This window comes from Pelmatolapia mariae, linkage group LG5 (genome assembly GCF_036321145.2).
Source record: "Pelmatolapia mariae isolate MD_Pm_ZW linkage group LG5, Pm_UMD_F_2, whole genome shotgun sequence".
NCBI lineage: Eukaryota > Metazoa > Chordata > Actinopteri > Cichliformes > Cichlidae > Pelmatolapia > Pelmatolapia mariae.
Window position 1 is genome coordinate 34,566,062 of NC_086231.1, and position 144,179 is coordinate 34,710,240.

A 144,179-nucleotide genomic window follows, 5' to 3' on the forward strand; every position below is an offset into this window, starting at 1 on the left:
GGCAAAATCACAGAGATGGCAGCTCGCAATATGATTTTTGTTGCTGAGACCAAATTCACAAAAAGCATATATATATATATATATACATATATAGATAGATAGATGATAGATAGATAGATAGATAGATAGATAGATAGATAGATAGATAGATAGATAGATAGATAGATAGATAGATAGATAGATAGATAGATAGATAGATAGATAGATAGATAGATAGATAGATAGATAGATAGATAGAAATTTGATTTTAAACATTTCTACTTGGGGCGATACATACAGTATAAGCAAACTTACACTTAGGGTCCACTCCACTCTCATCCTGAGTGGAAGTTTGCTACTGATGTAACACCACTAGAAAAGATTCAGGTCAAATATAACCATGGAATTAGAATAAAGGCATTTTCTACAGCGTCTACAACCTGTTATGTTATGTACGTGTGTGTGTGTGTGTGTGTGTGTGCGTTGGTTTTGGTCACAGCCACAGACTGTATATAAAAGATGGATGTAGATGTTCTTTGTTGGTTGGTGATGTTGTGAAGCCTCAAGCTGAGTGCTTTTAGCTGTTGCTGAAAGACATCACGAGTGAGCAGTCGCTGCACTAACAGTGCACTTGACCAGTTTGAAGTAGTTTAGATAAACAGTTGTTGAGATAGACAGAGATGCTTGTCCCAAGGTAAAAAGGGATCGAAATGCCAATGTCAAAATAAGAGCTGTGTGAGGCTTTAAAACGAGCTTACTGTAATTTGTTTGTTTTATTGAAATTTCTGACTCCTGCTTATTTCACAGTCATGTCAAAAGGTAAACTTCTGTGTGCAGCACCTTTAACAGATTTAAAAAATGTGCTCTGTTGTAGTTTTGCATACACATGCATCTTCATTAAATGACAGTGATGGAGGTATAAAACTGGTGTGCTCCCTTCCCAGCAGCCACACTGTCCCTGCCATGAAGCCCTTTCAAGCAGCACATGCACCCTGTAGTGTCTACCATCAAAAATCCTTTATGTTGGCTGAGACAAAGAGACTGTCGGGGACTTCTACAGGGGTTATCTAAGTCTGTGCAGAGGCCTGAATACTTTAAGGGGAAGATCAAATGGAAAAGTATACGCTTTTGTTCTGAAAATGAAGTCCTTCAAGTGCTTTGAGTGCTTTTGTCATTCTGCAACACATCCTCTGTGCTGTCTGAATTTCTCTTTGTGGCACAGTTCGCCCCATAAGGTACAGCAGAGAGGATAAATAGCTATAAAGTTTTAGTTCAATAAAGACTTCAGATGATCTGTATATTGTCATGTTATAAGCTAAAACAGATGTCATCTGTAGAAACAAAGCACCTAAAGGAGAGAAAAGCCTCTGCAGATTTCCTGCATGTCTCTGCTTCCCACTAGCTGCAGACAGAAAAGGAGAGTGCAGGAAGTTGTGAGACACTGATTAGCTGCTGAGACAGATGGCGTTAACTGTGTTCCAGTGAAATCCAGCAGACTGCCCACAGCCCCGGCTCCCACAGGCCTCAGCAGAGCTCTGGATCACATAAGATGCACCCTGAGAACATGCCACAGGGAAGTTCCCTTACTTTGGCAGCCAAAATCAGGTTTCCAGCACCAGTACAAGATTTACTTTAATATCTCTTCTTCCTTACTTGTGAAGTTATATTTCATATTTTGATCCACATAAAAATAACCCATGTTTTCTGGAAATAACAAATACTCCTCCCTATACAGGAATAGCTATTTTTGATCAAGAAATGTCCCAGGGCCAGGTGGCATCAATCTCCTGCTCACACCCCAAAAATGACAGAATCTTTTTCCTAAAAACCATCCTTCCCCTTCATGAATAGAAAAAAAATGCACTGTATAATTCCTTAAGGGTTCAGGATGATTCGAACAAATGAGCACCATACAGTTAGAAAGTCCACTTTCTATACAGCCGGGACATTTAGCAAGCTTGAAGTCACGGAGACAAACAATAATGAAGCGCATAAATGAGCAAACGTTTTCATTGTGTTCGATGCTAATGTAGACAGAGAAAGATACAGCAGATGTTAAAGAATAACAAAAGGAAAATCCCAGGGAAACTTCACTGATACCCTCTGTCTGTTGTTTTCACACCTTTACAACTGGTGTCCATGGTTATTGGATTTGGAGGTTTACTTTGAGGACAAGACAAAATCCAATCTGTGCTCACGTTTGCTCATGATCTGGTACTAGGTATAAATAACAGATACCTAGTACCAGAAGCTCAACTGTAGTATTTTTGCTGCTTCTGTCTGTGTTGTGTTTTGTTTGTTTTTAAGTCTGCAGTGGTAAATGGTAATTGGACTCAATCAATCAATCAATCAATCAATCAATCAATCAATCAATCAATCAATCAATCAATCAATCAATCAATCAATTTTATTTATATAGCACTTTTAAAAACAACAACTGTTGACCAAAGTACTGTACAATAAAATAATCAGATAGAATTTAAAAGGAAAGTAAAATAAAAGATAAGAAAATAATAAGAATAAAATAATGACAGACTCATACAGAATTAATTCTCATTCTTATAAACTGCTTTTCTAATAACCCAGAGCACTCAAAATACTTCATACAACATGCCTCATTAAAAGCACTACTTTCTATCTAACATCCACACACTTTCATACTCTGGTGGATGCATCAGAGACCATCTGGGGGTTACGTATCTTGCTTAATGATATTTGGCATGCAGACTGGAATAGCCAGGGGTCAAACCACCAACCTTCCTCCTGCTCTACCTCCTGAGCTACAGCAAACCCAGTGACCATATGTGTGGAATGCCAAGTTATCAGCCAATGATGTTTTAGTTGTGTGACCATCCAAGAGCACATATGGGCTTGGATGGTTTGTTCCATACAGCAGGTGATACTACTTGACTCGTAATTGCAGCTCCAAAAAGGCCCCGACAGAACAAACATGCTAGTGAGGTCCAGTTCAGTGATACAGTTAAGAGGAGGTGAAGCATAGCAAAACGCTACCATCAATGTTGGGTTCTGGTGGGGTGCATGCTAATCAAAGAAGTCATGTCCTTAAAGTTAACCTTTGTTGTATCCTCAGATGAAATGACTCAGGGCACTTAAAGTTTGGTGATTCTGTATCAAAATAAGGTTCAAAAGCTTTTTTTCCTTTTTTCCCCAGGATGTTATACTTTTCCCGCCATATTTTACCGCCCCTCCCTGAGCCTGGTTCTGAAGAGGTTTCTTTCTGTTTAAAGGGAGTTTTTCCTTCCCACTGTCACCAAAGTGCTTGCTCATAGGGGGCCATATAATTGTTGGGTTTTCTCTGTATGTAATATTGTAGAGTCTACCTTACAATATAAAACACCTTGAGGCAACTGTTGTTGTGATTTGGTGCTATAGAAATAAAATTGAATTAAACTGAATATTTGCTGCTACCAAATTCTTCCACAGACTTAAATCCAGAGTCTGAGAGTGCTACATCTCTGTCTTAAAATACCTGTGGTCAAGTAGTCATTACACGAAACAGTTTTTTGGCATTTCTGAGTTGAAAAATAAAACCAAAGTGAGATGTACTGGTACATTTTCAGTGCTGGATCTCTTCCACTATGTCAAGCCTATTGCCCTTGTAATGGAATTTTATTCTGGGAAGCAAAGTCGCAGCGAGCCAAATAGACATTTAATGTGAAATGTGTATTATTGTAGCCAAAGAACTCTGTAAGCCTGACCCACTTAGTATTGACAGTCTGAACCCTGGAATGGAAACCTGTTAGCATCCACCAGCTCACTGACCATTCATTGAGGGTGTGAGCAAAGGTTTCACAGCTTGGTTAGCTTCCACCTCTTTTTGTATTTGGAACACTGAAATGCAAAGACAGATTACTCTTATGCATTTTGGCATTACACTTCTTCTGTAATGCCAAAATGTACGAGAGTTCATTTGAACTATAAAGTCTTGTATCCATCCATCCTCTCCAACTTATCCAATTCATGGTAACAGGATTTGGAACCTATCCCAGCTCCAATACGGCAAAAGGCAGGATACACCCTGGACAGGCTGCCAGTCTGTTGCAGTGCTAACACAGAGTGTTAGACAACCATCTGCATCTCTGGGGAATTTAGAATCACCAATTAACCTAATACCGCATATTGCATGTCTTTGTGGGAGGATGCTGAAGTAAGCACCTCGAGGCAACTGTTGTTGTGATTTGGCATGATATAAATAAAATTTAATATAATTGAGTAGCCAGAGAGAACCCATGTAGACATTGAGAGAACACGCAAACTCCGCACAGATGGTGGGGATGAACCCAGGACCTTCTTGGTGTGAAACAACCGTGCTAACCACCGCCCCACTGTGTTGCCCCCAAAAAGGTAAACTATTCTACACTGAAAAAAAGGCCATGTTGGATGTACTTAATTCAATAGTGGACATTGGTTGCACACAACTGTTTTGCTTTGGCAGAAACTTAAACAACTGAGTTTAATCAACACAACTTATTCATATTCAATAAACCTGTGCATTTTGTGTTGATAAAACGCGATTGAAACATGTTTTGATGAAGTAAGTTGAGCTCTAGGAATATTTTAATCCTTCACAATTTTGTCATTTTATTTCAACACTATTCAATAACTTTTACCCCAGTACTACTTGGTCACTTAAATACTATATGTTGTCTTCATATTACATAATGTTCAACAAAGTCTAGAGTCTGGTCAACCTAAAAATTGCATGGCTTTACAACAACTACTATCCTCTTATCTTCATCCGGGTCGCAGGTTGCATTACAGCTCACCAGTCTATCACATAGAGACAAACAACCATTTGTCACATTCACAGGTAACTTCGCCAATTAACCTAAATCTAATAACTGCATGACTTTTAACTGTGGGAGCAAACCAGAATACCCAGAGAGAAACCACTGCAAACTAGCCAGATTGTGGATTTGAACCCAGGCCATTCTTGCTGTGAGGCCACAGCACTAATCACCACGCCACCAATCCAGGCTTAACAAAAGTAGGAAAGCTATGATTTCAAGGCTTGATGCTGAATTTTCTGTACATTTTTGTCCTTGACAGGTTAAACCACAATAAATAGCGATAGCATACACGTGGTGTGTGTGTAGTTGTCTGCCTCTTATAACCCTGGTGATTTCCCTGCAGTTTGGAATCTCGTGCGATCTTGTGAATTTCATGAGTCCAGCAACTAACCACTCTCACTAGATTGTATTATGTCATCTAAACAAGAACAAATTAAGTTGTTGAATTTCATACAGATCCTACATGATTTTATTACGTTCAAGATAAAAACATGAAATTTCAGACTGGGAGGGTGCGACTGGGTGTCGCAAGATTTAACATTGCTATATTATTGACTTACTTCACTTGAACATGATATGAATAATTTAATCTACCCTCTCTGCATATCATGTAGTTTCTACACTATATAGTTACACTTAACGTTAAAGCATGAGGCAATTATGTTAAGTACACGCAAGATGCTCACATAAATCCAAGAGATGGCCAGTCCCTCCTGGTGTCAGCGGTGAAATCACAGATGGTCAGTCTGAAATATTAACAGGAGATGTGAAATAGTCTCAGCCCATCTCAAGGAGTCGGCTTTGAAGAGGACAAATATATTTTACATATATATATCTATATATATATATAGATATATATATCCAACTACCGACCAATAACCTGCCTCAGTACTACATGGAAGCTCCTGTCAGGCATCATATCAGCTAAGATGAACAGGCACATGGGTCAATACATGAGCGGGGCACAGAAAGGGATTGGCAAGAATACCAGAGGCGCAAAACACCAGCTACTGGTAGACAGAACAGTCAGCCGAGACTGCAAGACCAGACTGACCAACCTGTGCACAGCCTGGATTGATTACAAGAAGGCCTATGACTCAATGCCCCACAGCTGGATACTGGAATGCCTAGAATTGTACAAGATCAACAGGACCCTAAGAGCCTTCATCAAGAACTCAATGGGGATGTGGCGTACAACACTAGAGGCCAACTCCAAGCCCATAGCACAAGTCACCATCAAGTGCGGGATCTACCAAGGAGATGCTCTGTCCCCACTGCTGTTCTGCATAGGCCTGAACCCCCTCAGTGAGATCATTAACAACACTGGCTACGGATACCGACTACGAAACGGAGCGGTTGTCAGCCACCTCCTGTACATGGATGACATCAAGCTGTATGCCAAGAGTGGACAAGACATCGATTCACTGATCCACACTACCAGGCTATACAGTAATGACATTGGGATGTCATTCGGGCTGGAGAAGTGTAGTCGGATGGTAACAAAGAGAGGGAAGGTAGTCAGAACTGAGGGGATTGAACTACCAGAAGGCAACATTGCAGACATAGAGGACAGTTACAAGTACCTGGGGATCCCGCAGGCGAATGGGAACCATGAAGAGGCCACTAGGAAAGCTGCAACCACCAAGTACCTGCAGAGGGTCAGGCAAGTCCTGAGGAGTCAGCTGAACGGTAAGAACAAGATCCGGGCTATCAACACCTACGCCCTGCCCGTGATCAGGTACCCTGCTGGGGTAATAGGCTGGCCAAAGGAGGAGATAGAAGCCACTGACATAAAGACAAGAAAGCTCCTGACCATGCATGGAGGGTTTCACCCCAAGTCCAGCACCCTGAGGCTGTACGCTAAGCGGAAGGAAGGGGGCCGGGGACTGGTGAGTGTCAGCACCACAAGACAAGAAACATCCACGAATACATCACGAAGATGGCCCCAACTGACAGCGTGCTCAGTGAATACCTCAGGCAGCAGAAACCCAAGAAAGAGGAGGAAGGCGAGGAACCATCATGGAAGGACAGGCCCCTGCACGGTATGTACCACCGGCAGATAGAGGAGGTGGCTGATATCCAGAAATCCTACCAGTGGCTGGACAAAGCTGGACTGAAAGACAGCACGGAGGCACTAATCATGGCAGCACAGGAACAAGCTCTGAGTACAAGATCCATAGAGGCTGGGGTCTATCACACCAGGCAAGACCCCAGGTGCAGGCTGTGTAAAGATGCCCCAGAGACGATCCAGCACATAACAGCAGGGTGCAAGATGTTAGCAGGCAGGGCATACATGGAACGCCATAACCAAGTGGCCGGCATAGTGTACAGGAACATCTGTGCCGAGTATAACCTGGAAGTTCCGAGGTCAAAATGGGAGACGCCCCCAGGGGTGGTGGAGAATGACCGAGCTAAGATCCTGTGGGACTTCCAGATACAGACGCACAAAATGGTGGTGGCTAACCAACCGGACATAGTGGTGGTAGACAAACAGAAGAAGACAGCCGTAGTGATTGATGTAGCGGTTCCCAATGACAGCAACATCAGGAAGAAGGAACACGAGAAGCTGGAGAAATACCAAGGGCTCAGAGAAGAGCTCGAGAGGATGTGGAGGGTGAAGGTAACGGTGGTCCCCGTGGTAATCGGAGCACTAGGTGCGGTGACTCCCAAGCTAGGCGAGTGGCTCCAGCAGATCCCAGGAACAACATCGGAGATCTCTGTCCAGAAGAGCGCAGTCCTGGGAACAGCTAAGATACTGCGCAGGACCCTCAAGCTCCCAGGCCTCTGGTAGAGGACCCGAGCTTGAAGGATAAACCGCCCGTAGGGGCGTGCTGGGTGTTTTTTTTTTATATATATATATGTATATATATATATATATATATATATATATATATATATATATATATATATATATATATATATATATATATATATATATATATATATATATACATCGTGTGAGTGTCTGTGTATGTATCTTTATCTCATTAATGACACAAGTGGACTAAATATAGATGTGACCTGAGAACCTGACTGCTGGACAGCTGTGCGCCACTTCAGCAGCCCTGCCCACCAGCCCCGTCCACCAGCCTGTGGGTGACACACCTGCCTCCCAAGGTATGAATGATGTGATATTTGAGGGAGTGGGAGGTGGTGAGGGTTACGTGACCAATAGAGAAATGTATGATGTCACTCAAAGCTTGGCTTGCTTGCTTAAGTAACCACGGTTACCCCATTGCTGTCATCAGCCTATCAGCAGAGCCAGCAGTTTCATTAAGACATGAGGCCAAAGGCACATTAAAGTGTAGACGTTGGTTCTTTTAGGTTGGTGTTCAGGAATTTTTGCTTTCAACAAAATCACACCTTGATACTCTTACATTTTATTAAGACATTCTTTACACAAATTTGAAATGTGTAAAGTTTTACAGCCAGTCTGTAAGGTTATTAGTGTCTCGCTTACTCTGCCTTGGACCGGTTAGCACTGTCAGAGTGGAATGACCCATTATGACTAATGCATAAAACTCTCCTCCTAATGTGACACTGGGCTGGCACTTTGCCTAAGGCTCTTGCCTCCACCTTTGGGGATGGTGAAACAATTTAGATGCAGCCCCGATGTCTAGACTTGTAACCTTCCATGTACCTCTTTATATACATTTATCACAAATCTTATTGCTTTAACTTGCAAATTTGAATAAAAAGTAGTCCAAATGAAATCTGGAACGTTTTTCTTTGTACAGCTGTTTTCAGTTTCAAGTCATATGTTATAGACTCTGAGGACCTCAGTTAGCCTTTTGTGGCCAATAATGGTGATGGTGATTATGTGGCTATTAAACTTTTTTCTGCTGTTCAAAACATTTTGGTTACTTCAAACGAGAGATTTTCTCACCTTGTGTTTCCGTGTTCTGTTTTAAACCAGACCAGAGAGCTGGGCCAAAGCCATGTCCCATATTTTTTTGCAACAGCTTCTTGCGGCCATCGGGTGAGGCAAGCAATGTGTAAAACATCTTTTAAAATGGCAACATGAATACAGTGAGACAAGCTTTGTAGGAAACAGAAAAATGTATAAATCCAGTTTGCATTGAGCTTGAAGAAGCATGTGTATTAGTTATATAAAATCCAGAGCAAAACAAATGTGCTTTTCTGCTGAGACATTGGAGATGTTCACTTAGAGACTCGAGCACATGTTGTGTGTTTTATTGCCACAGAGCCTAAGACTTCCAACACCCCAGCCCAAGGGGTGGATTATGTCACCTGAAAGCCCTTTTAATCATCATGTTGGAATGTCCTGGAGCAAATGTGTCACATCAACCTCTTTAGAATTCACATTTACTCCTAACACTCTTTTAATGTCACGGGATTAGCACCACCTGACAGATGTTTTATTCCGGTCAGTTTGTCTGTTTGAGCAGCTAAGCAACACACACACATCACTAAGCAGAACACAAATGGAGGTTTTGGCCTGTGGGACCAGTGGTGTACAACTGATCTGGCCCATTGAGTTTTACTGTGAGACTAAAAAGTGTGCTCGGTGCATTCCTAAACAGAGACGCTAGGTGAATACCTCTTCAGGGGCTTGATGTGGTGATGCAACATGACGGTCACATTCCTCAACAACCTTTAGAGGACATTGTATTATTTTGTCCCGGCAATCCCTGAGCCCCCCAGACTCGGCCAAATCTGCTGTCCATATGGAGTAGGAGCATTTTTTTGTAGTTTCTCCAAAACCACTGCTCTTTCAAGGCTGCATGAAACAATGGTGTACTGTTGACATTCAGCATGACTGTTGATCGGGGCGACATTTGCAGAATTCAAGGGCTACTCATGTTGTAATAAACTGATTGGAGAAAGAACACACTGAGCACTTTTATTCTTTTATTTCCAAGTAGTGCAACTTTATGACTGCCCATTTGGCAGGTAGCTAAAACAAATGTTTGTTCTTATATTAATGGGTTGCCTGTAACCTGGTGGATGCTAAGAGGTCGACATAATATTTGTAACATAAAAGGATTAACAATTGGTAATGTGAAGGTTCCACAGCTGACTCCCGGGGAGCCCAAGAATAAGACATAAGACTTAGTTTCCTACGATGCCATCTTTTACTGTCACTGTCCTTTTTCAGTTTATCATTTTTATTCATTCTTGCTATTCATCTTTCATTTGTCTTTGTTTTTCTCATTTTCTGTTTTGCACCTTGCATTTTTAATGCCATCTAGAATGTTTGAGTATTCTGCTTTTGCTTGTTTGTTGAAAGCATCAGCTATGCTTAATAAATCATAACATTTGTAATTCGACAGAATTAGCCATTCTGCTTCTCAGTTTTGTTTTGTTTTTTATATACATTTACCATAAAGTGCACTGCTGACCTGATAAAGATATGAACATGACCAAAATAGCTGGATGAGGATCCGGAAATCTGCAGGCAGGGATTTTCCAGAGTAAACAAGGACAATGTGTAATATTTATAAACCTTGTCTAACAGAAGCGATGTTCATTCAAGACAAAGTTCAGAGTGTTATGACATGATGAAGTTCTCAGTGCCACAGCTTCACTGACTCTCCTCCAGGTGTGGCTTTGTGTTTAAAGGTAGGCTTTGAGCATTAGCTCAGTCCCAGCTTCCATCACAACAAAGGCCGATAACAGGCTGAGGCTGTGGATGTTTGCTTTACTTGAGGGCTCATTCATCAGCTCAGAACAGAAACACATCTTTCTGTCAGTGCAGGATTGAATCAGTTCTGCTGCAGCCGGTCTTTCTAACCGCACGGGTTAAGAGGATGAAGGAACATTTCAGGCAATTTGCAGTTGGTGATGTCAGAATTACACAGTTGAAACTTTTGGGCTGTAATGCCATGATTTTTTTCTTCCTGTGTGAAGACATGGGGAGCCAATTTGGAGCAATGCATAATTTGGATGCCTCCTCCGTATCGAGCAACATCCCCTGGAATCCAAAGCTCCCCGCTGAGTGCCTGCTACTTGCCCATGCATATTTCATGAAATCAGAGGCTGATTAACTGAATGGGTGCGAATAGTCACATTCATCAAAATAATCACTCAATATAAAGATCTTTTTAGTTTAGTATAGGCGAAATTACCTTTTAGATAAGACATGACATTTTATAACATTGTGCATATATTTTAATTTATAATTGCAGTGCACAAAAGCAGTCCATTAACTGGCAGGAACTAAAGGAAAGTACAACTAAATTCTCTATAAAATAAAATAAAATAAAATAAAATAAAATAAAATAAAATAAAATAAAATAAAATAAAATACTGGATAGCTATGAGGTAACTGATTCCACTTTTTGTGTGTAATAAGAGATTAATAAGAACAGAGGTTAGCTGTCTTTTAAGTACATTACTTTATTATCTTAGTTAGCTAACTCTCAAGAAAACTTTTTTCTTCTCCCGTTTACTTGTTAGACTCTGCAGCAGTTCTACATGAGCAAGACCTTTCATCCCCAAATTGAGTTTCACATAAGTACCCAGTATTATTGTTATCTTATTTTCTATAGGCAGGGTACCAGATGAATGTAACTTCCAGCTCTGAAGAGTGTCTTAAACCTGCGTTCTACTTAATGGCCCCATGAGGGAGCAGACCTTGCGGTTGACAAAAGAAATTGGATAAAAGTCCAATGAGTTTAAAGGCTCAGTTGCTAGTTTTGGGTTATACTTAATGTCACATTAAGTCCATTTTGTTTGAGAATGCTCTCATGACTAAGAACGCTAATGACCTGTCACATGTCTGCCTGGTAGAGAGCCGTATTTATCACAACCAACATGGTAGTAGCTGATGTCTGTTTCTCTATGAAGGCCTTCATTTCTAATGTGTTAAATTAGATACGCTGTATTTCCTCTGCATCACCAAGGTCCTCATTAAGAGGAAACTTATCTGCTGAGATGATGAATCTTACAGTAATTTGCTCATTAACTTGTAGTTCTACCTCTGTTCCAACACACATCAAACACATTTGTCTTCTGTCTGTTTCCCATCAAAGACCACAAGTTTATCCACACTATGCATGCACAAACAACCAAAGTCCAGCTCTAGCATTTGTTGAAAATGAGAAAGTTGGAAGTCAGGTTGATTCTATTCAATGGGAATCTATATATGCACTCATAGATTGTCAACCACAAGAAGTCAGTAATTTATAGGCTAGATGCAACTCACAATGCAGCACATAATCACAATTACTTTATTTCTTTGAATACTGTTTCATTCACTTCCATATTCACACACACATGCATCAGCCCACATTTGCTAATTTTAGTCTTGACCTAAATGCTAAATTCCCTACTTGCTTATTTGTTCCTCAGTAGTCAACATGAAGCTATTAAACTCAATCAGTGCACAGAGGAGAAAAGTGTAACATCCTGTTGACTGGCACAGGCAGCAGTCAGAGCACATGTCTGTCAGTGCTTCCTCTTTGCTTGCTCTGCTCTGTCCAAACACACAAACAAGCTGTACTGCCAAACGAGGCAGGTCAGCCACTAACTCAGACAATTTGACACAAACACAGACCTGGCATTGTGATGCTCATTTGTCCAGTTTTATTCATCAAAACTGACTGTGTTTGGTGACACTGTTTTAACAATCTAAGTGGAAAGCTTCATTCTGTTTTGTGCAAATCGGCACCCTTTTGGGTAGAAAGGTGGTCAGACAGTGGGCTTTTGTTTCTTCCACCCAGGTGACAGTTTTTGATTTAGCTCGAGCCATAGCTCTTGTGCGTGCTCGGTACATTCATGTGCAAATCCAAACACAGATGGAGCTCAGCATGGATCCACTCTATGCAGGGATTAGAGTCTAGATTTCAGCACATATTATTCTTATGAAACAGTCCACTGACAGCATGCTTTGCACTTACTTATAAATGGCCTTTAGCTACTTTACCCACTGTTAGAGATATGGGGCAGGGCTGCTTTGTCCCCTACAGTGCCTGGCTAAAGGAGATTCCAGAGCATGACAACACCCACTTCCCTCCTCTCTTCACAGTTCACTTTTGTCCTGCAAATCAGCCTGCAGACTAAGGCCCATGTGAAGGTCAGTCATCTCCATCTTCTGAGCCTATGGTACGCAGTGCTGACTCTTTGTGCGCAGGCTACATATTTCTATAGTGCTGCCATGATGCTGTCAGTCACTGACTTCAGAGGATACGTGTTCCAATCCTTCGTGTTCTACAAGAATTTGCAGACTAAAAGGTTTTGGCAGAAATTCCCAAAACCTTTTAGTCTCCCCGTCAGTCAGTGATTTGGAAAATGTTCCCATAATATTTTATTTATACTTTGAGTACACATTACACTCTGAACATAGTTAGCCTGGAAGCAATTTAATGCATTTATTCACCGCAACTTTTAGCCAGAAACACGCAGACGGACTGAATCAAGAACATTCCAAAAATTAAATATCTCCATTATGTGTTACTGTATTTCCACCCATAATTAAATAATGCCATTCCAGGAAAACTAGAGTCATTTGAGACATCAACAGAAATGCGTATAAACTATTAAGAAAGCAATGACACATGATAAAGACAGGATGTGTAGATCATTTGCATGATGATCACGTCACATGCAGCATTTTGGTGACCCATGTGTGAACTCCTGAGCAGATGCTGGTGTTTGAGGTGCACTGTGTGCCCTGTGTAATGAGGGGACTGCATGATTAGGTGGCTAATGTGAATCAGCTTGTCTTTTGGTGTGGTCTGAGATAGCTTGTGCATTTCGCAATTAAAATTTTGAAAAGGCAATAATAGGGAGTCATGTGTAGCCGAAGAAGCAAACTAAAAGACATGACAATATTATTATTATTGTTATTACTCATCATCATCGTCATCATAACATCTGGTCCTGACCAGGTTCTAAAATGATTATTTATTCACAACCTCAGCAACACTTATGTATGCTGATATGTGTGCGGTGTGCTTAAGTGCTTTGATTAAATTGAACTGAATTTAATTATTTATTCAATAAAAATGAGGCCAAAATGCTGAAACTGTGTAAATGTGCCCCATGCTTCAACACCTTGTACAATCACCTTTAGAAGAAATAACAATAACAATAACTTGCAGATTTGCTGGTGAGCGTTAGATTATTGTCCTCTTGCATGAGTCTGGCTGAGTCAAGCTTCACATTTGACTCTAGAAAGATTTAGTATACAAAGGTGTTTACAGGATATGCAGGTCCTGTGACAACAAAACAAGCCCCAATCATCATCCCTCCACCACCCACCATGCTTGATAGTTGTTATGAGGTGTTTGTGCAGATATGCTTTGTTTGCTTTTCACTAAATGTGGCTTCATGGCCATTAAACAACACAATTAGCGGGTGTAGGAACAAAATGGTACTAAATTTAATTCAATTCAGTTTTTTATATAGCACCGAATAACAACAACACTCACCTCTAGGTGCTTTATATTGTCAGGTAAAGACCCGACAATAATACAAAGAAAACCCCAACAATCAGACGCGAGAACTTGGTGACAGTGGGAAGGAAAAACATCTTTTTAACAGGAAGAAACCTCTGGCAGAACCAGGCTCAGGGAGGGGCAGCCAACTGTTGGAACCAGTTGGAGGTGATGGGAGGGAGACATGACAAAAGACACACTAACAGGAGCAACATCTTTGGTGTCTCCCACCAGACAGCGGAACAAATCTAAATTCATGTTGTAGCAGTTAGGGTAGATATGTCTGCTGCTACACATTCCACGTCAGCCCACTAGAGAGTTCACTCATGTGTTTCCTGTTTGAGCTGTTTATTGGCTCTTTGGTGACAGGCTGCCACTTTTAGAATGATAGAATTCTTCATTAATTTCATTTTGAGAATTCTTTGAATGTCATGTTTCTTCTTCTTTGAAGACAGTTTCTCATTCTCCTCTCCTGTCCTGTTTTTCTCGTGTCTTTCTAGACCTCTGAGAGCGAAGCGATCCCACGTTAACAGCAACATTAACGTCACAACTTTATTGACTTTTTATGAGGAGAAAGACAAAAAAGGGTATTTCTGGAGTAGCACCATTAGCTAAAAGCAGTGACAGGCTGCAGTATATGAAAAATGAGCTATTGATAATTGAACACATTATGCACTAAACCTGCTATTCCACATCATTCTGGATCATTTTAACCTTTGGTTCTAACAGTTTGACCCCCATGTGATCAATAAACCATACAACAAAGACACCAGCAAACCCTGAGCCAGATGCTCACGAGTCACCCCACATGTGAAATATATCTGTCTGAGCCTCAGCTCCAGCTTTTCTAAAGGCTTGTCTGTGTCTGGCTGTGTTGCCTGGACATCACACTGGGCTTCTACAAATCTCACTCATGTGTTTTGAAGTCCCACTCAGTGTTTTATAGCAGGCTTAGCCTGATCTTGTTATGTCCATGCAAAACCCAAGTTTGTTCTCTACACCATGGCAAGCTCTGTTTTTCATCTTGTTATCCTACACTGTGTCATCTGTACGACATCACACAAAGCTGCATTTAACTCAAAGGAGTGTCACAGACAAATCTATTTTTATATGTGGAAAAACAAGACAGCTGGGCCAGGGTACAGTAGATTTTATTTTTTTAAAAGTAGACCTACTAGCAAGTTTTGACATGTCCTTCCACTGACCCAGCTCTGAACACTCTGAATCTATTGTTTTACCTCATCTTTCATCTCCACTTGAAAGCAGGCCCACTCCCCTGGCAGCGGCCTTATCTGCGATCAGGGCCGATGTGTTTATCACACCACTTCACCTCAGGCCCTGACAGTTCCTCATTAGGACTTTTATATGAGCTGCTGGGTGTCGTCCAGACTTACGATTGGGTTACTTTGCTGCAGCATGATGAGTGAGTCCATTCAAATGTCATGCATGCCACATTTTCATCCAAACACTTGGTCTCCCTGTGCTCTTTGAACCCACACTCCTAATTTATGATAAATTTAAAATGACGCCCAAGAGGGATACTTCAAATAAGAGACACAAGATAGGCCTAGCTGTAAACTTGCTTAGCTTTATCCCAGTTGCTGTTTAAGGGTCATGCTCCCTGAGAACATATTAAAATTGGCTAAAGCTAAGTTAGTTCTTTAAAATGTGTGAATGCAGAGACACGCTCAGATGAATTACATGTATATTTATGCCTCCAGGGAGTCGTGTGCTCAGACAGGTAATCCAAAACAGACTTGTGTTTGAAGGAGATTGGGTCCATTGTGTGCAGTTAAGATAGCTCATGGCCTTGTGTCATGAATGGTGTGCAACTGGCGGGAGACAGACAGCATCATGAGTTATGAAGTGAGCACAAGGTTCTTGTTTAACCAAGGTTACAGCCTTCAATTTAAGAGGTACATGCAAGACCCTTCAAGATGCAGCAGTGGACAGAGGCTTAAGTTTACTCTGGGGACCAACAACATGGCTCTGAAGGAAAAATGAGGGAGTCCAAAAACACAGTTACACTGCTCATATAATGTTTTACTGCACAAAGCAAGCTATGAGAGGAGAAAGATAGTAGAATGCATTCAGTTCAGCACCTTCCTGTCAAAGTAGATGTTGACTCTGGTATATGTGGAATATTAGGAAATAATCATTTTGTACATTTGCCTTTAGCTTTTACACAAAATTCTTGATCTCCACAAAAGGGACATTTTGAGAAATTTCCAATGGGTTTCTGGAAACCTAATTAGGGCTGGGATTCGATTTACATCCACCCATATTTGGTATACCCAGAAGGCAATATTACAACACAGAGTAAGAAAGTTGAACGGGGGCATGTCGAACAAGTTTGATCTTTAAGTTTCTAAAACTATATTTGTTTAGCATGTTGTTAAACAACAACCCAACCCTCCCCATCCCAGTGATCTGGTAGATGTCAAGAGGTTAACATAAACACTACAATTAGCAGAAATTACAAGCCACCACTCTATATTTCTTGACAAACAACAGAAAACAGATGTGTAACAACAAGTTCTCAACACGAACCGACTATACTAAATCATCTTTGGTCACTAAACACATCAGTAGCTTTTAGCAGCGGTGCGTCTTCATTAGAAGACCACAAAACAAGATAGAAACTGCTGACAGATGTTTTTGAATAAAAAGAATATGAATATAATATCAATAAAAACGATCATCTCATTAGAGACAATGTTATCCTGTAATACACATGCACTCCATGACACTCTCTGGCAGCAGCAGCATTCCCAAACACTGCTCAGGAACATCTTGAGGAACTCACCAAAGAGTCCAAGGCATTAATCCAACTTTTTCCCAGGAAATGTCTTGAAAATGTGTGGAACAAGTTTTATCCACAGAATCCACACCCTAAAACCCACCCAGATGGTTTTAATGTTGTACTGTGAGCCGCTTACAGACTGTTTATTGGTGAATTGAACATATATCAGCTTAAATTTGCAGCAAACCAACCGTACAACTGACCTGAAGACAGTTTGCAGCAACAGTGATGTATGAACTGTGATCTATGTACTCAAGTGCTTTTTTTTGCCTTAGAAGAAGAAAAAGTGTGAAAATAAATCGTTAAAGAGAACAACCTAAAAGATGCCATGCAGGCAGGTAGACAGGTGGACAGGACTGTACTCACTGCTGGGCTCTTTACAGCCCTTTACAGGACAACGTGAACACATCAATCTTTTTCTCAGTGTCTTGATTATGAAGCTTTAGTTGATCAGTTAAACCTCTGGAACGACCCATAACAAATCTGTGTTGGTACATATCGCCTGTCTGAATGTTAAAACACTCTTTTGTTAGGTTTACTCAGACACAAACCTGTTTCCAAAACAGTGCTTTCCTCTGCCCGGGTGCCACCGCACCTCAGTTGGTTCAGCTCACCTGATGAAATGCTGCAGGGGCCTGGGTTTGATTCATCTCTGGACCATTTCCTGTGTTTCATTCTCCTAACGCTGATGGCTTCCAGGTTGTATTTATGCCAATGCAGTCAACTGTTTTTGCTCTTTATGTTGACTGTTTACCTGCACATAACCAAATACCAAATATGATTGGTCAGCACTCAAAGCAAAAAAAGCAAGCCATTATAGACATAACATCTCTATGATATATAAAACTGTACACTGACATTATTTCAGGTCTCGTCAAACATTCGGTGATGCTACATGCTCTATGCACGTCATCCTCGAAGAAATCAGATGTTTCATACAAGAATAAAAGCGATCATTCAGAACTGCCTTTGACTGGTTTGCTTCCCTGTAAGAGGACAAGGATCCAAACCATGGCAACATAACCAGAACCAGAGCAGCCCTCACTGTAGGGCTCAGTGGTTTAGGTTTTTACTTTACTTTGTCACCTGTCAATGCGAGACTTTTATCAGTCTCCTCAATATAGAAATGAAAAAGGGCTTCATTCATAAAGCATGAATTCTACACAAGTATGATTATTTACAGCAAACTGAGCGTGAAAATCGATGCCAGTACTAAATTTTTTGATTTCCCGTTGGACTCACTGTGCTGCTAACAAGTCCTGGAAACAAGTCCTGGTGCATTGTCCTCCTTAAAAGAGCCTTGTGTCTGCTTTATAGGCACGGTTTTAATTCACTCTTTAATTACTGTAATAACACAGAACATGAACTCGTTATTTTTAACACCTGTCCTGCCAAATCAAATCTTTAGCAGTTGTATTGTGTGGGCCCATGCCCGCAGAGCCTGCTCTTCATTATGGATCAGGATGGGATCTCCTCCGGAGTCTCCAGCAGGGAAACTTTTTGTACCTCCCCCTCAGCCTGCCTGCTTGGTCCCAACAGCACGTCGATGGTCAAAAGGTTCACATTTGGAGGCGCACAGAGGACCGGCGGCTCTCTACAAGGTAACACAAAGCAGCGTCTCTGCCCGGCTTTATTCCTTAAACAGTATTTGCAGCTTTTCGCCGACAGCCTGTGCGCCGTCGTTAAAATCAGGCTGAGCTTAATTCCATGGATGTTGCGCTGAGAACTTTTACGCGTCGCTCAGCACAGATGAGCTTTTCCAAACTTTCTCCGGTGTTCACTTTTGTTCCGTGTCTGACTGCGGTGTTGCAACAACTTTTCCCCCACATTTATCAGGTGGAGACAGGTTGCTGCTGTTTGTGCGAAAAGATGCAAAGTCTTTCGAAACCCTTCTGTTTGAATCCGCTGTAGCCGCACTCATTTATCAAGAGAAAGTTACAGATGCGATGAAGACAGATTAAAACTGCGGCGAAATTATAGAGTTGCTTACAGTTTGTTTGCACCATATGGTCGTGAGTTTACTGAGGGGGACTTTTCTTAACGTCTAACGGTGTAAATGAATATTTCTGCCTGCTCTCCAAAGCGAGTTTGCACTGCACAGATGAAGACTGGTACTGAAAACATTTTTTTTTAAGTAAACACTATTTTGTCAGGCCTTGTCAGAGCGATGCATTACTTTTGGGAGGCTTTATCGTCAGCTGTGTGTGTATAGGTGTATGTGTGTGTGTAGATGGGTGTGTGTGTGTGTTTGGCAGGCAGAAATGAAGGAATCCCCCCCCCCCTCCCTCACAGCTCTGGGAAACACCAGGCTACTGTATTTGCATTCCTCTGCAGCCATTCCTTGCCAGCTTTTATTGTGTCTGCTGCAGTAAAGGTGCATGACACTTTCACTGACACAACTGTCATGAGCCAACTTGTAGGTTTGGTAACAGAAAGCCTCCAGAATAGCATGAAGTAAGCTGCTATTGCATTACATCGGATACATCTATACAGATACATCTATATGAAAAGGGGCAGTTAAAAGGGGCTAGCATTGTGCACCTCTTTTCCATTAGGATGCCGTCAGATGGAAAGAGTTCAGCCTTGATGCCTTTGGAGAACTTGTCTGCATTTGAGAGGCAAATGTTGCTAGCATCACATTTCAATAGTCGGTACAATTTCCAGCAAATGGGGGAAAGTTTCTTGCGGTAGCTCCAACTACACTTGTTCACATTGGTGGTTTAAGTTTAAAACCAGAAATTTCAAGGACCTGTGCTGTTGCCTGCTTTTCGACACTAGCACCACTCATGTTTGCAGCTAAAACGAATGGAAATATGCTCTGGATTAGGCACCAGTACTGTGTTGGTGAAAAGGGTTCTAAGAGAGTAGAGTGTAATACACAGTTGCCACAGAGTGAATAACAGCGTTGCAATAATTGGCTCATTACAGGTCTCTACTTTATATAAATTTGGCTTCGATCTTGTGTAGTTCCCCTGCTTTCTGGACCCATATAATTATGATGGAGTCAGATTTTAACCACCTAATTGTGATTCACTTTATGGCAGGCTCTGACAGGAATTTCCTCAAAACCTCCGGGAACTTTTTTGAAAAATCATAGTGATAAATGCTTCTGATAGTTTCTTGACACTGGCTATAATGCCAAGATTTTGATTTGTGTTTTTAAGTTTTATATTGAGAATTTATGGCATGAGGTAAAAAAAACAAACAAAAACAAAACAAACAAAAAAACAAATAAACAACTAAACAAAACAAAACAAATTAAAGAAATTAGTTTTTAATTTAAAACATATAATGAGCTAAGCAGTTCAAATCAGTTAAGGCCATGAGCTGTTTTCCTCATCAGATGTATTACTCATGACTCAGGTGGGATTAACAGACGACGCGGGTCCTTGTTTGGAGCAGAATTTCTTTTTTTCCTGACAACAATGTTCATAGGAATTCTCTGTGGAATTCAGCGCTTAGAAACTCAATGTCAGTCCAAGAAGGGAGGGTGTATTTATTTGCAGAGATGACCTAAAGGTCAGGGAAAAATATACCTAGTATCGCTGATGATGAATTAGATCAGTCCAAAAGTATTTTTACAAAAGCATAATATGTAGTTCTTGGAACGCTCTCAAAATTAGAACATGTAGTGTAAGGCAGCATGGGTTTTTGGCACATTCTATATGATAAAATAAGTGAAAGATTTTTTCCTTCCTGATGAAGTGAAATAATGAAGTAAATAAAATCACTTTGAGTCTGAAACTTCCAATGAGAATCATTATTTAAAGGAGGCCAAGCACTTTGGTCCCTACCCTGCTAATTACCTTAGAGAATGTGCTTTTCTTAAAGTGTAATCACTTTCCAACAAACTCAACAGCCAAACTGTTATGAGGCATCTCATGTATGTTCAGCTGTTAGACTGCTAGAGGTTGATTGCAACACAAGATTATGAGAGGAATGTTTTTATGGAGATAATCACAGATGCACTAGAAATTTAGAAGCTGGGCAGATTCCAGGTTTCATCATGACAGCCTGCATAATGATTCAAAACAGTGCACTCCAGCTGATGATAATGACAAGTATGTAGTCTTAATGTTAAAAAGATGGCAACGCTGTAAAAATTGGACTCTTATGTTCTAAACTGGGAAGCCAGAGGTTGATTTGCTTGCATTTTGAGAAATAAACCTGTCTTTCTGTCTTTTTTCCCTGTTTCTTGCAGAGCAGAGGTGATTCGCATGAGTCATTAAAGATAATCTAAAGACTTGATCTTCATCATTACTGAACATATACCAGGTGCCATGGCTCAAGCTGAAGTAGTACTACTGCAGTGTGCGTTGTTTTTTTTCTACTCGAGTGTCTGTTTGTGCCAGCTTGATTGCACTGGCACAAACTGTCCCCTGCTGGACAACTGTATCGAAGAAGTCCTGGAGAGTGGTGCCTGTTGTGCTTCGTGCTTACAAAAAGGATGTGCATGCGAGGGATACCAGTACTACGACTGCATCAGTGCTGGGTTCAAGAATGGCAAGGTGCCCGAGGGAGACTCCTATTTTGTTGACTATGGTAGCACAGAGTGTTCCTGTCCTGTAGGAGGGGGCCGGATCAGCTGCCACTTCATCAGCTGTCCTGATATGCCACCAAACTGCATCGAGGTTTCCGAGCCTGCAGATGGCTGCATGCAGTGCGAACGAGTTGGATGTGTTCATGCTGGACAAAAGTTTGACGCTGGACACTCCTTCCACATTGACCCTTGCCGTGTTTGCCACTGCCCTAATGAAGGGGGGAAGCTTATGTGCTACCCGGTACCAGACTGTGATCCGCAGCAAGTTCATAAACCCATGTTAGCTGCACCCACAGAGGATAATACAGTCATCAGGCATGATAATTTCCCATACAGGTTTGATCAACAAGGCCACACAGATCAATTTGCCACTCCTTATCACCTTCCTAATGGAAATCTTCCTCTCTTTAAATTGTCACCACTTGATAAAGAGGAACCAGAAGACTATGATTATGGTCCTACAGACTTTCCAGAGACCTACCCACAGTCTTTGCTGTTTCCCACCCCATCTTCCTCTTCCTTTAAAAAAGTTCTATCTGTGTCCCAAGGCTCTGTCAAACCTGACCGCATCTATTCTCTTCAGAGCTTTGACAGGCAAGGCAAGCAGGCGCTGAGAGAACGATATGGAGTTCGTGACCATCCTTCAGGCAGAGAAGAAGTGACAGAAAGTCCCCTGAGACTAGAGCAGACTACTGACATGCCAAATATGCGTGCCACATCTTCTTGGCAGTTCTCGCAGGGTCTAACAAGTTTGCAAGGTGTCCTTTTTAATAATTTACGTCCACAGACAGATTTAGACGATTCATTGCATGGCCACAAGAGTTTGGGTAGTGTCATATTTCCATTACACAGAGAATTAGAAAGTGAAAAACATACTGAGTATCCACATGCGGGTTCAGAAAGTGCCATTTATCCTCAGAGAGGCACTGAAACTAAGGCACATAACAAAAATACATCAGATAGCGTGGCACCGAGGGGTTCTATCAGTCAGACCAATGTGAGTCTTCCACAGAGGGGTACAGAGATCCAATCCAGTCAAGAAAGAGGATCAGATACAGTACATTTTCCACTGTACACCATGGAAAGCTCAGAGGTTCCCATCCATCCTGAGACAAATTCAAATGGTCCAAAAGAAACGCAGAAGCTACTCACAGTTTATGACAAGAAAAGGTTGAATGAGGAAGAGATGCAGGGGGAGAAGCAGGAAGAAATAGTAACTTTTCAGAATGTGTCTGGGCCTGAAGGAAAGGATGTGCCTTACACTATCGACACAGTGCAAGAGAGAAGCCAGGATGACTCAGAGAGCAGCATTCCAACCAGCATTTATGAAAAGACTACTTCTGAGCCCGTCACTCCTTCCCAAAGGCGGCCTGAATCCCTGACAACACCTGTATTCCATTTTATCACCACCACCCAGCCACCAATGAGAGTTACACTGGAAGAAAGTCAACCTAGTGGAGAGCCAAATCAGATGGTGATTAACCTTCACAGTGAAGGAAGAAAGGAGGAAAAGGAAGGGGTGAAAGAGATTGAGGAAGATCGCCCTGTTTTACCCATCAAACCCGAGGAGGGTAAGTCAAAAAAAAAAAAAAAAGATTACACAAGCCTTGCTATGCATGTTTTCTTCTGGATCCTAATTTGCACTTTTTTTTTTAGCATACAAACAAACGGCAGCATGGACTTGCAATAGATTTTTTAGTACACGGACAATTTCCATATGAAGCTTGGATTAAAATTGGCGTTAAACTAACAAAAAGCTTATACAAAATAATTTTTAGACCTGGCAAAAATGTAGATGTGTCTCATGTCTACCTCAGCCAAGTGTAAAAACGTTCTGTTTCATTCTGTTTCTAATGACAGCCTTGTAACTTAAAAAAAAACATTATTATCATGAATCAAATAGTAAACGTAAACTTCTGAAGCAGTAGGAACATTTTGAGGAACTTTGTTTCTTGTCCTAAAGAGGAGGAATTTTTCATAACTTGTACTGCTTTGCTCCTTCCTGGGTCAGTGTCATCTTTCTGAACTTAACATTTTCCATTACATTGTAGCAAATTAACCTTGGCAGTAGAGATATCTAAGATTAGTCACTTCCCCTTTTTAATAACTTTAGTCGGTTTACACCACAGCTCTAAAACCCATTTTAGTTCATGGGTAAGATATACTTGTATATACTATACTGAAAATGGTCTTTTTTAAATGTAATTAAGTACTTTGACATCCATGCAGCACTCACATTTAATAAACAATCAATTTCCAAAAATAAAAGATAAATAACCTGAAATATCTTAGCATATCTTAACATGTAGATTATATTAGTAGTACTTTGTCTCTTTATGATTCAAAGACAATGTTGATCTTTCAAGGCACTTTTGATGTTCTATATGTTTCACTCCTGTGTAATGCTGGTACAGTGGAACCCCGGCTTACGAAGACACCATTTAATGAAAAATTCAAGTTACGAAGGCACTTAATGGCAATATTTTTGCCCGTGGTACGACAAAATGCCCGTGTAACGAAATCCGTTTGAGAAATGCGTTTTGCTGTTCCACGTGAAAGACGTATTGTTGTTGCAGTGCGCTATTTCGTGTGCTTTTCGTTTGCAATTAGCCTATCGTTCATTCATAATGGGGCCGGCATAAGGCATAAATATGAGCGAGTTTAACAAAATGTTAAAAAAAAATCATTGCACAGTGTACGTGCGTACATTAATTAACGTAAATGTAAGTTTTAGTTTTAATGTTTAGAATTAAATTCCATAATGTTATGTACATGTACACGTACGTATGTATGCATGCATACCTATGCTTTCTTCAGCCTCCACCAAGAACTTCGTCTTCAGCCAGCATCGCCTCACTCAGAAGGCGATGGAAAAAGGTGCTTCGAAAATTTTGACTTACGAAAGACCCTCTGGAACAAATTAATTTCGTAAGTCGGGGTTCCACTGTATTACTAAACAGCAAAGTATTTTATTGAAATCCATTAGAAGTAATAATCCAGTGGGCCTGTTTTACTGGGTTTATGCAGAATCATCTGGGAAATTTTACCTGCAACATGTATGGGAAAAGCAGACCTATTTATGAATGGCTGCTACACAGTGTTGGGGAGTAACGGAATACATGTACCGCCGTTACGTATTTAAAATACAAAATATGAGTAACTGTATTCCGTTACAGTTACCGTTTAAAAAGGTGGTATTTAGAATACAGTTACTTTGTTGAAATAAATGGATTACACGGCGGTATTTTCCTGTTTCATATTGTGGCGGGTCAGGACTGTTTGGGTTTGTTTGACAGCTATGTTCTGTTGTTCCAGGCGGCAGCGTTACGGTTGCCATGGTTACAGGGTGACGCTCTCTCTCTGCGACTGTGTTTCCTGGGTGAGAGAGCGCCTTTTTGTTGTTGTTGTTGCGCTAAGCTAATAGACAGAATGCTACAGGCTAGCCCTAAAGAATGTAGCCTCATGGGCAGTGTAGTCCGTGCTGCAGCGAGAATGGACCGTTATGTGTCTGTGAGCGCGAGGAGGGAGAAAAAGGAGAGTGGAAAAGTAGAGCTGTCATCGAGCAGAAACGGGAGCTGGAAGCATGTAAATATAATAATAACCACTGCAGCCAAGAAGAGTGCCTGACGAGCCCAGTTGTAAGTAAGCTATTAAGACTCGACTGTACACCGTGTTCGTGTTTTCCTCCGAAACAATAAGTTCCGTTGGAGCAGCCTTTCAACGCCTCTCTCTGTCTCAAACTTGACCCAGACAACAAAGTAAAGCTATTTTTCGGCTACAGGCCCGACACGGAACCCACCGTATTAGCCAGAGGTCCCTTTACTACGGTTAGGAGCCGCTGACCTTCAGTAATCGTAATAAATCACACAGCAATAGTACATTCATGTAGTTGTAAAAAGCATGATAATATATTAAGTAATCCAAAGTATTCAGAACACGTTACTGTCATTGAGTAATGTAACGGAATACGTTACAAAATACATTTTGGGGCATGTATTCTGTAATCTGTAGTGGAATACATTTTAAAAGTAACCTTCCCAACACTGCTGCTACATGCTAACATCATGAAAACAGAGATTCACAGAGATTCTTTGCATTACTTTAATGCAGAAATATATACTTTATTTCTAATATAACTGGTGCTATAGCATGTTCTGGTTTTTTTGACATCATGCGCATATTTGTTTGAGGTTTCTGCCAGTTGTATTGATGTGATACAACCTGTTGTCAAAACCTTTGACACTGTATTCACTGTAGTTTGAATGGATGACACTGACTTGTCTGCAAACACTCACCAACTGTTCTCCAAGTCGTAGTGAAACTGTGAAAGTGTGTCATAAACTTGAAACAGGGGCAGTTACAGTAGTTTGCCTTTGAAATAAAAGTCGCACCTTTTGAAGAGTGTTGTCGAGTGTTTGCGGACACATTGGCATCTTCTTGTATTGGACGTTTATTCCTGAGAGTCTAGAAACCTTATGTTGACGATGTTTTTGATGTAAATTGCATATGCTTGAGCTAACATTTGTAGTACCTCATAAATAATTTTAAATACCACATTCATCTATTCATTTATTACAGTCATTTAAGACTGCCTTCCTGATGTATAGCTGTACAAAGTTGCCTGCACTTTCTCTGTCCCATTCTAAATACCAGTCATGTCACATGTGTATGGAAAAAACAGCCACATGTCCCTTGGTGTCAGAGCAGGCACAAAACTAGTGAGTCCAGGATGTGTCTGGAATAGGAGTCAAACACTCCTCCCATGGCAAACATCCGCTCACAGCAGTCTCCCACCCATCACCACCATCCTTCACCCTGAGCTCCCAGATCACAAGGGCTCAGCTCCCTCGCAGGACCTTATAAATTCTTTCTGGCCACCTGCGTCAGCTGCTTTGATTTGAGATGTGTTTCTTTGTTGGTAATGTTTTTGTTTCAAAGATTTAGAAATAACATTTCTATGGTATTTATTTACATTCAAAAAAGTTAAAGCATTCAAAAAGAAAGACACAAAAATGTGGCTGTAGTTTGAATGACAGTACGTGGTAGTTACACAGATGGTAGACCGCAACGTTGCTGACTCAGTTATATTTAGCTGGTCAAAGCCTTTCATATGGGACTGAGAGATAAATAATCTATTGCTGGTGCACGTGAGCTGTTTTTTTTAAGGATGTGTGCAGCACGAGGCAGCAACAGAACCAGACACTGGTGGCCTGAAGCGCTTAGAGATGCAGAGTTACATGTGCAGTGGCTACACTATTGAAAAATACAAGCATTGTGACAATTAATAGCATGACCTGAACACTGTAAATCGATAAAAATAATCCTGTATAAGACATTTCATCTGTGTTTATAATGTATTGTATAGTCTGACTAAGGGTTTGATTTAAAATCGACTATTTAATCAACTTTGTTTCATCTGTGGTGTTCCCAGTCAAAAGTGATTGCCAAAGGAAATGAATGGGAATCCACCCACCCCCCACCCCCCTTGGCCTCTGACCCCCTGAAAGGCCCAGTGAATGACCACTGAATGACTCAGTGAACGACTCATTGAACTACCAACTGAACTGAATTTGGTGGTGAAAAATGTTTGTTATGTTAATATAAGAGCTGTTAAAACTGACTGGTCCATTGTGACCGGGAACATTCAAGTAAGGGAGGTGGGGGTGCACACAACCAGTTTAAACATGACCAAATTCTTTAATTTCATTTTTTCATAAATTAGCAGTTTTATAATAGGAACTTTTGGTCAATTATTCTGAAAATATGTTAGCAACCAACACATGTTGTGGAGTTGGGGTTGGTTATTACTTTATCTAAATCTTATACATTTGGAAAGTCTGCTTATGTCCCCTTAAATGGTGCCACATTTGTAAGGAAAATGCATTTGTGGGTTAAGCAGCAGAGTTTAGTATGTGGGTTTTACCCTCAAAAATAGTGACAAGTAATCGACTAAACACAAAAGTCATTACTTTTGTGCTCAGCTGAGACTGAAGAAGTCACTTGGATGAGTGATGAAACGTTTCTCCCACTGAAAACGCTACGTCCAGATGAACAGAATCAACCTTTTGGGATGTGCTATATTTAGTTATGTCATAGGAAATTGAGTTTTATTGTTTGAACAGTTTAAAGACCCCAGTGTGAACCCATTGCAATGCATTTGAATCCACTGGGAGAGAGTAAATCTCCTGGCATTGTTTTGTACTGGATTTATGCAGAACTTTGCAGACTGTTGTCTACATGATGTCTGAGTGCAATGTCAGCCACCACTGTTTTTTTTTTTTTTGGACTAATCATTGTTAAGTAAATAAGAACAACAACAACAACCATATGGTAAATGGACTGGTTCTTATGTAATGCTTTTCTACTCTATCTTGAGCACTTCACATAACCTGTGCTTTCACCCATTCACACAAGCACTTTTGTCTACTGCTTCCTAACTTACATCCACACACATTCATGCTCTGATGGATGCATCGGAGAGAAACTTGGGTTAGTATCTTGCAGACTGGAACAGACTAGGATCGAACCACCAACCTTCTGGTCAGCAGGTGACCAGCTCTACCCCCTGAGCTACAGCCACCCACAGGAAGCATAATATTATGGCTTGGAAGCCATAATAATAGCCAGGGTTATTCATTAAAAATGCTCCGAAAGGCACCAACAGCACACACACACTCAGGAAAGAGGTACAGTTTTAATTATTCAGAGTAGTGCATGAGGCCTACCAAACACTGGCTGTGTCACCTGCCAATCAACGTGGCCATACTCCTTATTGAGATTGGAAGCTATCCATAGAGGACAACATTATTTTCTTTTTCATTCATTTCCTGTTACTCCTCCCTGTGTTAAATACTTTTGGCCTTTTGCGAATGAAGAATGTTAGCATGCAGGACTGTAGAGGGTTACTCTGTTAGTGTGTGTGTGCATTCAGCACATTTCATTGAAGTATTTTTTATTGAGCATGTGGATGATAAAATGATCAAGTTGTTCATTTGTTAGGAGGCTGGTTTTAATAAGTATTCTGATGAAAGAATGTGACTAGGTAATTTCTGTGCACCACAACTGATTTATTTTCAGGCCATTTGCAAAGTAATTCATTATAATAGGGAAGGATTTTTCTGCAGTGGACTGGGTGCTGGATCACAACCTGATCCCAAAGTTTCCTCCCCAAAATGACACATTGCCATGTCCTCTGTAGCATATGTACTGTAGGAGGATAAACTAAGGAGAAGTTATCTGTTGGGGTGGGGAAGTGCCCTTATTCCAGATAACATGCTATCTTCAGATAGAAACACTGCAGACTACAGACAGGTAGCTTCTGAAAACCGTAAAGCAAAGATAGAAGGAGATTCTCGCAGGGCTTCTCGACAGGCTGCTGATAATGAAGTTTATCAGCAGCCTGGCATATCGTATCAGGATAGCACAAGAAAAGCATGAAAGATTTTGCAACTCTTTAACATCTGGCTCAAGTGGAGTGATTTTTTTTTCTCTTTTCTTTTTTCAAAAACTGGCACTGTGGTAATGTTTTTCAAAGTAAAGTCCAAGTTTTTTCTTGCACATTATGTGTTACAAAATCATGTGCTTATGTTTAAGCATTTGTTGTGCTTTGTGACTTTTTCTCAGAGTCACCCTGAATTAAATGGATTTCGCTGTCCCTTAGAGCTTGCTACTATACTCATATATTAATCACAATAAAGTAATTATTTTGAAGTGAAGGAAAATCATTAGTTTGTCATAATAAACCTGCATTCCATCTTTTCTTGCTAACTTTTACATCTTATCAAGTAGGTTACACCTATGCTTTGACCAGTGTGTCTTTGTCCTGTCTTCCTCCCTTCACCCCCAACTGGTCGCCCCTCCCTGAGCCTGGCTCTGCTGGAGGTTTCTTCCTGTTAAAATTGAGTTTTCCCTTCCCACTGTTGCCAAAGCGTATGCTCACGGGGGGCTCGTCTCAGTGATGGGATTTTCTATGTTATCTTTGTATTATTGCAGGGTCTTTACCTTGTCCCTCTACTGCATGACTTTTTAATTTTTGGGGAATAAAACATTTCTCCCTATTTTGGGGGAGCTTTAGGGTCCCTAATAATATATCAATCATAAAATTTGACACCCTGCGCCCCCACCCCCCAAACAGATATTGGTTTGTTGCTTCAAGGCAACACTGTGCAACAAGGGCAGTCAAACACCAAGTTATTCTATAATAGATTTTATTAGTACAACAAGGATGAACAAATAAATAAACAACAAATAAACAATATAAGCATTTCACAGAACAATAAAACACCAAAATACATCCAACATTTGACCATAACCCCATGCACGTGCGCACACTCACACTCACACACACACACACACACACACAGACACACGGTGTGTTTCCATCACTTTTGGGGACATTACATTACCTTACATTCATTTCCTGGAGACTTATCCTGACCCTACCCATCACAAGTCCCTGCCTGAACCTAACCCTAACCCTGACCTTATCCTAAACCTAACCTTACCCTAACCCTGACTCAAGCCTTCACCCTAAAATTTAATGATTTACCTTGCAATTTGTTCCCGTAAAGTAGGTGAGACCTCACAATGTGAGTGTGTAAACAAATTTGTGTCCCCACAACAATAAGTAATACACGACCAACGACACACACACACACTAACACACACACAGACACAATTACTTTACCAACTGACCCCTGACCCCTGAGCTCCTAAGTGTCCCTCAAACCTGACTCAGGGATCCACTCCTCTACTTCACTGTCACTCCCTGAAAGCTCACTGTCCTCACTTTCTGAGGACAGAAAGTGCACATTCCCTTGGTTTCCTTTCATAAAAGCTTTTTACGTCCATGTCCTGTAATTATCAGTAGATTGTAAAGTAAAAAACATTGACTATGATCATATAAATGCACACAAACACATCTCTACACACAAATGCAAATGCATTATATTGCCTGAAAAAAACTGGGCTAACTGCGCAGTGTTGCCTTGAGGCAACGAATGAAAATTTACAGTTTTACTGTATAAGTAAATTTAAAAAAATAGAACAAACAATCAAATATGCTTCTTAACATATTCCTGCACATACAAGTATTTTTTTATATACATTTATTTCACTATAAACATGTAAAATAATGATCTTTATCTTACCTCCTAATGGAGATGTCTCTCATGTAGTGCAGCTTGCAGAAAGTCACACCACCTTCAACTCATCATTTTATTGGAAAGAGATGTGCCTGGTAGCATTATTTGAAAATAAAAAGTTTTTTTTTTTGAAGGGCCCGTGTGAGGCATGAAAATGTGGTTTGTTGCCTCAGGGCAATGCTATGCAGTAGAGGGTTATAATGTAAAAGGCCTTGAGGCAACTGTTGTTGTGATTTGACACTATATAAATAAAACTGAATTAAATTGAACTGAGTTGAATTAATACCTGATTAGGCAATTGTTAGTCCCTTACTGTCCACCGGGTCACCAGCAGCTCATTTAAGGGTTTGGGTTATGCTTTAGTGACATGCCAAATAGAAGCTTTTACAGACTCTGGATGGTGTCACATATTACATATGATTATATCAATCTACCATGCCACAGTCACACGAGTGCTGTCCTGTTTAAAATGGAATAGCATAGATTGAGGCTCCGTCTTGAAGCACTTTAAAATTTGGCAACATACTTCCATCAAATTTTGAGAATGAACTTCTCCTCTGCTATGTGTCTGGTGCCTTTTTTCTCACTTTCATTAACTTTGAAACCATTTCAAACAACCAGCATAGAATCAATGTTAAATTTCAGAGCATGCAGAAACGATGTGTTTTATTTTGGAGCATTGAGTGCTACTCTGATTGTGTCATATGGCCAAAAAGTAATACTTTTTTCATAAACGAATATATAAATGTTTGTTTTCTGAGATAAACAGATGGTAACACTAGTTGTTCTTGTATTTTTATTGTTGCTCTTTTCAGAAAACTGATCATATAACAGATAAGTCAGGACTCCTCGACCTTCCAGCCCAAAAGAGATCATAGTTTCCTAGGAAACCTTAATCAAACAGGGAGTGAAAAGAAAGATAAATAGCTAGTGAAACTGAAAGTCAGTTTCAGTATGCAGACATGAGTGGAATTCTAGTTTGATATTTCTTTTTATACTTACCTCTACATCCTTAAGAAGCTTTACCTTTTCCCAGGATTCATCTGTAAATAAGAATATTTTCTATATTTGTCTGGTTAAATAAAGGTTAGCTAGTTTAACCATACTTGATGTTTGTCTTCAACACAGTTAATATGGACATAAAATCATATTATACAAATACGTTACAAATATCTTTTGCTGGTTAAGCACCAGGTACTTAGGTGCAGCAATTTCTGTTGACTAAAACTTCATAGAAAAATGTAGCATCTGCAGGATTTAAGTGTGGTAACAGTCCATGAGTTTAAGTATTACGGCAAAGAAGCAATTTTGCATTATGCAGTTCCACCGTCAGTTTTCTGTAAAATACGCAAAAGTTAAATTTTTTTAAAGAAGCAAGTGTCCTCTGCAAGCAGTGAGTCATAAAAGTTTCACTCAGCTATTCAGATATCCTAAACAGTCTGTCAGAGAGACGGAGTGGCTGATCAGTCAAAAAAGGATGATTTATTCTGTCAGCGAGCTGCTTCACACTCCCAGTCCCCGGACTCAGGTGAGTCAGTCTTGAAGTCGCTTTTTAAAGGTTACTGTCAAGATAAATCAGGCACGACGACAACAGCTGTCTTTGTGTACAGTAATGTGGCTCAAGTCGCCATCTGTTACATCCCCACTTCCAGATGGGATTTGGGATTCCCCCGAGGTAAAAGATTCTGATTTGAAATGGAGTTCATTTTAGAAATCCAAGAGACATTGTGTAATGTAAATGTGACAAGAAATACTAAACTTTTATAGCTGGCATAATGAAAGAACACTTGCTAATCTAGCACAGGGAAGTACAGAAGTGCTGTTTTACCAGTGAAAACTCAAGTGAAGTTTCCCCTCATTGCTGTAAAAGTCATTTTTTTGCAAGGAACGAGGAAAAGCACAGACAACAACCTGACAAAAACTGAGAGAATGGACACAGACTAAATACACTCACCACAGACGGACGGGTAATAAAGTGCAGGGGAACGCATTAAAGACAACAAAGGAGGGAAGTAAAAACACAGAAAACCACAGAAAACAGGAAAGAATGGCAATCCACACAGGCACAGGACACGCTGAAAATGAGACTTACAATAATAAGAAAGGATCAAAAGAAAGATCTTGACAAAAATATTGTTTTTGGATGAAGTCTTTTAAATTAGAAACACAGAAAAAGTTGGAAAAATGTATTTTATTCATTTTAATGAATAATAAATACATATAAATAAATATGTACGTAGATGCCAACTATTCACTAACCTGGTATGTAAATCCAGTTTGTACCACGTATGTCATTGTGTTAGCTGTGGTAGTCGTGATACTTTTAGTGTTCTGCAGGCTTCTCTTAGTTATGGAGAGTTGCTCTTGGGACTATGCTGTTGCAATATCAAAAGTAGCAGCAGGACTTAGAGACTGTTTTGCTCTTAAAGGCTCCCAGGGGTATACATTTTTGCCAACTTAGTGATGCTTTTTCCAGATTTGGTAACTTTCAAAACCCCCGTAACACTTTTAGTGTTACAAGGGTTTAACTAGGGATGGGTACCGGTATCCGTTGCCATGATGGCACCGGTTCTGACATAAACGGTAGTAACCAGACCGAAAAGCAGCGCACATTTCGGTGCTTTATTTCGGTGCTTTTTTTTTTTTTTCCCTGAGCCAATTCTAGCCAATCATTTTACGTTTCCGAGGATAGTAGGCGGGGCCAGGTACGTACGTTCTTTTAGAGCAGAGCTACAGATTAAAAATGCCCAAGGTGAAGCGGTCAAAAGTCTGGCTGTACTTCACAGCAAAAGATGCAAACTCAGCAGCCTGCAACAAGTGCTTTAAGGTGATACTGTGATACTGTCAAAGGAGGTAACACCTCGAATCTGATGAAACGCCTGGTGACGCTTTTTTTTTAAAGCCGAGAAATGCGCCGTGTTTGATAGCTTGCTGCGAGACCTCACACCGAGCACATCTACTGCGGGTGTAAAGTAAAGTGTGTTGTGTTAGTCCCCGAAGGGAAATTACTCCTCTGCATTTAACCCAGTCACCCAGTGAAGCAGTGGGCAGCCACCAATGCAGCGCCCGGGGAGCAGTGTGTAGGGACGGTACCTTGCTCAGGGGTACCTCAGGGTAGCCGTTCAGTGGAATCGAACCCCTGACCTTCCGATCATGGGGCAGACACTCTCCCTACTGAGCTATCCCTGTCCCTGTGGTGCCTGTTATCGGACCCGGAGTTAGCACCATCCCCCAAAAACCCGAAGAGTAGAGTCCTGGCCCCTAGCCCTGCCAGTGTAGCAGAAATGATGAGGATGATGATGGCAGCAGCAGCCGTTCTTCTCTGCGTGAGTAGCTTAATGCTGTTCGTGTGTAATTTACGTTGAGTAGGCTAACCACATTATTACATTAATGCATGTAACTAGCAAACACCGTGTAGTTACATGCGGCTGTCTTCTTGTTTGATGGCAGATACTCCCTTCACCCTGGCCAAAAAGGCTAAAATGACCAAAGAAAAAGTGGAAAATAGTTAAACGTGAGAGGTTTTTGGACAAAGTTTGTGTTTTTTCCATTGTTTAAGCACTGCTTCCAGCCAAGAGTGATACCATATATGCCCTATAGCTGAAGAAAAGGCTAACATTGTTATCTTTTTACAAAAAAAACAGCTAAACATGAGAGGTTTTTGGACAAAGTTTGTGTTCTCCATTCTTTAAGCACCGGTTTGAGCACCGTTTAAGCACCGGCACCGTTTCAAAAGTACCGGTTTGGCACCGGTATCGGATAAAACCTAAACGATACCCATCCCTAGGTTTAACTTTTAAACTTTTTTGCCACCAAATACTCACATTTGACATTTTGCTTCATTTTTTTTATCTCATATGTTTTGAAGAGAGTTGCACAGTATAAAGTGCCAGTGTAAGGGTGAGCAAGAAACAACTTATACAGACAGCCTCTCATTAGCTATAGATTTGTACACATAATAATAATGGACAGGAGTAATATCCAGATGAGCAGAGTGAGGACTCGACAGAAAAGCCAAATCATCTTCATATTCACATAGTTTTTGGTTTTTATATAGTTGTAAACTTTTGCATTGACAGACAGGTTTAAACTTAAAGGGGTAAGTTGGCATTAGCATGAACGAAAAGCTAGATTCACGATTCAAGAAGTTTGTTATCATCTACACCGCAAAACACAAATGGTTACGCAGAGCAATGAAATTCTTACTTTGCAGGTTCCCTTCACACGACTAAAAGAAAGTAATAGTAAGTAAACCAGCAAAACAGTGCTTTGTAGATCTTGTAGTTTACATGTGGGTGTAAACAGAATTTAAAGTGCAAGTAGTTGCAACACTGTCACAAATTGCAAATTTACAGGTTAGAGGTAATTACAGTTGTATTATGTTGTGTATAGGTGTGCAAAATTGCAAATTTAGAGTTATGGATAAACAGTTCGACATAGTCAGTGTCTAGTCTGTCAGAAACTGCTTAACCTGAATGTTGTCTTGACTTTCACTTTAAGAGAATCAAGTAACTTTATCTAGGAGGAAAGACTGAAGGTGAAAAAAAGCAGAAAGCATACACATATAACACGTTACCTTTGTGTACCTTTGTGTATTAAAGTTGTTTTAAAGATTTGGAAAGAAAAAAAAGACACCGCCTTGCAAACATTGTCAGTCCAAGTTTTAGGTGTTAGCTGACAGTTACAAAAGACTTTGCAGCCAGTCAGTGACTAGGCTAAAGAATCATAGAAACATGCAGTTAAGTATAGTAGTGGAAGAGTGGAAAAACAACGCTGGCTTGTCCGTTGCTTGTTTGGCTTAAGAAAGGAAACTCTCAGCCTTGCTTTCAGAAACACTGGTAGCTGAGAACATCTTGACACTGTAATAGCTGGGGACTGTTTGCTCCAATACACAGTGCAGCCTGGATCACACATCGGAAAGCCTGAAATCTCTGCTCTGAGTGAAGTAATTGTTGAGTCGCTATTATTCATCATCAACCAGATATATCGGGTTGTATTATGTTGTAGACATTATTTATTACAATAATTTTTTATTACACCTTTAAAAATAAGATGCCCAACATGAGTCCTCACTGAACAGTTTTGAGATCCAGATTCAAGGTCTCAGACAGTCCCCAGAGAAAAACTGCAATCAAAATGCCAGTCACACTCCCAGGCACTGACAGATAGGATGGTCATGGAATATGCTTCTCACAATCTGGACTGCTCATGGCTGTCCAGCCAAAGCACGTTTACTTGTATCATCAGTTTAACAGAATTTCTTTCACTTCTGTGTGCTGAGCTCATCTAGCACACTGTGCCAGTCCTGCATCGAGGTAGTCTGCACATGTTAAGAATATCCGAGACCAAAATTTCCATCTGTTCACAACTAATCACCCGGCTTTGTCTTCCATACACAATAGCAAACACTGAGCCTGAGTTCTTTTGGAAAAACAGTGACTTTGATCATAATTTTGGACTGCATTCAAACAGTGAAGTATTTACAGAAAGCTTTGAAGATACAGGTTTGTAGAAGTGATTTACCTCTTTAAGGAATTACCATGAAAACTGTTCCAAATGAGAATGCACAGCACATGATGATTTGGTGATTTGATGTACCACATGTGAGTTTGGCTGAAATGACTGAGACTGAATGAGTGAACAGTTAAATTACATCGCATCACATACACTTTCTATTCAGTTCAATGTTATTTATTTATACAGCACCAAACAACAACAACAGTTGCCCCAAATCCCTTTTTATTGTAAAGACCCGCAATAATAGAGAGAAAACACCAACAATCAGACAAACCCCTACAAGCAAGCACTTGGTGACAGTGGGAAGGGAAAACTCCCTTTTAATAGGAAGAACCCTCCGGCAGAACCAGGCTCAGGGAGGGGCGGCTACTTGCCGCAACCAGGTTGAGGGGTGGAAGACAGGAAAAAAGACATGATGTGGAAGAGAGCCAGAGTTCAGTAATAACTAATGATTAAATTCAAAGTGGTTTATTAACACACAGAGAATGAAGAGAGGTGAGTGAATAAAAAGCAGTGCATCATGTTAAGGATTCAGGGTCACCTGATCCAGCCGTAACTGTAAGCTTTATCAAAAAGTTTTAAGCTTAATCATAAAAGTAGAGGGTGTTCCAGTTCCACAGAGGAGGGGCTTGAAGGATGAAGATTTAGAAAAGAAGGCTCTATGTGAGTAATATATATCTATATATAGAGATATATTTTTTTAAAGTACAAATTATTCTTTTTCCTTGCAGAAATAAAAATATACAGAAGTTAGAGATGCTAATGCCATTTGCGGTTTGTCCTTGGCCCTGCTGCTTGCAATTTAAACCAACACTGTTTTATATTGTCCAAATGCCTCCTCAAGCACTATTGATTGGGGCCATTTGAATTATGGTTATTTATGATGACTACCACGGAACGGCAAAATAATTAGTGTTGGAGGCTGAGAGGGAGACATTCTTTTATTCCATCGTTTTGGAGGAGAAGCACAGGATTTTAAATGGCTTCCATTTACATACAATTAAAGCAGCAACATCTTTCTACAACTGACACTCCATTTTACTCATTTACTCATCATTAGTTCATATAAAACAGTTGTGATTCAACAAATGCTGCTTGTTAGTTCCAAACAAGCACTCTTGTACACAGATGGTGATAAGATTTTATAGACAATCCGTCTTTGGAAAATTGGGTGACAAAGTCTGATAAAATAAATAATTTGTTTATTCAAGTATCTTCAGTGAGCTGAAGACTTTTTTTTTCTAAACAACAAAGCACCAGTTTCTTGGTTTTGTTGTAATAGGTTCCCACTACAGGAAGGTATCATACACTATATTGCTGGAAGTATTCTCTCGTTTGTCTGCACATGCAAATAAACTTGAGTGACATCCAGACACTGATGTTGCTCTAATTCGTGCCAATGGTATTCTGTCAGGTTAAGGTCAGGACTCTGCATAGGCCAGTCAAGTTCTTCCACAACAAACTAGCTCATCATTGTCTCTATTCTGCCTTGTGTTAGGTGCCTCCCACTGTGCCTTGTAAATTGTTGTTATTGGGCTCTGCACCTTGAACCAGAACAGGAAGTCTGCCATGTTAGTGGTGAAGGGTTCAGTAAATTAACTGCTGCAATCCTCATTCTTTTTCATGCCTATATAACTGTATTAATCACATTGCTATTTAATTCTTTTGTTGATATGTTTTAGTTTCACTCCGATTCAATGGTATATGGCGGTGTAGCTTAAAATAAAGTATGTAGCTTAAAATATGCTTTAGCAAAAAGAAAGTTTGAAGCCTAATCTTAAAAGTAGAGATAGTGTCTGTCTCCTGAATCCAAACTGGAAGCTGGTTCCACAGAAGAGGGGCCTGAAAACTGAAGGCTCTGCCTCCCATTCTACTTTTAAATACTCTAGGAACAACCTCCAGATTTCTGCTTGAAAAGTCAGATAAATCTGAGGTCATTGTACTCCGCCCTAAAAATCTTAGAAATATGGTAACAAGCCAGATACTAACTCTGTATGGCATTATCTTGGCCAGTAATTAACTTTTCAGATGGTAGCCTAATGATGATCTCAGAGCAGCAAAAAGAGAGCCATGGCAGCTTAGCTAGATTACCTCCCATCAGACACCAGAGGTTTATTCACAAAGCACATGCACAAACAAACCAGAAAAAGCTGCTCGCCTGACTCTGAACCACCTCTGAAAACACTTACCCCATTCAGACTTCAGCTTCTCTGCAATCAAGTGCAATTAATTTGCTTCCAAAGACAATAGCCAACTGCAAGCACAAGGTGGCAGTAATCAAAAGTGCGCATATAAACAGGTATTAGACAATCTTTATGACAGAATGCTTTTTAGATAAAAGTAGAGAAATCTTTTTACTTTAATATATTTTTATTTATGATATTTTTACATTTCACTTCCATACAAGCACTGCTTGACTTGCTTGTCACGTTGGAATGCTACTGGATTCAAGATATTCCATATATTGCTTGGACATAGCAGCATAACATTTGGCTGCAGGGTGTTAGTGCTTTGTTAGCTAAACAGGCTAATGAGAAAGTTTGTATATGCTAGCACTGATTAAATGCTGTACCATAAACCACAGTTTTATGGTTCAAGGTGATTCTGTCTTTATCAGTTTTTTAATGGTTGTAATGTGGTGAAAATTTGTTAATGATAATGAATTATGTAAGGGTTATATTCATGCTAGGTTAGGGTATATCAGTAGTGGATGCAGGTTTTTGTAGGTGAGCACTGTTGCTCATTTATCTTGAATCAGAAGTTCATCATATCTAATGGCAGTGTAAACACTTCGAATTCTACCTTTAAATCTTCCCAGAAACTGGAAAACATAGCTAGGATTAATTAATTTAAGCATGGCAAAGTCATACAGTTATGGGGAAAATTTTTGACAGTGGCATAAATTCTAAATTATACTTTAGGTTAATTTCAATTTCAGGCATTTTATTATTTTCAAAAACTTTTATTGGCAAAAAAAATCAAAATTTCATTTAGGCAGTGGTGCCGCTGCCAAAACGTTTGACCAGTATTGTGTGGTAGCCAGTTCTAGAAACTACTGACTGCAATGGCTTGGAAAAGAAACAGTCAAAACACACTGTGGCAAACACACAGCAGTTTGTTCTAGATGCTTGTGTAATCACGTCTCATTATCTGAAATAATTTCAACAGAGCATTTCCATTGCACTTTTTGCAGTCTGAGCCACACTTTCTGCTCTCTCAGGCAGGACAGTTTTCCTGGTTTTAGCTTCATCGTATCTTTAGACGTAGCTTTAGATGACTGATTGTTCAGATGTAGAATTATGTGTGTATCTGTTTCCTGTTGGTCAACATAGATATAATGTTACAGATGTTTATTCTGAGCCATTTTTAAGATGTTCTGATCTCTTGAAAAACTGTTTTGGAAACAAGTCTGATAACGTCCTTTCCACTTTAATAGTTACACTGCTTCAATTTATTAAAAATCTAAATCTGTACATAAAATATTATGGGTATTTATATCACTGGTGAGGATTTCAACCTTACAGTAAGTAGTAGTAGTAATTAATATTAGCTCATTCAGGGAAAGGTGAAAGGTGGCAGAGCAAATGTCCTTAATAGTATATAACTACAGCATGAATACAGCACAGGATTAACTCCAGTTTCTTGGAGTCACCTCGTGAAGGTCGACATTTGACCCTTTCCAGATCAAGCAGTCGCAAAGTCAAAAGGAAACCCTTCAAATGAAGTGTAATAATAATAATGCATTGGATTTATATAGCGCTTTTCAAGGCACCCAAAGCGCTTTACAATGCCATTATTCATTCACACTCACATTCATACACTGGTGGAGGCAAGCTACAGTTGTAGCCACAGCTGCCCTGGGGCAGACTGACAGAAGCGAGGCTGCCATATCGCGCCATCGGCCCCTCTGGCCAACACCAGTAGGCGATAGGGTAAAGTGTCTTGCCCAAGGACACAACGACCAGGACAGAGAGGCCGGGGATCGAACCGGCGACCTTCCGGTTACAGGTGCCCTTCCCAACCCCCTGAGCCACGGTCGCCCCGATGTATGCAGGCTCTGCAGCAGCCACAAATCATCTGGCTCTCTCATAGTGCTGCCTGCAGTATTGACTTGACCAAGACAGAGAGTCAGTCAATTAAAGACAAACAAAACAAAGGAACACAATCTCAGTTATTTACAAAGTGTTTTCCAACCCTTGGGTGCCCTGCATCTTCCCATTGTCTCCAGGCCTCTGATATAACATAAGAGCTTTAAGTACCCCAGGTTTTTGTTTTTCCTTTGAAACTTGTCTCCATCTCCCTGTGTGAGAGAGAGGAAAAGAGAGAGAGAGAAAGATAGAGACAAAGACATTAATGAGAGAGCCCTACAAACCCCTACAGCCCTTGCATGTCCATGGGTAATACCGCTGTTATGAAGGTCCGCTTCCCTAACCACTGCTGCCCGACCTACTGTATGACCCCAATCACCAAAACAATACTCCATTCTCTCCAGCTAAACACAGACTGCACAGATGACTATCTGGGAATACTGTCCACTAAATATTTTACTTTGTAGAATACCGGTGTTATGGCTGTTCCAATATTTACATAGTGGCCCACATCATGGCATAGCAACAGAGCACAATGTAAGGATACGCAAAAGGATGCGCATTTCATTTGTTTCCTCTTGCTCTGCTGTTGTTTCTTCGTCACAGAGGGGAACAAAGCTCAGCTCTAAATATCAGAGACAGATTTTTTTAAATCTTTTCTTATTCCCAGTAACTGAAGATGTCACTTAAGATGTCTGCATTCAGCATCTGGCATAGATGTTGTAAATAATGGATGATATTGATTCACATCTCTTGTTACCCTCTTGCATATCTGCTTGATGGCTTTCTTTTACATATCATGAGTGGATCTGTGAAAGCTTTCCGTCTCTCAACATGCTATCGCTCGCTTTGTTCTCAGTGGATATCGGGGCAATTTTGCTTGTGAAGCCTCATTGGCAGGAAGTAAATCCTTTAAGTAAAAAGTAGATAATGATATAGAAGTGGCTCCCTTCTTCTTATCTATGAATTTAGAAAGATGGCTTAGTTTGCTTTTGTTACCACCCTAGTCAGTGCACTTTCATTGCGACCTGCCAGAACTAAAGTGGGGCATCAAGCAGCTAATCATCCAGAAGACTGCATTTGTTTGTGCTTTAGGACTTTGTCATGAGACAGAGTCAACAAATGCTTGGATCTACTGTTGAGTGCATTCAAATCTTTGCTACCTCTTGATGAGGAGGAGGGGTAATTGGGGAAACAGAAGATTGTTATTTTTGCAGCAAACTAGGCCACAAATATTGGTTCACAATGAAAACATGAAACAGCGAGCTGAATGAAAAGCAGCACATTATACTGTCCTGGTTGCCTTTTCATAATGGAAACCACACTTGCATCACACGAGGTGAGCACCTCCAAATTAACCAATTAAAAACTATTTAAAAAGCACAGTCTTACCAAGGCACCTCACATCAGGAAGTGACCAGTCTGTTTAGTGCCTGTTGCTACAAGTCAGCCCTCGACAGCTTGTATGAAGTCCACAATTTGTTAGGCTTTTGCTTGCTCATATCTTACATTCTTCGAGCATCCATTATGCCTGTTTTGGAATAAGAGTATGACATCGGAGTGCTGGCATAAACTTGTTATCCAATATCCTGTCTTAGCAAGAGAGTTCTCCCCCAAGTAAATTCAAGGACCACAAAGTGGCCAGATTTAACTTTTCTGCCTTCTACTCTGAGAACATCCTGATATAAAGACTGAGCATTTGACTATGGGGCGAAATTGACCACTGTTGTTGTAAATACATTATGAGCGCTTTAATTAAATTGCACTCTCTTGTATGTTGCTTGTTGTTCTTTTGTTCATTGTGATTCCTTTGCTCATGTGGGGAGGCTGTGAGCCTGGCTGGATCTCTAGCATTTGCCAGTGACTACTGCAATACTTTGGATAATTTTACAGGACTGTAGCCAGTGCTATAGAAGAGGAGCGAGCATGAGGGGACAAGCATTTTTTTAAGTGGCAAGTAATTTCAGTTCAATTTATTTATCAAGCACCAAATCACCACAATAGTCACCTCAAGGTGCTTTATATTGTAAGGTGTAGACCCTTCAATAATACACCAAAAACCCAGCAATCAGACAACCCCCTCTGAACAAGCCCTTGGCAACTTTGGTAAGGAAAAGCTCCCTTTTAACATGAAGAAATTTTAAGCAGAACCAGGCTCAGGGAGGGGCAGCCATCTGCTGAGGGAAGGGAGACAGGACAAAGATACGCTGTGGAAGAGAGCCAGAGATGAATAATAACTGATTAAATTCAGAGTGGGGTATAAACACATGGAGGATGAAGAAAGAACAATATTATGAGAAGTTCCCATCAGCCTAGGTCTATTCCAGCATAACTGAGGGTTCAGTGTCATGCAAAATCCCTGATTATGAATTTTTTCGAAATGTAAAGTTTTAAGTCTGATTCTTAGGAGAGTTTTAAGTAGAGAGGGTGTTGTGGTTCCACAGAACTGGAGTCCAAGGTAATGCCATCCAGAGTAAGTGTCTCATTGGAACCCATGTTTCTAAGATTAGGGCAGAATACAATCACTTCAGTTTTATCTGAATTTAGAAGCAGGAAATTAGAGGTCATTCAGGCTTTTAAGTCTTTAAGAATATTGATCTGTGAAACCAGCACCCTAATACAGGAAGTCTGAATCAACTCCTATGAGTTTTACCCAGTGCACAGCTTAGATGGAGCCGATGGGTAAGGGGACGCGCTCATGATTCTCTTGTTCAGAATCATACATAATTATGGGTTGGTGACAGATTTCTGCAGCCACACACAGACACTAATCTGGATCATGTCTACACACACAAAATCTAGAGATTAGAATAATTTTTATTACTCAAACTGCATTTCTTATTCAACATATTAATTAGATTTATATCTTTTATTAAGAATAAAGATGATTTACTATAAGCACTTATGGATAAACTCTGTTATAGCACTCTGTATCATTTTAAATATAAAAGGCTGAATGTTAAATCTTCAGATTTAATGAGCAGTAAGCCTGGGGGACTTTAAAGATTTCAAGATGACACAACAAATTGGTCTGTTTCATCTGGCTTCATTTAATAAACCTGGATATCATCTGCGCAGCAATGAAAATGTATACCATGCCTTCAAATGATACTGACTAATGGAAACATGTATAATGTAAGTAGAATTGGTTCAGGCACAGAACCCTGTGGAACGCCATAATTAACCTTAATGTGTGCATGAACAAATTGGAGTCTATAAGACAAACATGTTTCAAACCACTGCAGCACAGTACCTTTAATGCCTACAGCATGCGCTAATCTCTTTAATATTGTGGTCGATAGTTTTTAACACTACACTAACGTCTAGCAGGACAAGCACAGAGATGAGTCCTCTGTCAGAGACATCTCTACTTTTAAGATTCTCTTTTGTCAAAGCTTATAATTGGGATTGGGTCAGGTGACCCTGAACCCTTCCTTAGTTACGCTAGGGAGTTTTCTTCCTGTTAAAACGGACTTTTTCCTTCCCATTTTTGCCAAGTGCTTGCGCATAGGAGTAGTGTTATTGATATGGTGACATTACAATGTAAAGCACCTTGAGGTGACTGATTTTCTGAAGTGGTGCTATATAAATAAAACTGAACTGAAATGAATCGAATTTTAGCTGCTAAATGTTTCATTGTGCTTTCCACCTGGTTGTACTGTTTAATGCCCGGTAAGCAGCACATAGTGAGAATGGTCTCACACAACAAACTTAACATACCATGTTAATATTTACATTTTCAGCCACTACCAAAACCCTCCACTCTGGGATTGCTGTGACTGACAGATGTGAGAGACAATCTGAAAGAGAAGTTTGCATTTTGTGGCCAATCTGTGCATCTCTCTCAAACTCTTGTTTTCAAGGCCATAGCTCATCCAGACTGTTGCTGCTGTGGGATTCCTAACAAAATGAGCCTTCGTGATGCAGACACCATTGAGCATAATGCACACTGACAGAATGTGAATGTACCAGATTATAAAGGAAATTACTCATTACGGACATTTACTGTGAATAGGTTTAGAGCTTATGCACCACATTGGTATTATATTGCAGCAGTTTATTACATCTGTGTCTGTTTGATGTAGACCTGCAAAGATGGCAGTGAATTAAACTTTTAGGTCAAATTTGGAACATTGAATTTGGATTTAAAGATGCCCTGCTGTCTCATACTCAGAGGAAAACAGCAGGAGTTAATTCTCATGAAGCAGCTGGAGATAAACCCAGAGAATTTCTAGCTTTGCCTCCGAGGAAGGCAGAGCAGCACAGTACTGTATGGGGCTTTTGTTTTCAATTTTTGTCAAACCGCAGCTCTGACTCAGTGAAAAGACAGGCCTTTGAACTCAGCAATTTCTGCTTTGCAGATGAGACCCTGTAAAGCTGAGTGGGAAGAAAGGCCAAGAAGAAATGAGGATGATATTGGTATCACTGTGGTCATGATAATACCTCACATGATGTTTGTTGGGAAATTCAACAATCCATATATTGACCACAATAATGTCTTAGGTTGTCTTAGACTGTTGGTCATGGCCTTTGATCGCATAACCTTGAAGAGATGCAGCAATTCATCTATAATGCGCCACCTTTACTGGCAATTTCCACAAGACGCACAAACACAATCTGTCATGTAAATCCACACCTGTTTCTTGAGCTGAAATTGAAAAGTGGCTTGTCTGCCAAAAAATGGTTTGAAATGGTTGACAGGTGTGATCTTTGGCTGCGGTGTCTTCCTCCCACAGGAAGCTGAAAATTAAAATGTAGAGAATAAAATGCTGACATTTTTTTAACACGTGGAGCTTTTTCCTTTTTCTCGGGTTTTACTGAAGTATTTTATCACAGAGTTGGTTCCAATAAACTGGTGTTATTATCAGTTATCCATCAATGCATGCTAGTCTGACTTACTGAACTAAATGTCTGTCTGGCATAGGCATACTAGGATGAGAGGGGGGTTGTTTTAGTAGAATATAGCCCAACTTTTCCCATAAAAAATGTATTTAAAAAGTTGCCCAGACTTGACAAACTACTCCCAGTAAAACGCTGCTGATGTTCCCAATATCGTCTGTGGTAGGGCTTAAGAGAAGTCTGCAGGCAGGGGCTAGTTTCCTCTTGCATGTTCTGGCTATAAAGGTACTTTTAGTGGAAAACATAAATGTCATACATGATGAACAATTAAGAAGATTCTAGGCTTTGCTCTAAACATTCAGGGCTTAATGTGATTCTGAAATCACTATATTGTATTGGATTAAGCACTTCAGTGGTGCCTGGTCAGTGAAGGCCACTGTTCATTTAAGCTACTTAAACATTCTAGACAGTAAATTAAATATTTATTATAGCGTTATTAAGAGAAATGTACTGTGCACTTGGTAAGCATGGCAGCTTTTATTAAATATTTATTCTAGAAAGTAGACTGATCTTACGGAAGAGAAGAGAAGTGCAAGTGTAACAAAAGAGAGAAATTTCAATGTTTAACCTTGAAAAACTAAGATTGTCAATAATAAACATAATGGTTCCATATATTGGTATAAATGCAGAATATGTGGTAATATTATGTGAAATATTAGAGTGCCTGGGCGTCTATTGTCTTGTGTAGTCTGGAAGATGAGTGGATGATGGGGTGGGTGCAGTTTTCTCTGTAGTGGGGTCGGGTGGGCTGTCCCGGGCTCTGTGGGGCCGGGCGGTGCTGCTGCACTGGGCCCTGGTCCGGATGGGCCTGGGCCCCCTTTCCCTGGCGGGTTGCAGAGCATGGGGGTGCCTACTGGGGTCAGCGGGGGAGCTGGCCCCAGGGAGGGGTCACTTGCCCCTCCCTTTCTTCCCTCCCCATCTCCAGCTGCCTCCCTCTTCCCGCTCCACCACAATCACCCACACATGCAGGGCCTTGGGGTAGGGGTGTGTCACCAGGGTGCAGAGGAGGCATCCCCCCCCCCCCTCTGTCCCCTTCTGGCTGCCTCTGCCTCAATTTTATCTCACAACTTAGACATTCACATTACTCACACTCTCATAACACATACATATAGGATCTTGGGGGTGGGCTCACAACACGGACTCCAAATTACCATCAGGGTGTACACCTCACCCCTGGCGTCGTTGCCCACCTCTCAATTTTAAATACACGTAGACATTGAGGGCTATCAGGAGGGGCTATGCGCTTACCTGCTGCTCTCTGGCAGGTAGCTCCATGCCCTCCTGGGTTTTAATTGCACCTTAGAACACATATACATCAACACTACATATGAGCGGGTAGAGGGAGGTTTGGAGTCTTCTCACACCCCCGGTCTCTGCGGCCTGCTGGAGCGGGGGGGCTAGGAGGAGGAGTTGGCCGTCCGACTGGGGTCTGGTGTGTGGGGCCTCCCTGCTGCTGCGGAGTCGGGGCAGTCTGCTTCTCCCCACTGCAGGGAAAAGGGTAACACCACCTGGGTCTGGGTGCAGTTTCCCCCTCCAGGGGCAAGGGTACCTAGACCCGGTTCTTAGAGGGGAGTGTGATTGTGTGTACAGCGTCTCTTTATGTCTGTCTCCACGTTGGTTGAGTGTGGAGTAATTGCCTATGAGAGCATGAGGGTGGGAATGGATGTTTGTATTTGAGTGTGCCTGTATGTCTGTGTCTATATGTCAGGTTGGGTATCAGACGCCACCTCTCTGGGGACATCTCAGGCCCTCCAAGGTTTGGAGGCCTATCTCCCCCCACCACTTCCCCTGCCGGTGGCAGACGCCCTCAGACATCGATGCGTTGGTGGTTCTTTGTGTCCGGGGGTGGGCGTCCGGGTACACACCGGCTCACTCCTTGGTGGCTGCTTATCGGGGCCTGGAACCTGGGGCTCGCTCGGGCCACTTCGGAGGTGGGGTGCCCTCGGCCTCTCGGCCTGGGGCTCGGTCACTCAGGCACAGCTGGCTGCCGGCGGAGCTCACGGGCACGTCACTGCAACCCCCCCTGGCTTCTGCTCCGCGGCTGCTGAGTGATCCCTCATCTGGGACTCTCCTCAGCTCTTTCTGGGACAGTGGCGCGGCTGCCCCTCTGTTGGTCTTCCTTGGTCTCTTGTGTTCTGGGGGCCTCTGGATGTCTGGAGTTTTGATCTCCTCCATACCTGCTTCATGCCCTGGAGGATGGGACTGTGGCCCCCCACACCCTCTAGCAGATCATTACATTAAGGAACCTTTTAAATACAAGCGCGCTCATGCTCACAGGTGTACACACAGGTGATCACACACACAAACTACACCCTTTTTGGCTCCTACCTCAAAGCACACTGTGCGCTGTCGATCTTACGTGCTGCAGAATAATGTTTAATATTAAGTATTTAGTGTTATATTCCCATATATCATTGTGATGTTGTTTATTCTATTACTCTCGTTTTCTTCTGCTTGTTTTCTTTTTTCTTTCTCAACAGGTGATCCAGGTGATCGATATATGTATTTTTTGTCTGCTTATTTTGTTGGTTTTTGTTTTTTGCCCTTTATCCCCGTCCCTCTTCTCCGCTGTTTTTTTTTTTTGTTTTGTTTTGTTTTTTCCCCCCTCTTTCTTTCTCCCTTTTCTTTTCCCCTGTCCCGTATCTAGCAAGTAAAAAAAATAAAATAAAATAAAATAAAATAAAATAAACAATAAAAGGTAAATCAAATGGACCATTACGGCAAGGCTGGGATGGTCCATTTGGTAAAGTAAATCCGTTGGGCATCTTTCTTCGCCTTTAGACAATAATTCTGATGGCAAAAGAACCAAACGGGACAGGTTTAAAAAAAAAAAAAAAAGAAGAAATATTAGAGTTTCGTCAAAGCAACTAGCATGTCGCCTTTATGCAGAGTGTAGTGTTAGCGTGCAGCGCATGGAACGGGGTTATAGCATCAATAGATTCATCTGCCTCTTTCTGAAATGAAGGCAAAGATTGCCAGTAACCAGTAACTAGTTCACTTAATGACAGGATTTAGCACCTTTCACTACTTTGTTTTTGTTTTACAATCGCACAACTTTCCCATTTTAGTTTATCAAACAGGTAGCCGAAAGATGTTCAGTAACCTGATTCAACACCAGCTGCTGAGTATCAAAGGGTGCAAACAGTGGTGTTTGGTTGATAAACAAACAGGAGCATTTAGCAGCTGAAATACCATACATAGTTCTCTGAGGTTGGTGGAGACCAACATGGAGCTTCAAACTGAGTAAATATAGGACTTATAATTGGACAGAAACACAGCCATAAATTCCTAAATTCAACTAGTGATGCTTTTAGAAGATGATGTTATGTTTCTGTTTTATGTACAGGTAACAAGTTTTTTCTAAATCGTTCAGTTGCAACTATTAAGAAACCCGAGCATTTGAGCTGGATTTGTTTTTTCACACAAATTCTTCTTTACGACAATCAAAAAGGATTAAAGACGCGATTAGAAAGTGAGTTCTGCTGATTTGAGTGTTATTTGGTTTGCTACTACCTTTTCACATAATATAAATTAATGCACCTTTAACCCATATCCAGTGCATGCACTTATGTATAGTATTTTTAGAATTAAAAAAAAATATACTGAAAATAAGTTAGACAACTAATGTTGATGTGATTTCTTATAGCGGCAAAATACAAATAGTGTTTGGTGTCAAGGCTCTGGGCTCATCACTTGCTGGAAATACCCATGAAACTGAGAAATGATTCATAAACATATCCCTGTGGCCCACAGGTGGATGCTATGGTGCTGGTGGGACTGGGCAGCAGTGGCACTGACAAGACAGAGGGGAAGATGGGAAATATTTCAGCTTACACTGACTTTTAAATTGCGGGAGTGTGCTTGGTATATGATGTGGGAACAGTCGAGGATGTTGGCATGTATTGATACATTGCGGCTCGTTTTACCTGCGTGAACTAGCTCCGTCAGTGATCAGCACTAACTGGCTGATATTTCTGGGGAGCCATGAATTTGCATGATGACTAAATATAAATATAGTGACTAAATATATCACTTCATGAGCTCCTAGACCATCCAAACTCCTGACACATTATAAGCAGCAGACACTCATGACATCACGCGATCACTGGTTGTTGTCATTCGTTTTCAGGTGGTGCAGATGGGTTCACTTGTGTCTCAGTGGGTGGGTGGTAAGGTCTGTGTTTGGCCAGACAAAGTAATGATGGGTGAGCTGTGTGAGCCTGGGCTAATCTGTCCAGACAAACCCCATGGGATCTCCTTAGGTGGACGGATGTCTCTTATTTTCAGTCCATCTGCTACATGACCAGCTGGTTTGATAGGCAAGGCAGCACTGCCATCTCAGCAGCTGCTCTGACTATTTCAACAAAAGGTACTGACAGAAGTGTGGTTTTAAGCTATAAATATATGTGCTTACCTTCTAATTAGAAGGCTACTCTTAACTGTTAAGTTGCATCTGACCCTGCATCTGAAAATCATGTTTGGCTTTTGGCAGGAACTCTTGGAACATACTTTTCATAACAGTGAGACATTATGCTGCCTTCCACTTGCCCCAATGAATATCTGTATACAAACTCAGGTTTGGATAATGTTTTTTGCACGTCTAGACGCTATATATCATACATAATCCAGAAATATTACATGAAAAAATATTCTTAAAATTCTTAAATGAGGCAGGGAACATCTATCCATCAGTCCATCATCCATCTTCTTCCTCACATCCAGGGCAAGGTTGCGAGGGCACCAGCCTAAGCAGAGAAGTCATGACCTCCCACTCCTCAGCAACCTCCTTCAGCTTATCCGAGGAAACACATAGAGATTCCCAGGCCTGCTGAAAGATATAATCTGGCCCACTGTTATGAGCCCTTTAGTCCCTGTACAACTGCTGTGAAGTGTTGGTCTGAATTACTGCCGCCAATCCTTTTAACAGTTTGTGTGGACAGAATTTCTAGGCATAGCCATGCAGTGGGAAGGCCTCCACCTTTGTGGCCTCAGGATTTCATCTCTACATTTTGCGGATGATGTAATCCAGTTGGTGGCCTCCAGCTCTCACTGGACCGGTTCACTGCCGATTGTGGCTGGAATGAGAAATATCACCACCACATCTGAGGCCATGATACTCAGCCAGGAAAGGGTGGAGTACCCAACTGAAGTGAAGAAGAAGTTTAAGAGTCTCGGGGTCTTGTTTATGAATGAGGAGAAGGGAGCGAGACACTGACAGGATTGGGGCCACGGCTGCAGTGGTTCAGATGCTGTACTGGTCCATCGTGGTGAAGAAAGCTGAGTGTAAGAGTGTAAGTGTATGCAAATCTATGGGGACATAACCTTTGGACTTCAATGATTTACAGACTTAAAAGCTATAAACAGCATGTTCTTTCATTAATTATTGGCAAGATACAAGCCTAAGAGCATTTTGTGTCCCAGAGTGTCTCAGTCAGAGCCAAAATGCTCAACTTGAAACTTCACAACAGGACTTGACTAATCAAAGGTTGATGTTACTGATGTCCTTCTTTGAATACCTTCCACATGTGCTTAAATACAGTGGGTGCAAATGTAGCCCAGGCTAGCCACAGGGCTTGTAATACACTGACAGAACCCCAGAATTGTCACATTTAAGAAAATCACACCATTATTTAGATGTTTTTGTAACATTTTCGCTTAATGAAAAAAAAGCTACTTTTTGTTGTTTCCTTATTTACAAGGCATCGCAACAGCTGGTGGTTCCACATGTTTTAATTGGCAGATTTTTACACAGCATTCTTTTCCTGACACAGGAAGGGATTTGTGTCTCCGCCTAGAATCAAACATGAGATTGTTCACTTGTAAGGTGAATGTGTAATTTATTACGCTCTGCAGCCACTGTTTTTGCTTCATAACTTATTTAAGCCATGAATTAATTATTCAGTTATTTCAGTAAATCGACTATTTTGTTTGTCAGTAGTAGAGTAAGAGCACGGCCATGGAAATACTGTCATGTAGCCTACGCAGCAGTTTAAGTAGGTGCCCAATGAAGAGAGAGATTTTGGAATAAAACAAACAGAACAATAAACAGATTTAACAGATTTTAGAAGACATTTGTGCATTTGACAGTAAAATCTCACAGATTTAACAATGACAATGTTTTGGGGAAAAAATGAGAAGCCATTTTTTACTTTCAAGCATCCTACAAGTTAATGCTGTTTTCTAATGTCAATACTTATAAATTATGCACAGTAAGTCTTTGCTATAAAAGTTCTTTATCAAGCTTTAAAAGATGCTGGACTGGGATGAAGCTGAATGCAGGCAAGTGAATTCAAATAGAATTTCAGGGTGAAGCTCGACTATTTTTCTGTGTTCTCGGGAATTATTTCTTTTTTTTTTTCCTATACGAATGTACAAGCGTGCAGAATGGGATTAGCACAGTTTCAGACCAATTATGGTTTGAGGTGAATACGGTGGATATTACATGCATGCAGGAAATGGCTAAACCTTATCAAACTGCTATATTTGACTCCATGTGGAGCCAATTCTCTGATGTAGCTGGTTTTAATTACAAGAAATAAGCTTCATGTTTCAGCACAAATCCAGACAGTGAAATGTAATTAGCTCTGTGTGTGTGTGTGTGTGTGTGTGTGTGAGTGTGTGAGTGTGAAGCACTCATTTTTAATGCCTACACGCTTTTATGCATAGAAAAGTATGAACGATTTTTGTAAATGTATTTTTGCTGTTGTTGACAAATTATATTCCTGTCTTCAAAGTTATAAAACAAAGCTTCATTTCACAGCGGCCTGAGTGTGAAGAATATGCAAATGTTGTGTGCTGTAAATAAGCCAAAGAAGGTTTATTGAGTTGAAAAACAAAAGCTCTTTGTCAGTGGCTTTTCTTCAAAGGGCACTGAGTGAAGTTTGATGTGTGTGTGTGTGTGTGTGCGCTTGTGCTTGAGCATTCATGCTAATATGTGGATAAAAGCAGCAGGGTGAGACGGTTTTGGGGACTGACGTGGAGGCGATGGTGAGGCTGACGAGCTCTTGGCTCTCTATAGTGCCAGGCAGCAACAGCAGTTTGTCTCATGGTGTGTACGTCCCCCAACTAAGCTTCACACAGAGCAGCCAGGCTTGCTGTTACATGCTCACCGGAGGGAGGTGGTGGTAGAGGAGGGCACTGAAGTCTCTGTTGGGAGCTTGCGGTGTGGCAGAGATGGTCATTGATCAGTGGCTGCCAAATCGGGGTCCTCTTGATGTAGACAATCTTTGCTTGCAATCAGCTAAATGGAAGCAATAAATTGAGCTTTTTTTCTCCCTCTTTTGAGCATCAATAGTAATTTGTTGCTGTGAAGTTTGGAAATATGAAATGCATTCATTCAGTTGTGGGGATTTAATTGGTTCCTGGTTTCAAATGCATTCTATTCTCGTTTCCTTCAGTTGATGGCATTGAAATTATGACATTTTTTTCCTCTGACTAAATGGATGGCAATTGAGATGGTTTTAAAGAGGAGCCATTACTGGGATTTTATTTTGGTATTCTCTCACTGAATGACTAAAATGGCCAGTTAAGGATTGCAACTGATTTAATCATGCCATCCTCAATGGGAATCAACTCTGTCAGAGAACATCTCTGATCCTCACTCCCAAACAAAGAGAACTACAAGCTCGTGGCCCTCACTTTTATCTGTTTATTTGATTTTATTAACTCCAGTCAGACGCACTTTAATTAGAAAACCTCTGGTTTAAAAGTGGCAAATCATAGATGTGGCACAAATCCAAAAATGGACTCTCCAAAAGAGGGAAAAGCCAAGCAGAGAAGAAGATTTTGCTGAGCGGTCTAAAGCCCAGTTACTTAAAATACAAAAATATATACTGATGAGACAAAACATTATGACCACAGCATATTTAAAAATATTTCCTGCTGAGTTGCCTCGCCTCCTGTTTTTACAACATTTAAGCATTTGGGATGTGAGTATAAAATGTTTCTTGCACTGTACATGAGTTCTGCTCCTGCACAGCTCCATATCTGGAATTCAGGCAGGTCACTTTAGCACAGACTTCACAACAGCTGTCGGAATACAAGCAGAATTTGGTTTAACTCTGTCTTGCTAAAACAAAAATAGCCTCCACAGAAAAAGTAGGATGACAGCATGTGGTGCTCAAAAACTCGGACATATTAGCTAGTATTAATGGAGACTTCTTAGATATGCACGTTACCCATGGCATATCCTCTAAATACCCCCCAAACCATCACAGATGCTGGCTTCTAAAGCCAGATGCCTCAGGCCACTTTAATGAGCTCAGAGAAGGTGGGAGTCTTTCTGGATTTGGTTCAGAAATATTTTTATCTTGGAAAGGTTTTAACATTTGTAGATCCACTGATCACTGACGAGAGGTGTTACAACAAACATCAGAGGCATCAACCAGTCATCCACAGTTTACAAAGTTTTATTTTCTCTATGGTTTTGTGTCACGTGTACAGAGATTTCTTTCAAATCTAGGTCTGCTGTTGATGGTATTTTGAAAAAAGTTCCAAAAATGTATTTTTAAAGCATCTATCTCTTTGTGTCTATGCAGTTTATCACACAGTGGTCAGTCCTTTGTTTCTGAAAGGCACAGACTCAGACTGATAAAACCTTTTGGAAATATTTGCATCAAAATGACACAAAAGAGTAAAATTGTTTTCAAATCGTTTCCTTAAAATACTTTATGTATTTTCTTGTACTACCTTCTCAAATAGTGTTTTTGTTAGTTTTTCCTATAATAGCAGTCAGGGAAAAATATACTATTGGCAAAGAAAATCTCATCATCTTCTGGCACACTGCCCGGAGTCCTGTATATATTCACAACCCTACCAAAGGACTCCCATTCAGCTTTTAAAAACTGTGCCGTATAGCTGAGTAGGTTATCCAAGACCTGACCAAAAAGGAAAAAAAATCCAGTAATAAAATGGACTACTGTATTCTGTACCTCTTTAGTCAGCTGGAGAAATCTTTAAGGCACCGTCGAGGGCTGCTGCAGTCTACTAAATGTTTCTGTCAGACAGCTTAACGTTTTCACTGCTCTTTGGGCTTCTGTCAGCGTAGCTGTGCACACATGTAGAGTACTGCTGAATACTGCTGAACTGTTTTTATTCCATCAGTCATGTGTGTGCTGACATATGCATACCTGCATGTCTGCTGTCTGCAGATCCAGGTGTGTCCTCTGAAGACCTGCTGCAGACCTGCTGCACTGCTGGCCAGAGATGGGCCTCTGAAAATGGTCACTGCAAGAACATGCCTCTGCTCACTAATGACAACGTCTCTGTTTGCAGGTAAGTAACATGAGAGTATGAATTTTTAGTTATACAAATGTTCTTTGTGGTAGCTGCTGTACACTAACTGTACACATGAACTACTTACTCATCGTGCTGCACATTATGCAAAGTATGAGTTACAGTCAGGATAACTGAACTCTCACTGCTGCCATTTCCTACAGTGCCCCATAGAAAATAAATTTTAGTGCAAAAATGACCTTTATTACCTTTATAATTTAGACGTTTTGATTATACTGCAGTTGAATGTTGATAACATTGTAACCACTGCATGCTGTCTTATATAAACTATATTAGAATACCATCATAACGGATTTAACTGATTTATCATAGACAAATAATGAAATGATAAAAATGGTGAGCTACTGTGACCACTGTCATCGGTTTGAAGTATTGAGATGAGCTTTTTCACATTCTCTACCTATAAACACATCTGACAAGAAAGAGACATATCTACCTATGAAACCACACGTTCATTTGTCAATCAAAGGTTGATAGCCAATGAACTCCTTAGTCAGCTATAATAAGCCGAAATTTAAAAAATGGACTTTCTTGAGTCCAAAAAAGTGACTGAACCCGTTAACTTATCAGGAACGAGTTTGCGGTGGCCAAGTCAGAGAGCAGTTATCCCATTAAACAACCACAGATACCTGGAAGCTACATCTTTCACTTATACTGTCAGGAAGGGCTGGGGATAGGATTAACCTGTTAACATCAGAGCCACAGGATTGTCCATCAGTAAATTCATCATGGATGATGTTTCTTTCACAGCAAAGAACAGAAATAAAAATGTAGAAGGAGTTGCTGCTTGGGTTATATGGAGCACACTGTTTTTCTTCTGTGTAACATCAGACGGTCATAAAAGATGGCTGAAAAGTAAAGCCGCTTTTTGCAACTCCATACAAACAGCCATCTGGTTATATAGAAGTCTATGAGGACAGCACCTGTGACCTCAGTAAACACTTTTACTAACTTGTTTATGTCTCCATTATTTATATAGTTGACATTAATATGCATAACGTATAATTTAGTTTTAACATATGGAGTAATATGAAGCACAAGAAAGTGCTAAAATACTCGCTGTGTGTGTGTGTGTGTGTGTGTGTGTGTGTGTGTGTGTGTGTGTGTGTGTGTGTGTGTGTGTGTGTGTGTGTTCCAGTGTTGCACAGAAGCAGTGCTGTCTCAGCTCTGTGAAGGAAAGACGGTGTGAATTAGGCGTGACCTCAGCCAGAGGTGGAGACACCTGTGACGTGGATGAGCGAGACTCGTGTCTAGATGACTCCTATCAGGTACGCACAGTGGAAGATTCACAGGGAAGAGGAAGACAGTTGAGTCATGACAGATGGTGAACAGATCCACCAAGTTCTCCATGAAGCAAGCACTTGGCTGACCAGAGGCTCACTCTTGTTTTGCTTTGTTAACAGAAGCGGGGAGAAAATTATGAGTTTTTTTCTGTCACAATAACATAGTGAAAGTTGCATTTGCCAGTTGAATTCTGAACTTAAACCACATTAGAATTTTGACTTATTTGAAGAAAACAGCTGCAAAAGCTTTTAAATTAAAATCTTTAATGCCGAATTTGAAGCCTTAATTTGAAATGTAACATTTTCTAGTTTCTAAGTAGTTGAGTTTTACCTTGTGGCTAATCCACCTGAGTTAAATGTTCCGGTATCAGGTCTTCTGCTTGCTGGGTTTTAGAGGATGGTTGCAAAAACCAGGTTAACATGTGGTTTTCTTTACAAAACATGACGCAGCTGAAGTCCTTTGCAGTGCGATAAAGCGGCTTGCTCATCTGTTTCTCTTTCATACTGATGTTTACTAACCAGCAAAAAGCAGAGGGCCATAAAGTGAGGTGATGATTAGAGATGTGAAAGACACCCCGGTGATACTCTCTTAACAGGCTATGCTATTGTTGTGCGGACCGGCAGGTGTGCTGCAGCTGCTGTGTGCTTGGCTTACGTGTTCGCAGTGAAGGGCGGGGTTGTGATGCCCACCAGCACCTGGGCTATCCATGCGGTCACATCTTCCTCACTTGCTGCGAGGAAGGGGATGCTCTGAGCCTGTTGAGGAGAAAGCAGAAGCCAAGACCAACTGCCCTTCCCAGGAAAGGTAGCTGTAACCCACTGCACAGTCAATTTCCACCTGGCAAAACACGTATGTTATGCACTTTGCACGTGCTAGGACTTATATTATGTATAATAAAAAACAAGCAAAGGAAGTGGCTGGTGAAAAAATGTAGTAATTATGGCTGAAAGTTTCAGAACCTTTGTGAACTGTTCTTTCCTGTCTCAACAAAAATATTCATGTAGTGAGGTTAGTGAGGTTAGCTATGTGCCCTTTGATCCATTCCGGTGCCTGGCCTACCACATGCTCATTAAATTCAGCAGGTGCTATGTTAATTATCACAGCATGTCACATTTTTTATAAAATAGGCTGCAAGAAGCAGCGAAAGCCAACATCCAACAATTAGGTTTGAAATAACATGCCACATTGTTATTCCCACATGAATCGAGGGAAATGCTATCAGTCCAATTCATCTTTTTTTTTTTACATTTTATTCCTCTTCACGTTTGCTTTTATTTTGTGATGGTCAGTAAAGAGAAATTTGGGGAATGTCTTTGTTTCCCAGTCACAGTTCTGTGATCCAAAATACGAAGAAACAGAGATTGAGTGTAAAACTCTTTAAGAATATTTAAAGTTACTTAAGTATGAAAAAGTAAACAAATACATTCACAAACAGAAGATATTTTACATCCCCCATATTGCTCCTGTCTGTTTAAAAATAAATACATTTCCGTAATGAGCTCCATTGATGACATTAACTGCTGGATGTGTAGGAACTTTTTAGAACTGAACAGAGACAAGTCATTGTAGGTCAAAGAAATCAGAGACAGAAAAGGTGTTCACATTTACCATCCTTTTCTCAGAAACACAGTGAGCAAGTCAGGAATGTTGCCATCAGTTCGGACATTCAGTTCAACTAAGTTCAATTCGCCCGACAATATTACAGAGAAAACAATCAAACAACCTGCTTTTGGGCAAGCATTTGGTGACAGGAAGAAACCTCCAGCAGAACCACACTCAGGGAGGGGAAGCCATCTCCCATGACTGGTTGGGGGTGAGAGGAGAGAGGACTTTATGCTTTATCAAAAGGGAAAGGGAAATCTTGGATTCTCCTGAATCCAAACTGGGAGCTGAAAGCTTTGATATGATGCTATGAGATCTATGGTGATCTTATTAATATGGCATCACATTAATAAGATTGCTGGAAGTGCAATCCAGAATCAAGAATTTAAAAAACTCTCATCTCAAAGTGACTTGAAGAAATTTGTTCATGCAGGCAGATCATACAGGTTACAATACTATAAAGCTCAGTGTACCAGGACTATCCATGAAGCATGAGGACATGGCTGAAGGAAATTCACTGGTGTGCGCCGGCAGTATATCGCTGACTTGCTCAGTGTCTATAACTCAAATGGACCTTTCAGGTCATCATGTGCAAATAATTTAACTGCTCCCAGAATTGGATCTAAGTGTGCTGAGGGTGCTCTTATTACTGTGGTCCTGTTCTTTGGATCAAGCTACCCACTGACCTTAGATCAGTCACATCTATGTGTGCATTCAAAAACAGACTCACAATCTTTTTAATCTCATAGGCTTACATTTAATAGCTTTTGCATGTTTGTTATGGGTTAGGTTTCTGTGTTTTTATCTTTCATGTTAAGCACGTTGAGTTTATGAGACATACACACTCCTCACCAACTTCTCACGTATTTGTGGCTACTGGCAAAACTGCACTGGGACAACAAGCAGTCCAGATCTGAGCCATCAGTATTTTATTCTCATACAAGCCTATGTCAGATGCTCAGGGTTGATCGGTCAGGAGTCACGTTACCGTGCAGAGTAATGGGGAACTGTGATGAATCAGGAACAGATGGCAGCTCGGGCTGTTGTCTCTCTACTTGGGCCAGCAAAGTTTTCCTCTGTCTTTGATCCAGCGGGTTGTCAAGAAGCTCAGGTTTAATGCAGAAGCATTTCGGCAAACCTTTGCTTCTCATTCCATCTGCAAAAACATGACTGCTTGTTAACATTTCACTGAATATGACCTACATACCTTGTTTGCAGCTGTAGGCGCTATTAGAAGGGATTTGCATGTTTTTCATCAATGACATCAGATTCATGATGGGTGACATAAAACTTTTTACAAAAGCAGAAGAATCATTCCATAATCATTAGTTTGCGGTTTGGAAGACCCTTTTCCGGCTTCTTAGTTTTATATATTGGGAACAGACACACGGCATGGAAATGCAGTTCATTATTTTCATGGTTGTCCTTTAATGGGAATAGTTGTTTTTTAGTACGATGGTGAGGTAAGGTTGGTCTTCTCAACGCTTTAGGCTGTTATTTCATTCACAACATAAGAGGAATTCCACGTAATCCTGCCCTTTAATAGGCTCTGCTTGAACAATCGACTGCAGCTCATTTCCTTTAGCTTCCAAAAAAAAAGAGTGAATGATGTCATTCTGAAGTGGGAATCAATTAACCTGCTGAAAGCTTTGCAAGGTTTTAAGGTTGCAAAAACTAGTGACGTCCATTGAGTCTATCTAATAATTCTCACAAACACCCTCACAGCAAAGATGCTTTTACTGTGTGAGTGTATTTTGAATTTTAAAAATTGCATGAGAAGCAACTGTAATTATTTCCAGGGGGGATATTTTGAGTCTTATGACTCACTGCCTTTTAATTAAAGCAGGAAACATTTAATCCTCTGAATTTAAACCCCAGGTAATGACTGTGAGAGATATTTTTTAAAACCCACATCTGGACATATTATTGATAAATTATATTTTTGTAATGTATCTCTCCATGTCTTCTGTTCTACAAAGGGAAAATGCATCAAAGTGTGAGTAATAACCTATATCCCGAGCACAACATTTATGGACATTTTTTTTCCCGGTCAGCCTTTATTTAGTCCAAAAATACTTTGCTCTACAAATTTAGCCCAAAGTGGCATGTACAGTAGCCGTATTAAAGCCTTAAAATCTGATCGAGGATGCACCAGCCAAGTCATGTGACCTTAAAGATTTAGCAAGATTGAACACAGTCTTGCTTGAATATTCGTCACCTTGTTGGGCAGAGAACTGGTTTTCAAAACCATATCAAATCAAACTGGAGGAGGTCTAGTTTTGTTGTTGCAGTGTTGGATAATGCAGCATACAAGTTTAGTAATATATATTTATTACATCTGCATATCTACTGTTTGAGATCAAACATTTTGTTTTCAAGGTGATCTCAATCAAGTTGGGTCATTATTAAGTGTATGAGGCACAGTGCACTTTTTCAAATTTTCAGAGAGACAGTTCAGTAATCAGAGGTGGCAAAAGCACAGACAATCATTACTTAAACAGAACTACACAGACCTGTGTAAAAGTTGAAGAACTGATTCAAAAATGAAAAAGTATCAGCTCTGAAATGTATTCAAAGAAAGAAAGTCAAAACCTGGACTTTTAGTTAGCCGACACACAAACAGTTTGTGTGTCTGCTGATGTTTGTTGGTCAGATCGAAAGGTTTCATGTGAAATCGTTGATCGCAACCCTTTCCTGATGCAGGTTCTGCGAGAGGTTTCTTCCTGCTGTCCTGAGTTTTTGCTTGTGACTGTCACCGAGTTCTTGCTCAAAGAGGGCTGTCTGATTGTTGGGGTTTTCTCTGAATTATTGTAGGGTCTTTAACTTAAAATATAAAGCACTTTGTGGTGACTGCAGTTGTGATTTGCTGCTATATAAATACAACTGAACTGAATTGAATTGAAATGACCTTTTATGCTCACTCATCTCCTGTATCCGTAGCTACAATGCTGTACCAAGAACACAGTTCTGGATCATTCTGGGCCACTTTAACTCTTGAGTATAGTTTTGATATGAATGATTCATAAATTATGTTTTTGCTTCTTTCATTTCTTTGGATGTAATAAGCCCTGAACATGGATACAGTCAGCGAGACTGGGTTTTATGTGCTAAGTACAATAACAAAGCATTTGTACTTCCTTGTTACTTCTCACCTCTAGCAGTAATATATTTCGTTTCTCATCACTCAACTCTAATATCGGTGCTTTGTAGTCGTCAGTGCTGGGGAGTAACGGAATACATGTACCAGCATTATGCAGTGTTGGGAAGGTTACTTTTAAAATGTATTCCATTACAGATTACAGAATACATGCCCCAAAATGTATTCTGTAACGTATTCCGTTACGTTACTCAATGACAGTAACGTATTCTGAATACCTTGGATTACTTAATATATTATCATGCTTTTTACAACTACGTGAATGTACTATTGCTGTGTGATTTATTACTATTACTGAAGGTCCGCGGCTCCGAACCATAAAGGGACCTCTGGCTAATACGGCGGGTTCGTAGCTGAAAAATAGCTTTACTTTGTTGTCTGGGTCAAGTTTGAGACAGAGAGAGGCGTTGAAAGGCTGCTCCAACGGAACTTATTGTTTTCGGAGGAAAATACGAACACGGTGTACAGTCGAGTCTTAATAGCGTACTTACAACTGGGCTCGTCAGGCACTCTTCTTGGCTGCAGTGGTTATTATTATATTTACATGCTTCCAGCTCCCGTTTTTGCTGATGACAGCTCTACTTTTCCACTCTCCCTTTTCTCCCTCCTCGCGCTCACAGACACATAACGGGTATGGCAGTCCATTCTCCCTGCAGCACGGACTACAACTGCCCATGAGGCTACATTCTTTAGGGCTATGCCTGTAGCATTCTGCCTATTAGCTTAGCACAACAACAACAACAACAAAAAGGCGCTCTCTCACCCAGGAAACACACAGTCGCAGAGAGAGAGAGCGTCGCCCTGTAACCATGGCAACCGTAACGCTGCTGCCTGGAACAACAGAACATAGCTGTCAAACAAAACCCAAACAGGCCTGACCCGCGACAATATGAAACAGGAAAGTACCGCAGTGTAATCCATTTATTTCAACAAATAATTTTTATTATTTGTTGAAATTATTTATTTTATTATTTTATTTTTATTATTACGTATTTAATAATTTGAAATACGTAACGGCGGTACATGTATTCCGTTACTCCCCAACACTGGCATTATGTATTGAAAATACAAAACATGAGTAACTGTATTCCGTTACAGTTACAGTTTAAAAAGGTGGTATTCAGAATACAGTTACTTTGTTGAAGTAAATGGATTACACGGCGGTATTTTCCTGTTTCATATGTTAGGCTGTCCCCTCTCTATATTTGGTAATTCCACGCCGGTGGAAACCCAAACAAAACAATGTCTGTGTCTCAATCTCGCGGACCACGTCACTACTACTTGTGGCCCGCATAATGACGTGGAGAAATATTTTTAAAAATTATTATTAAAAAAATTATTTAATATGAAGGGTTACAGGCATAGCCCTAAAGAATGTAGCCTTATGGGTAGTGTAGTCCGTGCTGCAGGGAGAATGGACTGTCATACCCGTTACGTTGGAGCAGCCTTTCAACGTCTCTCTCTGTCTCTCGCTAGCAAAGTTGACCCAGACAACAAAGTAAAGCTATTTTTCGGCTACGAGCCCGACACGAACCCGACGTATTAGCCAGAGGTCCCTTTACTACGGCTCGGAGCCGCGGACCTGTTTTATATACGCGCGGAATAGTTTTCTATACGAGATCGCTGCAAAAAGTGCAGCCTCACCTAATGTTCACCCTACTGTTACTCATTTATATTAAGATTTAAAAATCTAGTTGGTATTGGTTGTAAAAAGCATGATAATTTATTAAGTAATCCAAAGCATTCAGAATACGTTACTGTCATTGAGTAACGAACGGTAAGCGTTCTATAAATGCAATGAGGGTTTCACAGTTGACTTTTTACATTTGTTTTCATGTAAAACTTTTCAGGAAATGTATAACTGCACTGTATAAACACACATACACACTTTGTATTTAATTGTAGGGGACGAGCAGATGTTGTTTTGTGTCTTCAAGTCAGTTTCATTAGATAAGTGTTTGGAATAAATACAAAAAATCTGGTTCCTAATCTTAGCCCCCCCCCCCCCCCCCCCTCCCTCTTCTCCCCTCACTTTCTCCCTCCTCTCCACGGACTCCTTCCAGTATCAGACAATAAGTTCCCCAAGGAAGCCTTCTCCATCAGTTCCACAGATGAAGCTGCCAACACTGTGGAGGAGCAGGAGGATGTTGATGAGTGTGAGCTCTACCCTGGCCAGCTGTGCCAGCACACATGCACCAACATCTGGGGCTCCTATCGCTGTGGCTGCCACCAGGGCTACATCCTGCAGCTGGATGGACATGCGTGTGCACCAGGTACAGTAGCTCGTCCTGGCAGATTGATTCAAAATGGAGCCTGAAACTGTTTAAACTTTAAAATCATAATTTTAATTTCATATTTGGAGAAATCCAAGGCTTGACAAGATTGTTGTGCTGTGTTTGAAATGCTGAACAATGTGTCATATGTAGTTACATATATCTGTCATGCAGAATACACAAAAACATGACATGCACTAATTGCATAGAGGCTAAAGGAACAGGGTTTCAATGTGTTTGGCAGTATAGGTACATTTAAACATCTCAGGAAGAGCTGAAAGTGACAAATGGACATAAGATTATTTCAAAAGGAATTTCACTACTCACATTACTGTAGGCACATGCTTTATGTTGGGGTGCTAGCAGGGTGATTGAATATGAACTGAGAGAGAGCTCAGTGGAGCACTCAGAGAGCGCAACTCCTCTCGAAGGGCAAGGGCTGTACTGTTTGATGTTTTATGAGGATGGTTAATGACATCAGCCTGTTATGGCGTCATTATGACATCTTAAGTCATCATATTGAAAAAAAATTGTATTGTACAGCTCTCTCTTGTCATGGTTTCTTTAAATATTTTTCCAAGGCTAATTTTGACCTTGGACACTAACAGTGAAGGTCAAGGTCAAATGCTTAGTCAATATAGGTACCTATTTCCCCCAAGATCAAGTATTTTGTTGCAAAGTTTGAAGAATATTCATGAAAAGCTGTGGGTAATATAAAGTTTTTACTGATTTTCATATTTGTTGTGACTTTGACCCGATTTTCATCAAAATGAAATCAGCTCTAGCTATTATTGGCATCTACCATCGCACAAAATTTTAAAATGATATCTTGAAAACTGTGGATGCTACACTGCTAACAAACAGACAAATGAATGCTTTGTTTATTTATTTTAGAAAAATGACACAGTGAGAGTGGTGTATAACAATCAGCCATGACATAAAAACCACATGCCCACTGTGTCCATGACCTGTCAGGACATGGACACAGTGTCTCTGAGGTTCTTCAAGGACAGGTTAGGCTGTTTGGGATCATGTGAGTTTGAGAACCGGATAAACACTGTTTTTTTGAGCTGTTCCTCAAGTATTATTGCACAGCCGTGAGCTGGTGTGGGGTTCTTGGGCTGCAGCAGTGCTTAGGTGGGTGGTAGATGTAAAGTAACATTTACATGTATGTCAGGAACCAAGGTTCCAAGCACTGGACATAATGAGTTGTGTTAATTACTTCATTTGTCACATTATTTGAAATTCTGTGCCTGTCATATTTTGTTTGACCCTGTGCTACTTCGGTTTAAAGAAACTCCACGTGTTCAGAATTCACTGACACGAGATGAGGCAGCTGCATAACAAAAAAACCTCAAGTATTTTACTTTCACTAAAATCTTAAATGCAGAAATCTCAGTAAGCTAATCTATGGTTGTGCTGTGGTTAAACCAACACCAGATTTGATCGCCCTCATATTTATGGCCCTTGGGGAAAAGATATTTAAAGAGGAGTATAAAAAATCCACCCATTATGACCTCAAATAAAAATGTTCATTTATTCATAGAACTCTCTCTGCTCCATAAAAGAGTATAATGACAAAAACACTCAGCATGGGTCAAATGATGTCTTGGAATATTGCTCGTTTTCAAATTTGCTGCATATATTAGAAACATTAAATGGTACGAATGCAGTAGCCTCGGTTAGCTGGACTGCTACATGTTTCTCACAGTCTGTGCTGTTGTTGTTCTGCAGTGAGCTTCAAGGAGGACAATGGACTCAGAGAAGTTGACGGTCCAGCTTTTTCCCCCACCACCACTACCACTAAAACTACTACAACCACCACCAGCTCCTTTAGCCTCAATCCATGTGCAGGTAATCTAAACACTGGACCACAAAGCAAATGACATCACTGGGACAACCTGTCTCGGAAAGCAGCTCTGATGTGCAGTGAGGTGGCTGTAAGTCAGGTGGTAGAGCAGGTTGTCTACTAATCAGAAGGCTGGTGGTTCGATGCTGAGCTGCTGATACTAACTTCAAGTTGCTCTCTGATGCATTCATTGGAGTATTGAATGTATGTGAATGTTAGATAAAAAGGACTGCATAGAAAATGTGCTTGGGTGAAGAAAAGTGCTAAATAAGAATCGCTCCATTGGTAGAAACATCAGCTGATCCCCAGAGAGCAGACACGTTTGACCATAATCTGGAACATACATCTTGGTAACAGTGCTGTCAGGTGTTTTGTGGCGTGCAACAGTCTTTGATTAGTCTTTTGAGGAGAAGTCTAACCCTTGGGCTCAAACTGTGAGTTTGGTTCAAGGGTTAGAGCAAATGTCACCTGAACTGTAGTCCATATGAGGTAGACCCTGAATCAGCTTCATCAGTCAGGTTTAAAAGTTAAATGTGTGTCACATTTGTTGCTATCTGGATCCTTTTTGCCACATTTCCAATAAGATATCAAAAACTGCATTGTAGTTGTTGTAGTTGTGTCTAACTTCTCTAAATATTTTTCAGAAATTCAACTTTATTCTTAACTGAGACCCACAGGACTGCTTTCACACATGTAGCATAATTAACTTGAGTAAGGCAATAGTCCAGGCAGGTCACACCCCGTCTGTCATGTACTAATAAAAAAAGCTTCATAGGGCTCTAATATTTTCGTCTAATTCTGCAGCCGAGGGATAAAGAGTGGAAATGTGGTTGTAGGTGAGCATACGGTGTGGCTCCTCACACTGTGCACGATGAAAGGACACTTTTTTGTAGGTCATGTCCATATGTTTTCCTGATGCTTCAAACTTTTTCTTGATTTCTTGTGTTAAAAGTTATTTTGTATAATATTAGATTTTCTGCATTCTGTGTAGCAGTAAAAATAAAATAAAAATATTGGGTTAGTAATCTGTCGCCTGTGTAACCTGGAGAGATGAATGCAAGCTGTTTTTATTGCATCCATACACACGACTTATCTTTTTTCCATTATTTCTGTCACGGTAATTTCAGTTGTAAGACAACATATTTTCAAGAGCATTTATTAGTGGACATTTTTTGTATGTTATTTGTGTTTCACAGTCAGATTAAGCTCTTATTAAACCCCCAAACAATGTAACCTCCTTTTTGGGTGTACCTAATCGTTCAGCTAACTGGATAAACTGCTCCAGACATAATGGAGGCCAGCAAAGATATTAAAGGCATATGCAAAAGTTGCAATGCAATTATCCCTTAAAATGTTGCCATATCTGGAAAAGATTTATGACAGGAGCTCAAAAACACAGCTCAAACAACTCGAGAGGTAGGTCTATAAAGCAATAATGAAGTCTAATATAATATATTGGACCAATAAATGTTATAAATATACCAAAGTCAAAGAGAGAGCATTTGCAGTCAACACAGCTGGCCTCTTATATTATTCATAGATTTACTTAATATATCAATATCACCAATGTCAGAATATGAAACATGATTTCTGGCTCTGCTATGCTTCTCCACTGATCCTTTACTTGGCTCACATTTTCTGTTAGTCTTTGGACCCTGTGTGCTCTAAGCCATCATAAATGATGACCCAAGCAATCAGAATATATATATTTTTTAATGTCAGTCTTGCAATCAGGCATACATATATATGTATATATATATATGTATATATATATATATGTATGTGTATATATATATATGTATGTGTATATATATATATATATATATATATATATATATATATATATATATATATATATATATATATATATATATATATATATATATATATAATTCTTACACGTCAAAAACACATCCTGTAGGCTTAAAACAAAATCCAACACTAGCTCTGAACGGGTAGCCAGTGACATGGTGGATGTTAAGACGTTAAAGCTTTTTTTTAATATCCTTTATTTAAAAGTAAAAATTTTCACTGAGTTTAAAATTTATTTTCCAAGAGAGACCTCGCCAAAATGTGTCCAAACATGTGTAATATGTGGTGAGAATGAGTTATGGCTTTATGTATGGTGGGGAAATGAACAAGCCATCACTATTGCATTCACTTTCTAACTCTGTCTATAGAAGTCATATATTTCTGCTCTTACTAACACGATGTGTGTGAGCGCCTCCTGACTGCTCACAGGTAAAACATTCCAGAGTTACGACAGGTCAAAACAGGAAGAGCTGCCTCACAACATGTTTTCACTATTAAACTGATTAGTATTAGTTAATCTAAGCTGTCAGCAGCTTCATTAGCAGAATCCTAATCATGTCAGTGGGAGATGAGCACTGCAAACCCTTAAGCTCAAAAGTCCAACTTCGAGTGAAAGCCTCTACTCCTTCAAAGTGTCTCTGTTAGCTATAAGAAGATCCTGATCGATGTATCGAGCGGCCTTCGCCACTACAGAGCTTTAGAGGGGAATGTGTTGGTTAGAGATTGTGGGGAAACAGTTCCTGGCCCATGCCTCTTTGTGACAGAGCTATTGAGCTGTTAAATAGGGAGAATTGATTCTGGTGTGTGACTGCGATGGCTCATGAGAGGCTCCTTCCAGCAGGGAGCAAATGATCAGTGTGCGGGAGGGAAGGTGGGTTCCATCGTAGCCTCGGGAGAGCAAGAGAACAGAGAAACAGTACAAAGATGAGAAACATAACTGCAAATGACTGCCCTGGAGGTGTAGCTGTGTGGAATGCAGAGACGACTGTAATCACGCTGCTTGTCTCTTGCAGACAATGGTGGCTGCAGTCAACAGTGTACGGCCGTGGCAGGCCGGGCTCGCTGCTCCTGCTTCCCGGGGTTCTCACTGATGACAGATGGATGGATGTGTGAAGGTAAGGGCCGCCGTGCTTTCTTGTCACATTACCATTGGCAGTAATTGGAGTGGTTCACAAAGCTCATATGTATCCCTTAAGCTGTCTCCCTCAAGCCTGGTTACCACAAGGTAACAAGCAACCTAACAACAACAACAAACCCAGTGAATGCATAAATGAACAAATACATACAGGCCGGATGACAGAGCTGCAGTGAAATGAAGTGTCTGTCCAGAGGTCGGGGCACTTTTTAATTGGATTCAGTCACTCATGAAGGTCTCGTGATACTAAACAATGCATCAACTGATTGGGCTCCCAATGTTAGGTGGTGGAAACTGTCGCCTCAAGCATGATTCAACCATAGCCAATTACTCTGTGGGGGCAGTTGTTGCAATATCACACACTACACACAGCATCTATGTATGTACTCAGCTACCTTTCTTTCAGCATGTTTGTGTGGTAGCTCGGGACACTGGTAGGAGGCTTTAGGTGCGAAATCACTAAAATTAACAAAGTGTGTGCTGGAAGTGCTGAGTCTGTTACCAGACAGGATAACACTCAAGATGAACAAGTACTACATTAAAGGAAATGTTTTCCCTCCTATCATTTCATTCAGTGAGCAAAGTGAGCACTTTCTTTCCCTAAAGTGCTCCCACATGTGGACTTGTGGGTGGGCAACATTTAGTGCAGAGTGGAATGAAACAAAGCAAATACCATGACAGGTCATGATTGCGAGGGGGTGCTGAGGATTTGAAAGATATATAAGTAGACTGTGAAGTAAACTCTGGAGTACTTGCTGTTGATGCTTGGTGGGTGGGTAGGTGTGTAAAATGAACAAAAATATATTGTGCTGGAATGAAGTGCAAAATAAAGTATATGCTCATTTTGAATTTAATGCAAGCAAAACATTTCATAAAGGGACTGAACTTATTTTTGGAGGTTATGGTCTCCAGGCTTTGTGGGCTAAAAACTGAAGGGACCACCTGATTGGTTTCAGCCCACAGTTCAAATATACATGTGGTATGGGGATTGCACATTAGTGCACATGTCATGAGTTAGTCGCACATCTGTGAAGAAACTTTAGTGCATAAATGTGTTCAGGTTTTGAAGCAACATATTCCTCCATCTTTTTCAGGGCCATAGGAAAGGACTTGCTTATTTGTGCAAGACAATGTCAAACCACCGTTTGCAACTATTAGAAGACTGCTGACATTAAAAAAGGAGGAACAGCTGAAATCTGTTATGAAGCAAAAACACTGTTTTTAAAGAAGAGGTGATGCAACACAGAGGGTTTCATATGCTCTATCATTTTTAATGGAATATAGACTTTGAATGATTTGCACATGATCCTGAGTGTTTTTGAAATGAGGGTGCATCAGACTGTGAAAGCACTGTGAAAGTATTAACACCTGGGATCATTTGCACTTTTCTGTAATTTGTTTAGCAAATGGAAGCACTTCCATCAGAAAACCTGTGAGTCGTCCCTTATCGAGACTGTTATATTTTAATTTGCAGGTTTACAGGGTAAATACAGCTGCTTTTCGTGATCTCGCTGTATGTTTTCAGCTGCATATGAATGTGAATAACTGGTAATATTTTAGCACACAGTTCTTCCCATGGAGATGTGTTTTTTAAGAAAAGACTGTTTTTAAGAGAAGGTTTTATGCACAACTTAAATGATACATGTGGTTCAGACAAATGAACATCCCAGGGGCGTACACCCATTCACACACACATGCACACACAGTTGGCTCAAGTGCACGTGGCTGACACCTTCACCCTTTTCTGAACTGGGACTAAACAAACCATTGCGGGCAGGACTGCATTTGTTTTGCATTCCTTCGAGTGTTTTGTGGAGATCGAAAGCTTACAGAGTTATTACTTGAATGATAACTATGGATGACATCCTCCACTAAATAGTAATCATACCCCACTGTGTTATCATCTCTGTGGTTGCATTGCTGCCATAATCTGGACACTTACATGGTCAGGATTGTCTTTGTGGAAGATGACACTGATTGACCACAATGTCTTCTGAATCACAGTCCAATCTAGGCTAAAGGTAATCTCTAATCTGAGTCTAATATCATCATCCCATACAGACGTTCCTGGTGTTTCTCAAGGTTTAGGCAATATTTTAGTGTTTCTCTCAGACAATCAAGTCATTCAGTTTGCAACAGGGTTGTTTATGCCTGGAAAGAAATGTAAATGAAATTTACTTCAGTTTTATTTACATAGCACTGGTTTACAACCACTGTTACCTGAAGGGGGTTTATACTGAAAGGTAAAGACCATACAATACCTCAACAAACAGATGACCCCCTATGAGAATGCACTTGAAAACAGTGGGAAGGGAAAATTCCCTTTTAACAGCAAGAAACCTCCGGTGGCTGGATGGGTTGAGGTGAAACTTTCTATTTTATAATTATAGAACAATTTAAGCAATGAGCTACCAGAGCCTCAAGAGTCCTGCTGACATATGTCTTTCATTTACTAGAGCAGCATTAGAAAAACTGAGGCGTACTGTTTCAGTTCTTTTTCATATATTAACATATTTCAGTAAAGAGGAGTTTCACTGCTCTGACCCACTAACATCGACAACACTGAATCAAAATTATTGGCTTTATTTTCTCTCAGTGGGCACGATCTTTTGGCTCATCAATTTATCATTTTCAGTGTCTGTACACAAAAACCTGGAAACTAAAGTTGCATCTGTGCAAATTGTAAAAGCCTGAAAAAAAATACCCAAATAACAGGTATACACCTGAATGCATCTGTTCCACTCTGTGTGGTTTAGCTGCCTTAATTTATCCTCTGTCACAGCTGACAGTGGAATCAGGCTCACGGCGTGCAACTTTAACCTCCATGTTTAAAACTAGTTCGGCAAATAAGCCAAGGCTGACTTCATTCACTGCAGCTTGACCTTAAAAAAATAAAAAATAAATAAATACCTCATTGTCTGCTGGGTCAAGTGTGTAGGAAAAACTGTGTGTGTGTGTGTTCTCATCTGTGGTGCCTTTCGGACATCTCCCTGTGCTCGCTCTTGATGGAATTCCTTTCAAACTGCTGTCTCCCTTGTCCATTCAACTAAGCATTTGTATTTCTCAAAAATAAGTTGTTTCCACCTTGTACTGGATCGCTTCACTGTGTAATGAGGCTGTCTCCACGGGGCAAGTCAGCAGAGGTGTAGGGACATTGAAGCATTAGGCCCGATTTCCTTTGCTTTTTCGGATTTGAATGACAAACTAGAAATAACGCTGGCCACCAGAGCACTGTGGTGGAAGGAGACTTTCTGCACCACTGGCAATACGCAAACCTTGGAAACAGTCCTGTCTAACCCTGTGCTTGAAGGCCAGCAGCGCCCAGAGGAAGGGGTGGTCTATGAGCTCAGGAGGATTTTGCCCCTGGAAATATCCCTCCCTACAATGTTCATAACAGATGTCTCTCAGTTGAGGAAGAAATGGGGACATTTGCAAAGATAGCTTGCAAACAAGAATTTGTCACCACTGCGCTGCTCAAGAAGGGAAAACTGTTAATTTTATTTAGACAAATGCATTTGCTGCAGCTCCACAGAGGGCTCATATAATACCATAAAGTACGCTCTGAGCTGTGAGAGGTGATGAGGTGCAGTTTTAGAAGGTTAACAGGAAAAAAGCTGCAGGATGTGACACAGCCAGGTACACGCTGAAAACTTCAGTTCTGTGTTTTTACTCCTGCTGCTGCCTGTGGGAAGGTGTTGTAAGGCACACAGTTTATTCAAATTCCCCATGGCAAAAACTTTGAAAGTCGACAAAGACTTTTCAAAAAGGGATTGCTGGCACGCAAACACACACACGTGGGGCACAGGAGAATATGTTCCCTCTTGTTCCAGATTTTTGTTTTCTCCAGCATATTTTGTACAACACCTTTTTTGTCTGGTTCCCTGTGGAATGCACTATATTTTGGGGTGATCTTCAAATGTGGATGGCTGCCACACACAAACAAACACACATATACACACACAATAATCCCAGCGTTACCCTATCAGTACATCCAACTAATCGGCCTCGCATGTGATGCATGATAAGGGAATGCAGCCGTTTGATAAAGACGAGCCACAACAGAGCGGCGATCCACTGTCTCAGCACGAGGCCACCGGTGTCATAAATCAACAGCGCCTGTTTACTGGCTGCTGCACAGTTTGACTGATAAAGATTTAAAGGCTCTCAACTGTTTTTTCATTTCACACAAACACGCTTAACAAGCAAAATATCATGTAGCTTTTGCCAAGACCTGTTATTTTCAGTTTGACTTCTTCAAAGTCAAATATTACAAAGGAACAAACAAAACTCAACTTGGTCATCTATTGGCCACATGCTGCAGTAAATAGACACATTTTTAAAGGTTATCTTTCAAGTAAAGCTTGTTTATTCCAGGTGTTCCAGTTTGAAGACATTTAAATTATTACCTCTAAAAAGAGGTGGATGTTAACCGAACCCTGACCTTAACCTTAAACATTTAAAGGTAGCTGATGAGCTGGTGGATGTTAACCCTCTGAGGTCTAAGTCATGAGTGGTGATAACCTCAGGTGTAGCCCTAAAGGCTGGAGAAAGGACAAACAGCCTTTTTTTTTTTGGGGGGGGGGATTGAAATTTTTGTCTTGAAGGAATTTGCAATTAATTTAGCAACATTTGGCTGAATCTGAGCAGAGTTCACACCTAGAAATTCAGCTTACTACTTCTATCATCATCATCAAGAAACACCAGGCCCATGCTATAACATTGCCTTCACCATGTTTGACAGATGATGTGGTATTCTTAATGCTAAGGACTGTTTCTCTCCGTCTACATACTTTTCTCTTCCAATTATTCTGGTAGAAGAGCCTCCGCTCCTGGCCGCCGCCTGGCTCACAATGCACCCGACCCCTACAGTGCCTCCTGCAGGTGGTGGGCCTGCAGGAAGATGGGCCCCATGTCTTTTTTCGAGCTGTGTCCGGCCAGGCCCCATGGACTAAGGCCCGGCCACCAGACGCTCGCCCTCGGGCACCCTGGCCAGACCTGGCTCCAGGGCGGGGCCCCGGTAACCCTATCCCGGGCAGGGTGAACTGTTTCCTTAATGGTCTTCTCCTTGGGGGTCTTTTGACTCGCTCTTTGTCTGGTTACTCACCTAGGACCAATTTGCCATGGAAGACCCTACCAGGGGGCAGAAGCCCCCAACCAACATAGCCCCTCGGAGCAGGCCTCGGGGCAGACCCTGGACACGCTGGAGAGATCATATCTCTCGGCTGGCCTGGGAACACCTTGGTGTTCCCCAGACAAGCTGGAGGAGGTGGCTGGGGAGAGGTCTGGGCTTCTCTGCATAAGCTGCTGCCCCCCCCCACGACCCGGTCCCGGATAAGTGGAAGAAGATGGATGGATGGATGGATGGATGGTCGAATATTTTTTTGACAATTAGCTAAGAGACAATCAAATACTGGGCAGATGTGGGGCATTGTTCATTCTGGGTTAGTCATTACACCTTTAATATATTTAATCACACGGTCACTAGTTTGTTTGTTGTTTTTGAAGTATTAATGAGCTTAGCTGTACATTTCACTGCAACTCTTGGTTTTTAGCTGGAGCATTGAATGACTTTCATGCCTGAGGCTTCCCGGCTAGATGGTTTTTGTGTAAGCAAAAGCAAAAACTTGTTATTTCCTGTTCTGCCACAAATTCTTAGGCATAAGAGAGACTTTTCATTTGAAGTTTTGCTGATGTCCATCTGTTGCCAACTCACTGAGCTCGATCTCTGTGACACTCGGAGAGCCTGAACACGGGGGCAAAATTATGCACGAGACCCGTCCATCAGCAAGCTCACGTCCACATCATATTCATGCACCCCCTGTTATCTTCCCTCCCTCCCTCTGTCTCACACACAGTCACCGTTGTCTTTTTCTGCAGATGTGGATGAGTGCGTGACTGGTGCCCACAGTTGCAAGCCCAGTCAGCGCTGTGTGAACACAGTGGGTTCATTTGTGTGCGAGCTGCAGGTCACTTGTCCTGCTGGTTACCAGCTGCGGAACAGTCTTTGCGAGGGTGAGTTCATTGTTCCTGATGTGTTTCATTAAACCAATTTACCCAGCAGTCATTTCCAGAGCCTCTGAAATAGCTGGTGGAAATTATGTCTTCTTCAATATAATAAGCAGGATTTATTTTTATTTTCAGGATGATTTGGTTTTGTAAAAACAAAAGCAAGGACAGTGATATAAAAGCAAAATCACTTTACCCAGCTGTCTTAACTAATTATAGACCAATCTCCAATCTTCTTTTTATGAATGAGTAATTCAAGATCATCTGCAGAGGAATTGGTTTGTTTGAAGAGTTTCACAGTTCAGAATTCATCATAGTACAGAAACAGCACCAGTGAAGGCTACAAATGCTCTTCTTACGGTCTCTGATCACTATGTATGTGATAACTATTTTTTACTACAGAGATAAGACCTCTCTGTATTAAAGGTATTAAAGGTACGGCACTGCAGTGGTTTGTATCATATCTGTTTAATAGACTCCAATTTGTTCATGTAAATGGGGAGTCTTCCTCTCACGCTAAGGTTAATCACGGAATTCCACAGGGTTCAATGTTGAGAGCAATATTTACATTATACATGCTTCCCTTAGGCAGTATTATTGGAAGGCATACATTTTCAGTGCCATTCAGATGACCTCTAATTTCCTGCTTCTAAATTCAGATAAAACTGAGATTGTTGTACTCAGCCACACAATCAGGTCCCATCTTAAAGACCTCATAGTATCATATCACACCAATACAGCACTTTGCTCTCAGACTGCTGGTTTACTTGTGGTTCCTGGGGTATTTTAAAAGTAGAATGGGCAGGACCTGCAGCTTTCGGACCCCTCTTCTGTAGAACTAGTTCCTAGTTTGCATTTGGGAGTCAGACAAGATTACGTTTACAGTAAAACTTTCCTTTGGAATAAAGTTAGAGCTGGCTCAGATGATCCGGAACCACCCCTTAGTTCTGCTGCAATAGGCCTAGGCTGCTGAGGGCTTGATGCACTCAGCATCTCTCATTTCTTTTCACTTAGCAGCTACTACATCAAGAATACAACAATACAGCAAGTGCTGTAGCCATTTACAGCACAAACAACAAAAAGCAATTTTACTTCAGTTTTACTGAAGAAAATACTTTGTTTAAACTAGCATTGGTGAGCCATATTTCTTATAGTTTAATGTAGTTATTGTGAAGCTGTAGAAATTTCAGCATCAATGTCATATATTCAATAGAGGCTTGTGTACAGAGGCTGACAAAAGCTGCCTTATGTATAGGGAGGCAACTTCATTTAAACATTAAATTATGAGACACTGACACTAAATTAAAAATTACACAAAGAGAAAGTTACAGGAATCTAATTACAGATGTGAAAAAAATAATTTGAAATCTTTTGACATTTTGAATATTAACGATACTCCATTTAAACATTTCATCGAACACATATTTATGTGTGTCGAGGTATAGCTGCTCTCTTCTTATTGTGAGATATTCAGCATTACCTCTGGTGTAATTCCACATCTTGGCACTTACCTTTGGCTGGGGTTCGTGTTTGTGTTGGAGTGGGACTCACTGTTGCCACTTTTCAGAAATTTTCAGAGGGTCCAGAAACAAGAAGCAAGCAAGTCCAGCATGCTGGCTCAAACTGAGGCAGTATATCATTGATCCACACACAAGCCATTCTGGTCCTATTGTTTGTCACCTCCTCCTCTCTACTGATCTTTTTAGCGGTATTACTGAAAACACATATTATTGAAAATCCTTTAGGGGTCATAAATCCATGAATACAAGACTCCAGTGTACTGTAGTGCATCATTATTAATGCAATAGGTGCTGCTGCTGTTGTACTGTCCTAGATCCTTGTTTCCTCACTATTTAGATCAAATTAACACTAGTGATGTAGAAATATGCAAAAATCATTTTCACTGCAATATTCCTGCCATACTTTGTCAACTGCATCTTAAAGGAGACTAAATACATTCACTGAGTATTAGTCACATTGGTATGCAGCATATACTCACAGACAGGTGTGCAAGCCTGCATCAACCAAAATAATTACAAGATATACACAAGACTGACAGTAGCATTATGTTGTATTTTATGTATTCTATGTTGTGTATGTTGGACAACAGCCTGTCTAAACCGAATAATACCACACCCCTAATTTGGCTGTTGTTTTTATTGTCCTTCATTAGCTCGTAATAGCGTTAGCTAGCTAGCTCTACATTAACAATGCTCTGTGGTTTTGGTGATGGTTATTTCATTAGCTAATGCAATAATTTGAAAATGGCCAGCTTATTTATTAGAGTGTTTGGGTATCATATGATCCATGTCTTGCAAATGGTCTATGTCAGCATAATAGCAAGCGCTAACATAAGCCAGAAGAAATACAGTTCTGGGTGGATTTAATCCCAACCGAACTGTCCCTCTGTGATTCAAGTGCTTGCATACCTTTAAAACTTTTGACCTTACCTACGTGTTAACTTAAAGGGTTGTTCTGGTATGTTAATAGGTAAATATTTCATATAAAGGTTTTGTTCAGACAACATGACAACATCTTTGACTACTTTTAATGCGAAAACAATTACCCAAAGTCACCTAATTTAGGCTCACTCAGCAAATCGTCATAAAGACAGGAAGTTCATGTTTCCTTGGCCCAAACGGTAAAGTGTGGGTTTAAGCAGATACCAAGGTTCAATATGTTACGAGATAATCAACCAAAGAGCAGGATTGGTGGTGCTGCACTTTGAAGCTCATGTGACTCGTGTCACAGAGGACTAATCTGTATAAGCATAGCATGAAGGTAGTATCTAGTCAACCATCCAGCAGGCAAAAAAAGTAATTAGTTATATGAAAGCAGTGACAGAATGTTGGAAGAGTATCTCTCTGATATTAACAACAGAGAAAAGTCAAATTAAGACCTCCTGCTCAGAGGACCCAGGATAAAATGAACTACTTGCGGCATGAAAAAAAAGAAAAAAACTCTCATATTGCTCATGAGATTCAATAACTGTCATTTAAGAAGTTCTGTTCAACTTCTGTTAATTGCAGAGTCGAATCAAGCGATGTTTTCATTGAATTCTTCCCTCCAGTTAAACACTGACAGAGTCAAAGTGTCTGCAAATGTTCTGTGCTTGAGTCACAGTGCCCCCTGCTGTACTACTAACAACCTGAGAGCTCAAGCTAAATTTACAGAGCCTATTGTAACAGAATAATGCATTGAGAGATTGCTTTGTGCAGATAAACTAATGCAAATCTATTCTTTCTTTACAGACATTGATGAGTGCACGATGAGAACTCATAACTGTGGCATGGGCTTTGTGTGTGAGAATACAGTGGGCTCTTTCCTGTGTAATCCCAAACAGAAGTGCATCAGCGGCTTCACACAGGACTCTCATGGCAACTGTATTGGTAAGAGACTGTCCATACTCTCCAGGCTGGGTAGCATTACATCCTAACTCAGGACCAGTAAACAGCTGATAGAGTTGGTCCTATTCTTTGTAAGGACAAATCTTAAGCAAAATCAGCCTCTTTAGCAGAGCCATCCATCAAACTTACTCTGTATTGTTCCTGTGTCTGTGTGTTTTTCCATGCTGCAGTACTACTCGGATTCTTGATATTTAACTGTCTTTTAACCAGGCTTTAACTATCTTGATATTTCTTAAGAGATTCAAACTAAAAGATTTTAAATCAAGTGTCTTTTCTTCATTTTTGCATTACAGTTATTGTGTTATGTAAAGCTTTCTGGGTGTTCCAAATAGGTGAAAGGGGGGTTAAAAGGGAGCAAGTGTTAACCAAAGTAAAAACATAGACCTAACCTCCGATGGCGTTGCTGGTGACTGATATCAAGAGATTGCTAACATGGGTCTTTTGGGGCAGTGATTATGCACAACAATACATTTGATCAGTCTATGTATAGTAAAGTCATCTTTCTGACACAGTTTACACACATGATAAAACACAGTGGTCCATGAGTGGTAAAAGCTCTTACCTCTGCCGAGCACTTTATTCGATTAGCTCACTTCTGTATCTGTTTGGTAGGAAGGCTACCCAAAAACTTATGGATTTGCATTTACCTCTTAATTCTTGTAATGTAACAGAAGTGACATATTCTGGAGTTAGCATTAGGGTTGGTGAAAGCACTGATGATGACTTAGCCCTCAGAGCATTAAGCTGAGCTCACCACTGGATTCAGGAATTTTTTAAAGGATCCTTTATCATAGCAAGATGTCACGCTGTATCTGTGAAAAAGTATTTGACAACACTTCAGATTTTCTCTTGTTCCTGAGCTCAGTTCAACACAAATCACCGTGCTAACACAAAGATTAAACAAAATGTAATCCAATTTTCTTTAGATTACTTGCACTTTTCTCAGTACCGTGCAGGGCAACATCACTGCAAAATGAGCTAAACATAATATTCACCTCTGGGTGCTCCTGATGTCATAAAACTGCCCCGTGTACCTCGGCTGATCTACAGCCAAAGCAGAGCAAGTAATCATCAGTGGTAATGTCTCCCTGCAGATGACTGCACATACATCACAGATCTGTCACTGAGGGTGGGAGGATTCCTTTGGCCCTCGCTTTTTCAGTGTGTTTTGGAAATACTTGTTATTTGACTTATTCGTATCTGTTAAAGCTCTGTTTGCATTTGCACACTGATGACTTACTGAGAACTGGCTCTATTTTTGATTCTGATGCTGTTACTTCAAAGCCAGACTCTGTAGTTGTGCTATGTTTCTGTTATTTTATCCATCAGATTTTCATCATTATTCATGCATGATGTGTGTTTACTCATACACTGGTATCCTGACTTTAATTTTTTTTGTTGAAGAATTCTATTTTTCTCTTTCATCATGTACATCTTTTATCCTGATTACTGAAAGCTTACCTACATTTCTGAATGCTCGCCAACAACTGTAGGAAACTCCAGAGATTTTTATTATATCATGGAGAGCTTTCGTGGGGCCCTCACTAAGTTTTAAGATTAGGAGAGTAAATGAGTTAGATGGATGGGAGAATATACGCCGGACTATATATCGTGAACTAATAGACACATAGCAAAGCAGTGGTTTCTTAGCATATTTAGTGCATCCAAAGAGTATTCACTGTCCTCCACATTTTGTCATGTTACAGTTTTCTTCCAAAATGGATTAAATTCATTTTTCATGTCAAAATTCTACACACAATACCTCATAATGACAAAATGAATAAAATAACCTACTGCACCTTTGCAGTAATTACAGCCTTAAGTGTTTTTGAGTATGGTACTACAAGCTTGGCACACCTATTTTTGGGCAATTTCTTCCATTCTTCTTTGTAGAACCTCTCAAACTCCATCACTCAAGGACATTCACATCCATTTTGGAAAAAGGCTGTAACATGACAAAATGTGGAACAAGTGGAGTGCTATGATTACTTTACAGATACACGGGACAATGGCCACATTTATTGAAGTTACCATTTAACAGTTACAGTTACCCATTTCAATATTACCACTTTGTTTTTTACCATCAGTAATGAATTCAATTCAATTCATTTTTATTTATATAATGCAATATCACACCAACAATCACCTGAAGGCCAAGGAAAGATAAAAAAATAAAGCCCCTCCAATAATAAAAATGTGTTTTGTTAAAATGACTGGGATGTTGTAGACATAAGTTATTCATCTCTGGCTCTCTTCCACAGCATGTCTTTTATCCTGTCTTCCTTCTCTCACCCCAACCGGTCGCAGCAGATGGCCCCGCCCCTCCCTGAGCCTGGTTCTGTTGGAGGTTTCTTCCTGTTAAAAGGGAGTTTTTCCTTCCCACTGTCGCCAAAGTGCTTGCTCATAGGGGGTCATTTGATTGTTGGGTTTTTCTCTGTATGTATTATTGTAGGGTCTACCTTACAATATAAAGCACCTTGAGAAGACTGTTGTTGTGATTTGGTGCTGTATAAATAAAATTGAATTGAATTGAAGTAATCTTAAGGCTATCAGGATTGATCCTCCACGCAGTCACAGCTTCATTCTTGATCTTTTTGACTCTGCAGATATAAACGAGTGCAGCAGCCTGAGTGAGCCCTGCAGTTCAGGCTTTAACTGTATCAATACTGTTGGCTCCTACACGTGCCAGAAGAAGATTGTGATGTGTAGCCATGGTTACCACGCCAGCCCTGATGGAGCCAAGTGTGTTGGTGAGGTTTAGCACAACATGCACCACTCACACAGGAAGATGGTGTTGTGGAAAGGTGTGAATGAAAGCACTGATGGCCCTGTTGTTGACCAAGACACAAGTTCAATCGATTAGATACAACCAGGAAAATGCAAGAGTGAATATTATTTATGATCACTTCTTTCTTTCAGTTAAAGGTCATCGTACAGTTGTGGCACAAGAGTTTTTCTAAAAGACCATGCATCGATGTTCTCACTCTCTGATAGTACTTTGGTACTGTATACAGTACAGTATACAGTACTGTACTGTATACAGTACAGTACCAAAGTACTATCAGTTGCTGCTTTGGTACTCAAAACTGCTCAAAAAGACAGACTTAAAATGAGAACAACTAAATCTTGTTCAGCTTACATGCAGTTCTTAAATGGTGTCAAATTATGCTTCATTTAATTGTATTCTTATAAATGACAAGTACTGTGAGTGATTTGTTTGATCAAGATGTCGATGAGCAAGAGGAAATGTTGCCGCCAAGAGTGCATTTCCTGACCAGGGTCACAAAGAGGGTGCTGTATCAGAAACCTCCTTGTGACTTTACTTTGGTCGCAAGCAGGTTGCAGTCGTTGCCTGTGCTGTATGTTGAAGATGCCGACTTGTCTGCAAACATTTGCCATTTACTCTACCATAGTAATGATTCTGTATTGAATAGATCCAGTTTTAGCTCCCATCCCACTGGCCTGCCATTGTCCCTGCCATTTAAAATCTTCTCATTCATTTTTCTATCTTCACACCACTCCCCCATATTTTTAAAAGTATTACACACAAATAAGGAAATTGACTAATTAAGCTTTATTGTGCCCATTGTCTGAAACACTCACTGGTTCCCTAAATTAACCCTAAGTCGTCTGTAATTGTTGTTTTTAATAAATTGTTCTCCCAAGAAAATATTTATTCTGATACACACCAACAATTATTTTCCAAAATAATTTAAAAATAAAAATCATTTTAAAAACATAAATAACAAAATAATAATACCAAGAGAGTGAGAACATCGATGCCTGGTCTTTTCGTACTGTCTGGCCCTGTAACAAGTCTTAGCTGTGTTTAAGTTATACCGTCTCGGGTGCTCAGTGGGTCACTGTTGAAGTGCTTCATCTTTCTTTCTGCCTGCGTAGACACTGACGAGTGTCAGATGGGGACGCACCGCTGTGGAGCGGGCCAGATCTGTCACAACCTCCCCGGCAGCTACCGCTGTGACTGCCAGACAGGCTACCAGTATAACGCCTTACGCAAAGTCTGCACTGGTACGTATCACTGTGTGACGTCTGCAAAGTGAAGATGTTCAGACTGAAGGTTCACTTTATCGAGCACTTTATGAAACCAGAGAAGCTATGGGTGCAGACGTCCGCTCACTGAGTCAGAGTTTTTCTGTTATGATGTCAGATTTGACCAAATTGGGTTGGATAACACTTTCTACACTTTCAGCCTATCACTTGTAAAAATGCTTATTATCTGAGAGAGCATAGAGCATATTTATTCCTGATATTCTCATAATTCTCATAATTATTAATTGTCAGCAGATTAGACATGCAACCGTCCAGTCTCCAGGCAGATGTCAACAAGCAGGCTGAACAACAACAGCAAATGTCAGGCTTAAATGTTCTAAAGAGTACGAAAGCAGAACTCAGCTGATATTTTACACACTGCAATTTTAAGAGAGCTGTTTATAAGCAAATCTCAATGAACTGAAGCAACGTTATAAAAAAGAATATGAGAGACTAATAAAGTGATGTAGAAAATGATTACTTGAAGTTATTGTTGTAAAAGATGGTTCTACAAGGTACTGAATCATTGGATGTACTTAGCTTTTTACTCACTGTTTCTGCATTTTTGCTCCATTTTTTGTTAAATAAATAATGACATGGTAAAATGAATGTGATTTTGAACTATATAACTGAAATTGAATTGATCTGAATTGAACTGAACAAATTGTGAAGAATTAGCCGATAATATTTAACATTGAGTGTTTATTTTAAGAAAGTCATATTTAATTGGGTTTTATTTATCAGGAAATTGGAGCGTATGCTGTAGTTACTTTCAATGTTGACCTAATATGTTATTTTTTTAGTTTTTGTTGTCATGTATTACAATTGTGTGTATTCATATTCATCAAAGGTCCCACACAATAGGTGTTTGGACAACACCTATTGTCCAAACCTTTAGCTTCTGAGAGGCAGCCAATCAGAAGAAAGCTGGCTTAAAAGAGGGATGGCCTTCAAGGGAAGCTCATCGTGTATGTGTGTTGAGTCCTTGCTGGGCCTCAAAGCTATCTGCTGCCTAATAGCTCCTGTTTCTGTACTGACAGATGTAAATGAGTGCTGGCGCTATTCTGGCAGGCTGTGTGCCCAGAAGTGTGAAAACACCCCAGGCTCCTACCGCTGCTCATGCACAGCTGGCTTCTCCCTCGCATTCGACGGCAAGAACTGCGAAGGTAAGCTAGACAGTTTGTTCCTCTGACATATTGAAAATTTAAATGCCACCTTGTTTAGACAGACCGTCTTATTTTTCACGAAGAACTTAAATCACAGAGGCGAGCCTCCGGGGACAACATCAGCATCAAAAGGCAAAAGCAGTCTTTGCACAGACTTTGGAGATTAAGTATATTGATGAGAAACTGTTTATGTCTCCTTTGTAAGTCACTGTTATCAATAAAGACTATTTTCCATTGGCATTTAATTTAGTCTCCATCTCTGGGATAAGAGTAATAATAATAGTTTCCTGGTTCAGGTGCTGTCAGTCGTCAGCATGCTGGAGATGTGATTGTGCTTCAGAGAGCAAAGCCGATCATGATTCACGTTATGTCCAGCTTGTCACAGACGTGACTGAAGGAACTTAATCCAGATGTAAATGTTTCTGTTCATCGAGGTTTATGAGATAAAAGCTTGTCTGAAGGATATCATTGGGTTTTGATTATCGCTTTTAAGATTGATTTTTTTCAAGTTATTTGTCTTGAACAGTGTCTTGAATAAATGACTAGAGAAGCAAAGGTGTTTGGGGAGGCAGCAACATTACAACATATACATACAAATATTTGTTTTTTCTATCTAACTCCTAACATAGAGCTTGCATAAATATTTACACGTTTATGTCTAATTTTATGATTGTATTTTTTTTGTTTCTGTGCTCAGATACAAATGAGTGTGACCAAAACCCTTGTAGCCAGGAGTGTGCCAACATCTATGGCTCATATCAGTGCTATTGTCGCCCAGGCTACTACCTGAAAGATGATGGGCACACCTGTGAAGGTATTTTCTTCCAAGGTTGCCAGTGTGGTAGAAACACTTCAGAGAGATCGATAGAGACCTCAATCCAGCATACTGCTCTATTCCTACAGTTTATATGATTTGCAGTCAACACATTTAGACACATCTAATTAGATACATGTGTGAAATTTAACAGATAGCTAGCCACGAATTCAGACACTTGTGATTTACTCAGTGAGAGAGTTGTGAACCTCAGCTGCATTTTACTGAAGCGTTTCTATTATCCAAAACCATACACAGACTGCACTTACATATATAATACACTATAGCTGCATTATAGTGGTTTACGCAGTTGCTGGTTCAACTCCTGCTGAAGACACACATCCTTTTTGGGGTTGTGTCAGGAAAGCCAACAACAGAAAAACATGCTTCAAATGATGAATACATAGAACACCTTTAAAATTAGACTGTCGTTCTCTTGCTGTTAGTTTCACAGTAGAGAAATCAGATGAGTGATGTATGAAATCAGACAGGACAATCAATACCAAAATACCCTACCCAGGAACGGTTTTCTATAATTATGTAGAAAACAGAGGTAAATGTGTTGGTATAAATTTCCCATAAAAGGGGCTGATGTTCCAGCTCCAGAGAACTTCTCCTGATGCCAAGTTGTAGTTGATGTTCCACATGAGATATACACACACAATACTCGAGATAAAGGTAAAAAGCCCAACTGCTTTTGAACCTTTCTTTCCTCACAGTTTAATCACAGTGACGAGATGTGCATGTGTGTGTTTTAAACAGATATTGACGAGTGCTCCCAGAGCATCGGGAACCTCTGTGCCTTCCAGTGTGTTAACACTGCAGGCAGCTATCAGTGTGCCTGTCCACCTCATGGATATGTCATGGCTGCCAACGGACGCACCTGCAAAGGTGAGGCTGATATATACAGTAATCGTCTTCTTGGACTTGATGCAGGTTACATTTTTGTACTGTTTGACTGGGGCATTGAAAACCTTTCTGTCAGTGCTGTTATATGCATGTAGTAACTGTTACATTAATAGATAGACTTAAAAAAAAAGTCAAAGAAATCTTGTTAAAAATGCAGTGGGTACACTTAGTGTGACAGGCTGTTAAAGAATAGATTGAGCAAATTGCAGCATCCATCCATCCATTCTCTTCTACTTATCCACAGTGCGAGAGCTAGGGTACACCCTGGACAGGTCACCTGTCTGTCGCAGGGCTAACACATAGAAATTGCCAACCATTCACACCTATGAGTTTCCAGTTAACCTAACCCCACTAACTGCGTGTCTTTTGACTGTGGGAGGAAGCTGGAGTACCTGAAGAGAACCCACGCAAACACGGGGACAACGTGCAAGCTCCAGAAAGGCCCGACTAGTTGGTGAAATCAAACTCTTCTCAGTGCTAACCACCGCGCCACCGTGCTGCCCTACGCAAACAGCAGCACACTAAATCTGAATCTGGAAGAGAACATTTACTGCTCCACCTATGCATACCTATGGGTTTAATGAGTTTCTCCCTTTTCTACCTAATTTTCACTTAACTTATTAATCCTTAAATTCAAACTGCACTACTGTATAACTTTTGCTCATAGTGTATAGTCCTTATTAACTGATATTGTTTGACAAGTGCAACAATGGTTCAATTTGGTGTTAGACATTTATGGAAATTTGCTTTCTTGCCAAGTTCATGGAATTTTTGTTACTCTTGTGGAATTTTTGTCTCTGTTGAGATCAGATGCATTTCTCACTGCATTGTTTTCATTTTGTAGAAAAACCAAATCTATTCTATGATTGGTTTTAGTCATTGTAGTCTAAACACTGTATTCTCAACATCACCGTGCTGCAACTGACTGAAGTTGACTGAGGTTGGGCTGTTGATGCAGATTTGCAACTGAGCAACTGTGATCATTTTTGGTGGAAATGGGACTGGACAGGGTGCTCCAACCTGCACTTGTACCAACACCCAGCCATGCGGCTGTTCCAGTAGGACACCCACACAGTTTCAGAGTAGTGCAGGTCATTCTGAATAATGAGTGTATCCAGACACTTTGCATTTAGACTGGGTCTGTCTCCTATTGAGGATTCTTGGACAGGTTCATCAGAGGTACCCACAACCACTGACCACTGCACGGCACTGCATCATTCAGATTGGGTCACAAAAGCCTATCATATCAAAATGATGATATTTATTAGATTTATTATTGGCTCTTTTTCCAGATATTGATGAGTGCACAACTGGCACCCACAACTGCTCCACTGGGCAGACCTGCTACAACCTTCAGGGAGGCTTCAGGTGTCTCTCCTTTGATTGCCCTCAACACTACAAGAAAGTGTCAAACACGTGAGTCAAATTTATATTTGCTCCCCTGCCAAAGTTTTCCGCTTTTGGCTCAGAGTCAGGTTTTTACTACATCAAAGTATGCAGAGGTTAAGGCTCATTAGAACATCTGGGTATTATAAGTTTCCATATTTGAGTTGTCTTTGTAAACAGGTCCAATAAAATTTGTCTTTGCAGTCTCCAGCTGCATTGGCCTATATCTGTGTATATGGTTTCTGTCCAGATCCTCTCAGGCTGTGAAACATTATACATCGATGTGCTTACAGCACAGTGTTCTGCACAGAAGGGCCTTGTTAGTTGTGAGCTTGTTTAACTGAACATGATTCACATCCGCTGTGTGAAGAAGTCAGATGGCTTTGATCAGCTCGGTGCTTCCCAGAGCCGTCTCTGCAGCTCTCCCTGCTCTACGCTCCACTGAACAGCAACACCACACACACACACACACACACACACACACACTCACTCCCCTGTCAGCCCACAAGAGACGTCTTATCAGTGTTACCTAGAGACACCTTATTACCCTCAGTGTGACATCTCTTGGCTCCCCATGGAGAGACATCTTTCATTCATGAGCAGACTTGGCAGTCACGGACAGACAGCTGAGATTAAAATGTGTCTTGGTCTTCCCGTATTAGGTTCCTAGGCACTCTTGTCTTGATGTGAGTTGTGCAAATATTACGGTGCACTACAACAATAACTACAGGCTGTAAATTCTGATGTGTGATGGATAAACAGTCACAGAGCTTCAGATTGCACTGTGGGAAAGACCCACAAATTCAAAAGGTTTCTCATTTCCACTGGCATCCACAGTCTTCATCTATGTTATTATGGAATCCTTGCAGCAGGGGGCAGTGATGTGAAAGAGCAGTGCTGCTACATGCTACCTCTTTTCAATAGCACTCCAGTAGCAATGGAAAAATCACATGTGCTTTAAGAAGCAAATGATTTTGCATCACGCTGCAGCTTGGTTCAAAATGTTCAGGGAGTGTAGAGAGGGGAAATGCACTGCACCAAATGCAGAAGAAGAAAAATGCTGCATAAACACAACGGATGTTGAAAAATAGACAATGAAAGAAGACGAAAAAGCTGCAAAAGCTCTCACAAAACACCCCACACAACAGAAGTGTTTTTGAGGTGATGGAACAGCTGCAGATGTGGCAAGCTGACAGTAAACAGCTCATAGCAAACATATATCTACAGTAATATATGAATCATGTAGTTAAAGCACAGTGGGATCCCTCATATGGCTTGTGTCACTTTCCCAGGTGGTCCGTCACGTCCCCAAAAACATGGCAGTTGTCTTCTGTGACATTTGGTTTTTTTTCTACTTCCATTGTTTTATTCAAATTCTGCTGTGTTTTATGTACTTTTATAGTATTTTCATATTTGCTGGTGTTTTCTTACATTGATTTTCACCTCTATGGGCCCCCACAGTCTTGAAAGCCCAGAGGCTGCTGTAGCTTACTGACATGGTCTGTGATGATAAACAAGAAACCATCAGTAGAAATGGCATCTCTTCCTTACCCTTCTTATATCCCTTTTCCACCCTTGCACAGATGATGCGTTATCTAGAATTGGTTCTATAGGATCACTTCTATTTATTTGATGCCAGTTCACAAAAGTAATGTCAAGACATTTTGTGTGTTGAGTGTTCAGTGAGCAGCACAGTGTCCAAACATTGTTTTGCTTACGTCTTCTTCTCACCATCTTCCCTGGCTCATTTTCAGACGCTGTGAGCGGATCAACTGTCCCGCCAGTTCCTTAGACTGTAAGAACTCTCCCTTGTGGATCACTTACTACCAGCTCACGTATGAGACCAACATCATCATTCCAGCTCAGATCTTCCGAATTGGCCCTAACCCGGCCTACTCTGGAGATCATATTGTCATTAGCATCCCAAAGGGGAATGAAGAGGGCTACTTCAGCACACGCAAGCTGAACAGCTTCACAGGTGCCGTCTACCTGCAGAGAAAGGTCCGCGAGCCCAAAGACTTCCTGATAGACGTGGAAATGAAGCTGCTGAGGCAAGGGACGTTCACTTCATTCTTGGCCAAGATTCACGTCTTCATAACACCCAGCACTATGTAATACCAAAGACACAGACACAGAGACTAGACATTTCATATGGTGCTAAACATTTTTGGCGTTTAGAGTTTTGTAATGCCTCTAAAGGTTAAAGCATGATTTAGGAATCTTGTAGAATATTGCCAAAGATTGAATTATTCCTATCATGGCAGGCTCTCTGCTATGTTTCCTTGAAAGTAATGTTTCCTGAAAAACCTTGTATTTCTACGTATGTATTTTTCAGCTTCACTCTAGCAAACATAATTTAGCTTTTATACACTCGCACTATTAGTGTCTGTTCAACTGTGTGTATAGACGTTGGCTGGTCTCGGTTATTGGTTTATTCCCTCATTACCCTTTTGGTGATGTTTCGCACCTTTGGCTGGCTTTAAGATACAACTGTAAGATTGTGTTGTTTTTTCCTCTCACTTCACTGATATGTCAGCACAGGAGCTGAGAGATTTTCACATTACAGAGAGGGAGATGCTACAACGGCCTGAAAAGCTGTCATCCGGGAGAATACGGCACACTCAAGCACCAGGATAAATGGTGATGTGGCTGTGGTGACATCACACAATACATAGTGGCCACTTTTCCGTAGATAAGGTCCAAAACTGACAAAATGAATATATGAGAACAAATGGTCTCAGAAGTCTAAGAAGCAGTATAAATCGTTCAATTTCAATCTTTATTTGTGTAGTTTAAAAAAATAATCTTTCAATAGTTTTAGATAAAAAAAAATCAAATAAAGGATATTTATTTTGGTATCGTATGCTTATTTCACTTGGTATTTTTTGTGATTTGGCATATTTCACATGTAGATGATAAATGTTAGTGACATATCCACAGAGCAGGGCAACACAAAGGGGAAATGGAGCGTTTCTCCAATTAAAAAAAAGAAAGAAAGAAAAAAGTTTTTCTCCCATCTCATAAAATATACTAAAAGCAAAACTACGTAAATTAATGTAATCAGTTTTTTTTTTTTTCATTATTATTTTGCCCGTTTTGGACCTTCATATCGTTGCTTAATTTTTGATTTGGTCAAGCATTTGGTGTATATTATTTGTGAATATGTGATCTGATCAAATGAGTTCAAAACACACAAAAAAGTAGTGATGATGTCATTCTAGCACTGACAGTATTATTATGGGGGAGGTTACATTTTATTGTTTCATGTTATACTCTTTAGTTTGTAACCAGATGCATCTTTTTTATTTGACTGTGTAATTATCTCAGGGTAAAAATCACATTCTCTTTTACACACTAGACAATTTCCTGTGTGGTGTGCAGGAATGACTCAGCCTGCTGCGTTAACTGCAGGCTGGCCTCACACAGCATGTACGTTTGTATCTGTAAACTGACTGATGATCAAACCGTTGTCGTTTGCTCAATAAAAGGGCACAGTGTCAGAGTGCGTTTGTCCACGTCAGTAGCACCGTCACATGTTGGACCGCTGGTTCCTCAGTCAACAGTGAACCCACATCCCCATCTACTGGTGTCAGAAGGTCCCACTATTAATACACTTATAAAGTAATTTAGATATTATGAAGAAAAACAGTTGTGCCACACACATTGGGCACTTCTTATCTGAAATGTTTTTATCACCTCTTCCGCTGCTCCACAAGGAACATGTCGTCTGTGTTCCACCCTGTGGTATTCCCACCCGGAAAGTGTGCGCTCCAGCCTATTAATACATTCCAATAGATGACAGTTCAACTGGAAACTAGAGGGTGGGGTCACTGTAAAAATCAAACACCACAGTTTGGCTGATAGGAGGTTTTACTGAATAATAACACTGATATTTTAAGACTGCAGTTACTGGGTGTGAAATCACCCAACATAAAATGTCAGAAGAGCTTTTTACCGAATCCTAGAATAAATTATTCTAAAGGATGATGGCAATCTTTTTTTAACATAATTCAATAAATAACAATAAAAACTAAACACACTATATACATGTGTTGTATTTGCAGAAGGTACTGCAAATTCTACTCAAACATAAAAACCCTCTCTCTGATCTCTGAGTGTTTGTTTGCTTGTGTTGAATTTTTATGCCGGTACTATGCAGTAAGAATTCATAGGCTGTGAAAACAAAATGAAGAGGCCCAACATTTCCTCTGAATTTGAATCCAACTCAAAGTGGCTTTATTTTCTATGAAGTCTTTTTAGTCTGACTTACTCTAAAACAACAAAAGGAGCGTTTAGATTTTCTTGGTACTTGAAATATTCTCATGTCGATGTGTCTATTATGTTTCTGAGCTCAAGTTAACACTTTTCATAGCAAAGATTCACAGAAATAAAGAGTCACTTCGAATAGTGTATATCAATACAAGCACAGCAAACACAACAAACCAACTCTTCTTACCTGCTTCCTTTGACATATGCCGTCTTTGTTGCAGTAATGAAAACTGGAGCACCCAGCAGCCCACACAGATGTTTCTCTTTAGCCTTAACACAGTACAGGCTGAAAGCTTTATAAAATATTAGGGTCTCGTCAATATTATAGCATATTTAGTGCATTTTATTGGTAACTGTATTCCTACCACTGCTATTCTCAGTAGTCTGTTGGTCAGCATGTCCTCTGCTGTGCTCTCTCAGCTGTAAGTTTCTGTGGTTAATGCCTGGTTGTCTGTGTTATTCTTTTACAAATTTCAAAATGAATACACAAACAAAAATAATGTAGAAGCAGAATTTAGATTAAACCTCCCTGAATATACCCTTCCAAATGAAAGCCTTTAATAGGCCTACGAGCATAGTGAAGAATCAGTGCATCCCTGTGGTTTGTGCGACTAGATGATAGAAAGCTTGTTTAGGAAACTGCTCAGCCAGTAGAGCAGTGATACTGGTGTGCCCTGGGTGGCCTCTTTCCTCTCTGCTGAAGCCCGAACACATCCGGCTATTGAGGCGTCGTCCCACACATGTGGGGGTGTGACTTCTGATTATCTGTCTCAACTTCAAAGGGTTATCAAGACAGCTAAAAATATGTGGCCAGGACCCACCTTCTTACTGCAACGTGAGAACAACCAGATCTCCACACATAAAGTTGTGTTTGTGCTGGATGAGTCAACCAAAGTACTTTCACCCATGAGGCTGTGGTTTGTGTGACGTGTGAAACCAAAGGAAAATATCATTTATAATTGTAGTTTTTCATCACACTATGGTTTCAATTAGATAAACATTATAGTTTCCATTAAAACAGACTTTCACAGTGTTAACTGTGTATTAAAAAGCCTTTATGACCTGTGGTTGTGGTAAATCTCTGGAGGCCACTTGCTATCTTTTTCCAGGAGCTGCAGAGCTGTGACATCACAAAAACAGCTTGGTCATTTCCAGCGATGGTATATGGGCCTGACTGGTTATGATGCTGGAACATCAGATCCTTCCAGTGGGATCAGACACAAAGCTGTTAGCAGCAGTTTCTATTTAACGGAGGTTCCCATTAAATCGAGGAAGTTGTGAGCTGGAGATCAAACTTATTTCCAGTCATGGTTTGTAACACTAGCCAGTAGGTACTCACCGCTCCTTAACGGAGGTAACTCAACTATTTGGTCCCAGCTTTGATCTCGTCAAAGGGTTAGGAGCTAAATTTCTTCAAAGTGAGCCACAACACAGCAAAAAATGCTGTTTGTTCAGTATTCAACTGTGTCTACTGGATTTATGTTTAGTTGTGTTTGTTGCCTTTTCTGTGACTTCTCCATTCGGCTGCAGCTTTTAAATATTATTCTGTTACATTACTGTATAAAAAGATGAGGTTTCTGTATTTCCAGAAAGAACACTTCCTCTGCTTCATCCTCTTTACATCTCAATGAAAGATCAAAGTCAGTGAGCTGGCCTATCACTGATCAGCTTCTGAAACACTCTCTGATGTGCTTTTATTCATCTTTTAGTGATGTGCTGCTCTACAGGTGGTTTCAATAAAAGTGAACATTGATATTCCAATATAAAGTCCTCTATATTGAAATTAGGCAAATAAACTTCTATATTTTCTATAAATATATAAAAAATATTTATTCAAAAATAAATCAAACAAAAAGTGGCAGAGCATCACTCTACACCTCTGGCTTCAACACTTCAGCCAGGTGGAGCTCCAGTGGTGTGGAGGATCTTTACTTGGCCCAGTTTAATACCAGCCTAGGATTGTTGACAACTTCATAACAACAACACGACAACCTATCTGAATATTGTTGTGGACCATGCAATGTTTCGAGTGAGTGTATAATCTATATAAGTGTTTAATAGTAATTTTTATTTAATAAAATGTGCATCTTAACATGTTAATTAAAGCACAGACTGAAGCTGTCTTGTTGCTAATTCTTCCTCCTCTGTCCGTTTTTGTCCTTAGTTTAAACTACAGCGTTTTTGATTTTTGTATGTGTACATTTGCGACATTTATTTTTGGTTATGTTTGCCACTTAACCTATAAATCCTATATTTCACTTTGTTAACCAAATTTGATGTGCCATTACAGTCTCTCCAAAATGTTAGAATGACATTTCTTTATATTTTCTTTCATATGAATTTTGGAGCGCTCTAAAGCTTAGAAAACTGTGTAGTGAGCTGTAGGTGGACAACAGAGGGCAGCAGACTGCATCAATCTGTCAGCATGCAGCTGAAAGAATGTTCACTTGCACAATATGCTTGCGTAACTTGTCTGTGCATCAGCACATCAAATGCATACCTACATTTTCCATTCCAGCACATGTTAGCACAAACACATTCCCATTCTTCTCACAGGGGCTTCCTCACTGCACAACCACGCCAGTGATTCCATTTAACTGCTGTGCTCAGTCCTACTCCCAGTCATCATGTGAGCTATCAGTGGGCAGTTATCATGTGTGAAATCTTGAGTAAGCTTTTCCATAGATAGATGTGATGCATTTCTTCCAAAGCAGAGAACTCCATATATGAACACTCTGCCAGGCCAGGCTTCCTTGAGGGAACCAGTTAAATGATGCCTTTGATTGGCTGATTATACACCATTTATCTTCTTTAGCTAATCACAGAGAAAATAATGTTCTCTTTATCACGCTGTGCCAGTGTGTGTGAGGCCTGTGTGTGCCTCATAAAACCCACTGAGAAATCAATAAGATCCTCCTTTTGTTTACCACGTGCCCTACCTTGTCTGCATATCCACAATTAGTCACTTATCAGAGCCTTCTTGACTTTAATGTGTTTTGGAATATTTCTTGCGACAGGCTGCATCGCATTTGGTCATAAATGCAATAATGAAGATATGCTGTTTCAAGGGTTATAGTATTTTTCTTGGAAAGGCTCCTTATAGAAAGTTCCACATCACTTTTACCACAATTGCTCCCATGGCTCTCCTTAATTGTACGGTAAATGTAGAAAGGTACACAAATTAGAAATAAAATTGTATGAAAAAAATAGCAGGAAAGATAAAATAAAACAAACACCAGTGTGCATGATGTGGAGCATTCAGCGGTGGTATTCAGTACTTTTTCTTTTTGTTTTTAAATACACATTAAGTCTGAAGTAAAAAACGAACTGAAAAAGGAAAATTTAACTAAGACTGAGTGACTCTCAACAGAAACTGACACATTTTTGGATCAACTGATACTGAAGAGAAGCATTATATTGAGAAGCACTGTTAATGTTCTTTAAAATTTACCTCTGGTCATACTGTCAATTTCATACTGCCACATAAATAACAGGTCTATAAGATAAGATAAGATAAACCTTCATTAGGTATAATTTTTTTGGTCACGGCAGAAAGTACAAGTTAAGAGCAGTAAATTAAGAAAAACACAATAGAAAAGGATAAGATAAAGTAGAATAACATACTGTACAAAATAGAATAAAATGCTTTGTTATAGTAGGAAAAATTGCACTTGGTACTAAGCAGAAGGCCAAATTAGGAAGTTCTAGATGTTTAAATGAGATGAGACCAAGTTCTTGATAAATCCTTTACTAAGAACACGAAAGGACTACAACCCCTTTGCTAATTTCTACAAGTAGCTCCTTCCACCCCATTGTTAAACATGATTACAGCAAATGTCCTCAACACAATACACCGCAGTATTTAATATAACAGCAGGAAAAGAGAACGTCAGGTGGATGTTGGGGCGAATCTGTGGGTCAGGAAAACTCTGCATTGTTTTCCATTAAACATGCCCTCGGCATATCGCATATAAGAACTTGATAGTTTCCATATTTACTGACAATTTAATGGCAATAAATTATAATTTTTTAATATATTCAGTCAAAAACATTACCTCGTGTGTATTAAGTCTTCCATCAGAAAGCAGTTTTTTGGTCCTCATTGAATTACCTATAATGTTGTGTTGATCTGAAATCACCGACCTTTTGTGGTGGAGGGGTTTGTACAGGGTTTGTGCGATCCTAGAAGCTATGTTGAACCTATGTTGGAACTGGAACCGGTGAAGGAAAGCACCTAGTTTAGAGGTTGGTTGGGCACAGCCTGAAAGCAATATATCCCAGTCTCCAGTAAGCACCCCACTCAGAGGGTCCATAACAATTCAGTGCTTTGTTGATTGAACAGGAGTCAAGGTTGGAGATCCAGGCAGTCCGATCTCCTGCTGACGAATACAGGAGTATGGAATATGGAACGTCGCTTTTCTGTTGGGAGTAAGGCCTAAGCTAATGCATGACTTCAGTATGACCTGGAGGGGTGTGACTGACACTAACATCCTGCCCAATCTAAACTTGAGCAGTGTTTTCTCATTGGACTGTGCTACCCAGTTTTTTTCCATAACAAACCCCATGTTTGAACATGACTATCCACATCTGCCCTTAGTACCAGAATGCCCTAGGTTACAGTTCATAAGCTGGAGGGGAAATAGTGTATCACTAATTTAGGAAATGTTCATTTAGCCTGGAAAAGGATCCATTGTATATTCTTGTATATTCTTCCTGTAGCCAGTATCATTGGAAGGTATAGCATAAATTCTCACTGCTATGCAGATGATTCCCAGCTCTATCTTTCAATAAAGCAAGATGACACACACTTATTAGTAAAAATGCAGGAATGTCTTAAAGACATAATGACACGATAATGTCACAAGTTCGGTGCGTTTGTTTACAGTGATCACTAACAATGTGTTATATACGAAAGAGGGAATGGGGCTCCAGGGGTCCAATGGAACAAATATCCAACTCTCTTCAGCTTAACCCTAGAACACTATCGCTATAAATAGTAACACAATCACTAACGCCGGGTGATTTTTACCCGATATAATATGACCAACAAAAAGTACTTGTCATCAAAATATATCAAACACATGACAAATCAGAGTGGTCAGCTTTTACTTTCAACTGTGCCATGTCTAACAAAATGAAAAAAAGTGTCATGGGGGGATGCTAAAATAATGCTCCAAAATTACAGAAAAATCTGGAATTCAAGAACAAAAAATTCCTAAAAAAAAAAAAAAAATGACGCTGGAAAGCTGGTCTTTGATACACCCATTCCTGGGACATTTGAGACTTCCCTGGTGAAGGCACAATCTCCTCGACACACTAACAGCTGCAGGAGAGAGAAATAATGTAAATGTATTTGCTTGGGTGAAAATCACCCAGCGATAGTGTTCTAGGGTTAAAACACTCAAGCAGGCTCACCACAATCCAGGAAGGGAATCCCGGGAAGGTCTTATATAAAGGGAAATGCCAGAGATTAATAACAAGTGTGATTCAGTGCAGTTAGGTCTATTAACACATAGTGAGTGAGAAAGGTGACTGAAGAAGAAACACTCAATGCATCATGGGAATCTCCCAGCAGCCTACACCTACTGCAGCATAAATAAGGGAGGATTCAGGGTCACCTGATCCAGCCCTAACTATATGCTTTAGCAAAAAGGAAAGGGAGGCCTTTTTTAGCTCCAAAGAGGAAGGAAATCACAAAAAATGTTCAATGGAAAGATTCTTTTTCCCTCTGTTCTCTGGAGGATATAGTAAAGTTGCTTTTCCACACATTACAGATTTTCTACTTTCCTTCTGCAGTAGATCCCTCATTGCACATATGTAGGTTTCCATGTACCTTCATTTAAATAACCAAGGAATAAAGTACTGTGTGTTTCAGTGAAAAGTGTTTCCTAAACAAGGAAATTACTTTCTGAAAATTCCAGAGCTTTTAAAAAACAGTATGGTAGTGTTTGGGGTTTTTTTGTTTGGGTTTTTTTTTTCATTGTTTTTTATACATTCCACTTTGCAGGGTTTTTTAAAAAAAAAAATCAATTTCTATAAAGAGAGACATGAGACGCATTGAGTTTGTAGTGTACAGCAAGGCCTGGGACATTGGAGCATTTTCAGTACAAACACAAACTTGCTCTTAGTGGTGCCTGTTTAAAAGTTTGAAATCATAGCATAAATCGAGGGAGCAGCAGTGATAACAATCAGCAACACTCAGCAAGACCTTTCTAACAAATTATGGTCATTATGTGCAAGCAGCCAATGAAATATTCCTGAATCACCCTTCAATATAAAATATTCTAACATATTTTCACTTAATGAACATTTTGTGCTGATAAGAGTTGAACAAGTCAAGCTCTTTATGTCAATTGATCAGCTAACATGTGAACCAACAGGAATGAATCAAAGTTCATTAAGTACATGGGTATGACTAGAGGAAGGGTAAGACTTTCCCCAACATACCAAGCACTGTCTTCCCCTACGGCACTGACAGTAGAAGGAGGGTAAAGAGCGTGAAAGCTCACTTTATCATGTCTTAACATAGTTGTTTCCGGCCTGCAGGGAACGTGGCTGACATGTAACTCATCATTGTTTGGTTGAGTTTCTTTGAATAAGACTATCCATCCATTCGCTTCAGGGTCGTGGGGGGGGGGGGGCTGGAGCCTATCCCAACTGACATAGGGCGAGAGGCGGGGTACACCCTGGACAGGTCGCCAGTCTGTCGCAGGGCTAACCCACAGAGACAGACAACCATTCGTGCTCACATTCACACCTATGGGCAATTTGGATTAATCAATTAACCTATCCCCACAAACTGCATGTATTTGGACGGTGGGAGGGAACTGGAGTACTCGGAGGGAACCCAAGCAAACATGGGAAGAACATGCAAACTCCACACAGAAAGACCCCTTTCTGTGTGGTCCCACACAGAAAACTCAGGACCTTCTTGCTGTGCAACAGTGCTAACCACCGTGCCACCGTTCTGCCCCTTTGAATAAGACTATTCCAGAAGAAAAAAACGCTTGTACAGTTTTTTGTAAAGGAAAGCAAACTGATGAAATGTCTTTTTTTCTTTTCTTTTTTTTAATTACAGTTTTTTTTTATTTAGGTCTCAATTTGACTCTTTCAGGTACTAAATGAGGGAAAAAAACATACATAATGTTTTACATTTTGGAAAAATGATTGCAGATATGTTTTATTCACATTTAAAGCTGCAAAAATAGCTTTTTGATATTATCAAATACTGTGGGATAAAAATTCAGCTATTCAGTATGAATGAGTTATTATCCAACTCTGTTGTTCTGCTTCAGATCTACAAGTTCTTTTTAAGGGGGCCCGAGTACCACTCTGGGCTTTCACTACAGTACCATTTAGCAGAAAACATCCTAAACTCTGACTCAGGAGTGAGTTGGATAAAAAGATTTTTGGTAAAAACTTCTCATTTTTCAAATTGTTATAAATTATGTTCTTGTCTTTCCTTTACACTCTTTGCTAAAAGTTCCAACTCTTTCTATTAAACTCAGTTGGAGCCTCTCATTGCCCCCATCAGCCACTAGGGTTGTCATAATACTAGAATTTAAAACTACATACCCAAGAAAGTACTCAATACTCTATCCCAATTTCAATAACACAGGTGGGAAAAATGCCAAAAAAGTGGAATTTTTTTTCAAAATTAACATCAGAACAATTAAAAATGACACAACATTTATTTTTTTATTAAGCAATACAGTGACATAATAATACAGATAGATAGACAGACAGACAGACAGACAGACAGACAGATAGACAGACAGACAGACAGATAGACAGATAGATAGAGCTGATAAGGTAGTCTGTCATTGTTTCTGTCTAGTTGCTGGTAGACTTTTCTCAGCTGCAATCTGTGACTTTTAAGAGAAAACATAACACTTTTTAGGCACAAAGAAGTGTGTTATACTGCTAACTGCTAATGTTACTGACAGACACTTTACTCCATTTAATTATGAATTCTGCAATCATGGAATAAATCATCAATTTATTAGCCATAGATGTTAGATATGATAACATATGGATAATGTGGCTATCGGACAATTGCGTGCTGGCCAGGTTAGCATTTATAATAACTATTATATACTATTGGAATCATTTTTGACTAGGATATCGTTTTCAGTGTCCACATTAAGCTAATATTTAGGAGTGCCCTCATGTTCAAAATATTACTATAACCTTTTATGTGATGATGATCATCAGAATGATAAAATGTTGAAAACCTCATGTATTATTATTTGTGTGTTTATTGCTCTTGGAATGATCTATTGGAATTAATAATTAATCAGAGAGCGCATGATATTTTTTCCATATTAGCTTCTTTTCATTAGCTTCCGTTTATATACAGAATCACTCCTGTTTATGAAATGACTTTCACATAACAGAAGGTTGCCTTAGAGATTTCCTAAAAAAGAGAACTGGGATTTATAGAACTGTACAATCAAAAAGAAACTCTGCATGTGTCCATTTAGGTCAGTGCATTGTATCAAATGATCCGTCTGCCTCAAAGGAAAGATGAATCTTTTCCTTTCAAGTGAGGTAATGAAGTTCAGAGCTGAGTGCTGTTTTTGAAGTTGTCCACCAGTGTGTTTGTTGAGGCTAGGAGTGTTCGCCTCTGAGTCAGTGCAGGTGCCACAGGTCAGCCACGCTGAGGGTCTGTCTGACAGCGCGGCTCTTTGTACTCAACAAGTGATGCTCGCACAGGTACGCTGAGCCGCTTTGATCCACGGGTCAGCTGAATCACCCACAGGTCATTCCATAGCTGTGATTATAAGGCTCAAAGGTACACTCTAGATAATGTCTCTGTTTTAAGCAGCAAAGCATTCACAGCTACAGAAAATTGTTTTTGGAGATTTTTAAGACAATTTGATATTTTAAACAAAAAAATCAGGATGTCTATATTATTCAAATCTGGTGTCATTTCTCTGTTTGGTTTGTGTTTCAGTGGTTTGTTTTGGCTTATATTTCCTTCTGTCACTTGCTAGTAGAAATATCCTTCAAAGAACTACTTTTTACTTTTACTTTTTAGTTTTTTTTAACTATGTATCTATCCTCTTATAGATATTCCGATCTGTATGATGTATACTGTATATATTGTATGTATAAATGTATACTTAAGTATCTATACTTCATATTCTAGTTACAATTAAATCAGTGATCTTTAACTTTTTCTTAACATTATAAATAATCATTGCATCCATCATTATTATAAAAATACTGACTATCTCCAGATCTGGTCATCTTTCTTTCTTTTTCATTTCTTTCTTTCTTGCTTACTGGAGGCAAGAAACTACAGGGACCTTTTTTTATTACTCATTGCATGCCTTGATGAGTACAGTGGAGCTATTATCAGCTCTACCTCAGCCCTCAGGGGCACCGTGGTAATTCCCTCTCTTTTTCTTCCAAAAGCTCTCATGTTTACAGGGGTTATATATGATGTGTTTGCTGTGAGGATTGCGGCAGGGATTTTCATTCTCTGAACACGTTCAGTCTTCTCAGGTTTCATCATTTCATCAAAGTCATATATTTTCACAGATCTTTCACAGATGGTTTAAAGGTGTGCCGACAATGGGTTTACTGAACGCTGCACATTTGTGCTGCTAAACTGACTGAGCTGTCTCCCTTGATAGTGAAATGAGGATGTTAACTCCTGATTTTCTTTATAATTTAATTCAGTTTTATTTATTTATTGCCAATTCATAACAACAGTCGCCTCCAATAAGGCCTTATTGCAGGCTCATTCTCGTCTCTCCAGACCTGTCAAGTCTCAGCAGGCTCTCTCACTCCTTTCTAATGGCCTCTGATTGCTTTCGAGGTTTATCACTGGCTCAGAGTCTCTCTTCTCTGCTCTCTCTGCCTTTATACTACCACATTGGATTAGAAATCAAGCAATCAAAATGAATGAAGAACAGACTAATTCCAGGGTTTGAAAAAGGTATTGCATTAATTATTTACAAATTTTAGTAATTTTTATACATGGTCTTCTGTTTTCACAGGTTTAAAATGAATAGAAAAAACTAACATGATGTGTAACAGAAGAATTATTTTAATACTTTGCAATCAATGATGGCTTGAAGTCTAAAACCTGTAAACACCTAAATGACCAAATGCTAAATTTTGTTGCTGAAAAAAAACCCCTGAAATATCAAAGTGAATAAAACACAACATTTGTGCCACTGTCAAAACTGTTGGCTATGACTACATTGGATAAACTTGTTCTCTTACTTTAAGAGGTTCAGTCACTACTAAACAGTTAGCACAGACCCTTCCTGTCTCCAGTCTCCCTACCAGCAGGCTCTTCTGTTGTGTCCAATTACTAAAGCTAATGATGTAACTGAGCTGAAGGTTCACTCTATCCAGAACCTGCAGCAGTTTGAAAACTGGATTACATCCATCAATGCTGGTAGCTACCGAGTCTGCAGAGCAGAACGAGGAGTACCATCACAAACATCAAGACGCTGGAGTTAGAGTCTGTCCAAGTGATAAGAAACCTTTGGCAGACACACTTGATATTTGCTCCTTCATTTACTGTCACAAAGTATTTTTAATATAATTTATTCATGTAATTAATCAAATCATTATTTTTTCTTTTAATCTTTTGAGGTTAGTCCACAGGACAACAACACAGGTTGTCTTACCAAACTATAGAATGACCAGTTAAATCGAATAAAAGTGCTGACCGACCACACACTGAAACAAATTACAACTGACTGTAGTAACTTTGACTTTTGTTGCATACTGAGAATCACGTCTATTTATCTTATGTATATCTAGCAGGCCTAAGTAGCTGTCACATTTCCTTTAAAAGATATCAACAGTGTTTTCTCAACTATACCACAGATGTATTGTTGTACAAATGTACAATAACTTATGTGGGCATAACCTGAATAACCTGTAGGCACCTTTCATGTTTGCCATTCATTTGGGATAACTGTTAAACAATTAGAGGTAATTAATCACATCTGTCCATCTAACTGATTTTATCAGTCGACATTCTTGTAGTTGTGAAATGCTTTTGTGAGTGAGGGGTTTGCTTGCTACGTAAGGGTCATGACAGGAACTGTGCCATGTGATGGGGGATTAACAGATATAGCCCATAGAGGAATTCTCCTATATACAGATGCGATGGAGCATCTGGGCATTCCCCATGCTCATGGTTGCGTTGGTGCGAAGCACACAGAAAATTCTGTAGATTGCTATCAAGCTACGAAAAAGATCAAAGTCTGTAGAGCATGTGGGCCATTTTCTCCTGCTTGTGCTTGCTGGTGTTATGCAAATGAGACCTGTGGAAGCTGGAACTACTTTATGTGGTAAAGTAAAATATGTTTTTACTTTTGAAATTCACTACAATGGGAAAATCTTCTGGAGTAAAATATAAGCAATCTAAGCAATGTATTTACAGTCTCTCTCTATATAAGCATCTATACTCAGCACAACAGACAACAATGACTGCAAACCAAAAGATCCAGTCAGCTGTTTGAAAAAAATGGCCTATTGCCCTGCAACATTTTTGGGATAAATAGGTAAATAGGAATTAAATGGGTGCTTAATCATTCAACAAATACAGTGACTCAGTTGATTAGTCACTCAAACTAATCAGGATATGGACACGATGATACATTGTTTGTCAAAGATAAATTACTCCCAAGGGGACAATAAAGGCTAATCTAATCACCTCTTAAGGATAAATTTTAAATTTATTTTATTCATACAAATCACAACAACGGTCACCTCAAGGTGCTTTATATTGTAAGGTAGACCCTACAATAATACACAGAGAGAAAAACCCAACAATCATATGACCCCTATGAGCACTCTGGCAAGAGTGGGAAGGAAAAACTCCCTTTTAACAGGAAGAAACCTCCAGGAGAAGCAGGCACATGGAGGGGCGGGGCCATCTGCTGCCACCGGTTCGGGTAAAGGGGAAAAGACATGATGGGGAAGAGGCAGAGATTCAGAGCAAGTAATGATTCAGTGCAGAGAGGTCTGAAGGCTCTCCCTCCCATTCTACTTTTAAATATTCTAGGAACAACAAGTAAGCCTGCAGTGTGACAGCGAAGTGCTTTAATAGAGTGATATGGTACTACAAGGTCATTAAGATAAGATGGGGCCTGATTATTTAAGACCTTGTATGTGAGGAGCAGGATTTTGAATTGAATTCTGGATTTAACAGGAAGCCAATGAAGGGAAGCCAATACAGGAGAAATCTGCTCTCTCTTTCTAGTCCCTGTCAGGACTCTTGCTGCAGCATTTTGGATTAATTGAAGGCTTTTCAGGGAGTTTTTAGGACTTCCTGATAATAATGAATTACAGTAGTCCAGCCTGGAAGTAATAAATGCATGAACTAGTTTTTCAGTATTGTCAGATAAAGACTCCTTTTATAAATAAATCAATTTCCCCAAGTTACTGTTTTCATAAAATCAAAAGTAATTGGTATTATTCGCTGGCCCAGTTCCAATCATTATAACTTTTTTTTAAAGGAATGATTTAATTATCTGCACAATATACAATAACTGACTTCAGAGAGCTGTCTGTCTTCTCTTGAAACCTACAATCAAAGGCTTCTCTTTAATCTCATACAATCTGTAAATGAGTATTCTTTCCATTTTCTCCTTATTCACCTGTTCGTTATTGTTTTTTGTCAACTCAAGTACTAGTGCTGGCTTTTGGGCAAGATACTAACCCCAAGTTGTTCTCCAATGAATCCATTGGAGAATGAATGTGTGTGAATGTCAGACAGAAAGCAGTCCATTTACCATTCCTCCTCTAAGCTGTCTTTGTTTTGTTCTGTTTGATATTCTGGAATTGTGGTGCCAAACATGTATATGTAAATGACAGTGACTGCATACAAAATGCATAGAAAACACCAGACTGCAGTGTACCCAGGTTATTAGCTGTGTGTGCACAGTCTGAAACCTTACATAGAGGTCAGAGGAGAAACAACACCTGATGGGCCGACAAAGTACAACTCAGTCAGTTGTCTTTCGACGCACGATTTTGTGTTTCCTGTTAATTCTTCCTTCAAGACTGGCCACACAGCGTTTCCCCCTGTGAAGTGGCAGATATTTTACCGTGCTCTCTGTTTGATAAACAGAAAAGGTTCAAGTATCTGTTTCATCTTCTCAACATGTACACATCTGAGGTGATAATGACTTTGGAGGAGCAGGACATGTGCAGTTCAAATGACAGGATTAAAAAGGAAAGCAGGCTTTAGTAAAATGATGTTTGGCCATTTTGCAGGCTAAAACAGTCCTTTTTTGTGTTTTCAGTCGAATATCCAAAACATGCATTAGAAAACAATTTTTTCATGTATTAGTACTTTTTTGTACATTTACACTTTTTGTTGGCTTCTGCATAACAAATAAAAGTTATTTGTAAAGTCCCATTTTGAAGCCTTTACCTTCTTGGCATTTTGAAACTGGAAGTTACAACCAAGACAGATTTGATTTTGATTGGTCAGTGGCGAATGAACATATCCTGGATAATTGTCCTTTCTGACACTTCTGCAATGTCCACATATACATGGGTATTTTTAAGACAAGGATTTTCCATCTTCATCCAAATGAAAAGCCTGAAGTATCAGGTGCCACCTCTAATGATCACCCATCTGAAAACACAGAAACAGAGTTCCTGAAAATCGTCTCAGTTTTCTCAGGGCCTTTTAATGACCAAAACTTAGTAGCGAAGTGTTTTAAGAGGTCCCAGCATAACTAGAAGTATTTTTGCAGCTATCACTATGTGATAGAAAGAATGCAGATTTTAGGCATTTCTGTGTTGGCTTCCCTTTCCACACCCAGAAGGTATGTCCATCTTACTGCCCGATCTCCCTGTATCAACAGTGAGCAACACAAACAAACACAAAAGACACAAAGAACGCAAAAGTACAACATAAATTTCCCATAAGAACAAAGAAATAATATTTTACTAATGATAATGTAAGCAAGCCTGGGCTAGCCATCTACCTACTATAAAACATATCAGCCAATGAATGTATAAAAGATGGACGACATGGCTCCACTACATTTGTATGGAATAGGACACAAAAATAGCAACTAAACCCATCAAGAAAGTGTTTAGTGAGGTCACAGATGCAGGGAGATAAGGACGCTATATAACCAGAAGTCTTTCGGTAAGCAGAGTTACCCAGCCTCTGTCAACCATTAAGAAGAATGCAAGTTAAAGGCATTCCCGTCCCGGTCTCACTTTTCTGACCTGGAAGCTACATCCATCTTTTATACTAGAATAACACAAGACCAATAAAGAGAACCAACATTTGTTTTTTAGCAAGGTGGCTAAATTTTAACTGTGCAGTGTGTATTAGCTTTAGCTGCTTCAACACATATATTTTATCATATACTGGTCTCCCAGCTGTTATACAACATACATGACACACAATACATATAATAGTGCTGTGTAATTATGCAGGACAGCGTTGTGTGTGTGTGTGTGTGTGTGTGTGTGTGTGTGTGTGTGTGTGTGTGTGTGTGTGTGTGTGTGTGTGTGTGTGTGTGGTGTGTGTGTGTGTGTGTGTGTGTGTGTGTACCATGATCCAACTTGTATATTTTCTGGTCACCTACTAATTAGAAGGTTGCTGGTTCGATCCCTATCTGCTCCAGTCTGCATGCCAAATATCCTTGGGCGAGATACTAACACCAAGTTGCTCAAATGAATGAGAGTGTTAGACACAAAGAACTTATGCAGAAAAAGCACAGGAAAAAAGTCTTTGCTGAATGAGGCAAGTTGTATAAGCTGCTATAAGTGCTCAGTTAGAGTAGAAAAGTACATTTTGTGTGCCAGTACAAGTTGCACATATATGCATTGCAGTGTTCACTTAACAGCCATGGGTGTCATTAAAAATAAAGGTGTACTGAAGCAGATCTGTTTGAATACACACTGAACGGTGTGTCAGTGTAAAGAACAGGGTAATTCACAGGAGCTGTTTCAACTGATCCCTGGACTACATTTCTGGAAAGCTTAAGGAAGAGGATTTTTACTTGTGGCTAGGATGAGCCCACAGCTAATGACCTAGTTAGGGTGTGGCAGACTCAGAAGAGGAAATGTTGACTAACTGCCTTGCATATTCCTGTAATATTTACAGTGTAAACAAGAAAGCTGGCAGAGGAGCGTGTTCTTATGTATCTTGGTTCTGGCCTTATCAGTACAGATTAGAGCTGTTATGAGAAACATTTTTTTCTGGGTGGCCTCTCGCGCATTTGAGGTTTCCCTCTGAGTCTTATGGGGAATTAAGTGCAGTTTTGAATCCAGTTGCAGCATTTCTGCATATTTAATCAATAATTCTCTGCTTTGTGAATTTGAAGTTAAACAGAGCAAGAGATATAGTTGGGGACCAGGCTTTGCTGTAATATACATGTCATACAGTTATAAGGTTTACCACAAAGATGACAGATGCAGAAAACTCTGCCAATTCCAAAGTAAAGGAATCATGCATACTAATTGTTTTATAAAGCCACACATATGCTGTGTGCCCTTTCAGATATCTGTTTCAGACATTGTGGAACAGGCCTCATTTCCACTCCCACTGGCTCAGACAGTTAAACTTGGCTCAGATGTAAGCCAATATTACAGGCAGCACTTTGAGCAGTATTTCTGTGTGGAGATGGGTAACTCATTTCCACTCCCACAACTTGGCCTCGTTCAGACTCAAGCACCAAAAAGCTGGACTGGGCTGTGCAGTGTTCCTGCATTCCAACAACTTCATGTCATACACACTAGCCCAGACATTCCTAGAATAAAATAAATACAAAAGTAGTAAAATGGCCTACATTAAAATGGTGTAGATTTTTGTCAGCAACAGCAACAACAACAAAACTTTATATATAAAAAAAACCTTCCTGCAGGCGGTTTATCCTTCAAGCTCGGGTCCTCTACAGAGGCCTGGGAGCTTGAGGGTCCTGTGCAGTATCTTAGCTGTTCCTAGGACTGCGCTCTTCTGGACAGAGATCTCCAATGTTGTTCCTGGGATCTGCTGAAGCCACTCGCTTAGTCTGGGAGTCGCCGCACCTAGTGCTCCGATTACCACTGGGACCTCTGTTACCTTCACCCTCCACATCCTCTCGAGCTCTTGTCTGAGCCCTTGGTATTTCTCCAGTTTCTCGTGTTCCTTCTTCCTGATATTGCTGTCATTGGGAACCGCTACATCAATCACTACGGCCGTCTTCTTCTGTTTGTCTACCACCACTATGTCCGGTTGGTTAGCCACCACCATTTTGTCCGTCTGTATCTGGAAGTCCCACAGGATCTTAGCTCGGTCATTCTCCACCACCCTTGGGGGCGTCTCCCATTTTGACCTCGGGACTTCCAGGCCGTATTCGGCACAGATGTTTCTGTATACTATGCCGGCCACTTGGTTATGGCGTTCCATGTATGCCCTGCCTGCTAGCATCTTGCACCCTGCTGTTATGTGCTGGATTGTCTCAGGGGCATCTTTACACAGCCTGCACCTGGGGTCTTGCCTGGTGTGATAGACCCCAGCCTCTATGGATCTTGTACTCAGAGCTTGTTCCTGTGCTGCCATGATTAATGCCTCTGTGCTGTCTTTCAGTCCAGCTTTGTCCAGCCAATGGTAGGATTTCTGGATATCAGCCACCTCCGCTGTCTGCCGGTGGTACATACCGTGCAGGGGCCGGTCCTTCCATGATGGTGCCTCCTCTTCCTCCTCATTCTTGGGTTTTCATTCTTGGGTTTCTTGGGTTTCTTGGCACTCCACGAGTGCCTGGCAGCACAAATGAACCAGCTGCTAGTTGATGAGAGAGACCCAGAATGGCTAACCGAAGGCCGGACAGTCCTGATCCTCAAGGACCCCCAGAAGGGATCGATCCCCTCCAACTACCGACCTGCCTCAGCACCACGTGGAAGCTCCTGTCAGGCATCATAGCAACTAAGATGAACAGGCACATGACTCAATACATGAGTGGGGCACAGAAGGGGATGGGCAAGAACACCAGAGGCACAAAACACCAGCTACTGGTAGACCGAGCAGTCAGCCGAGACTGCAGGACTAGGCTGACCAACCTGTGCACTGCCTGGATTGATTACAAGAAGGCCTATGACTCAATGCCCCACACCTGGATCCTGGAATGCCTAGAATTGTACAAGATCAACAGGACCCTAAGAGTCTTCATCAGGAACTCAATGGGGATGTGGTGTACAACACTAGAGGCCAACTCCAAGCCAATAGCACAAGTCACCATCAAGTGCGGGATCTACCAAGGAGATGCTCTGTCCCCACTGCTGTTCTGCGTAGGCCTGAACCCCCTCAAGATGCCCCTGAGACAATTCAGCACATAACAGCAGGGTGCAAGATGCCAGCAGGCAGGGCATACATGGAACGCCATAACCAAGTGGCCGGCATAGTATACAGAAACATCTATGCCAATTATGGCCTGGAAGTCCTGAGGTGTAAATGGGAGACGACCCCTAGGGTGGTGGAGAATGACCGAACAAAGATCCTGTGGGACGTCCAGATACAGACGGACAAAATGGTGGTGGCTAACCATAGTGGTGGTAGACAAGCAGAAGAAGACGGCCGTAGTGATAGATGTAGCAATACTGAATGACAGCAATATCGGGAAGAAGGAACGAGAAGCTTGAGAAATACCAAGGGCTCAGAGAAGAGTTCGAGATTTTGAGGGTGAAGTGGTCACAGTGGTAATCGGAGCAGTAGGTGCAGTGACACTCCCCAGCAAGGCGAATGGCTCCAGCTGATCCCGGGAACAACATCGGAGATCTCTGTCCAGAAGAGCGCAGTCCTAGGAACAGCTAAGATACTGCGCAGGACCCTCAAGCTCCCAGGCCTCTGGTAGAGGAGCTGAGTTTGAAGGATAGACCACCCGCAGGGGCAATTTCTTTATATATATAATCAGACTTTTATCAGTTTGGTCTTGAAAACCTGAGTAACTATTGCAGTTTTTCTTGCTTAAACGCAGTATCAGTTCCAGCCTGTCACATAATGACCCTTTGTGTCACATTTTGTGTCACACCTTGCTTTCTCCTTTCTCACGTTTTCACTTACATAAATGCACAATTCTTCAGACTACAGTCAGATATAGAATTTGTGGCTTAATTCAGACAATCTTGGGACATCCTCTCAGAGACCTTCCAATTTTTTTAAATACTTAACAGCAATGTGCAGAGCTGTCATTAAGGATGTAGCAGAAATCTGTCTTTTTGCTTCCAACTGAGAGATACCCATTCTACCATCTGAGCAAAAAGAGCTTAGTTATTTTGCATTGCATAAAGTTGTATTTTCATTGCTTCTAACATTTAGTATGCCCCCTTAACCAGTATAAATGGCAACAAGAGACCATAAAGCCAATCACAGCTGCAGGACCTTGGGACCAGCTAACCTAAATGGAATGCAATCATTTTAATGCCATTAGCTATACCTGAGCTTTTCCTGCTACAACATGCCAAAATATCTGCAATGAACAATGTCTTTTATATAGCATGTGCAAGCATTTATTTTCTTGGTATTCACCTATATACACTCTTAACAACTTTGGCAGACCTGTTATGACGATGTCTTGTAGTGAAACAAATGACGATGTATGTCACGATAAAAAGCTGATCGCAAAAATATCCGAATAGTGGAGACATGTTTTTGTGTACACATCAACGGCCCTGAAGAAGGCAGACAGGTCAACTGAATAAGCAGCTCCCAGTGTGGATGTGCACACGCTCAGACAAGCTCTTGTTGCACAAGAAAATGTAGCCCTGAAGCTGCAGGTTAAGAGGCTCAGCAGCATGATGATCAACAAGCACAAAGCAAACAGGAAGCAAATCTAAAAGAGCAAGAGCTTGCTTAATTCTAAGAAGAAAGCACCTGGATTACTGGAGAAGAGGAAGTAAACTGCTTTCATGACAGCTTCTGTATTTGTATGAAGGAGACCAAGAGAGTGAGAACTTGGTGGCAGTATGAACAAAAAAGGAATAAAGCTAGCCAGAGAGAGGAGAGAAAAGATAAGAAGTCTGAGAATGGCTGGATGTCGCTGATGGCAGAATTTGTGAGGTGGTGGAGCAGTTAAGAGTGCAGTGATGTGAAAAAGTATTTGTGACACTCACGTTTCAAATCATCAAACAAATGTCAATATTAGATGAAGATAAGAGGGGATACAAAACACATTTTTTGAAAGACGTTTTTATTTATTTGATTTATTAAGGGAAAAAGGTTATTTAAACCTCCCTCTGTGTGAAAAAGTAATTGCTCCCTAAACCTAATAGCTGGTTGTGCCAACCTTGCCAGCGACAACTGCAGTCAAGCCTTTGCGATAACTCAATATGAGTCCTTCACATCACTGTGGAGGAATTTTGTCCCAATCTTCATTTTTATAATTGTTTAAAAGTGTTTTGATTCAATCACAATGGAGGGTCTTCAAGCCTGAACGGCCTGTTTAAGGTCATGAAAAAGTCCCCTGCTCCAAATCTTGTTTTTATTTCCTCTCAATTGATCTGATGGAAACTTCATTTTTAATTTAATTATAAATTTTATGTTTGTACCACAATAATCATGAGCTCTTTCCTACATTACTACGCTACTTACTGACCACTCAAAGCTTTTTTAATCCACATGGGACTTCAGCCAATTAAGAATCACCAATTAGCCTTCGGGAGGAAAACAGAGCACTCAGCTAAAACCCAGCAGACACAGGGAATGATTCAGGAAGATTTAAAACCAGAATCTCCGGGAGTCACCAATGTTAACCAGTGCAAAATCCTGGAACAGAGGTGCAAGACAAAAGCAAAGAATGAAATTCATCAAATTGTATTAAATGGTTTTCATTTAATTTAACAGTTAAAATTTAATCCTCGGGTGACATTTCCTGAATTTACCTGATTACTTTTTTAATTTGTCCAAACACAGACTGTTTCCTAATATTACACTTTGAAATCAAGACAAATCTGTACAAATATGTACCTTTTACTTGGGAATATATATGTATCTTGTTGACCCTTGAAAAGGTAAATATTGGCAGCATCAGTACATTCGTATAGAATTTACATGTTGGGACAGAAACTGAAGTTACTGTACCCCTGTTTCTGAGACAGTATATCTCCTGTTGAAATGACTTAGAGAAATGCCCATAACAGAATGCAGCTGTTAAACTAATATGTACAAACTGCAGTGTATGTTTTTTTTAATGCTAGATAAATACAAATAGAATTTCATGAACAAATCAAACTTCTTTTTAGGAACATTTTGTTTAAAGCTCTCGGATGTGACGTTAGGAATGTAAAACACATTGCAGGAGTTAAAAACAACTTGTGCTCTCTTGTAAAAGTGCTTTAAAAAGCTCCTGTTGAAGGTCACTGCACAGTGAGTCATCCAGTCACGTAACTGATGCAAAAAGTTCTGTCCAATCAAGCCAAATTAAATTAGGGATTTAAGAAAACTGAGAACCAGAAGCTTTTTCTCAGCCGAGTGCACTTTAACCTGAACTTTCATCGCCTGACGTAGGTGGGTCTGACTACAACAAAGGATAATGGTCGTGATGACGGATACCAGAGCTGTCTCACTGTGTGGCATGCATTCTGCTCCTGTGCTGCTACCACTGATGCACTACACACACACACACATGCACACATTTTACAACATTAGTTTGGACTTCAATCAAAGCTTCTTGTTGGGCTCTGAGAGATCAGCTCAGTTTCAAGGTGATTTATTTTACGCTGAGAAAATACCAGACTCCAGCAGACACAAGAGTATCACACTCACAGGATTTCACACATACATACAGTGCTGTTTCCTGATGTTTCTTTTTTTTTTTTTTTTTTTGCATATTTGTCACACGCGCAAATCGTGAATTAACTGTGATTAACCAAATTTTGGGGGAAGAAAAAAGATGATTTAATAGAATCTGTCTGGCATAGTGAAGCAAGCTCAAAAAGCAACCTATATCATGCTGCAATCTAAAAAAAAATGGCTGAGAAACAAAGTCTATCAGCCATTTCTAAAGCTTTGAGACTCCAGCAAACTACAGTGAGCACCATTATCCACAAACGGAAAAACTAAGAACGATGGTGAACCTTCCCAGGAGTGGCCGGCCTACCAAAATCAATCCAACAGTACACTGATGACTTATCCAGCAGCTTGCAAAATAACAACATCTAAAGAACTGCAGGCCTCACTTCTCTCAATTAATATCAGTGTTCATGATTCAACAATAAAAAAGAGACTGGGCAAAAATCGCATCCATGCAGGTTCCAAGGTGAAAACCATTGCTGACCAAATTCCCCCAAATTATCATGATGATCCCCAAGATGCTTGAAACAGTGAAAAACAGTCTGTGGAAGTTGAAATTTCCAGGAGGTTTGCATCCCATCATGTCTGCTGTAAAACTAGTACAGCATTTCATGAAAAGAAGATATCATACCAACAGTTAAACTTGGTGGTGATAGTGTGCTTCGGGACCTTGGAAGCTTAATTGATGGAACCATGAATTCTGCTGTTTACTATAAAATCCTGAAGGAGAGTGGGCTCTGAAGCGCAAGTACACTCGGGTTATGCAGCATGGTCCAAAACACACCAACAAGTTACCTTTGAATGGTTCACAAACTAAAAAGAAAAAGAAGGTTTTGGAGTGGCCTAGTCAAAATTTGGAGTTAAACGCAAACTGAGACACTATGGCCTGACATTAAAGAGGTTCTTCATACTCAAAACCTCCAGTATTGCTGCAAAATTAAAATTTAGCAAAGAAGAGTGGTACAAAATTCCTGTACAGTGATGTGAAAGACTCACTGGAAAGTGGTGACTACAAATCTTGTTGCAAAGGGTAGTAAGAAAACTAATTTTTAATTTAGGGTGCAAGGACTTTTTTCCAAACAGGGGTAGGTAGTTGTGGTGTCGTGCATCACAGGAGCAACTCAAACACACACTTCAGTGAGAAAATAAATGCAATCACAATTGAATATAACTAGGCACAGGAGCTAATTGGACCAAGGATCGCAGGCGATCTAAGGAGAGGGGGAAACGGCAGTTAGTGGCTGACAAACAGGGTGCAGGATATACGTTGGTGAACCGAGCCGGTGGAAGTGAAATGAAGTATTGGCAGGCGTCCTTCAGCAAGCTTCTGGGGAAACTGGTGAGCTGAGCAGAGAATTGGCGAGAAGTAAACAAGGAGAATGCAGGTTACCACTTTGCTTTAGTGGTAACCAGTTGGTTTTGTGATTCGTTTAAACTGGAATTCTGAATTCTCAAAATGATCAACAATATTTTTTTTTCTTAATAAAGTGTCAGTAAAATGATCCTGAGGTGTGCCAGGTAAACCCAGTGCACCATAGCCACACCCAGCCACCTATCTGTTCCTACAGGAAAGGACAACAAGAAGGAAATTTAACCTCAGCCAGCCAGGACACTAACACAGAGATAACTATTTTCACCTAATAAATGAAAAGTTGATTTAAAAACTTTGTCTAATATTAAAATTTGTTTGATGATCTGAAACATAAGTGTGAAAGATATGCAACAAATAAGAAACCAGGCAGAGGACAAATCCTTTTTCATTCAACTGGTCATGCAAAGAAAAGCAAAAGCAGTGGCAAACAGGTTTATAGTTTCAGTACTCTTTTTGGACACTTGAATTATAATTTAAAGTCCACCGTGTGTGAAATGTACACGCATGCAAAAGTTGCAGTAAGCAGACATCAGAGGGAGATATATTATTTCAAGCCAACATGAAAATAATCACAGGACAGCATTTAAATACACGTTATTAACACATTTACATGTACATACATATTAGCCACCTACCTTAATCGTTTTTGGCAATTAAAGACCCTGGAATGCACTTCATATTTTTTTTTTCTCGCTACTGACTTCTTGGCTTTAAATATATCACCTCCCCCTGCTGGCAATGCAACTTCTGCCCACGGACACGGTAGTATGAGACAGGATGAGAGTGATGTGAAGAGTTTGACCACACAGTAAAATAAAGTTTAAAGTAACGATGTTACTTGCATCCCCACATTAAGTCCAAAGTTTTCTTTGGCCTTGTTACACTGATGTGTGGGCTACAGCAGTATCAACCACCGAACAATATCGGTCTGATTTGAAGACCCAAAAAGACCATGATTGCAGGTTGCAGCCTGCATTACATTTGTTCAAACTGTGTACCATCAAATTTTGGAGATGGTCAGCCAAAAGGTTTGTTTGGTCTTTGATGGAATGACCCTTGCTGGAATTTACACACCCTTTTCACCAATGTGCCATAAGCATCAGGCCACAGACACCTTCTGCTTAAATGGGCCAGGCCAACTTTGACAGAACTGCATTATGTGACACGCTGGAATGGGAACACGCTGGGTGGGAGGAGTGTTGACGGCTTTAGTGTTTTCAGAGTCATAGAACATCCTAGTTGGGGGGAAAGACATAGGTCTTTGTGCCTTTGTGGGTCTTTAAGGTCAATGTTATAACTCTAGAAACAATGGTATAAATGTTAAAGATTGTTATCACCTCTGGTTTTATAGGAAGCTTACTTTTAGTAAGTGTACTTTTTAATCTCTGTCTGTGTCTGTATCTCCACCTTCCTCTCCAGCTGTTCCTATATGCCTGAGTAGTGTTACTGCCCTAAGTAACAAATCAGCTCAGGAATGCATGTTGTCTTTTGCAAATGCGAAAGGCCAGTAAATTTCCAAAAGCTAAGAAATGTACAGACTTGCACAATAGAGTTGGAATATTCTTGTAAGAAACAATGTTTCTCAAGGATTTGCTCCAGTATTTGTTAGTAAAAAATATATTTCTGTCTTCAGTGTGGACTATTTACTAGGTTAGCTCTGATTTACACTTCACCCACTCCCAGCTTCAGGTACCTTAGGCTAAATGTAACCTCAACACTACGCTGAAGGATCTGTGACTGCAGTTGACCACACCACAAAGGCCAAATGCTTTTCAGCTTGGAAACAGCTCCCATCCACAGCTAATGAACATCCTTTCAGTGGATGACAAATTGTGGAGACAAAATGTGTGTCATAAAGTATTCTCCCACAGAGCGGAGCAGAGTGCTGCCTGTGGATGTGGGGAATGTGAATGTGCTCTGTTGTGCAGCAGTCAGGCAGACAAAGAGCCGGGGCCTGGGCCGTCAGCGACTGTGGGACATACTAAGCATCTGGTGACAGATCCGTCAGGATGCGTGATCACTTTACACTGGGCTGCATGTGTGTGGGACTCCTGGATAGATACATGGAGTGTTTTTACTGCCGACTTATTGCACACCTCAAGAATTCCAGCGCAATCCTGTCCTCACTAGTAAAACCTGCTTGTGTGCTCAACTCCAAACAGCCCTGTGTTTAATTGTGTGCGATAGTGCCTGCAAAGCACAAGCATCTTCTGCTTCTGTTTCAACCTGTCAATAAATCGAGACAAAAAGCAACACCCTCCTGTCTTCTTGCAACTGTTGCTGTTGTTTACCATAATGCGGAGGCCTTGCAGACAGTCTGGTGATTCAGCGCTGATGATTCAGCGGGATGAGAATGAAATATTGTTGAAATAAGGTTCAAAAAATGCTCTGAACCTCAGGATTCTTCATTAATCTCTACTTCTCGTCATATATATAAAACTAGTAGATGTGATTATGTCTTGCAGGACCTCTTTCATCATTTGCAAAACATATTACAAAACACAGAAAAACCCCTAATTGCACTTGGTTTCCTTTCCTTGGTTTCTCATGCCACCCTGTCTGAGAAAGTATAATGAAACCTGCCATTGTGTGCAGCCCAACTGTGTTACTCTGTTACAGTTGTCGCCCTATGTTTTGTGGTGCCAGCCAGTTCTGAGCAATTTAAACCTGCACAGCGTACACTTAGATGTAACAATGACTCCATGTGAAAGACTCATTATACGAGTGCCAAGAGTGTCAGGTAGAGCTGCAGTGGAGCTCCTTTTCTGCCTGACATTTCGTGTTCTTTGTAAACTGGCAGTCACATTATTGTATTATATTATATTGTACATATGTTTTGTACAATGTGGCAGGTTAAACATTAATATTTGGCAATCGGTGCCCTACAGCGGCTGATGTTGAACTCTCCACCAAAAAATCTTTGATTTCTGCATGAATCCTTTTAAGTATTTGTTTTTAAAATTAGTCAGATTGTACAGTTATGAGGTGTTTTTATTAGAAATGGAGAAATACTTCAGATTTTTCATTTGGTCTTAATCTTTTGTTATTTATTCATTTTACTTTTCCAAAGGGATGTTTTCTTGTTTTATTTTGTTTCAAGTTAATAATATGAATTGTATTTATGGGGGTAAATATCTGCAATCACTGAAATGTAATCATTTTGAAATTTGAGTTTGAAGGTTCTAGTGGCGTGTATTTCTGTCCACGTGTATTTGTCCATTGAGCTTTCATTTGTTTTTTCACCTTTCTGAGATATTTTCTTTGATCATATTGTATTTATTTTATTGATCGAAGCTCTTTTCCATGTTTGACTGCTGTAAAACTGTAATTTCCCAACTTAAATTTCCCAATATAAATAAAGCATTGTTATCATATTGTAAACAGCTTCACATAACCCCAGAAAACTATTGTTAGTAATGACATCCGAGGCCTTTAAGTAAACTGCAGTGTTGTGCAAAGCTCGTGTTCACGCATTGCTAACTTTAACCTGCCTTCTTCTTAATGGCCACCAGGGGATGCACCCCTGTTGTTGCAAAAACACTTCCAGTCCAATAGAAGTCTATGGGAAACTGGCCCTCAAGGATGGCGTTAGTAACCACTTTCATGGTGAGTTTATAGACTGATTCCCTTATTTCTGTTCACACTGAGTAGAACAATGAGTCCATTTAGTAAATTTTGGACATTTTAAGAATGAGAATGGAGGACAAGTAAATTTTGTATTTCCAACATCTTAAACAGGGTTGTATCAGACCTCTTAGACATATGAGGGATGAGCCATTTTTCAGTATTTACAGTCATTTGAAAAAGAGTACACCCACTTTCATTTGTAATATTTTACATGCTAGACAATCATAACAAAAACTATCTTTCATTTGGAGGAAGCTCACTTCCACCTCCCTGTATTTATGAATTCTTACAGTTTGTGGCCATAGGACACATTGCATTGAAATCTGCTGCAATGACCCGGTTACTGCGTTCACCAGATATCAACACAATTTCGATCCGCTCCTCACCTGTTAACCTCTTCGACATGTCAATGGCTGTGAACAAAGTTACTTGTAAATAACTCATGAAAGAATAAAGTTACGTTGAAACCAAGCACACCATTGTTTTTCTTGTGACATTACCAATAAGTTTGATGTGTCACATGGCCCTCTTCCTATTGAAAAAACAAAAGTTGTATTCAAGATGGCCGACTTCTAAATGGCCACCATGGTCACCACCCATCTTGAGGAGTTTGCCCCCTCACATATACTAATGTGCCACAAACAGGACTTTAATATCACCAACCATTCCCATTTTATTACGGTGTATCCATATAAATGGCCCACCCTGTAGATGAAGCAACTCACTGCACACATTTCTCAGGCTGAGAACCATGGCCAGACTTGGAGGTGATAATTTTTATAATAAATAGTTTACCCTTGGTGCTGCATTTATTAAAAGGTACAGAACTCATAGAGACCTCCGTATCGATTCAAATCATGACATTTAAACCAGGCCAAATTAGGTTTGACATTTCTGAACTCTGCAATTGAAAAGCTCAGCACTGTTCTGGCTAAAGTCATGTTGTATTGAAGAAAAAGGTAAAGATATCAGGTCATTCTTACAAGCTTCCCTGGCAAACAGCATCCATAAATTTTAAGGTGCAACACACACACAGATGTGTAATGGACAAATAAAATATCATCTGACATACTAAAACTGAAGCACAGACCTTTCAGATTGTCTGTACGTCTCACAAAACCATAATTAGTTACGTGGTTATAGCCGTTAATTAGCAGTCAGCTACATCTGCCTTTGTTAAAAAACAGGACTTTAAAGCAGGACTGCTTTTAATTTTAAGCATTAACAAAATACAGAGGCTGAAGTAAAACAAAAAAAAATCAACCCGTGTGTGTGTCAGAATGTTACTATGGAAAGCACTTTCACACAGAAAAAGTCTGACTGAATGAGACATGTTGTTGTTTTAAGTGTTCAAATAAAGTGCTCTTCTTGCCTGCCAGAGAGGTGACTAAGGGACGTTGGGCCCTTGTTTCCTGGTTGAAAATCTTGTGGATTATACCAAGATTATACCGGCCTTTCTTGCTGATTTCATTAGTCCTCTAAAAGTCCTGCCATTATGTTGGAGATAAAACGTAATTAAAACTGCATTTTGGTGGTATGGGATCATAATCACTAGGAGTCAAGACTGATTTCTTCAATGAAGACTCCAGTTTCCTCATTGCTCCACACAGATGTCTTTGTTTGCTGCTATTTTTCATCTCTGCAGTCAGCCGCTTGATGTTTGTCAGCCCTTATTCATTAACACTCTGTTGCACTTTGTTGCTTTTGCTGATACGCTGACTTTTGCACAGTAGGAATTGTTAAAACATTTGTAATAACATCAACATTTCTCAAAAATTTGCAATAATGCAGTCTTTACCTTGAGGTGACTGCTTGGTGATTTGGGGCTATATAAATAAAATTGAATTGAATTGTTTTGGACAACATCATGGAAAATGTAGTGATTAACACATTTGCTCAGGAACCAAAAGGTCACTGGTTTGATTCCAGCCTGAGACTGAAAGGGCTTTTTTAAGTGGCAGGAAGGACAGGGTGTAAAAATCTGCCAAATCAAACATGCAGAGCTGCCCGCTGTGACAAGGGAGCAGCCAAAGCAGACTATCCGGTCTTTAAGTGATGATGTATGAACCCTGCTTCCGGGTCCAAACGACTCTGCGTTTATTAAGGCTGTTGTGTTTTTAACATGTTTTAATGTTTTGTATCTTCTTCTATTTAATCTCAACAAGCCCCTAAAAAGTCAGTGATCACTGTTGGCCTCTCTCGGTTTTTATAACCACTATTCATATTAAAGCTCAATTTTTAAAACCTTACTATGTAACTACAGCCCAGCCCATGCAGCAGTATATTAATGACTAACTCGTATTGTTCTCCTGACTGAAGTTTGGCCCGTTTACAGCATCCTGCCATGCGATTGCATTTGTCCCTGACCATCGGGAACCCTCACGTTAACTTTTATCTTAAGTTAGCGTTCATCCTTCAGCTTCATTGTGTTTATGTTATGCCAACATAGCTGTGTAGCTAGCCACCACATAGCACATCATTATATAACAGCTAGTCCAACTTCATTAACCCTACAAACGTCACTGCTGTTTAGTTTTCTGTCTTCATTTATTTCTGAAGTGATAGCAGAGCTGTACATTTTAATTTTTTTTTAGAAATCTCTCAGTCAGAACATGGTGTATTGTCATTAGATGGAAACTAGCGAGCTAACTTCCTGTTAACTTCTAACTCTGTTAAATTTCATAAATTCTGTTTTCATGGATGCCTGGATGTTAAACCTAATTGTTACACCTGGTAAAGCAGACCTGAAGCGGAGTTTAGACCCAGAAATGACTAATGACGTCAGACTTAAAGACCGGATAGGCTACTGCATGTTAAATTATAGAGTAGAATTATAAAGAGCTAGATGTAAGCACACAAACACTGAATTTAATAAAACTGCACCAATACAGTACTAATGAAGCAGATTAACTTACTTTTTATTTTTATTTTATTACTTATTTATTCATAAAAACACTTAAAAGAAATGAATAACCAATCAAAATATAATTAATACTCTTCTACAACACTATGCATATCTGGTTTGCGTCAATAGACGTAGGCTGCCGGGGGATTCCCATGATGCATTGAGTTTTTCCTTTCCAGTCACCTTTCTCACTCACTATGTGTTAATAGACCTCTCTGCATTGAATCATACCTGTTATTAATCTCTGTCTCTCTTCCACAGCATGTCTTTATCCTGTCTTCCTTCTCTCACCCCAACCAATCACAGCAGATGGCCCCGCCCCTCCCTGAGCCTGGTTCTGCCGGAGGTTTCTTCCTGTTAAAAGGGAGTTTTTCCTTCCCACTGTCGCCAAAGTGCTTGCTCATAGGGGGTCATGATTGTTGGGTTTTTCTCTGTATGTATTATTGTAGGGTCTACTGTACAATATAAAGCGCCTTGAGGCGACTGCTGTTGTGATTTGGCGCTATATAAATAAAATTGAATTGAATTGAATTGAATTGAATTGAATTGAATTGAATTGAAATGAATAGGTAAACCTGCAATCATCACAGGTTGTTTTTTTTCTTTTAAGGGTAAGACTGTAATTTACCATCTTGCAACACAACTGAGGAATGTACAAAATGAGAAGATAATTCATCAAAGTGAACTGATACAAATGCCATTTTGAGCAGGAAAATGTTCTGACAAAAAAGCAGCATGATATGAGCTGCAGCTAAAAGTATATAGATCCATATACTTGTACATGGAGGGCTATGGTTTGGTGGACGTTTCACAGCCTCAGGGCACAGACCTGGAATTCACCGTTTGTTTAGCGGATATGTGAGCACCGCCGGTGCTGCCAGCTACAGCAGGAGGTGGTACAGAGTTCATCTGCAGGTAAAGCTTACCTGACCTGGAGCTGTCTGAATGTGGGGAAACAAAAAAAAAACATCAAATGGGAAAGGGGGGAGGTGACACACGATCACAGAAGGCCACACATAAAGGGAACATTGTTCAAAATAGGCTGCATCTGAATCAGCCTTTCATATTCTTTTATGTGTTTAATAGTTAACTGGTGGGAGTAGAAATCCACCTAATCAGACCTTTATTAACCTGACAAAATGAAACTGTCTTAAATGCAGAGGTATTATTTTTCCTTAACAAAATACAAAGTGAAATGAACACTCCATCACAGATATTGTTCAAGCAAAATGTTGACATTTAAGGCTCAACTAATGACTTCTCAGACCCTCAAAAGCACACATATAAAAGCAGGACATACTTTTTTCACTTCCACTGTGTCACCGTATACAAGCGTGAGTGCTGTGTGTAATCTTCTCAACTGACGCAGGAGTGCATTTTACAAATTAACAGGCCTTTCTCTTTATAATGCCTGAGGCTTTCGACATGAAGATATCAGTGTGATCTGCAGAACCCATGCTTATCCATCTTCCAGAAGATTGGGATCTTCCTTCAAAGGGAAGCTCAGGGCTTCCTATCATTACTGGTTACTTGTAAACCTGTAATTAAGTCCAAATTATGCCTATTAATAACCTGCAAGGGAGAGGCTGAGAACTTAATGACTTAATATGGAGGTGGAATCAGTTAGGGGACAACTATGAAGACGTGATAATTTGAGGAGGTAGCCTGCACGAACTCACCATGACAATGAAGAGCACAGACCAGGTGTTGAACTTCCTGAATACAAATATTCAGCATACATGTGAAAGGGCTGTCACCTTCCCTCTCATTACCTATAAATACCTCCTTCACATTATCCCTGTCATTCCAAAGGCATGCCGAGCTCTGGTTAAAAGTATGTCAGTGCACATTCTTCTGAAAACATCCTAAAAGAGACTAGGAGTGCCTCCTCAGACCCTATTTATATGTTTCACATGCAACGGTATTTATTGCACTGTAGATATGTACATATGCTGATATTTGACTCTATGCCAAAATATTTGCTCGCTACAAAAAAAGCATCACCACTGAGTTATTAATGATTAGTGTGTATTTTTATTTCATTTTGGCTTTTTGTTTTGAAAAATTTTGAAAATGTTTCGTTTTATTTTAGTTTTTATTATTTTCAGTGTTAGTTTCAGTCTTTTATTTTTATTTATTTTATTTTATTGCATGGAGACCATATATCAAAAGCAAGATTTATAAGCGGTAACAGTATTACAAGAAAAACCTTTTGACAGCAGATGACTCAAAGTGTTGTTGACACCCAGAGTCTTAATAAACACGATCATCAATGTGTCATCAGCAAACTGTGAAAAACATTTTAGCAAACTAACAATTACTTAAAACCAAGGAAAGTTTCATTGTACTTTTATTTTAGCTAGTTTTTTCAAGTTAATTCAAACTGCAGCCAAGGATCAAACCACCAACCCCCCGATTAGTAGAGACCTGATCTTCCTCCTGAGCTTCAGCTATCGTTAAATAATATGTTTTTTCACATTAGTTTTTAGTGTAGTTTCAGTTAAACATAACCTTGCTGTATGACCATATTGGCAACCCCCTCGGGAGTGAATGGCAATCAACATTTCAGCTGTTGATTGGCTTTTGGGAGGCATGTTGCTGGTTAGTGGTTGGAGGAACTAATAGTTTTAAAAGGTAGAAAAGTAAACATCATGTGTCATCTTGTGCAAATTGGAACCATTACTATTAAGATTTGGAGATGTGAGACCCAAGTTCAGCCCTTGATACTGAACTCAGAGCTCAACCAGTCATGGCAGAAAAGAAGTTTATATGTAACTATCGAGACAATTAGCATTCACTAGTCATTTTTAACTAGAAAATGAAAAGCATACAACAAGCCTACTCAACTGACTGAAGGTCAACTTGGCTGCACATAAAGTCCAGATTTATTAAACATACACAGAGGACTCCTGCCTTGAATCTCCTTAAATTTCTTCCCATTTACCCTCCAAATTAACTCTGCCTTGACTCTTTTATTGCCAAGGCAACTGAATGGAAATGTAGGTTTTTATCAGGCTTTGGAATTTAATGTGCAGAAGCTCATAGTCATTCCTGCCAATATGCAATGCAGGTGTTGTATCCTACTCCTATTAATTATCGCTGTTTACGTCTTCTCTAACTCACACATAGGCTGTGCCAACAGGTGACAGTGACAGTTCTTTGGTCTGGCTCTGCAGCCAGACTAATGACGACAGCTCCGTAATTTCCCCCCGTCTGAGTCATCAGAGTACCTGAAGATATAATTAGGTTCATGGCTCTCAGATAAAGCCAGACTTTGGTATTAAACAGTAACATTTGCCACAATGATTTCACGTGTAAACTTTGCTCTGAAGCACAGGTGTGGAGCCACATCTCTCTGTTCTAGATTACAAAGTTAGAATCACTTGATTCAGGACATCATTCCTTTGTGAGTATGTTCACCTGCAGGATTCCTTCTATCAGCACATCCAATAATAAAGACATCAATTTAGCTCCAAAGTGCAGCTATATGTAGGTGATGATAGACTAGATAAAACACATATCAAACGCACCCTATAATTCACATCATTTAGTGTCATTAAGGACACCAGGTGCAGATGTGAACTGTGACCTTGAACAGTCAAACAGCCTTTTACCAACCATCTATCTCTCGTCCAAATTACTGCCTTGTAGTTGCATGCCTCAGCCAGGCAGTAAAGTTGCACTTTGGGTCCCTCACATAACCTTTGTCACCTTAGATGTAAAATGTCATCATTTATTCATTTGTCATCTTAGGCCTGAGTGGAAATTTGTCATAATAAGTTTATGATTTATTGCATTATTGTGAAAAATGATAAAAACTTCAAGTGGGCATAATAGTAAAGACAGTCCCTTGAGGCATTTCTTATATATAATATAATAAACAGTGTCCTTGAATCAAAATAGATGTAATGGTAACAAAACCTTCTTCAAGTACTTCCTATATATTGTTTTCAGATGAATGGCATGGATGTGAGGTTTTACTGAAGTTAACCAAAATCCAATCAGTTCATAACTGACTCCACATAAAATTTGTGTAAAATTTTATCAGCTCATTGGTAGGATGTTCTTTTCATGAAATGTTGTGATGTGACAGAAGGCAAACCTTCCAAAAAGTCCAACTTTTTGGTCCTAGGCATCATCAAGATGTTTTTTGACAAATGTGAGATGAGCCTTTGTGTTCTTTGGCCAGCAGTGTTTTTTGCCTTGGAGTTCTCCCATGGATGCCATTTTTGACCACTGCTGAATCATGAACTCTGACTTTAGCTGAAGGAAGGGAGGTCTGCAGTCATTTAAATGTTCTTCTGGGTTTGTTTGTGACCTTCAAGATGATTCGTTGATGCGCTCTTAGGGTAATTTTGGTAGGCTGGCCACTCCTGGGAAGGTTCACCACTCGGTTTCTATATTTGTGGATAACAGCTCTCACTGTGGTTCCCTAAGGTCCCAAAGCTTTAGAAGTAGCTTTGTAAGACTTCCCAAACTGGCAGATGCTGTTGACTTTGTTTCTCATCTGTGAGTTTGTTTAGATTATTGCATGTTGTGCTGCTTTTTGAAATCTCTTAGTCTACTTCACTTTGACTTAACCATACAATTTCTTTTCCACACAGAGCCAGGCAGGTCTGAATACCTTTTTTCCATTTATAAACATGTTATTATTATTTGTTATTGTTATTTGCACATGTCCATATCTTGTGTGAATATTGTTCTACTTGTGTAAACAAAGTTTTTTTAAAAAAAATGAAACTGCCTAGTTGGTAGTGCAACAATGTTGGCTGATTGATTAATTTATTGAATATTCATTCAGGAAATTCAGCACTGACCTAATGCAGTCCATTTTATAGGTGATTATGAGCCACACCTTTGGTTCTAATAGGCTGCCTCTTAAAAGTTATGAGTTCTACTAGGAACAATAGTAGCTACAAACAAGCCAGATTACTGTTATAAATATGGGTTCAAGTATTTCACATAGATGCTTCCTGCTACTCTCATAAGCCCGAGTAATAGCTGTATATTTCAGCATTAAGTCAGCACCAATACCCTCAAAGTTATATCTCAAGACAAGTTGAAAGGAAGTCCATCCATCAAAGAACTACCGGGAAAGTACATGTACCGATCTATATGCCCATTTTGAAATGTGCTGCCATTTGGTCAGTTTAATCGTCTATTGTGTCTCTCTCCAAGGTCCTGAAACATTTCCTTTTTGTTTGATGTTCGCCTTTCTTAGCTAAGAATGTTGACAACACAGCTAAGATTGTTTGTCAGTCTTTAGGGTTTCTATCCACAGACATGACGGAGTCATCAGCAACATGATTGGCGAAACATGATAAGCCAAGAAAGAACCCACTTTAACTATGGCTGTGTTATTATGTTAGTAAGATGTTACTGACTGACAAAACTGACTTCATTGCAACTGTTATTTGACTGAATGTGTTGTCTCTGTTGTATTCTTCAGAATATTTTACAGTCTTGTTGTATAAAAGTGAAGCAGGAGGCACATATATATTAAAACTACAGTTATAATCTTTAGCCATCTGCATGGCAGGTGATTCATGTTGTAATTGTGCCATCCTTGTCATTTATATACCCGTAACAACTTTGTTATGACTGCTACACAGTAGTAGATGCAGCACTTCTCTAGGTGAAAAAAAAATATTATTATGGAAAACACTGATGACAGCAAAGGTGTCCTGCAGTAGAATTTGTTTTTCAGGTATTATTACACCCAGCAGATTTTTACTAGACTCAGACTTTATACAGACTCTATATAATAAAGATGAATTATGGTTTTGGAAAACTAAGATTAGAGTAAGAAGATTCAGATCAAGATTGTGATTTTTTGGTAATAAATCATTTAAGATGTAGAAGTAGCTGTGATGTAAGACCTTCTTTTGGCTGCAATTGTATCCATTGTTGCTCTGATTCTTCCTACTCTTCATATGATTACACTTATCTGTGTGAATTAACCGCTTGCATGTGCTCGCTGATTGGCCTTTTGTATGCATCAGTAAAAGAGTAGGCCACAGGTCAGGCTTAAACCTGCTGTATTTCACCTATGGACATGACAGACATGATGAACGAAGAGTAGTTCCCATCCAGCAACTGAGAAAAACGTGATGCTCATCAGGTAGTGACTTGGTAGACCCTGCTTTATCCTTATTTTTCACTGTAATGTGGACTACGATTTAAAAAAAAAGAATATGGTGTTGTATTTAATACGGCTTGAGACTGAAAACCGTAAACTCATAAGGAAAGTGTTTAGTCAGGTTATAAGTCGAGAAAGCTGTGGCTCATATAGACTTCTATACAACTAGGTTGCTTTTTGCTATAACATGACTCTTCCAGTGCTAGCCAGTAGGAAGAACACAGGCTGAATGATTTTTTGTAATAGCTTCACATTTCAGACCCAGAAGCTGCATCCATGTTTGTGTTAAAGTGCACACTTACTCTGAAACATATTTACTCATTATGAATTCATTCCTTCAAATCCACCAGTTCACTGGCACCCCTCTAATGGAGCTAGCAGTAAAAAGTAAGTCCATAGTATGAAGACTTGGTTTAAAGCTAAGGTACATTGTATGGACCACACCTTTTAATGTTTGAGTTCTGCTGTTTTTAGTCCCTCTGCCACAGGTGTATGAAATCAAGCAGCTATCCATGCATTCTGAGTTTACAAACATTTTTTAAAGAGTGGGTCATTCTTGAAAGCTGACTGAATTTCCACATGGTAGAGTAATAGGATGGGACCTTTGCAACAAATCACATCCTACATATTCCACGAGTAGTAAGTAGTATTATTGCAAAGTGGAGGCATTTAGGAAGCACAGCAATCCAGCAACGAAGTGGCAGACCACATTAAGTTACAGAGCAGGGTCACAGAATGCTGAGGCACATAGTGTGTGTGTGTGTGTGTGTGTGTGTGTGTGTGTGTGTGTGTGTGTGTGTGTGTGTGTGTGTGTGTGTGTGTGTGTGTGTGTGTGTGTGTGTGTGTGTGTGTGTGTCTAAGGTGTTGACAGGTAATGTGTGAGTGATGACATGGGATACACACAGATGTCTGGGTGGCAGTTTGGCACTTATCTTTGAGGTGTCTCTGATATTTCTTCTGAAGCTCTTCAAAGAGTTTTGCCTCATGAAACAACAGCTCTTCCCTTACACACAACATGTTATCCTCTCCTTTAATAAAGATAGCTCAGTTTTCCCTCTCAAGACTCAATAGAGATGCTCTAAGTTTTCATTATTTTCATAGTGATGTACAAGTATTAGTCAGGTAAGAAACATTTAATATCATTCAATACTCAGAGACAATATTTCCTTAATAGCATGTGAGTTAGCGTTGATTTTATTCTGTGATCTGACAGGTCTCCCAAAAAATGACATTTGAAAAAGTTCTTATTTGAAAAAAAAATCTACATAACTTGTGTATTTTATACTCATTAACTGCTATTAAACCACTCTTTCAGAGTCAGGTAGACCAGAGCTTGTGCATGTGAAGAGCCCTCTGATAGAACATACCTGCAGATGGCGCCCCAGTTCCTGAACTCTCTAATAATCAAGCCAAGCACTGAGGAGAATCTATGTACAAACACATTGTCGGAATATACAACCACGATCAATACACTGAATAAATCAATATTAGAGGCAGTGTGGTAATACTTTGCAACATGGTCGTTTCACGTGCCGTCTGAGTGCTTAGGTAAAATCTTTTCCATGTTCAACACTGTATTAAACAAAGAAGAACAGAGAATCCTGAACATGTGGCAATGTGAACTTCTGTCCCATAGCATGTAGATGGAATTGTGTTTGCTTGTTTTCAAATAGAAGCATCCTGTGTCTTCTAGTGGATTAAGCCAATGTCAACAGGGAGCTAAGCTTTAAACAAACTGTGCTGTAGAGACAGTCAACCCCTTCTAATCTGGGGCCAAAAAACAGAGGATAGGGATCTTTTAGAAAATAAACTCTTCAATGGAGCATGGCATACATTTAAGAGTGAAACATGGCTCAATAATAAACAGTCAACCAGTGCCTAAAAATATTCTAAAAAGTATCCAGAGAGGCGGTTCTGCCGACCTTCATATTCATGATTGTGTGTAATGTTTAAGTGGACAGATACACGCGAAACATGCAGACATGCACATATCCTCTGAATTTGGCCTTCAAAATCTATTTACTTTTTATTCGATTTATCAGGGTTTGGATGGTGTTTTATTTTAGGTTTTAGAGCTTTGTTTAGGTTTTATTTGTTAAATATATATTTAGAAAAGTTCATATGGTCTGCAAGAAGAATGAATCTGCAAATCAAATTGGACTTTCATTTGCACAATAGCATTTAAGAAAGAAAGAAGGGAAAAACACATAACCAAACAGATAATAATGCTCTTGAACAACTGGCTTCTTTCTACAGGATGTCTGCTTGTCTTAACCAACTAATTCCATTCAACATGACAAAACACTTTACATTTATCTGATACCCCCGATTAAAATATAACTGAAGCTGGGGAGGAGTTTACTTCTTGGCAATGGGAGAAGACTGGGCTGAATGACTAACCTTGTCTGGTCACTATAGCTGGCTAGCTGCCATTGGGAACACTGAGACTGTGAAAAGGATGGCAAAGAGCCTCAATTGGCTTCCAAAGCTGAGCTCAGTGAGGCCTCTTTTCTTCCTCGGTGTGACTAGCCAGCGAGGCAGGATCTCCAAGAAGCCTGACTCTTTGACCTAATCCATTTTCTGTCCAGCTGTGGGGGAAAGTCACCTCTTAGTTTTATCACATTTGAATGCGAACAAGGCTGGAAGGGGGCTTGTGTGTCAGAGTACCGGAGAGCTCCTCTGAAAGGGAGCCCCTGTAGTCAGGGAGAAAAATGTGACAGGCATCTCTGTCATAGCTCAGGAGCCACCCTATCTGAGGAATATATTCTTTCTTTTGAAGGCTCACTCTTCTCTTTGGGGCCCTAACCCAACACGCCAGGCTCTTTAGCATCTCCACTGCCATGAGATTGCTCCTGATAGCCACATTATGGGTACCCATTGTCAGTATTTGACATTGCATTGCAGCTAAGAGGATTAACTCACACTCCAGCAGTCAGCGTGCACATACGTTCATTCTTATAGAACTCTTTAACCGTGAATCACAGGCCTGTCTGAGGAAAAACCTCTCACTCATTTGACTAAGATTACATTTTATATAGCTTTAGAATAGTTTTGGTGCACATAACATCAGAGGCTGGGTGTATCTTATCACAAGTGGACAACAGTGTTCTGAATTATTCACAAAATAAAGCAGGAGTTTGTTATCTAGACAGTCTGTCAGAGGCATAATTACTGTGACAGAATGATGAGGTCATTAACTGAGAGTTAGTGAAGATCCACATGTGGGGGCTCAGTTGTAAACCATGATGCAGTGGACAAATGTATGTGCGTATATGATAACCATGTGTGAGATTACTCGTTCTTGGTCATGACAGCTCAAAGTGCAGCTCAAGTGTTTTTACTGTATTGTATATATTTCAGCAGCTTCAAACGTACATGCACTTCATACATGTGACCCTGTTTCCCTCACACACTGGGAAAAGATGGAAAAAGTCTCGTGCCTTCACCAAAATCACACCAGAATAAATGGAAATGTCAACAAACGCTGATATTTCCACAAACAGTGTTTTCCAGCTGCCACGGTCTGCGCTGGGTGAAATGATGAATGAGCTTAATAAGTCTGTAGCTCACAGTTACAGGCAGACAAGCCTGTGTGATTCTATGAGTTTTAAGTAGCATGTGGAAAACACACATGTACAGACTAGTTTTATGACTCTCTGGCTGCCTGTCTTTATGCACGACTGAAAGACTAGTCAACATGCAAAACAGAATATTTTTCTTGTTAACCATAATTTTCTCAAGCTCTTAAATCAGTGGTTATTAGATTTGTCTCAGGGTTACAGGTCAGACTAGTGCAGTGCAAAGTGAGATCATTAAGATAATTTTCTGAGGGCTGTTTTTTTTATGTGTGTGTGTGTGTGTGTGTGTGTGTGTGTGTGTGTGTGTGTGTGTGTGTGTGTGTGTGTGTGTGTGTGTGTGTGTGTGTGTGTGTGTGTGAATGTGTGTTTGTTGTTTCTAGTAAGGTGGTTTCTCAGGTATTTTGGTGAGACACGGCAGGTCCAGGGATCATAGGTTTGAGCCATTTTATTCAATATTTGTCACACCACAACACACACCAACCCCTGAGTCCCCGTGTTTTTAACTAGGCGGGCGTGATTAAGGATACCGTGCAGGTCCGTCCGCCCTCCCTGCACGGCACCGCAGACCACGCCCCACCACAGTGTTGTCTTATTTGCTATCACAATCACTAAAATGTATTTTTTTAAAAACATATAACATAATAATTCCCCGCTCGCCCCTGCGGGCGGTTTATCCTTCAAGCTCGGGTCCTCTACAGAGGCCTGGGAGCTTGAGGGTCCTGCGCAGTATCTTAGCTGTTCCTAGGACTGCGCTCTTCTGGACAGAGATCTCCAATGTTGTTCCTGGGATCTGTTGGAGCCACTCGCCTAGTTTGGCCTAGTGCTCCAATTACCACTGGGACCACTGTTACCTTCACCCTCCACATTTTCTCAAGCTCTACTCTGAGCCCTTGGTATTTCTCAAGCTTCTCGTGTTCCTTCTTTCTGATGTTGCTGTCATTGGGAATGCTACATCTATCACTGCGGCCGTCTTCTTCTGTTTGTCTACCACCAGGATGTCCAGTTGGTTAGCCATCACCATTTTGTCTGTCTGTATCTGGAAGTCCCACAGGATCTTAACTCGATGGTGCGATGGCCGGGATATATATATATGTGTGTATATATATATATATATATAGAGAGAGAGATAGATAGATAGCATCTCTGAGATATGTACATTGGCAAGGTATTCAATATTCAAGACTTTTCTCTCTATTATTTCATACCTTGAACTGACAATTGTGATTTTTTTAAACAAGACCTATATCAGTGAACCCCAACAACCAGATGGCTCCCTATGAGGGACAGTAGGAAGAAAAAACTCAGTTTTAACAGGAAGAATCCTACAGCAGAAGCAGGATAAGCAGCTATCTGCTGCTACTGGTTGGAGTTGAAGGGAAAGAAGAGAGAGCACAGAGACACAGGACAAAATACACACTAAAGAGAACCAGAGTATACAAATTACCATTTAATGATTAAATAAAGTGCTGGTGTATAAACACACTGAGAATGAAATGAGATGAGTAAAAAAGAAGCGTTGAGTACATCATGGGATACTCCTCAGCAGCCGAAACATGTTGCAGCATAACTAAGGGCGAATTCGAACGAACGCTTTAAGCCTAATCTTAGAAATAGAGACAGTGCCTATTTCATAAATCCAAACTGGGAGTTGGTTTCATAGAAAAGGGGCTTGAAAACTGAATGCTCTGCCTCCCGGTCTACTTTTATAAACTCTAGGAACCCAAAATTAGCCCTCAGTCTGAGAGCAAAGTGCTCTTTTGGAATGATAAGGAGTATGAGGTCCTTAAGATAAGATATGATGCCCGATTATTCAATTAAATTTAATTCTGGATTTAACAGAAGAGATGCCAATATTGGATAAATTTGCTCTCTTTTTCCAAAGGAGTATCTTGTGGTATCTTGGAGTACAATAAACTAGGTTTTGTTTGATTTTGCAAGTAAGAAATTATAGATTATTCAGGGTATTCAATTCAATTCAATTCAATTTTATTTATATAGCACCAAATCACAACGACAGTCACCTCAAGGCGCTTTATATTGTACAGTAGATCCTACAATAATATATACAGAGAAAAACCCAACAATCATATGACCCCCTATGAGCAAGCACCTTGGCAACAGTGGGAAGGAAAAACTCCCTTTTAACAGGAAGAAACCTCCAGCAGAACCAGGCTCAGGGAGGGGCGGGGCCATCTGCAGTGACCGGTTGGGGAGAGAGAAGGAAGACAGGATAAAGACATATAATGCTTGCAGTTTAACTAATTGGTGTGTATCATCTGGCTTCATTGATAGATATGAGTATCATCTGCATAGCAAATGAAAATATGTGCTATAACACATATAGCACATATATTTGCTATAACATGTAACAATGCTAGATAAGGGAAGTATGTATAATGGAAACAAATTTGGTATCAGCACAGACTTATGAGGAACTCATTTATCAACCTTAGTGTGTGAGGAAGAATCAATTTTTTATAGAGTTGTCATGCATGCTCTTCCTGGTCTTTAGGAAGAGTGAAGGCAGATTTTTGAGTGCTATCATTAATTGTTAATGCAAAAATTCAGGTTTAGAGATTCAATAGATTCGGCTAAGATAAGGACTGACTGAATAGACAATAAATAAATAAATAAATAATAACCAGCAGCTTTTAATTATAATAGTTATCGACAGTAGACATATAGCTGATCTTAAAATTTGGCTTGATAGTTCTTGTTGATCCTGTTGGACAAGCAGACCGATAGCTAACCGGAACTTTGACCACATATTTTTACCAGCCCACGCTTTTCCTTGGTAGACAAAAAGTGTTGCAACCAATGTCGCTATACCGATTCACTGAGTGGTGCTTTCTGCAAAGTGAATTGGAGAAACCCTACTACAATTAGCACACAGAATTAAAAATGATTAAAAAAAATCTTTTGGACTTGGAAAAAGATTTTTGCTTGTAAAAGAAGGCAAACTAAATAAATTCTGTCAAATTCCTCTGTATAATTCTTTCTGTTAGGAATAAGAGACAGGACAAGCCTTTGTTGTATGTAAAGCTGCAACCAGAGACGCATTGGGCCACAAGAACTGTCAATTATGTTGGTTGTGATCACACAGGTATCATCTGACCGTGTCTTTGCCACATTTTATTCCAAGTACTGTAATTGTGTCAGTAGGTACTGGTAATAATAGTATAGCTTTCCCCTATGGGAGAAAAAAGTGAATGGAATCTCGCCACACCATCTCTTTGCTTTTAGGTGCCTCACACACCGCTGACATATCAGACAAATGCCTCTTTTATTACCTGGTACTGATTATTTGCCGAACAGGGAATGGCTTCTAGGAGGCTGTTAAGCATTCCAAAGGAGCACTGGATTATTCCAGGGGGAAGAATAGCCATTGTGTCTCTCTTAAAGCCTATTGTGTGGCACAGAAATTAGGGACCAGTGTTCAAATAAGCTACACTTGATCTGGCTTTCTCTCTCAACATCAGGTGCACTACGAGCACTTTTTACTTTTACTAACTTGGTTTTACTAACTCTTTTGCACCCCTAGTATCGAGATGTTAACAAAAGCAGTAAACTGCAGAGTGGGAATGATGGCACTCAAAAAATCTTTAGCTGGTAGCATTTAGTTCACTTCATCATCTCATATAGTCCAGGTTTCAGGAATTCCAGGGGCAGAGCTAGCTCAGTTAGGGGCAAAGATAGCTCAGTAGCTAGTGTTTGTCTCATGATTGGAAGGTCAGGGGTTCAAATCCACCAAACGGCTACCCAGTGATACCCCTGATCAAGGTACCATCTCCACACACTGATCCTTGGTTGCTGGATTGGTAGCTGCCCACTGAGTGAATGGGTTAAATGCAGAGTACTAAGAAATTTCCTACGGGATAAATAAAGTATATATTTTTATGTCAAGCCTGATTACTTGTCCCACCAGTTCGCCACCAATGCTTAACTACCAGAACCCTAAAATATTCTCTTTGCCACCTGCAAGGTGGGAGCCATCACCTGGGAAGTCGAGGACACCATCAATCAGGCACTACAGGATGAACCCACCCAGGTACCATACTGGATTCAGACCACTAGATTCCCCTGCCATCCCAGAGTAAGCAGGCCCATTTCCCTAATCAAACATCACTTCTGGTGGTGAACCTTAGAAAACGATGTCAAGGACTATGTAGCTGCCTGCTCCATCTATGTGTCAAATAAAAATAACAATTAGCGACCATCAGAGTTACTTCAATCACTAGTTACCCCTCACAGACTATGGTCACACCATGTAGCTAACCATGTCACCAGAAATATCACCCATACCATCATAGTTCCTCCTCAGTGCTTCTCAAAGAGAACCACACACACGGATACCATCATTCCAGGTTTTCCATTTCACACAGTCACAGTGGTCACAATCAGAATCGCTAATTAGAACAACATCCTGACTTCCTGTCTAATTCCTGGACCACTGAGAGCCCTGAGAGCCAGTTTTATCTAAGGGTTTCATGAGTGATGATATGTAGAAGGTGGTGAAAATATATAGGTTCATATGAGATGTGATCAAAGTTCAAAAGTTCAAAGATCTTTTATCATTTTTTTCTTGTTTTTCATTCATTTCTCTGACACATGCTACGGCCTCTTGTTCTAACCACACATCTACAATTTCACCTCTGACATGAAACACTTTGGCAGGTCTTAATGATCAACTTCTTCAAACTTATCTAATGGTAATGTCTAATGTCACTTAGCTGGATCATTGATGGCTGTAATGGTTGGGTCTTGAGCTATCACCTAGCAATTTAGACAAGTTCAAAAAAAATTCCAAGTCTGAAGATGGCACATCAGGTTGGGAGAATTTTATTTGTTTGTTTTTCATGACTTTTATGGTTATTGGTCAGTTCTACAATAATGCCTGAGGGAGAACGGCATGTGGAAACCATCAAAATCATTTTGATAGCACTGAAAGATGTGCTGCAGAGGCAGAGGTTCAACAGAACTTACAGGAGGGGTATAAAACTCCTAATAGTATATTGTGCACATGCTACCATCAACAGAAACTGTGGCTACTTTGAGAATCTAAAATGTGACTTTTTCAGCTTATGGTTTTAGAAACACAAAGAAAGAAAGATGGTTGAATAAGTAAGAGTGTCCAAACTTTCCACTCGTAGTATGTGTCACAGTCATCCTCAAAACATCCCAAGAGGTCACTGCAGCTTATAATTAGAAATGTTGAGCAGTCAGTGCTTTCCAGTGCAGTTATCTTGCCTTTTCTTCAGGCTCATCCTGTGTCTCCACACAGCATATTAGCTCCTTGTCAATCAGCCCAGCCAGCATCAGTTATTTAATTACCATTCTCAGCCTGACATCACTGGTCAGGCCAGCTGTGTTTTTCTGGGCGGAGGATGACACCAACAGATGCCTCCGACCTCATGTTGAACTACACTCTCAGCCAATCAGGCAGCAGCAGGGATCCACTCTCGCAGTTAGCCATCATTGGAACAAATTCAAGACCTAAATACAGATGGAACATCTTTTTCAGAAGAATTGGAAAAAGAGGCACATCGAGTGGAGCTCCATGGAAAATGTTTTTTAGTGGAGCATTTGACAACACAGCCTGTTAGAGCTTATAGGATACAAAAGACACAAAGAGTGCTCACCTGCTCCATGTCAAGGTCACTGTCTGAACCTGCCTACTAGTTCTGAGTAATATTTTGCATCAGTGTCAGACTGCCTGAGTCTGCGCAAAAGCTACTCCTGCTTACGGTCAGTCTGAAAGCCTTAACATAAATATGAACTTTCCCTTCTTGAGGAGGCCTCAAGCTGTCTAAACAATGACAGAAGGGGGACAGCAACAAGCAACATGAGGCAGCCATGGGAAAGCAGAATGCACATCTCAGGAAGCAGGAGGAAGAAATAGCCTTTATTTTTCTTATTCTGAGAAATATGTACTTAGATCCCACATGTGTTTGTTTGAACTTTTAGAGCCACCAGGTGCAGAGCTTCACTGATTCCAGACGTGATGTTATTTACATATACACAATCATAAACCACATGAGAATTTAGACACTGAGATGCTGACAGCTGCCAGGGTAAAGGCAAGAATCTGTGCATTTGAAGTGTTATGATTCTGTCAGCACTGCAGGTAAGTCAGCAGCTAACATTAATTAAAACCTTATGAGAGTTATTGTTTTTAAAAAGCATGAGTGTTGGTTGCCTGAGTGCCACATTTATATGTCACCTTAAATTATAAGATAAATGTGACCTTCTCTTTTTAAAATACACAACTTCATAACCAGGCAAGAACTTGGAAACAATTCTGCAAAACCCCATATCATGTTCATTGTTCAATTTTCTTAGGTGCAATACCAATGTTTGTGAGAAGATTCTGGGTACAACAAATGAACTATGGTTAACTTCTTAACCATGACCAGGTCACCAGCAACACATTCAGGGTTAGGGATTAGTTGTTTTTTTTAAATTCCAAATGGAAACGTAAGTCATAAAAATAGTAATTCCACAGTGAATATATGACTCTTCATTTGAAAAGTAACATATTTTAGTTTCTTGGTGTAACATACATCTAAAACAAAACCCAACCCTAATACTAACCCTAGAGAGGGTACCGGTGACCTGCTTCATCTGGCATAAAAGTCTGCCAACTCTTCTATCCAGTGTTAAAGTCAGCTACAACAGATCCATCTGCTGTAGCAACACAGTGTGAATAAGGGAGCAGTGGAAACACGCCTTCAGCTACCCCCAACTGCTTAACCCTGAGCCTGGTTCCACCAAAGGTTTCTTCCTGTTAAAAGGAATTTTTTCTTTTCTACTTTCACCAGATGCTTGCTCAAAGGGGGTTGTTTCCCATCACATCTGGTTTGCTTTCGTAGTAGTTTTGGGTCACAGCCCAATCAGTGCTGTTATATTTGGCAGTTTTTTCTTAACCATTAAAAAGATCATGTGATCATTCACCACTGCTGTCTTCTCCAGATGTCTTTTTTAATGTTGCCACGGTAACCAATGTGTTCTTTGTTCGCCGAGACTGTATCAAACTGTTGATTTGGCTTCTCCTTGTGTTCCTGTCATCACTCTTATAGATTTGTTTTGATTTTGCTGCCTACGGATCACTCGTTTACTTCTATCAAGGTCTCCTTTGAGCTCAGAGAACGTAATTTTAAGTGATGCCCATTGGTCCTGATTTTGACAGAGGCTAAACTGACTGCATGATGCCTAAAGAACAATAATGAGGTTTTTACCTCAGAATAAAAATATACACCTGGAACTTTAAGCCATCTCTGTCAAAGCTAAGTAGCTGCAAACACATTTGAGCTGCACTGATCTGTCATCTAACACTGCGAAAATAACAGAAGGATATTTTTGGAATAATCAGAATATCTGCCCTAGTGTTGAAAAAAAAACCCTGAATATTTCCTATACATTTTGGATCAAATGTGCATGAATGTCAAATATGACCAACCTCACGTTCCCACAGTGGTACTCATTATGTTCTTGCACTGACACTTCAGCTTTCTGTCAAGTGCAGACTAAAAATGCACCCCTTAAAGAAACCTTCCTGCTGGGCTGAATAGCGAGAGTGCCTCAGGTTCCTACTCTTCTTAAAAGATTTATGTAATTGCTCTTTAAACAATAACTCGCTGTGGACCCATCCCACCAGTGCGGCAGGTGCCAAGGACACAGGCCTGTAGAAACTATGAGGGAATCTCTTTCAACTTGGAAAAAAAGTGTATAGAGAGTATAATTGCATTATAGATCTTCAGATGTTTTTGATCTCTGTGTCCCTTTTTATCTGTGCCAGGCTTTGTCTGAACATCAGAGGTTGCAGCGAGATGAAAGGTCACCGAACCCACAGGTACAGTAATGTTGCAGATATTGTTTTCTCCACAGTATCATTACCCTGACAGCTGACATTTAATCTGGCTTTTTATATGTCACCCAGATGCACAATGAAACTGCATAATGTGCACAGACAACTAGTAGTCAAGGCTGTCTTGGCTTCCCAAACATGACGTTTGGCTCAGACGAGAGCCGAGGGGTTTTTTCCCTTTGTAGAACCCATGTCTTGTCACTTGTTGAAACTTGTTGTTTTAAAGCAACACAGTCGAGAGCTCAATGATCCAATCCAGGGTTAATGTTGCCAGCACAAATGACTAAGCTTTGCAGTCATCATTATTATACTAATCTCCTAGTTTCCACAGCCTATAAGCCTGTGCCATCATAATGACCTTACTGTGAACCTGACAACTGACAAATCAAAAGACTTTTTTAATGGAGTTTCTGTTCTGCATGTGAAAAAGATTCCTGTGATTAAGAACTGTATTTCAGAGGCCGCTGAAGCATGAAGGTTTGGTGCAAACTCCAGAGTCTTGCACATTTACAATATGAGCATGTCTTATCTCAGTAATTCCTCATGAAGCTCATAAAGATATGCGCTTGATGAATGTGAGCAGAATAGTTTCCTAACTGAAGCAATGCACAGACGAAAACAGACAGGTGATTGGACATAAAGATAACATGTGGCGAGGTCCTGCACAGGTAGTGTAAGCACACCCAGCACTCAGAGGAAAACAAAGCTCAGATTTCTTAACTGTTCCTGATTCTCAAGAGGCCTTCTAGGTCTGAAGAATTTGATCTGTCATAGCGGAGTCCGGTCTAGTGTTTGTGCTCGGAAAGTGTTACTAGCGAATCTTACGGATGATATGGAGGACTGTCAGTAAAGCTTGATTTAGCTTTAGTCAGTCTAAAAAAATTTGTTGGTTTTTTTTTAGAACAATTGCATATTTCAAGGCTTCAAGGCAGCTATAATTTATATTTTAATAATACTTTTGGGGGACATTTATGTTGCCTTTACATAACAGAATCATAGAGAGCAGACTGGAAAGTAGGAAGAGGAAGAGGGAATGACTAAAATAATTATTATGACTAAAACTAAATTTAGTTTTAGTTAAAAGACTGACTAAAGTTAATTCAACATTTGCTGTCAAAATAAACAAAAGAGCTAGTTATGCATAATTCAGTTTTTGTGGATATGAATGAGATGTTATTCTCATGACATTAAATTAAAATGACAGGATGCTTTTTTTTTAGGTGTAATAGAGTGCAAAAAGCCTGCAAAATATAAAGGCTAAAAAACTGTTGCCAAGCAACCTGATGGTGCCATAATATATCACGTGTAACTAACGTCTTGGAGATGTTAATGTGGAAAAATTAAGTGTGACAATGGATCATTTTAGCCTATTGCTAGACGGTTGCTAGGCAATATAATGATGTCTGATACAGGAGCCTAAGATGCACCTGTGTGTCAGGTACAGCTGCTCATCTCCTGATGATGTGAGAGGTGGTGACCACAGACAGCTGTGTACTATGGTAAGATGAGTACGCCTTTTTACTTCACAGTTGTTGTTTGTTAAAGCAAAAATATCCACACATGAAGGAGAAACTATAAGTTATAGAAGGTGGTGAAAATATATAAATAATATATATAAGTGAAAAAAAAAATATATATATATATATATATATATATACATATATATATATATATATATATATACATACATGAGATACATACATAAATTCTACTTCTGGGCAAATATTTGGAGTTTAAATGTGAGTGTAAATGGGTACAAATAGCTGTTTCTTTAAAAATCTATTACACTCTGATTTGCTTTCTCATTAATGCTGCTAAATGCAAAAGTTCCAATTGATATGGAACGAAACGCATTTTATGTGTCTGTCGACACAATAAGTCCGGTATTTTATCGTTAAAGCACTGTTTTGGTCTCCACCAGCTCGTGACAAAAAAGCACATACTGTTATTTTTATAAACTCCTATACTCTATTTACAATACATTGCAGTTTAGTGCTAAAAATGTATATAGATGTATCAGAGCTATATAGAATAAAAAGCTATGAGGTGTAAATCATAACAGATTTCAGATTAAATGTCAACTCAAACTGCTTACATAACTTAAAATACTAAAGGTGAAACTGCTAACTGCCAAGTTTATTAAAGTCACTGACTTCAGAATAGGGTAAGATTAATCAAACTAGAATATGTAACTACTAGAGTGCTTAATCATCAACAAACTTACAAGTATGATCAAATCTACCAGTCAGCGGTCAAGAACAGCAACTTGGACGCGTACAGAGAAAACACCACTGGTTTTAGCTTCACTACCAGCTCTGTTATTATGGTGTAAATGTTTCCAGAAATCCCTCTCATTCATCTCTCAAGTCATTTAAAGAGGACTCAGTTGTTTTGCGTATACTGATACAGTGTTAGTCTGTCATCAGGTTGTTCATTACTCAAACTTATTTTAGCATGACTGTCACAACTGTTTTCAGCTTTCCCCAGCCGCCCTCTCAGTGCAGGATCACCACCACATTCCTTAGTCCAAATCACCTGTGAATCGCGCGAGGTGATGAAACCATCGCAAACGAGCAGATTCTACACAGGAATTTATGTGCCACCTAAAGCATACCCGCTGCCTCTGCAAAGAATGATTTCTCCTTTGCTTAATCAGAAGTGTTTTTGGAGTAAACTAAAGCTGCAGCATTTGCCTTAGTTCTCAGTTCAACCTCCATCTCCTTCAGGCTTTAAACATCAGAGTTTTCTCATAATTTCATGCCTCAGTATGCTCTGAGAAGTTTTTACATCCTCTTATTTGGGAAAAATTATAGCCCGATGGGTGTGAAGCAGGAAGTCGTTTGTGTAGCTGAGGCTTGCTTATTTGGTTTTCATGTAAGCATGGCCACAGGGACATACAGTACCTCCCATGTACTGTCAGTGCATAAGGTGCTCACCATGTATTATTACTACATTCCTTGCACATTTTTACAGTCAAAGGAGCCCAGGGTGTAGCGTCTGATGTAAACCTTTGTATGGACAACTCATAATTTAGTCCCCCCCACCCCTTCATGCTGAAAGCTCTAATAACAGCACGATACTCTTCTATACACTGCACAAATTGGTATGAACTGCAAGCTAACACAAGCATGACAATCATTTATAATCCTCTTCATACATGGAGTGTAATTTTAGGTATACGCCACACATGGGGTAGAAAGGCCTGCAGGAGAGAGAAAAATGCAATTAACTGCATCTTGATGTTATTTCCTTTGGCTTCTGTGGGATTAAGCTGCCTGTCAATAACTGAAGGAGACAAAGGGAGGCCTGGGACCTCCAGCATGGCTTCATGTGCGAAACCATAGTATAATAGCATGAGGTCTCAGTGCTAATGGCAGGAGATCTTTACCTCTTCCACACTCTGATTTCTGTTTGGACTGGAAAAAGCTGAAAATGTTGGCATAACTTTGTTCCAAGTATGTACACACACACACAATCCAAGATGGTGGCAGTCAATATAAACACAAGTAAACCTGTCAAACTTTTAATCTGTACTGCCACTGTTGTTTACCAGGCTCCATCCATTAATATGCTGCAGTTGGTGTTTTTAGACACAGAGCAACAAGTTATTGTGCTGTATATGTACTGTATATCTGAGAGGCAACAGAAAGAAGTTCTCTTCTCTCAGTTCTCTTCTTTGTCTCTCTATCAAACCCTGGATCAAAATTGAAAATGCTTTCAACACATACAAGGTCTTGAATAATCAGGCCTCATCTTCTCTTACAGGCCTCATCACCCCAATACAGCACTTTGCTCTCAGACTGTGGCTTATTTTAAATTCCAGTGGTATTTAAAAGTAGAATGGGGGGCAGAGCCTTCAGCTTTTAGGCCCCTCTTCTCTGGAACCAGTTCCCAATTTGGATTGAGAAGACAGACACCCTCTAGTTTCAAAATCAGGCTTAACCCTTTCCCTTTTGATAAAACATATAGTTAGGGCTGGATCAGGTGACCCTGAATTCTCCCTTAGTTACACTGCAATAGGCCTAGGCTACTTGGAGTTTCCACTATGTGTGTTTATACACCTCTCTGCATTTAATCATTCGTTATTATTAATCTCTGGCTCTCTCCCACAGCGTGTCTTTTGTCACTCTTTATCCCCTCACCCTCAACCGGTCACAGCAGATGGCCCCGCCCCTCCCTGAGGCTGGTTCTGTTGGAGGTTTCTTTCTGTTAAAAGGGAAGTTTTTCCTTCCAACTGTCGCCAAGTGCTTGTTCATAAGGGTTCATCTGATTTTGGGGGTTTTCCTCTAAATCTTTATAAAGTGCCTTCAGTGATTTGGTGCTACATAAGTGAAAAATTGAACTGAGGTATTAATAGTAGTATCCCCACAGTTCTATTATTGAATCTTGCTAAGGAGCAAAACAAATCCTGCTTTTCCAACTTTGGTATTGGAACATACTCAACTCAGCAGTGACACTCACTCCCAGTTCCAACTTTTGACATAAATCAAAATCGTGCTTTTTGGATTTATTTCCTCCCTTATCTTTCCTCTTTGTGGTACATTTTTTGCAACATTGTTCTCCATGTTCCCTTGTCCCTCTTGGCGTTTCACTGTGAGTTCTCGCCTCTCTGTTTACATGCGTCTTTTGGTTATTTCCAACTTTACTTTACTTTACTTTACTTTACCCGTAATTTCACTTGTGTGCCTCAGTTTAACTTCTACCTCGTGTTTACCCTGATTGAGCTCACCTGTGTAATCCCTTTCACTTAATCCTCATCACCCCCTTGTGTGTAATTCCCTGATTACCTTCCGTCAGCCTCTGTCCTTTGTCACGTCATACGCTGGCCCGTCTCTGCTTTGTTGTTGTTCCTGGTTAAACTCCACAGTTTTTATCACTTTTGTGTTTCGATGGTGTGTGTTCTGTCTCTTTGTTGGAGTTTGCTTTGTGGACTCTAAAACTGCTCACTTTTTATTAGTTGAAGTCTGCCTCTGCATGACTGCATTTGGCATCTCACCTACACACTCCAACATGACAGTCATGGTCTTATCACAGCCTGCATCAGACAAAAATAGACAAAGTTGAGTTTGATTTTATATTGAAATGACCAAGAATAAAACGTGATATGTTTTCGAAGCCGTTTTGTTGAGTTTGCTTGAATGATGAAGACATTTTAACAATAAAAACATTTTACAGCCACACCATAAAGTTTTAGCTCAGGGCTATACAGTTATCATTAAACGGCATGATTCAACTGTGGACCGCTTTAACCAACAAATAACACATCATTCATTATTTGATCTCTTCTAAGGCAGGTTCTGATTTATTATAGATGCAGCGTTTAAAGTGAAATGTTTGATTTATGCATCCTAAAATTAAAAATTTCCTAACACCCTTTGATTTTCCAAAGTATGTGTACCTTGTTTCTTCATTCCTCAACGTCAACGTCATTGTTGGCAGAAAAGCTTGCTGTTTGGACCCTGATTGGCCCTCGCTCTCAAGGCATTGCTGTAATAATAGTTATTAAGCAGCCCCTGTCTTAAATAATCAACATTCTGACAAAGACTCCTGCACAAGTCAGGCATAACCGCCTGCTATTAAGTGCGAGCTTGTAATGCTGAAAGACCTTTATTGAAAATATAAATATAAATTCTGGGTTACAGCTCTGAGAATCTCTGAGGAAACTAAGACGAGGAGCTCCAGGAACAGGCACCGAATGGAGGCAGGGGCAGAATGACAACCAGTTTAGAAAGGCAGTCATAAATCTCAGATGATCATAGTGCAGGTGTTCACAGGTGCACTGCACACAGCAAGACTGGCACCGGCAGACACAGACCCCTTTAACAAGCACAGGCATTAAATACCTGGAACCGTGGCAGTGACGTAACACTGTTTATAGGAACAACACCATGAAACAGTTCATTAATGCTCCAGTGATCTGTGAGCTGCTCTTAACTTGTAAAGGTTGAAACGGGCCGTGGTGCATTTTCTCTTTGAATATGAATCGTTTGATTTAAGGTTAGTTTCGAGAATATGTCACGTAAAGTGAAAACTGAAGCCAATAAATAGCATGAAATCATTTTTTATTGTGCGTTCTGCTAATACACGCCATCTGCTATAGGTAAATGTTATAATCCCAAAATCCCATTATCATGGCTGCAAAAAAGTTTGAAGCAAAAATAATAGAAAGGCAACACCTACCAGTTTGTAAATACTGCCATATGTAAGTATGGGCATATTTACAAGAGACAGTAGCATGCTATGCTATCAGCTGAGGCTAACAAGCTCAGTTAAAAAGTACATCCATAAACAGTAAGGCTCAGTGTTGGGGAGTAACGGAATACATGTACCGCCGTTACGTATTTAGAATACAAAATATGAGTAACTGTATTCCGTTACAGTTACCGTTTAAAAAGGTGGTATTCAGAATACAGTTACTTTGTTGAAATAAATGGAATACACGGCGGTACTTTCCTGTTTCATATTGTCGCGGGTCAGGACTGTTTGGGTTTGTTTGACAGCTACGTTCTGTTATTCCAGGCGGCAGCGTTGCGGTTGCCGTGGTTACAGGGTGACGCTCTCTCTCTGCGTGTTTCCTGGGTGAGAGAGCGCTTTTGTTGTTGTTGTTGTTGTTGTTGTGCTAAGCTAAAAGGCAGAATGCTACAGGCATGGCCCTAAAGAATGTAGCCTCATGGGCAGTGTAGTCCGTGCTGCAGGGAGAATGGACTGCCATACACGTTATGTGTCTGTGAGCGAGGGAGGGAGAAAAAGGAAAAGTACGAGCTGTCACGGAGCAAAAACGGGAGCTGGAAGCATGTAAATATAATAATAACCACTGCAGCCAAGAAGAGTGCCTGACGAGCCCAGTTGTAAGTAAGCTATTAAGACTCGACTGTACACTGTGTTCGTGTTTTCCTCCGGAAACAATAAGTTCCGTTGGAGCAGCCTTTCAACGTCTCTCTTTGTCTCTCGCTAGCAAAGTTGACCCAGACAACAAAGTAAAGCTAGTTTTCAGCTACGAGCCCGACACGAACCCGACGTATTAGCCAGAGGTCCCTTTACTACGGTTAGGAGCCGCGGACCTTCAGTAACAGTAATAAATCACAGCAATAGTACATTCACGTAGTTGTAAACAGCATGATAATATATTAAGTAATCCAAAGTATTCGGAATACGTTACTCTCATTGAGTAACGTAACGGAATACGTTACAGAATACATTTTGGGGCATGTATTCGGTATTCTGTAATGGAATACATTTTAAAAGTAACCTTCCCAACACTGGTAAGGCTACAGTGCACAGAGTTAATTAGAGCTAGCTGATAGAAGAGACTAATAGAAAACTAGGAGAGATGACGGCTGCTAGACAGCTGCCAGTGTCAGCATCGTTGTCAATCAACACACTGCTAACTTTCAGCCTGCAGATGAAATTAATATGAGACTGTAGTTGGAACTGACTCACTCTTCAAGTGGTCACTTGAGGAACTTGGCTTCATGTTTGAACCCCAGAGATGCTACTTGGTTAAAATGTTTCCCAAAAATGTGAAAAACGGAGCTCAATGATGTGGATGTATTCTGCTTTTGTTTGATCATTTTTCACAAGCAAATCAATTTAGAAATGATGTTAGTAATGACTAATAAGCAGTGTTTGTCAATTTACTTGAAAATAGTAATTAATTACTAATTACTGATTACTTCCTTAAGACAGTAATCATGTTACTTTACTGATTACTTATTTTCAAAGGTAATTAGTTACTTAGTTACTTAGTTACTTTCTAAAAACTTGATACACAACCTGAATACGTAATAAAGCAACAGACCTTTCAGCCCAATTCTATTTTTTCTGCGTAATCCATCATATAAAACTGAATCAAATGAAAAAGTCTCTTTTTAAAACTTGTTTTATTAGTTTTAATCTTTTAACTTCATGCACATTGCATCAAGCAAAAATTAAATTATATGCAGCAGTCTCTGACTGGAAGAAATTTGTCTAACATTTAAACCTATTTTCTGCATATTCCAGCTTATAAAATACAATAAAGTTTTGTGTTTACACTCACTCTTTCAAATAGATGCAAGTAAAATACAGCAAAAAATAAATAAAATCAAAGATTCAGCAGCAATAAGTCCTGTCGCTCTTAAATCTATTGTCACCTGTTTAGCAGGAGTGGGGCGGGTGGAGGTTTGCCCGGTGCCACAGCGGTCATGTCAGTGGGAGGATCCGGGGGTTTCTCTGTGAATGTCACATTCCCGTGGCAGCGTGCTCGGTGCTCGCTCAGATTTGAAGTTTAATTTTCTGCTGTAGAAAGACGTTTTCTTCCCACGCAGAGTGTACAGCAGACGCTAATGTTT

The 144,179-nt window shown here is 40.1% G+C and overlaps 1 protein-coding gene across 3 annotated transcripts; it reads left to right on the top strand.

Moving 5' to 3' along the window:
* Positions 1–18,468: 18,468 nt before the first annotated feature.
* fbln2 (fibulin 2) lies at positions 18,469–88,825 on the top strand. 3 transcript variants are annotated; one of them, XM_063474854.1, is made up of 17 exons: positions 18,469–18,595; positions 21,196–23,105; positions 54,331–54,454; positions 55,614–55,743; positions 56,383–56,563; positions 62,582–62,791; positions 64,526–64,645; positions 67,466–67,567; positions 73,465–73,599; positions 76,845–76,982; positions 79,607–79,750; positions 80,901–81,029; positions 82,091–82,216; positions 82,914–83,030; positions 83,793–83,921; positions 85,232–85,355; positions 87,080–88,825. In XM_063474854.1, the coding sequence occupies exons 2-17, from the start codon at positions 21,275–21,277 to the stop codon at positions 87,438–87,440; spliced, it is 4,101 nt and encodes a 1,366-aa protein (XP_063330924.1). In that variant the 5' UTR covers positions 18,469–18,595; positions 21,196–21,274; the 3' UTR covers positions 87,441–88,825. The 3 variants fall into 3 exon arrangements, with proteins under 3 accessions (XP_063330924.1, XP_063330925.1, XP_063330926.1); XM_063474855.1 differs by having other exon boundaries at positions 21,201–23,105; XM_063474856.1 differs by lacking the exon at positions 73,465–73,599.
* The last annotated feature ends 55,354 nt before the right edge of the window (positions 88,826–144,179 follow it).

Excerpts from the sequence above, each read along its gene's own strand:
- fbln2 (XM_063474854.1), top strand. The coding sequence starts at position 21,275 with ATGGCTCAAGCTGAAGTAGTACTACTGCAGTGTGCGTTGTTTTTTTTC. Across the intron at positions 54,455-55,613 it reads GACAACGTCTCTGTTTGCAG|TGTTGCACAGAAGCAGTGCT; the intron begins GTAAGTAACATG and ends TGTGTGTTCCAG. Across the intron at positions 83,031-83,792 it reads TGATGGGCACACCTGTGAAG|ATATTGACGAGTGCTCCCAG; the intron begins GTATTTTCTTCC and ends TGTTTTAAACAG.